This window comes from Anser brachyrhynchus, assembly GCF_964034855.1.
Source record: "Anser brachyrhynchus genome assembly, chromosome: 1".
In the NCBI taxonomy this organism is placed as follows: domain Eukaryota; kingdom Metazoa; phylum Chordata; class Aves; order Anseriformes; family Anatidae; genus Anser; species Anser brachyrhynchus.
Genome location: NC_137694.1, coordinates 118,187,050 through 118,327,370, shown reverse-complemented (window position 1 = coordinate 118,327,370; position 140,321 = coordinate 118,187,050). Strand labels below are relative to the sequence as shown.

The 140,321-nt window shown below is 42.5% G+C and overlaps 4 protein-coding genes and 1 long non-coding RNA gene across 19 annotated transcripts; 2 read left to right on the top strand and 3 right to left on the bottom strand.

Annotated features, from left to right (window-relative positions):
- Positions 1-12,343: 12,343 nt before the first annotated feature.
- Positions 12,344-49,923, bottom strand: SLC37A1 (solute carrier family 37 member 1). 12 transcript variants are annotated; one of them, XM_080577782.1, is made up of 23 exons: positions 49,769-49,923; positions 49,165-49,230; positions 48,732-48,906; positions 45,810-46,069; positions 44,088-44,169; positions 43,071-43,197; positions 41,036-41,114; positions 40,053-40,188; positions 38,451-38,527; positions 36,456-36,622; positions 35,658-35,695; positions 32,172-32,210; positions 30,042-30,125; positions 26,793-26,924; positions 25,205-25,295; positions 23,147-23,209; positions 21,382-21,467; positions 20,663-20,711; positions 19,725-19,798; positions 18,688-18,766; positions 17,987-18,084; positions 15,645-15,697; positions 12,344-15,053 (listed from the first exon to the last, which is right to left on the bottom strand). In XM_080577782.1, the coding sequence occupies exons 4-23, from the start codon at positions 45,863-45,865 to the stop codon at positions 15,038-15,040; spliced, it is 1,626 nt and encodes a 541-aa protein (XP_080433908.1). In that variant the 5' UTR covers positions 45,866-46,069; positions 48,732-48,906; positions 49,165-49,230; positions 49,769-49,923; the 3' UTR covers positions 12,344-15,037. The 12 variants fall into 12 exon arrangements, with proteins under 12 accessions (XP_080433908.1, XP_080433910.1, XP_080433903.1 ...); XM_080577784.1 differs by having other exon boundaries at positions 49,165-49,227; positions 49,769-49,907; XM_080577777.1 differs by lacking the exon at positions 48,732-48,906.
- Positions 49,924-58,851: 8,928 nt separating this feature from the next.
- RSPH1 (radial spoke head component 1) lies at positions 58,852-67,078 on the top strand. The gene is made up of 9 exons (XM_080577798.1): positions 58,852-59,009; positions 59,166-59,279; positions 59,398-59,503; positions 60,779-60,869; positions 61,072-61,207; positions 61,972-62,043; positions 64,338-64,563; positions 64,970-65,116; positions 66,890-67,078. The coding sequence occupies exons 1-9, from the start codon at positions 58,902-58,904 to the stop codon at positions 66,937-66,939; spliced, it is 1,050 nt and encodes a 349-aa protein (XP_080433924.1). The 5' UTR covers positions 58,852-58,901; the 3' UTR covers positions 66,940-67,078.
- A 6,541-nt stretch (positions 67,079-73,619) lies between these two features.
- Positions 73,620-98,233, bottom strand: UBASH3A (ubiquitin associated and SH3 domain containing A). 2 transcript variants are annotated; one of them, XM_080577762.1, is made up of 14 exons: positions 97,807-98,233; positions 94,882-94,935; positions 93,040-93,226; positions 90,610-90,808; positions 89,085-89,254; positions 88,015-88,223; positions 87,001-87,130; positions 84,980-85,088; positions 83,544-83,666; positions 82,746-82,838; positions 81,391-81,535; positions 79,130-79,236; positions 78,529-78,635; positions 73,620-77,623 (listed from the first exon to the last, which is right to left on the bottom strand). In XM_080577762.1, the coding sequence occupies exons 1-14, from the start codon at positions 97,917-97,919 to the stop codon at positions 77,486-77,488; spliced, it is 1,884 nt and encodes a 627-aa protein (XP_080433888.1). In that variant the 5' UTR covers positions 97,920-98,233; the 3' UTR covers positions 73,620-77,485. The 2 variants fall into 2 exon arrangements, with proteins under 2 accessions (XP_080433888.1, XP_080433889.1); XM_080577763.1 differs by having other exon boundaries at positions 87,004-87,130; positions 97,807-98,208.
- Positions 98,234-99,487: 1,254 nt separating this feature from the next.
- On the top strand, positions 99,488-116,952 carry TMPRSS3 (transmembrane serine protease 3). Of its 3 annotated transcripts, XM_080594135.1 has the most exons (14): positions 99,488-99,525; positions 99,607-99,810; positions 100,886-101,027; positions 102,858-102,968; positions 103,790-103,906; positions 104,964-105,087; positions 106,211-106,336; positions 107,330-107,373; positions 108,091-108,256; positions 109,792-109,961; positions 111,418-111,513; positions 112,669-112,811; positions 114,000-114,152; positions 116,881-116,952. In XM_080594135.1, the coding sequence occupies exons 2-14, from the start codon at positions 99,793-99,795 to the stop codon at positions 116,899-116,901; spliced, it is 1,431 nt and encodes a 476-aa protein (XP_080450261.1). In that variant the 5' UTR covers positions 99,488-99,525; positions 99,607-99,792; the 3' UTR covers positions 116,902-116,952. The 3 variants fall into 3 exon arrangements, with proteins under 3 accessions (XP_080450261.1, XP_080450260.1, XP_080450262.1); XM_080594134.1 differs by lacking the exon at positions 116,881-116,952 and having other exon boundaries at positions 114,000-114,569; XM_080594136.1 differs by lacking the exons at positions 99,488-99,525; positions 99,607-99,810; positions 116,881-116,952 and adding an exon at positions 102,250-102,730 and having other exon boundaries at positions 100,896-101,027; positions 114,000-114,573.
- A 3,305-nt stretch (positions 116,953-120,257) lies between these two features.
- On the bottom strand, positions 120,258-130,936 carry LOC308195926. The gene is made up of 3 exons (XR_013951942.1): positions 130,470-130,936; positions 120,963-121,065; positions 120,258-120,390 (listed from the first exon to the last, which is right to left on the bottom strand). It is a non-coding gene; the product is annotated as an uncharacterized lncRNA (long non-coding RNA).
- Between the last annotated feature and the right edge of the window lie 9,385 nt (positions 130,937-140,321).

Here is a 140,321-nt window from a genome sequence, read left to right as displayed (position 1 = left end):
GACAGGTTCCAAAATCAAACTGATGATCCCATTCCTGCCGCTCCATTTTTCTCATACCTACTGTTCACAGGCATTCATATTCTGTGTATTTAAGTCCCTGCACATGCACATCCCCTTTAATTACTTTAATAGTCATTGGAAAAAAAATATGTTCTGCACTACGATTGCTAACCACTGCACTTTTCAAGAACATTTCATGTCGAAGTGAATCCAGAGAAGGTGAGCTCTCAGAAATTGTGGTAAGAGCCTGCGGAAATCTAAGGCCCAGCCTGAAAGGTGACAAAAGATGACGTTTGTCAAAGTGGACGTGCAGCTCTAGGAGATCACTGCCTGCCTTTAACAAGTCCAACCCCCTCAGAGCCCCCTATTTTATTACACTCTGCCACGTGGGTGAAAATACCTTAGAAGAACTATCCTACCATATCAAACTCTACAACAGCTCACCAGCTGGGCCAGATCCTGCCCGGCAGGAAAAGTGCCTTTGGGCAAGGACAAGGAGGAAAAACCTCAGGTTTCATGCAAAGCGCAGGAGGTACCTCGGTGCCCTTGGAGGGGCGTGATGGGGGTGTAAGGTTGTGTTCGGAGTTGCTTCCTGGACCACTGGGACTGGGAACGTGTGGCCTGGCCTCACGGTGGTGATGGGTGGCTGGAGCATGACTCAACTGTTTTAAGGAAGGTCATGTAGTTTGAATTAAGAAAAAGAAGCAGAGAATGAAAAAAATAACCTTTTTCCTTTACCTACTCAGTACCTAAGCCTCTCAGCTGCCTCCTTGGCTCACTAACCTTTTCTTGCTGGTCCTGTCCTCCACCTGCAGGGTCTCTTGCACATGTCTGCCTTGCTCAACACTCCCGTGGAGCCTTGTCTTACTGCTTGGTCTCTCTACCTCACTCCCCTCAAACCTACTGAAACGCCTGGTTGCCCATGGAGTGGTGATGGTTTTCCCTTTGCCCCCTCAGCTCCTCTTTTCTCCCTATTTCACCCCATCTTCTCTCTCCTTTCCTCAGGGGTTTTGCCACTTCTGAGGGACTTTTCTCCACCATGAACTTGAGTCAGGGTCAAGTCAATATAGGAATTAGTTTTTCATGGCAGTAAGGCTGCTAATGGCTAAACTGATGGTTATACCAGCATAAGCTCCACCATCACGTCCATGGCAGAACACGTTTAACTTTTGCACTCCAGCTTTAACTCCCTTTCATACGCCTATGGAAAGCGTAGGACTTTCTGTATACAGAAATTTTAGCTTGCTTCTTTGCACATTTTTTTTTATACACTGCCAGGTTTCCACAGAACCTGGCCTGGAAATGATCATATTTAATGCTAATCACAGAAGGAGTGATTGCTAATACTAGGACCTTTCTGTGATCTGTCTATCTGGGCCCCCAAAACCTGCATTCAGGCTTTCACCATGCAGCAGCTCAGCTCCCTACCTCGCTCTTGGCTCCAGCCCCATTTCTCGGTCACCTCAGCCCAGCCCCAAACCGCGTTGTGCAGCCATAACCACACGGGTGTCCCAGTTCCCATGGCAAGCCCTCCTGAATGTGGGCTGAAAGGGATCTGCAGCACCCCCTGGCATGGCTGGTCCAGGGGGACTGTGTGTGAGACACACAGCCCTGTGGGCTGGAGAGGTGGCATTATTCACTCTGGGTGCAGTCTTGCTCCTTAATACAGCAGTGCTGGCCACTGCCGTAACAATAAGGCCTATATTATGGTAACAATTACTGTTAAAATTCTGGTAGCAGTGGTTCTTGCTTCCGTCTCAAAACTCGCCAGCACAAAGCATGGGAAAGACAAATAGGAAGCACTGTTAAGTCACAAACTCTTACATCGGGTCCTTTTTCGCAGGCCCTACAACAGTGGCACGGTTGACCCCAGGTCCTGACTTTGCTCAGGGCACTTTGCATCACCTCTCCTGGCTCCCTCTGCCTGCCAGGGCGAGCAGGACCTCGGGCACTGCAGGCACAGAGAGCTGCGGCTGCCTGCAGGCAGATTTGACTCCTCTTCGATTGCTGCAACCCGGCAGGCTCTCTGGTGGTTTTTCAGGCTCCCATCCCTCTCTACCTTCCCTTTTTCCACATCTTCCCTTAATTTCTCAGTCCCCTCCCATCTCTGTAACCCTGCTCGCTGTTCCTAGCCCTTCATCTAAAGTATTTTCATGGATTCAAGAGTACCCAAGCGCCTTGCAATCTTGCTGTCAGCACCGCTGTATGCCGTATGAAGCATGCAGTCCATGCGCACATACACAGACCCTAGCTGACCACTAATGGTGGATGTAGCCAGCGTGTTGGAGCCTTGGTGCAGAGCTTCTGGGAAAGCCCAGCTATAAAAGCTGTTTTCATAAGGTTGTGGAAGAAATTAGCAGACCCAACTGGAACCTTCAATAGCTGATGGGGAAAAAATAAATGAAATTAACTGTGTCTGGAGTCACTTGCTAGATCATTCAGAGGGCTGGGAGCCAAGGAGTGGAAAAGTAAATTCCCTCTACTGGACAAGATTGGCTCACGCTCTTGGCAAGAAAGCCTGAGTGGCGGACCGGAGTCCGTGCTCCCAAACAGGAGGTAAGCAACACACGGCTCTATTTAAAGAAAACTGCCTGGCATTTTACACATCGCATGAAAGCAAAGTTACCTCAGATGCACATTCTGGGAGGCAGCCATCTGAACAGCTCGGTGCTGCTCTGCGGCTCAGTGCAAATCGTCTCTTTCCATCTTTCTGACAGGCAGACCTCAGACATCCTGAAGTTTGGAGACAACTCGAGGACTAATGAAGGGTTGCTAATGCTGGTGCCAACCTGGCACAGCATGCCTAACATACGCATGGGATGAAGGTCTGGGGGAAGGAAGTCTGTGGGCCTTTGTGTCTCGGTGAAAGGGATGGCATGGGCAGAGAGCTTGGCATCACCTGCGGCAGTCAGAGAAGGACGAGCATCCGCTGCTACTGGCAGAGGTCCGAGTGGCCATGTGAACATCTGGTGGGTCAGCATAAAGGGACTTTTAACAACCCTTTGCAGTATATAAGAAATGAAATACTATTTTAGTGTGATTTTTAAAATATGTCTTCATAGACATCGTAATACCTCACACATATGTAACATTTTTTCCACAATGTACATATTTTCTGATATATTTCCTGTTTGCATAGAGCATTCAATGTCGTTGCCATTAATGGCCAGAAGCCCATTGTATTTTCTTTATACAGTGGATTAAAGGGGCTCATCTTTTAGCGTGGGAGGCCGGAAGAGAGCCGAGAATACCGTGTGAAAAGGATGACAAAAGATCATGGGCCCAGGTAGTACAGAAGTGTCTGACCTGCTTCACCAGAGAGCTGAAAGCTGTATGAAATACGGAAACTTCTAACACTCCTGCAGTTTCTGAAACCATGTTGAGTTCAGTGATGCTGCTCCCTGGGAGCGTTACCCAGACAATCACCCATTATGCGTCTCTCCATTAGCATTGCCACCATTTCTGACAGTCATAGGTCACGGCCACAGCAAGTCAGAAGACTGGATGAGAGATCATTAGCGTCTGCTCTCAAATAACACATTTCTGATTTTTCTTTTTACTTGTCTCCTGATTTCTGAACCTGGCTGTTCATCCAGGTCATGTACGTGAGCTTTCGTCTACAACTCTGAGAGCCACAGATGTTAGCCAAGGAACAAAATTGAACCGGGATTTTCATGCCATAATAAGGCTCCAGTTCCTGAGGAAAACAGTAAATGTCATGCAATTAATGGTATGGTCAGGAGAAAGGGCAGCACTGAAGTATTACAGAAAATGAAACGGAAGTAGCTTATGGTGAGGGTGGGTCTCTCATGAAAACTGAGGTGGTTTTTTTTTTGGACACTACCTTCCAAGTCCTCCTCACATCTCCTGGGTTATTCCTGGGTTGGTGGCCATGTGCGGGGTTTGGGTGTGTCTTCTGCACCCTTCTGGGACTGGCAGTGATCAGCCTCTCCACCCCTTGTCCCACCTGTGGGAATCATCAGGACTCACCACTGCTCTTCACCTCCAGGCCCAGGTCTCAGCCCATAGCCTTGTGTAACAACAGGTAGATGTCCTGGTGTCCCGATGACCTGCTAACTTATATGCCACGAATCACAAGCCATTTGGAGAGCCCCTTCTGTTTCCTGGCTCCCTTGGGGCTGTCCCACAGCCTCTCCTGTCTTCTCACAACTGCATGGGTAGCATGGCCCAAGGGCCCTGACCGCACGGCAGTGTCCCTGCAAGCCACGGGCACAGCAAACTGCACAACCCTGGACTGACCGGCAGCCATGTGAGGAAAATCAGGGTTTGCCAAGGGCCATCATGGGAAGCCTTGAGCAACGAGAGCAACCTTCCCCTTCAGGGGCACTGCTGTGGTGGTTTTTGGGTACACTGCCAGGAGAGCAGCTCAGGGACCATCACCAGGGACAAGCCATGATGCCCTGACGGTCCACAGCTGCTGGCTTTTAGCAGGAAACTTCTCCCAGAGGGTTTCAGTAGCGGCTGGATCCTATCCTGTCACTGTCGAGCACAGCCAAAGCCATGTCTCTGTCGTAGTTTTTGATCCTCTCCCCTTTCCCTCCTTTCTTTCCTCTTTTTCCTTCTCCTTTGAGTGGATTTCACTGAATTCACCTTGGACTTTTTTTTCTTTCTTTCTTTTTAAAAAATCCTTATCCTTTCATTGTCAGTTGCTTCTCCACAGTCTGGACACTGGGCGGGGAGGTTTCCCCCTCCCTGAGTCTCTCCCTCTGCCCAAGCGTTTGATGGAAATGCACTGTTGGCTCTCGGCCGCTGTCTCATAAGAGAGGAATTAACTTTTCACAGACAGCAAACAAGTTTTCTGGTGAGAAGCTGAGAAGATCAAGAAACTTTCTGAACACATAGAAACAAAGCAAAACCCCAACAGCTCTCTGTTAAAAAGGGGACAAATCTGTGGCCAGCTCTGCTCTCCAACCCCACTCCTCTTCCCTGCACTTTTACTCTGTTTTTGTTTCTCTTGCTCATTCTCTCATCATGTCCTCTGACCAGGGCTGTGCTCCTCACTACCTGCCCTGGTATCTTCATCCACCATGGCTGGGGGGTGCTTCACACTCATCCCCCGTACCATTTCATCCAAGGGGTGCAGTTTCCCCACCATTTGCCATCAGCCCCTCCTGCCAGCAGTGCAGCCCCACTCTCTTTTGTCCCTCTGCCCACGGAACAGTGCTAGCGAGCAGAGGAAAAGCTGCAGAGCCAGAATTACTTATCAGTAAAATAGGATTCCTACAGAGAAGCCAAGTCCTGCTTGCTTTGGAGCCTATGAGAGTTTGACCCTTGCATTTGCTAGGGAGAAAGCCAAAGGCAATACATCACTTTGTTTTTCTTAATAAAATGGTGCACTTGGTCTGTTCTATTTGTCTTCTACACGTCCCCTCCCCTCCTCCAAGCCACCACCACCATGCTCATGGAGTGAGCAACCAAGACTGGAGCTGTATTTAAAGAAGTATGCCTGCTGCTGAAGAGCTGCTGCTCAGAAGCATGCCTGGTTTGAGTGTACATCTCTGTGTGAGGTGTGACTGGGTGAGTCTCTGCAAGTCTTTTAGGTATGCCATGGGTCATGAACACCCCACCACTGCACACACTACTGAGATGTCTGCTGGCTACCATAAATTAAGTATTGCTATAGGCAACTGGAAGCTGGCAAACGTTGTCCCACTTGGCATGCTAAGTTTGCAGATGAAACTAAATTTGGAGGAGTTGTTGACTCCCTTGAGGGCAGAGAGGCCGTGCCAAGAGATGGAGGGGATTGTGCTGCTCTGCACTGGTGTGGCCTCACCTCGAGTACTGTGTGCAGTTTTGGGCACCACAGTATGAGAAGGACATAAAACTATTAGACTATTAAAGAGTGTCCAAAGGAGGGCTAAAAAGATGGTGAAGGGTCTAGAGGGCAAGATGCATGAGGAGCAGCTGAGGTCCTTTGGTTTGTCCATCCCAGAGCAGAGCAGGCTGAGGGGAGGCCTCATGGTGGCCTACAGCTTTGTGTTGGCCAGCTTCAACAACTGGCCTCACTGCATAAGGTAAAGGTTGATGAATGTAAGCTCAGCCAAGTCCTCCAGAGACCCAAAATCCATCACCATGTATCACTGTAGGAAAACTTTCTGCTTTGGCATCCATGCCTGGCCACCACATCCCCCATGGAGGGCATCAGCTGCTGCAGAAAGCTGTGGTACCTGTATGGGCAGAGGCCAGCAAAGGCTGTACACCATGGAACAGATCCAGAATTTGATTCTGGGGGAACCAAACTAGCATTCATGAAGGAATTGCTTGGGCAAACTTGCTTTGTTTACAATCACATGTCACAGAATAAGAAAATTGCTAGAAAGGCATGCAGCAATGGAGCATTTACTAGATCCATTTTTTGGCATAAAAAATAAGATATAGTTGATCACAGGGTTGTTTGTTGTTGTTGTTCTCAGCAAAACACATTTACATGGGCAATTTCAACTGTGCCTGGAAAACACAGACAGCAAAAGCAACACAGAAGGGATGCGTAGGTGAGCATACTGGATGCTAGTGATTAATTTTGTCTGCTGTTATGGGCCTGGGAAAACTGAAAAAACTGTGTATAGGAACCAGTCTGTGCTGAGGAATACCATTTCCTTTCTGGTGACACACTCTGGAATGAGATTTAGATATTGCTTCGACAGATGCATTACATTATTATAGGATTTCAAGCAGGCAAATAAATGTAGGAGCTTTGTTTTCCCTGCTACTGAATGGCTTACATCATCTGTAACTTTCCTACCACGAGGTCTTATTTCAAACAACAGTGATGGGGAAATTATCCTGAGAATCAGACGTGTTAGCTTTACTCTGACTGATCAGGGAATTTAATCAATTTGTCATTGTTAGGTGTTTTGCTGAAGAGGGATTTCATCCCCCTCAAGTAATTATTTACTGAAATCTGACGTCTGTAAGGTCAGAGTCTCGTGATTTACCTGACAGTGAAACATGTGAGAAGTTAGCCTGTCAAATATAGCTCCAGTACAGGTATCAGTCCTAGAGCACCCATTCTCAGGTTTCCTCATCCAGATTTGTCAGTCAGCCCAGTTCTGCATTTCTGGGCTGGTGACCCCAGTTTTGAGACCTGTCAATGTGAAAATCAGAGCAAGGAAAACTGGTTTACTGATATTTCTCTCTGTTTTAAGCAGCCACTCCATTTTGCAAGCAGATGTGCTGACCAGCTGTGCTAACATGTTCTCCTCTTCAAAGCAAGCGAGCAAACTTTCTTACTCTCAGCCCTGTAAGAGAGCCAAGAGGGAAGCACAGAGCTGAATGCGCCCACACTTCGATGGGGTGACAGTCACTCCAGCACACAGGACCATGCATATCACTTCAGAACAGAGAGTATGTGATCGATACATTTTTTTGAGCTCTTCTATTATTTGCTAGAATGCTTTTTTGCTTTCATATAACTGGAAAGCTGCAGCTAGAGGAGGAAGGGGGAGGAAGTGTTACAAGGATTCCCAACAGCAATAGCTAAGTCAAACCCCTCAGTTACATGGTTATTAGCCCCAAGTATCAGTGGAAAACCAAACATGCAGATTCTGTCATGGAACAACACAACATTCAGATGTTTCCTACCAGATGATAGGAATGATTTAATAATAGCTTCAGAACCTGCTGTACTTATTAAGCTAAAGTCTCACGTGGCCTGCAGCAAAATTGGATGACTCAGACTCAAACATAATACTCTGTCCTCTGCAGCAGAAATAAGAGCATTGTGTTTGGCAGAAGAATCAGAAGAAACCCACTCCTTACTAAACCTAAACTTTACCCTGGATGTTATTTGGCTGCTCCATACACTCTATGCCAACTACCCTTTGTATCACAGAAATGAAAAGGTGAGAATTCAGAAGTTGCAGTGAAGTCCATCTCTCTTTCAGCTTGATCCTGATTCACGCTGTAACTCATGTGTGTATATATATATATATATATACACACACACACACAAATGCATCTTCATCCCTCTTGATTTAGCATATGAACTCAGGCTGCTGCTTTGAGTTCTGACCTCAATGCAAGCTGCTGCTGGTTTCTGAATAACCTGAGAAATTCAGGCCACCTGTTAAGGATTTGGGTACCAGATAAACTTAAAAACTGCAGCGCCCAAGATGGCAAGGACATATAACATTTTTGAATTCTCCAAATGCTTGCTCCTGAGCTACACAAGTGAAAGGAGAATGACATCCTAGAAATAACATCCCTAGGTATTAGATCTTCGCTGTAGCTTGTCAGTACAATCACTAAAGTACTAACAGAAAAGGCTAAGCATCTCACCGTAACTCCACTCTGCCACAGCTCATCTGTCTAATACAATCTCTCCAAGGTTTTACCTGCTGTGAATCTTTATGTGAAACAAACAACAGAAATTACCTTGGTCAGAGATCACAGGCCACAAATAAAAATAAAAAAAATCTAGCAAACATGAAACCTGTGTCCTGCAATCTTGGGAGGAAACACTACAACGTCAGAGCTAGGCTTATACAAGAAAGTGATTTGTAGGGATGAGGAAAAATGAGATGTTTTAGTTCATTTTTTTTTCTGTTGCATTTTTGAAGACACACTATGAACATGATTAGAGGAGGAGAATCAGCTAGTGTGATGGTAAATAAATACAAATATCAGAATAATGCAGATACTATGATGCTTAGTTTTGAAGCATGAACTCTACCCCCAACCCAAGACTCAAATAACTGTGGTAACCTAAATATCATGGGAGGGACTCAGACCCACACAGGACAGGCCTTCACCTTACCTGAAAAGTACTTGCAAAGTGTCAGCCTCACTCAGGTTCTCTACTAGTTGCTCATCCGACCCGGTTTCCACCCTGCTATCCCATGAGCAAAGGACAACACTGATGCCTGAAAGTGCAAAATCAAGTAAGTGTGACTGGATGCAAGTCTCTTGATGGCTTCAGAGACCTGCAGAGCCCCTCCGTCACTGCAGCCATCAGATGGGGAATTACCCAAACCCTCACAGGCATTTCTTATAAGCACAGGAACCAACTGGTCTGTGAAAGGAGAAACTACAGATGTGAGCACAAAAGTGCCAAGCTTCAAATAAGCCCTCTGGCAATTGAAAAATCAGAAGATGGTTCAGGGAGAGCAGTCCCCTCGCCCCAGCCTGGAAGTGCTGCTCAGCACTAAGGGGCACCAGTAAGGACCTTTGGGGTGAAATGGCTCTTCCCCTCCCTCTTTTTATCCCAACACCAGATTTTCACTTTTCTTTGTAGTTTCTCAGTCAACTCAGTCTTCTGCACTTTGCAGTCTTTGCATTTTTACTAGTACCAATCCCACGTTCACATTTCTATAGCTCCCCAACTGTGCCCTGCATTCAATTACATCATCACTCGATGTCCTTCTTGATCTTTCATTTACAATATTGAACCACCTTTCAGTCTCTGCATTGCCTTTTCTCAGTCTGTAGCTAACATTTCATAGGCAAAGGACTTGCTCTCTTTCAGATGAAACCTGCTCAAGCTCTTGACTGCAGCCTTCTGCGGAGTCACTGGAATGTGCCTAATCCCAGAGCCTTTCGCTTGCTCTCTTCTCTCCTTGTCCTCTTCCTAAGCCTGCATATGCAGTTTGTAAAGGCAGGAGGGACTCGGTGATTCCTGGAGATGCAGAATGACCAGCCGCTACGCGATTCTCTCTGTTCTCACCATGACATTTCACCCACAAAACAACACACTTTATTTGTGTAGTTTTGCTTTTTCCTAGTATTTACAGAAGTACAGGAAAGAGCTATTTTTAGGCAAGAGATATTCAGCATCTGATGCCAACCTTTCGCTTACCTCTCTGGTTTCCAGCAACTGCCCTTTTTCCTCATCCATTGTCTCTACTTATGCTAACACATATTTCACTACCTTTGCCTTTTTTTTTTTTTTTTTTTAAAACTGTGACATGCAGATACACCTTTCCAGGAGAAAAAAAAAAGACTCATTTGTATTTATTTTTATCTGGACAGTTATTTAACAGCCACAACAAAGGATATTCTATGGATGTGTGCGCATGCACCCTTATTATATGGCATAGAATACATACATCTACTTACAACCGGACAGACGGTCCCTTACAATGTGAAGTTGTGGTGTAAACCATTTGTGGACAGAGATCTTAAACATCTTCCATTTCTCAATGGTTTGAAAAACTTGCCGTGAATATTGCAGTCAGCCACCAGGAAGGAAACGTTTTTGGAACCCCATCCGAGTGAAACACATTACTCGGAGCATCAGCCTTTTAACAGCATTCCTGTGTTTACACTTACACGGCAGTACATGCACAGCTTAGTGTCATCCGCTGCCTGAAATGTCTGGACCACAGATAGTATTACTGAAATGTGGCTAAATATTTGTAACCTGCCTCTGTAGAAGAATAAGGGAGAGAAACACCAGCCCCAATATCATCAGGAGGTGAAGAAAACATCCTTTTAATTCTCTATTTCAGTACAGTGTCAAAGAAGACTTTCAACATGTATTTGACAGCTAATATCCTGGTGCAGGAGATGAGCAGAGTCCCTGAAATAGGCCTAAAAAAAGTTTGGCTCTTGTATCCATAGACTACAGAGCCATGAAAGTTTCACTGCAGCAGAAGGATAATTATGCTACATGTATACATCAACAGAGAAATACAGATGAAGAAAATAAATAAAAAAACAAGCATCAGCTAGTGATGTTAATTCTCTCCTTATTCTCAACTCCTAATCAAAAGAGGGGAAACAAAGAGGGGATAAGGACATTTTATAGCAATGAAGTTTATTAAGCTCTGAAGCAGTGAGACACATAACGTGCTGTAAAAGTCACTGGACACAAGGCTGAAGTAGAGCAGCAGTTAAAGCAGCTCCTTCTCCCTTCCCAGCTGTAAGGAGGACAGTCAGATTTCTAACTCAGCATGGCAGAAAACGTAGCTCAAGGTTACTGATGCCCCAGAGCACTGAGATGCAGAGCTCCTGGTGAAAGTAATGGAGCCCTGCGCCTGCGGTCACTTTGCAGGCACAGCAGTCTGGGAGCAGAGAGGAGAAAGAGTCCATGCTATCGCACTGATAATTTAGCAAAGAGCAAAACAAAATCAAAATAGATTTGCTGTGAGGTGAAAGTGACATAGTTCAGCAATAAGAACAACCTATCAGATAAACTTCAAGGTTGGGGAAAATCACTACATAATCTAATCTATCCTCCTATATAATATGCAGGCCATAAAATTTCATTCAGACCAGAGAATACCACCATCACCAATTCCAGGCCTAATAATTTGATCAGATTGTAAACAATCTTTCTCAACTGAACTCCGTATGAAGAACAGCCAGGCTCCAACAGCTCTAAATAACCTCTGACTTCTTTTATACCATATTACGCCTACGTAACTTTGAGCAGCACTTCTCATACAAACAACTCCAGGCATCAATCACTGGAGAAAACTACCAGCACCAGCTGAATGGATTCTCAAGTGTGAGTGCTGCTGCAGAAGGCTGAGGTAGCGTGACATTGGCATAAACACAAATGGAGGATTCCCATTATTATTCCAAGGATATTATGCAAGAAATACACACAGGAACCTTCAGAAGAGGCTGGCAGAATCCCTTCTGGAGTTTCCTAGCTGGCAGAATACACAGGAATAGGCATGTTTCGGTCCATGGAGTAGGTCAGCAGCTTAATTTAGAGGCAAAAGAAATCAAAGTGATCTGTGAATACATCACTACCTTCCTCGCTACCTGTTTATCTCTTCCCTACCCTATAAACCCTTCCGATGCACAATGGAGGCAAACCTTCACTGCAGCATCTCCAGCGACAGCCAAGGCACTGCTGAGGGTGCAGGTACTCTGGTGGAGGCTCCTGCTCCAGATCAGGCAGGACAGAAGCTTGTACCCGAGTCTCCTTTCTTACACATGAAGGCCCAAGCTATTACTTGCCTGTCTCTGGGAGGCACTTTGGGCACTTTCTGATCAGAAATTCTGTCCAAGACCCTCAGACACATTTCTAACCATAATTGTTTTCCTTTCCAAGCAGTTTTTCCCCTGACTCAGGTAACTGTACTCCTTCCCTCCTAGATGGAAATAAGGAGGCAGAATATACCCATCTGATGCAGCTGATTGGAAATAATGATGTTGCACAACCCACAATCCCATTAAATGAAAAAAGAAAAATACCTGTTCAAGTTGAGAAGGGTATTGTTTTCAAAACAAAAGGTTCTAATTTGTTCTCCTAATGAACTATTTTCATTACCCTCACAGGAGACAGGAGCGCTGTCTCAGCAGGGATGTCTACCCTCCAAAACAATAAATGGAGCATTTCTTCATGGAGATGTAAAAGATGAAGTAATCAGCATTTCTCATTTTAAAGCAGAACCCATTTTTATTCTACACAGAAGATAAATAGATAAAAATTCACAATAACCAGCATTAAAAACAAAAAACAAACCCTGCAGTCTTATTTCAATTCGGCTCTACCTACTGGTCATTCATATTTCCATATACAAAATTTTGTCAGTCTTGCTCATTTCTGGATGAACGAATATTGACACCCAGTAATAACAAAGCAGTTTGTTCACAACCTGGGTGACCCTTAGGGTTGTTACAAAAGAGCAGCAATCTTCATCTTTTTGTCGAACACATTCGTTGCTGGGAGGAACTGAAATGTGGCACATTAGCAAGGAAAGAGACGTCGGTGCAGCGGGAGTCCCAATTCCCTCCTGTGATCAGTGGAAGGAAGGACTCAGCCCAGCACCTCAAGTGTTTTCACAATCCCATATCTAAGTCACTTCAGCACAATAGCTATTCAAATAAATAAATAAATAACAGCAGCAGCCCCAACAAGTAAAACATGTAAAATCCAAAACACAGTTAAACATCTTTACAATGTGTAGCTGTTAAATATAACTGAAAGCATCTCAACCAAAGACTTCAGCCCATAGGGAACAGCCTCTCAAAATCTGAGTGCGGCAGAGTATAAGAGCATAAATCACGTTGATAAACTAGTGATATAGCTCTACATAGCTTTTTGGGGGGAACAGATTGGCATCTTCAGCTAAAGTTCTCCATCCCTCCTTTCTCACACAGTTCTTAAAGTCACGCCAGCACAGCTCTTTTGGGGATGCAGCGTTATTTTTCCCTGCAGGCTAGATGAGTCCCCTGATCTACTGCAGAATTCTGTGGCATTTAAATACATCCTAAAGCCTAAATGCAGCATGGATTTACCAGTACAGGCTAAGTGTCCCCCCCCAGTCTCAACAGGTTTACTCAAAAGGTGTACAGTTAACCACTGATCTAGGTAACTGCAGCTTCAGAGCCTACATAGAGCATTCACTTGCAAAAAGACTTTGGTACCTGCCATAAATCTTTGTGGGACTGAGGTCTTCCCTGTGTCTCTGTTCAGCAAAACAGATAAAAAATGAACACATTCTTATGCTGGATCAAGCATAAAGCACATGCTGAATCAAAACAGTGAAATAACTGATCAGAGACCGAACCATTACAAAACAGTCCTGGAAATTAAGTATTGTGCCAACACATGGAACATAATACCAGCAGCTGATGAGACATTTCTCCATGTTTTCCCAGGCTATTTTAGAGTGCTGTTTTGTTAATCAAGTACAAACACTACTGCATTGTTTCACAAAACTTACAGCATAGTTCAGAACAAGACATGTGCCTAGAACTTTAATAAATACAGTTAAGAACAATACACAGTTTAAGTTATCTAACCTTCACAATCTAAGTATAAACACCTCGTACAAAAAAAATCCTTTTTACTTTGTACACGTTTAAAAAAAGATCACAGAAACATCTGTTTTGCAAAGGAGATACCTGTATGAAGAGATGATATGTTCTGAAGACATTAAATTGTCTATTTGCTGGGTAACACTAGTTACTGAAATGTTCTCTTACAATCTACCACCTAGGTAATTTTTCTTCTCTTATATATACATACATATTTTGACTCTGAATCTGAAACTCAAAGCCACTTGAAATTAGCCACTTGAAAGAGATTTCTGGTTATTAAGGCCCTGATCTGACAATGACTTCCAAGTGCACACAACACCACCGGAGTACCCAACAAAGATCATTGTGGCACTGGGCACTAAAGCAGCTACTCTCTTCAATCCTGTAATGCTAAAGTGTGGCAGCATACAGTTCTTTGCCACCCCAAAGGAACCACCCGTCATTTCAACCCAGCCTAGAGGAGCAGCACAACAATTATGTGACGTTTGCACTACCAGTTTATAATGCCCTGAAAATCGTTAGAGCCCCCCACTGGAAATTCTGACTCATAACCCACTTTTTCTTGTTGCCTGGGACTCCGTTTTGCACAATCCTAACTGAGGACTAACATCTACCCGGAGAGCCTGTGAAAACTGCTAACTGTGGTACACCGCAACTGTAAATTCCATTTCATTACCTACCGAAAGGTTGGATGTTGTCCTTGGGATTAGAATTTGTGCTATAGTTAAAAACTAATAATATGGTGAGGTTATTATTGTCTGAGCAGCTTTGAAATCCTAACAGCAGTGTACATTAATAACCAGCTGGTCTTGCCCTCTATAATGTGATGCCCTCGATCACGGTGATGCACACGATAACATGAGGGATACTTTGCTCACTGACACAGGGACATTTCACTGCTAGACTGTCTGTTATGATTTCAACATCCTTCTGCTCTACTTCTAACTTGTTTTTGGAAAACACACAGTACAGCACTTTAATTAAAAACATCCTATCAAAAGAAATAAAAAGGCACTTGGTATTTCTCTTTGGCTCAGTTGAGGCGCTCTGCTAAAAGCTTCCCAAAGTTCCCGTCCCTCCATCTGATGAATAGTTGCCATCCTGAGGTACTTATTCATGTGCAAAAATAAGAGCTTCAGGGATTTACCAGTTGCGTTTCTCAAATTGCTTCCAGTAAACGTGCAAAAATTCTTCACCAAATAGAATCTCTTAAGTATAGAATAACACATTCCACAAAGTTTTTTTCAGGGGAGCGCTCTGGTCACTTACGCAGTCATTCTTCCAAATCTGGTCTCTCAGCTCAGTGTTCTTTAAACCTGGGAAAGGACAGCAATCAGGCAGGAAAGCCCTAGGTGTGAGGTGTAACAGCCACTAACTCAAAATGCAAGATCTGTTCCTTGCTATGTGTTTTTCTATTCTATTTCACTGCTCCAAAACAGCCAAGGGGCCCAATTTAGATTTTGCTTAGGTAAGTGTAACCCCTGTGATTCACTGGATTTTTTTTCCTCGAAACCTTGTAATTTCAGTCACCTTTCCTTTATGGAGACCTTTTAGCAAAAGCTACATTTGAAACTACCAAACAATACACAGAAAGCAAGCAAACAAGTAGCTTCTTCCTCACCTGCACACTCCGTGATGAAAATCAGAAATATTACATATTCAGGAAAAAACAAACCCTAACTAAGACTGTGACAAGTCTGTTTTCAGGTGCTTTTTAAAATACAAGGCTCTAAAGAAAAATAATAATGATTTAAGAACATTAAAAAAGATTACTTTTTTAAAAGAAAAATTGAAAAAGACAAATGGACATCTAAAAACCTTAGTACGTTCTGTCTACATGTGGGTATTAGCTTAGTAACATGTTCTTAAACTGTTATTAAAGACCAATAGCTGTATATAACACTTACAGGGTATGATCTGCATTACACCAAAGTTCCTTCTGAATAAGACGGAGTAAGAACTGTAAAGAGAGTCACAGTATCTGTGTTACTATCTGTACAGATATGCCAACAAGCTAAGTTTCTGGATAAGATGCACACTTTTATTCAAAGAGTTCCTCATTTGAAACACTACCTCGTAATACTGAAATCATTAAAACAAATATATAAATAAAAAAGAAAAAATATAGATGCTTAATCAATGTTTGGAACAGTTTTCACAATGAATTCGCAACAAAAAAATAATTTCCTTTTTGCAACTGAGAGACCAATTCCTGTGTAAGAAAACAACAATGGTTTTCCAAAGTTACTTTACCAGCAGATGTGTAAAGAAACCAGCAGAGGGAACCCAAGGCTTCAAGAAAACATGGCAGATGGAAATTTTGGATCTTAAAATTATTTCAGCTGCTATTCTGAAGAACAGTTGTGCGTGTGAAAAGGTTTAATCACACAATTAGTCAAGATGAGTGATTTTAGTCATGTTTACTTGCATGTGCAGGAACAGGACTTTTAAGTGCATTTTAAAAGTTGTGCTTATGGAGACAGTCGCCAGGAAAGTGATTTTACAAAAAAAAATTAAGGACTCCCACATACATTAAAGACAGAATTAGAACTATTCCAGGGTTCATCACTGTTAAAGGTTTCCTTACCTTAAGAGTCTCACTGTTACAAATGGAATTTTCTTCAATATTATTAATTATCTGAATATTAAGTATTGCTATTTTAAGGTATTAGACCTAACATTTCAGAGATATGTGAGTGGCCAAGCATGACCGATCTGAACACCACGTGTAAGGCTAACCCCCCTCCAGTTATCTTTGAATAAACAGAAATTGAATATGGGCACTTGTACTCTGCACTGCAAATAACAGTAAAAGGAGTTACAAAAAAAAGTTTTACAAGAGCAGAGTCAATCCTGTCAATAACAGTATTTTCAAAATGCATTTTAACTGATGCTGCAAAGAAATGTTTTTTTTTTCCATTTGTTTTTAACAAATAACTATAAAAAAGCAGAGTTTTAAGTCTACTTAGGAAAACTACAATTTCCCAAACCCCACCGCAGCACAGAATGGCTAATACTGAACAAACAAACTAGTTCAAACCAGGCTTTATAGAACTGCTGACTATTAGAGGGAACATACTTTGAATATTCAACTTATTAACATGCGGAAAAATTTAGTTGAAAAATTTGGGTTTGAGTTTAGAAAGAAAGCCTCAATCCCAACGCAAAACAAAAATTTCTGCTTGTCTCGGAGAGTGGTCTGACACTCTCAGCATCAGCTCCTCTGCTGAAGTACAGGGCTCAGGGGAATACCCTGCAGGCACAGGGTTTTGTCTGGGCACAGCCAGTAGAGAGGAAGGCGTATTTCTCAAGTGTTTCACAGTCACCCCATTCTTTCATGAGCACTTCCATCCAGGACTTCAAAAGGAGAGGATAAGCAAGTGACACTTCAGGACACCTCTGAGGTACAGTCACAGTAGCACTGTGTTCTGCTGGAGCAGAGCAGACAAAGCTGGTACAGATGCCTGCTAGGGAAATCCATGGCAAACACAAAAACATAACCTACAGGTTAACCTGCAGGTGGCTGCAGCAAGACTAGCTTAAAAGGTACAACAAGACACTCCATGCCTCATCTTGTGTCTTCTCTGGTCTTTAAAGCAAAGCAGGGCATGTAAGGAGTAAAAAACCTTTTCAGATCTTCCCATCCAGCATACAGGAGCGGGAGGGAGGAAAGTGGATATGCTCTGTACCGTGTCACAATGTGTGTCACGCTCCTTTTCCCTAAGCATCTGTGCCTGGTTACTGTCGAAAGTGAGGAAGCCAATTTTTGTTTAACCTAGTACAGCAGTTTCAGGGCTCATCTGGAGAATGTGATGTATTAACTTTCAGCAGTTTCATTATCATAGTGATTTTGGTGGTACAGCAACATAACAAAACAGTTGTTACTACTTCAGTAAACCAGCTTTAAAGAAAACAGAAGTAATTCTTCCATGAGTGGAATCTGAGGCATCTTCCAGCTCTCTATATAAAGGTTTGCTTACAATTAGGCCTGCTGTAATCTGCTCAGCCAGCCATTAACAGATGTGTATTTTTTCAGAAATTGAAGTGCATCTGAACTAATCTGCACTTCTGATTAAAATTAAATGAGAATTTCAAAATGAGCTACTTCGCACTTTTATTGAAAATTTCCTATGCAATTGGATGTTGGTTATGACGGACTATCGAATTTGCAAAAGGAAAATGTGCATTTTAACATATATAGTTCAGCATAAAGTAATACACAGCAACCAAGAAGTACTTTTAGACTTACTAGCAAGGCACACGCATCTGCCACCATGAGCATGTAAAACACGTTGTTCCAACCAGATGGGGAAATGAGACCAGCTAAGAGAGGCCCCAAAGCCGCACCTAAAATTTAATATTGATACTGTCAGAATGACGCAATGTAAGACTTACTACGCTGAAAGACAGCTATTCTGAGTTAGAACATCCATTTATCCACCTAGTTAACTCAATATTACCTTATGGATTGAAATGTCCCAGAAAGTGCAAAACATAACTGGTACAGCTGGGAACTTAACACATGGGAAGCTGGAAGGCTGGAAGTTTGAGAAATGCCATTCGTTGGCTCAAAAAAAAAGGTAACGTCCATCCCACCTCAAGAAGAATCCTACTCAGTTTTCCCTTCTACATGCCAGTGCGGAGGTAGTGACTAGAATATCACCAATCTCACAAACAGCCCCATGGCATCTACTTTTTGGATCTACGCTCAGTATCAGTCTATCACCCTCTTCCTTCCTCCTTCTCTCCCTCCTTTGTTCCCTCTCCCCCTCCCTCCCTCCGATATGGGAACATTAGGGAGGCTTAAGGCTAAGTTTGCTGTACTCCCCATTTCCAAAACTGTACTGAGCCTTGGCAAAACATGAATCACAGAGAGCCTAATTTCACAAAGATCTTTTGTTTTAACAACCTACCACAGCAAAAGCAGGTTACCTTCCAGCTCTGGCTTACCTACAGATCCTGTTCCATCGATGATTGCTGTCACTGTGGACAAGGCTCTTGCATTCCCTTTCAGACTTTTATGGGTACCCTAAAGTGACAAAGACTGCTCAGAACCATCCTGAGCTGAACTCAGAAAAAGTCTCTACAATGTCCACACCTCTTTGTGTGAGATGTACATTGTGAAGTTGCCGAAAATATCCTAGCTCAGATCCTTTTATCACTACCCAAAGAAACCCTCCACCCAATCAAATGGTTGCCTACAGTGTTCTCCTTTATTCAATCAGTTTGTTTAAACAATAGCTGTGAAGCTTTCTCTTCTGCACATTGTGGATTCAAGCAACAAGGACAACACTATCGCTTTGCATTATGCTGCAAGACTGTTTCCATGGCCATCTTTTCTTCTACTAATAAAGCAACGCTCTGCAGAACAAAAAAAGTTCTGCTGTGACAAGAATACTAGAGTACCAGAACTATAAATATGAACTGAAAAGCTAATTCAAAGAATTTGTGAGTCAAAAGAAGCCCTTCAGTCCCAATTTTAAAAGGCAGGTCTTCAGAACTACAAAAACAACAACAAACGACTGATGAAGTGAATGACTTTGCAACAAGATAGATAAACTAAACATTTCACAGAACTGCTAATCAGACAGACTTATCTTCGTACACTGAGGAGAATACACTCAGGAAACCAGTGATTACATAAACTGAGACCTTGCTCAGGTCAGATGTTTGATTGCTGATACCTGAGGAATCAGTTAGCCCCTTCAATCTTCTTCCCAACCGACAGGTAGACATCTTGTAATGTCAGGCCCCACTCTCTAGCTAGCAGTCCCTTCAACAATGTTAAGGATAAAACAGGCAGGATACTAACCAGTTTTAATACAGGAACTCTAAAACAATCTCAGTGACTGAGTTCAACACAGCTTATCCATCTCACTTTGCTTTAGGACAGTGCAGCTCCTTCACTGACAATCCTGCAGAAGTCAAATGGCTCTCTCTGGAGGCCAAAGCTGCTATGCTGGAAGCAGAGGAGAAGCCAAACTCACCAAGTCAGCAGAGACAGCAGTGGTGATCAGTGCATAAGGTCCGTTCACCAGGGCACCACTGATAAGCAGCATCACTGTTGCAAGTTGGACAAAACCAGAAAACGTGAGTTGCCTGAAAGACTTAACTGTAACAACAGGAAATGTCATAGCCTGTGGTTTTCAAACAGTTTATTCCTTCCTTGGCTCCCCGACCTCATTACAGGGGACAGGAGGAAAAGCAACATACATTTGTATCTCAGTGCAAAGCTCCACAGTATAAATTCCCAAAAATAACAGGAGACAGGACAGAGTCAAAGGTACTTCCCAGGGCCCTTATTGATCCTGGTAGTTCAGAGAAGGAAGAAAGTCTAACCAAACTGATTCTAAGAGCAGAGGATGCTCACAGCAAGTCAACCATAAGCACACTCCTTGTAGAGCACCAAGCACCAGACAGCCCTAAAACTTATCGAGGTCTTTATGTAGGTGAGACATTATTGTCAGCTCTTGTGTTTCAACTTCTGTTTTGATGTAATAGATATAGATGCAAAGGGATTCAGCCGACATATGTAAAGTTAAAGTCATTTTCAAAAGTACTATAAGTAGTCTTTAAACTACTATAAGTAGTCTTTTAAGGTGTCTGATATTTGGAAAATGGGATAGAATAAAGCCTATGCTGATACAAACAAACTCCGTAAAGAAGACTAATGATATTACCTAAATCTCTGTTATCTCAATGATTAGTTGACACGAACTAACATTATTTGTTAACTAAATCACCATTAACTAAATCATGTCACCACTTTCCTATCTCCTTTCCTTATCCCACAAAAAACCTGCAGGAGAGAGTGTTCATTCCACACTTCCTCCTCTCAGGGGAAAAAAAAAAAAAGCAAAGGGCAATGGATCATAAATGAAAAGTTCACATAAAGCGAGGCAGAAAATAATTTAAAAATACTCACCTACAGTAGCCTCAAGGCCCATTTTACTGACTGCAGAGAACATGTACAACTGCAAAAATGAAAACACAAATGTGTTATAATACCAACACCCTCATTAATGGTAAAATCCCTATTTTTTTTTTTTTTTTTAACTAAAATGGGGAAAATATCTTTGTTGGTATCATGTGAAAAGTAGTTCTCACATCCTAGGTTTTACAAAATCCTTTCAGAGCACAGCAGCATGGTTGTTTGATTTGGACAGATCAGGGAGATAAGGAGCATGCTGCTCTTCCCCACGTGTCCTTTCAGAAGAAAGGGCTATATTATGAGAACACTCAATTTTAAACTCTCAAATTGCCAGCTCTGACACAGCACAGAATACAGCTCACAAAAGAATCAAAGCTCAAAGAAAAATGCACCTCATATGTCCAACTGCCAGTTTTCCAACAGAGCACAGCAGTTTTAGCCTTTGAGCAACTAAAATTCTGGCTAAAAACTGGACATCGTATTTTACAAAAGAGCGATAAACTTCTCATATAATCCTGTAACAAGCAATGCATTAGACTCGTTTCATTGCTTAGTTGAGGCAGCCCAAATGTCTATACTTGCTCACAGGCTCAACTTCTTATGCTTTTAACCCGGCCTGAACTATATGTTCAGCTTAGAAGATGCTGCTTGCAGAACTTCCTGAATGCTGTCAAAGTCCCAACCACAGCTGTCAGAGAGAGGCAAACTCTTACTGTGGGTGCCGCCAGCAATAGCATCATTCCGCAGGTGGATGCCCTCTTCTCTAGCCTGTCTGAAATCAGGCCTGCCAAAATTCCACCTGAAAGAAGAGACAGGTACGTGAGGAGAATATTCTGTGCATGTTTCACACAAAAGATATCAGCTATACTTAACGAAATCCAACCCAGATTAAAACAAAGTAATACGACTTTCAATGTATAGTTACACGCAGCAACACAGATCACAGGCCTGATGACATAATTTGCACTTAGCAACAACCTCATTAACCCAATCAGTTTTGACTTGGAAGGTCAGGCAGGAACAGGCAGTTGTTCTGCCTCATTGGTTATTCCAACTAGATTTCCAAGATGGTAGGGATGGGGGTGAAACAGAGGTGGAAGTATTTAGAAGTCATTGCTCTGCTGCTTTTGAATGCAAAATGCCTTTGCACCAGGTGGTCCCATTCTGCCTGGAATTCCGCGCTCCATCTGTGCCCAGCTGGTCACTGGTCCCTTAACTCCTCATGTGCAACAGTAAACTTAGCTGTAGTGTGCTCTGTCCATTTCCCAACAAGGGAAAATGAGCTATTTTAGATCACAGGGCAAATGAAATACTTGTTTCTCTCTCCAGGCAGCCACTCTAGGCTCTTCAGTTTTCCCTTCTGGTGTTTGCAACGGCTGTACACAGAAGCACTAACTGGAGTGTGCAGCAGGAGCAGGCTGGAAGGACAGAGGGAAAGGAGCTGCCAAAACGATATAAAGGCAACTTGGTACAGGGAGAAGGAAAGGAAGTTCTCTGGATTCTCCAGATTCCTCAACATTGCTGGGCCTGCCTCTCCCTCTCCAGCTGCCCATCTCCGAAGTGCCTACATCCCACTCAGACTTAAATATAAATGCCAAGGGTCCAAGCAGCACACAGCACAAGCACAAGCTTGTATTCACAGTGGAACGAAACACTGCTGAAAGAGGTCATTCACATCCCTAAGGTGATGCCTAACTCTGGCTCCAGCTGTCTGGGATGAAATAAGCAGTGAAAAATGGCAGAAGCGACATCCAGAACAAGCCTGGAACAGTAAATGCAACATACCTCGACACTTGTATCTTGAACTAGCAGGGTCTACATAGTTCTTGATCCAGTGAAACTTCCCCACCATGAGCACCATTTTCCAATAGACTGATAAAGGGCTTATTTCCAAAAGGCACTCAGGGAGGGGAAGAGAGGATAGCGCTCACACAAATCAGCTGGGTATTGAGATGATTATGCTTATTTTATTGTGAGCTATTCTGTCTGACTGGCATTCAGTGGTCACCTCACAAATTACAAAGGAATAATCTCATCCTTATCACTGTAATAATCTCCCAGCTTCATCACATACAGTTTCATGAGATATTAAGAAAAAAACATGTGGCCATTCACCTTTGGGCCCCACAAAAAATGCACAACTGTACAGCTGGGATAGTTCTGTTATGTTAGAGAAAATAAAAATACATTTTGACACATGAAGTGACAGAGCCCCATGGGCCAGAGCTGATGGAGATAAAAGACGCCATAACATTTGGCTCAGTCTATGCTGGCCAACATCATTGGCTCTGTGATTTGCTCAATTGAAAGATTTTTTTTTTTAAACTAGATTTTCAATGTCCAACCCAGCTCTCTACTTAGTACCTTTACTGCTGCTCTTCTTCAGTGTATATAAGGTACAAGACTAATATATTCAAGTTGTGTGTACCACTTTTTTTTGCTAAACTGGTCTGATTAAGGATTGATATTCAAACTTACCAAAGATTCCACCCACATCAAACAATGTAGAAAGATCCCCAGCTCTTTTGGCATCAAGATGTTCTAGCGACAGGAAAAAAAAAAATCCATCATTTCTAAACCACAAAAAGCAGACATCTCAAGTCTTGTCATGCTAGGGTAAATACATCTAACATCAGTCTTGTTTGTTCACAGGAATAAGCTAACAGAAGGTGTTGTAAGGTATCATTTCATAGGGCAAACAACAACGCATCATAACTGGTTATTCAGTGACACAGACTTTTGAATACAATTACATCCATGGCATGACACTTTTAACACTTCAGCTATAGATAAAGTCCAAGCAATGGAGCTGTTGATTGTTAAAGTTTGGCTTAACAATATTCCCATTTGTGAATAGCCACAGAGTCATGAACAGTTAACATATGCTCCTAAGTGAGGCTCTTGGCTCTAAAATCACAGTTAGTATACATTTGGATTGCCTGCAGAGCTTCTTGTCCTGAGAAGGGCAACGAAGCTGGTGAGGGGTCTGGAGAACAAGTCTTACGAGGAGCGGCTGAGGGAGCTGGGATTGTTCAGCCTGGAGAAGAGAAGGCTCAGGGGCGACCTTATCGCTCTCTATAGGTACCTTAAAGGAGGCTGTAGCGAGGTGGGGGTTGGTCTATTCTCCCACGTGCCTGGTGACAGGACGAGGGGGAATGGGCTAAAGTTGCGCCAGGGGAGGTTTAGGTTGGATGTTAGGAAGAACTTTACTGAAAGGGTTGTTAGGCATTGGAATGGGCTGCCCAGGGAAGTGGTTGAGTCACCATCCCTGGAGATCTTTAAAAGATGTTTAGATGTTGAGCTTAGTGATATGGTTTGGTGGAGGACTTGTTAGTGTTAGGTCAGAGGTTGGACTCGGTGATCTTGGAGGTCTCTTCCAACCTAGATGATTCTGTGATCACAGAATTTGGAGTCAGCCAGGCATCCCCCAGCAAAGGTTCTGTGATTCATCCTGGAGGCCTCCATCACAAGACAGCTGATGGTGATGTTAGTCATTAGATTACTGGCCACGTGCTTGGTGTAACATGCACTGTGCAGTTTACATAGAATATGAAGAAACAATGATTTCATCAAGTTCACTGTTTGCCATGGGCAGCAAGGACCACTGTTTGCATATACTTATATTTAGTCTAACTCATGCACTATGGGGTCAGAGTTCCAAGAGCGTTATCAGGAAGTTTGGCAACCAAGTTTCATTGTGTTAAGTATCACATTTCAAAAGCAGCTAAATTTCTAAACACCGTTGGTAGTTTTTAAAAGCTTCTGAAATACATTTGATAGAACAGTATCTGCTAAAACAGTGGTGTCAGTGGCACTACCATAACCTCAACAACAACGAATCTGCTACAGCACAGACTGGAGAACTGTGATAAATTTCATTAATCCTTCTGTTACCAGCCAGCTGCTTTCAAGGTATCCTGTCCTGCAGGAGGTTATTGTTTATTTGGAGTCCACACAACAGCCTTTAGCTGTAGTATTTTCAGCTGTGTGCATTTCAGTAGATTGTTTAACCTGTCTCTCTCCACTGGCTGCTATTGCAACACTTGTCCAGCACAGCATTTTAGTTAGCTGGGGGCTTAAAGGTCACATCATGACTCACAAGAACAGTAATTTCTCTGGCTAGGGAGAACTCCTTTCTCTGCACTCCGCAGCACAAACAAAAATGCTGCACTACTGAACACATAAGAAAGCTCATTTAGATTTTTCGTATATGTTTTAATTAGGCACTTTGATCATTTAAAAACATTAAAAAAAAGTATACTTTTCCGATTTGTTTGTAAGGGCCAAAGTCACAGCATTGCAACTTGGAATTTTTGAAGATAAACCGCTTTTTTTTTTCCTTTTGAAAATACTTTCTAATAAAATTGAATTCATAAAACTGAGAAATACGTTTGTTGGTGACTTAAAACTCTCCTGCTACTCTTGCAAAGATAGCCCATTTCAGAAGCAGTAATGTTTATTTTCTTATTTATTTCAAGCTCATATCTCTACACAGTTTGTAGTCATAATTCTGTTTCTCCTTACTGTGATACTTACCCACATTTGTGATATAGAGGGGAAGCCAGAAGAGGAAAGTATAGCTCACCAGTTTTGCAAACAGAAGACAAAGGGAGAACTCTATGACTCCCTAAGACAACGAAGGAAACAGGAAGTTAGTATCTTAATAGAGGCTGTTATCTACTTTCAAAGATCACTATGAAATCATTTCTAAGAAGCATTTTACCCTTTCTTTTTCTCTCAAAAATTCCCTGAAGGCTTTCTTCCCCCGAGAGCATAAAGATTACAATCAGAGCTGACTGTGATATTCTACTTATATACATTCTCTTAATTATACTGAATTGAACAGAGAGAACACCAAAACGAACAGGAAGGATTTGATTCTGTCTGGAACACCTGTATCACTTGTTTTCCTCATTTAGAGACTTTTTATGCAGCATTGTGTGGGAGCATTCCAGAGGAATGGACGTATTTTTATGTTCTTTAGATCTGCCCTTCAGATGGGGTCATCAAAGATCTCTCCCTTATTAACTCTATACAAACAGCCAGTTCACTGGCATGACACAGTTCAGGTTAGTATGTGACAAGAGCACACTGCAGATAGGGCAGATGCCTATTTCAAACACTAATTTGTTCCATCCTCTTTTGTGCTGGGTATATGAAAGGTCTACTTATTGCACAGAGCTGCAACTAAACTGCCAAATTAACCTATCTTCATTCCCCTTACCATCTGATTTTTTTGTTGTTTTTGGAGAACGGTGTTTTTAAATCCCTCATATGGTGTACTGCAGTTATCTGCAGGGACAACACACATACGCAGCCGGCTCTGCTTCACATACAGCCAAGACCCTTCCCAAAAGCTGGCAGGAAAAATACTGTGGAGTTACAGAGATTCAAAGAGGCAGCAGTAGCAATTTTTCTACCTATTTTTTCCACTTTGCCACAGGAAGAACAGTTGAGACAGGGCATCAGACTGGTAGAATGAAAGAATGCAGGAATACAGTGGATTTCTTCCGCTACCTTTACACTTGGTTCAAATCAAGTTGGGTATAATTTTTTCCTATTTGTGCATTGTATTGAAGCTGATAGACTTCAAGCTGATAGGACAATCAAGGCTGATTTCCCTGAACTACAGGAAACTTATTTCCTTTTCTTTTAGAAGCAACCTAAATGTTTGGTCTGTCTCATACTTCTCCATATAAACAGTACAAGAGATTAAAAAAAAAATTAAAAACAATGTTGAGGAGTGTAAAAGAGAAGCCATGGAACGAAGTTCTGACACAGAAAAGTACTTACAGGTTCAGCCTACTCTTCCATTCTCAATACTCACATCATTAACTAAGACCAGTGAACTTTTACGTTACAGGCTGCTACAGTATTAATTATAATGAGGTTAAAAACAAAAACAAACAAACAAAAAACAACAAAAAAAACAATTTATACAGTCAGTGGAGCCTAGATGTTTGTCTTGTGTATCAAAATCTGCTTTAGCCTACATAGAGCAGAGTTGCCAATCAAAGCTTGTGATGCAAAGTTAATGTCACCTATCACTCCATCTAGAACTTCAGGGAAACCAGAAGGTAAAACCTGACTCTTAGAGGAACAAGCAAGAATAGCACATACTCACAGGTATTCGCAAGGCCCCAAGGAAGCTGATAGCTGATGTCCCATGTCTGCCTTCTCCAGTGACTGCACTGCTCGAGTTCAGTGATGCCGTGCAGTTTTCAGTGTCAATAAGCAAATGCTGCATCTCTGGGTCCTGCAATTTCCCCCAGCAACACCATACACAAAAGAAGAGAACAATGTATTAAAACACTTATCAAAGTATCAAATCATTCTAAAATAATTTATTTTAAAAAAAGTATTTATTTTGTTACAGAAAGTTACAGCTTTTAAAATCTCTTGATTTGGATGAATGGAGTGTAGAGAAAGACTAGGTATTATATGCAGAAAAAGGGGTGAAATAAGCCTGGTCATTTAGGCTTGCGTGTTAAGCATTATGGAATCAAGTTTCCATTCTATAGTGACTTTTTTTCAAGTTGCAAAAATCCTACATACAGAGTACAGTCTAAAGGAACAAAATTTCCAGTCTTCCCTTGCCCCACTACCTATACGTGGTCTAATTAAAACTGAAAACCTCCCGAGCACTACAACACATTTCTGTATAAAGCCATGTGTTATCTTCCTTCTGTACTAACATCAAGGTCATTTTTCAGACTCTGTAACATCTTAATCAATAATTTAAATACAGGCAAAGGCCATACTTTCAACTGAGTTATGGATACTGAATGCTTTTTGTTAAGCGATAATGAATTTTTCACCTGTCTCATTTGAGCATTGCAATCCACGAATTCAAAAAAGTCTGAGGTTTACCAATACTGCCTAAGAACTCAATTCCAAGGTCTTTTCTAAACTAGGAATGATTTCACTCTAATAACAACTCCATTGGCTGCTAAGAATAGTTGCGGAGCAAGTTATCACTCAACAAGAATAAGCCATCCCAGTCTAGCCACAGACAGATCTCGTTATTTTTATCCATTTTGATATTACCCAAAATGTTTGTACAAAGTTCATAGACAGGGTGCAGGATTTATGGGAGACCCTACACTCTGACGAAGCAGGAACCAGAAGACAGGAAAAAAATATAAACAGAAATCCAGCTCAGCACTGTAAATCTATGTTACAGTACATGAGTCACTCCAGCAGGAGCAGCATTCATCTTCTGAATTAGTGGAGCAACTTCAAAATTTGAACTATTTTAACAGTAGCAAAGCAAAATACCAGCTACTAACATTAAAAAAGTCAACGGAAGGTAAGTCTAGATAATGCCTCAGGGCATGTCTCTTGCAGAATTTACTCAGCAAACCTAATCAGGATTGTTTGAGGTAATGCTGCTCATTTCCCAGACAGGCAGCTCTGAACTTATTTAAGTATAGAGGGTTAAATATGACAGTGAAAGTGACCAAAGTCCAAATAACTTGTTTAGCATCTCACACTGAAAACCTTCACCAACAGTATGGAATTTTTGCACTGCATGTAGCTAAACGATAAATAAAAACATCAGCTTGTACTTCGCAGGGATAACATTGTTCAGCCTTGACAGTTTGTCATGGACTGTGATTAGGCATATGGCACGCTACTGATCTCTGGGGAAGGATTCATTATCCCTCAATTTTGTACAATTTTCAAGAGGCCAACCTGACATAAGCAGTAACAAACACATGGAGGTATTCAGGTTGCTTAGCCAAAAACAGTTGTGGTTTTTTTTTTTTTTTCCAGTCACTGCATATCCTGAATATTTATTTTTACAGTAATTGCAGAGGTCAGGAAAACAAACAAAACAGTAAAAGCTGCCACTCCAGTGTCCTTGTAGTAGACCAGCTCATAAATGCAGAACATCTGTTGCTTGTGCAAACACAAAATCTGACAGTGATCACCAGCTCAGCATAACCGTAACATGACCACTGCAAAAAGGAGAGGTGTTCAACTCCATTTTGACAGGAGCAAGATCATCTCTTGTCACTGGCAAAAAATCTGGGGGTCCTAGGCAGTGACAAAAAAGGGATTTTTTTTGTTTGTTTGTTTTAAAAACTTGTTAGCTCCATAATACGAGCATATAACTTAGCTGGCTACGGCTGATTATGGCTTTGTTGTCAGCGTTATCTCCCTGTTGTGCCCACAAGGGAACACCAGTCAGTGTGGGAAGGGGCACATCTTCCTTGCCCCCTTGCTCTGCAGGCTCTTTGCACAGGCTGACAGGGAGGGGGCCCATCAGAGGTACCAGCAGAGTTAAGAGAGGAATCTTTGTCAACTGATTTGCTGACTATATTTTAGCTCTGTCTTCATGACTTGTCTACAGACACCTACTTATGTTCTTACATCTTCTCCCCTTATCTTCCAGCTAGTTGTCAAATAATACTGCCAAATGATTTCTGGGCTGGAGACTGCTCTTGGGCAGCTCAAAACGAAGAGGAGTGTACTCATTATGCTCAGTAAACTCCAGGTACCATCTGTGTTGAGTTTCATTCTGAGTCACTGAAGGAAGGGTCAGTCAGACTGGTCACAGGGGTTACAGAGAGAGCCAACCAAAATTACTAGCAGAGCCTTTCCTTAAAAAGTTCAAAACCTTTCCATCCCTGCTGATTATAATTCTGGGAAACAATCTATGGGCAAAGAACGAAAAGAACAGGAAGCTTCTGTTTTCCTGTAACAGTCTCAAAGAAGCAGAAGTGTTAAAAAAAAAAAAAAGGCTCTCTTCTATCCTATCCTCTCAGGATATAATGTGTCAAATGCACTGAATATTTCAAATGTGTACAATTTTTCAAGTGGAAATTTTCAGTTAGTTTTCATCACAAGAAAAAAATCATTTTGCCCACTGAAGGGCAAATCCAGAAGTCAGTTTCCAGTGAGAATCACAAACACTGATGGTTACAAGCTTTAAGCATGATTCCTGTGAATAATTGCTCTTATTTACAATTCTCTGCCTCCATGCATACTAAGTGCATACATTTAATACATCAAAAAAAGAAGACAAGTGATACTGTAAGGAGTGGACAGACACCATAGAAGTAAAGAATTTCAAATGTGTTGTCTTGAAAATATCTGGCAGCATTTACTTTTGCTGGAACTGTATGAAGATCACAAAGTAAAGACCAAAAAAGTAAGCATGCTATCTTACTCGATTAGGCTTGCAATATTTATGTTAGATAATGCTTTGTTCTCTTGTCTGACAGTACATTAGTATATGAAAAGGGAAGCAGATTTCAGAATTATAAAAGGAAGATCTACCTTTACCAACAATAAATCTAACGTAAACTTTCCATGTGAACTTTAGGAAGTCTACTATACTATTTTACAACAACACATCGCATTTTACCTGAGGCTTGCTGGCTTCCTTAGCATTTAAGGTTGGCATGTGGACTCTGAATCGAGATGCACCATTCAGGAAGGCTTTAGAACTCTGAAAGAAACAAACAACACCTCCCCATACTTTCGTTGCTTGTTTTTTTTTTTAAAGGATTACACACTGTTAATCATTTCCTTACAACTAAAGTCTTTGTGCATCATAACATAAATGGATGCATCTCTAATTAAATGACTGTGTATTTTGTTTTGCTTTTTTAAGCTTTTATGCAGACCTATGGCAACGTACAGAAAATGCAATTACAGCTGTATTTGAAGGCTCACTTTATACTGCTGTTATACAGCAGCAGCATACTGAACTCAGAGCACAGTCGTGCCATTCTTAACATCTTTAGCAGCTCTTTCCTCTACTGAACTTTCCTTGGCATTGCTAACAATTTTTCTCATAAGCAGATAATCCTAGTAGCAACTACAGATTTATTTATTTTTTTCCCCCCAGAAAAACCTTGTTTCTTCATTTCTCTTCATTTAAGATAAGATTATCCCATTAGCTTAGTCTCACACCATTCTAACCCAGAAATGGGTAAGAGACCATGCTCCTATGGGCTACAGGGTTAGCAAAGTCAGAGTGCTTCTGGGGTGCTCAGAACAGAAATCAAGGCAACAAGCTGTATTTTAGGCCCCGGATGGACCTCAACTAACCCACTGGTTTTTACACATATTTATTACCACGTGCATTAGCGTATCATTTCACACCAAAATTACATCCCTTGGAAAACACTATCCTGAAATCCTTGGCTTAAAAGGACTCGCCAGGGAGATTACAGTTTGTCCACTGAAATAAATATACAGCTTCAAAGTAGGCTTGGAGTCAGGCAGAAACAACCTATTGCTAAGACCACAAGAAGCACTGTGCATTCCTCAGGGATGAGGTATTTGCTTCTAATGTGTCAAATCACATTCTGAATGCCACATTAAAAACAAACAAACAAACAAACAAAACCCACAAATAGATAAAAAGAAACCACCACAAATCAGAAAAGAACGCCCATTCTCACTGAGCATTTTAATTTGAAATGAATCACAAAGTAATTCGTGCCCAACACAAATACAAGGATATATATTGTGGTTTCCTTTACACAAACTGCCATTCATCACCCAAATCTTTCTAAGAATGCAAGAAGCTTTTGAGAGGTGGGAATAAATTTTAAAATTTGTGCTGTTCAATGCAGAGCTGAGGCACAAGCAATCCTGGGCATAAAAATCTTGTTTCTCCAAAACAAACAAACAACACTGAAGGGCACAGGGTCTGAATGTCAGATTTTAAAATTTTATCTTATAGAAAATTAAGCTCTTATCAGAAAGTGATTTACAACAAACTGTAGTGAAGAAAATCAATTACCTAGAGAAAAGTTACCTACACCTTTATTTAGCAGCTGAGCAGAGGAAAAAAAAAAAAAAGAGAAAGACGACTTCATCTGACTGTCAAAAGTAAGATTTACTGTGGTAAGGAGGAAATGTCTGGGGATAAGGACTAGACTCAGAGGCTGCACATTTAATACTTAAGACCTCTTTCTTCTTTTCAGAAAGATAAAAACTGCAGTCTGGTTTCTTCTAAATACACAAGCACTTTGCCACTGCAGTTTAAGAGATGTAGGTTTCCTGGAAATTCAAAGTCAGGTTAAAGAAAGTTCCTAGAACATAAAGACAGGTCTGTATGAGCATGCTGCAATGAACACATGTACTTATGAAAAAGAAGCACAAGGAGAAAAGACTAGAAGCAATAAAAAAGTTCTAAATAATCATGTTTTACAAATGCTATTAAACCTTCTCTTCAACTTTGATGATAAAAGTGCACCAATGCATAATAAGGCACACTGACTCCTTGCTTGCATTTGTCATGGGCATATCCTTCTGGAACACTGTAAATTAAGCTTCCAATTCTAGTAATTAAAATCATTTTATCATAACTAAATGTTTTGAAACAAGTTTCAAATTCATAAATTAGAGCCAACGTGAATACTAGCAAAGAAAGCACAGCTGAAGGAATCACTGAATAAAGAATGAGAACCGCACATCCAAGGCTCTCTGCTTGTCTCTCCATCTGTTCTTCTGGGCAACTCAGTAAAATCAGATTACTCACCACTACAAACTCTGTAGAAATACTGGGCTCATGACCATGCTGCAAACAAACAGTAGACCAATTTCATCCAAGATAGTGATATCACAGAGCGATGAATCTAATCTTTAAATCTTAATATGAATCTACCTTAAATTATTCCCTTACACTGAGTATTTATTTCAGTTGTTTTTAAACAAAACCAGCCTCACTCTTCCACTGTGAGGTTCAGCTTTTGGCACCCGCTGGCATGGCTGCCTGAACATAACCAAAACATTTGTCTGAAGTGACCTGCTACAGTCTTATGAGCAAAGCAAATAGGTATGTTTCTTTAATTTCTTAGAAACAAAACACATTTCTAACTATTTACAAAAGCATACAGAATATTATTACCTGATATGACTGAGCACACATGGGCAGTTACCATTTTATGCCTGCCAACAAATTTTACTCTTGTTCAGCAAGGCTGGAATTTTGTTGCCAGTGATAAGAGATTACAGAGTCTGTTTTATTACATGAACCTTCCTTCAACTAGCAATTTTTATTTATTTTTAATTTAGTAATCAGACATGGTCACTACCACATCTGCATTTCCAGATCTTCTTGAACTTCTTTTCTAGCCTTTTTCACTTCCTCAACTTCTACAATCACCCTCCCCACAGCGAACAGAAACCGTGAGCCATATTTATTACAGGATTTATACATTTTATATTTTATCTATTGTACTTTGCAGACCACACAGGTCTGAAGTGAGATCCTTAAGCAATTCAAATAGAGTACAGCTTCCCAAGACAATGACAAGTCTGAATCTGAAAAAAGACTGAGGCAGGCAGAGAATTACTTTTTAAAGCCCCCTTTTTAAAGATTCACAGTTATGAATATATGGAACAGGGAAGGAAGAAGTAATGCCTCTTGCTCTGGAGAGCGAGGTTTCCAGGGAAACAGTACGTCAAATGCATTGCTACACAATGAGACTGCACATGGTGCAGTGATCTTGCTGATGTCCTAGAGAAGATTAGGTCAAATGACAGTCTCTTCCCGGGAATTGGGGAAAGCGTAATAAAAAACTTCCTAAAATACTAGATTTTTAAAAACCATCATGATGAGTAGATACTGAATGTCAAAGTTTTCCATACCAGCTCCTTAAGATATATGAGCAATCCACTGTGCACAACTCTTTAGTTGTGCTTTCCGATAAAGTTATATTTGAAACAAAAACTAAACATTTACTTCTATAAATCTCTGGAGTGAATTCTGTCAACATTATGCTCTAGTTATTATAAAAAGCAGCTGACACGTTCATGGGAGCACTTACAAAATACAGAAAAGCTGAGAAAAAAAATGCCTCCGGTTAGGAGTCTCTAAGAGTCACATAAAAAATTCTCATACTTAACAGAATTTACCTTTAAGAAGTGAAAGAGAATTAAATGAAAAATACAGAGCTCATTGTGAGTGCAGCTTATCTCACAGTAAGAAACTAAGAATAGGACTTCCACAGACCATTACAGGTAATCAGAAGCTTTATCAGAAGCCTTCCATATGAGGAAAAAGTCCATTAACTGGTAAAGAAGAAGAAATAACAGAGCAGAAAAGTCATCTTCAGTTACTATTCAAGAAAAAGAGAGCTTTTAAAATGTAAAAAGCCATCTGTCTAGAACTACTGGTGGGGGAGGGAAGAAATAGAAATCATCCCTGAACAATCTACCTGTGATACTTGCAACTAGAAGGCATAGTTCACGTTTACATACACATGCAGACAACCTTCATATATAATCCTCTAGTACTGGAAAACACACATGGGATTCCCATAGGACCTTTGCTCCAACGCTTCCCTCAACAGCCCTGATTTGCCCTCACACATGGGAAACCCCAAGACCTCCCCCAAGACCTTCTTTTGCTCTACTGTTCTTCCAAATAACTGGTTGTTACGCAGCTAGTCTTCCTAATTCGCTCCTTTTTGTTCTCTTTTCTTGTCTAATATTTTTCTCTTCTTCTGCTTGAATGGCCTCCCTCCTCTTGGGTTACAGCTGCACAAGGCAAGAAAAGAATCATCTTCTCATGTAGTAAAGTTTTCTAAGGCACATCTCTTTGTCATTGACATAGCTCCCTACGTTACTTAATTTTGAGCACATAAAAAGTCGTGTGATCTGTGTAAAACGCATTGGGCAAACATCTTGGTACCAGACTGTAACCACTTCCCAACCTACATTTAAATAGTGTTTGAACAACCTTGTACTAATATTTAAAGCAGAAGGATTTCCTTTTAAAAACAAATAAAAGTTAGAACTTTGCTGCCACAACGTCACGAGAAAGTATACATGCAATGTTTAGCAACACAAAGAAAGCTCAGAAAGCTTCAGGCACGTACTTTAAGCCTGTTTCACCACTGCCTTGAGTGGTCAATCTCTGATACCGGGTTTTCAAACTCCTGCATGGTATTTGCCCTTGTGATCCAGGCAGCATGTGTCCCACAGAAGAAGACAGTTTGTGTGTATGATAATATATTTATAGCCTAGTGAGGTTTGCTACCTTGCAAAATAGTTCACTATCTTGTCAAAATTTAAGCCCTTGAAGTATAAGCTCTTCTAAACCAGCAAGATCCATTGTCTTGATACCAGTAACCTGTGTAATCAATACATGCTAAAACCTCACATGATGTTTAAAAAAGAAATCATCTATATATAAATAGCATCTCCATCCTTGAAGATTTCAAAATTTGACTAGACAAGTCCTCAGCGATCTGATCCAATGTCAAAGTTAGACGTACTATGAGCAGAAAGTAGGATCAGATGATTTCCAGAGGTCCCTTCCAACCTGAATTATTCCTGATTCCACAGAACATACAATAGTGTGTTGTCATGTGACCCATACCACTAAGTACAAATTATTTCTCTCTCCATTTCACAGTTCTTCATTGATGTCAGTATCATCTGCAATAATTCCAGTTAGTTTTGGTTAAATAAAGGCTGCGTTATACTGCAATGAAACTCACCACAACAGACTGACCTGCTTTAGTCTCTTTACCTCAGCTTCACATTCATCCCTTGCCTCCCCTTTTCCCCAGCCATGCATTTGCTTTCTCCAACACCCAATACAGGTTTCTCAGCCAGTGAGAACCATCATAGGGTATGGTTGGCAGCTATCTCATGATGCCATAACCAAGCAAGGAGGGCAAGTGGAGGATATAGGTCAAAATGCTCTGAATGTGCTCAGGAAGAATGGAAGAAAATAAGATAAAGAAAGATGAACAGTTTTTACTTGGTTTGCTGTAGTAAGTTCATCCATTACAAAACCTGAGCTAAAACAAATTCATTCACCTTCTTGATTCATATTGCTTTGATAGAAAGTAAGCTCCTGGTTTACTACTGAAGCACAGAGGAAAAATCATTCCCTCAATTGTCAGTTATAACAACCTGGCACATAAGAGCCACGCAGATATCTGATTACCAGAACTACCATAAACCTGTATATTAGAAGACAGAAATCACAGTAGAAAAAGCATTCACTTACACTGGATGGCGTGGAGGAGCAACTTATATCTTTAGGATCTGAAACACAGTAACACGCACAGTTAAACTAAATGCAAGCACAAAGAACCAGTCTTAAAACACCTATCAGTAGCGTCATTTACCACTAATATGCCACCAGTAAGATAACACAAAAGTAGTCCTGATATAAGTGTTTAATTGTATGTTTAGGAGAAAAGAAAAGGGTGCTTCATGGTACCATTCCCATCCTAAGACCACAGTAAGTGCTCTTCTGGCAGTCCATCTCATTACAGCATTCTAGTTGTGTCTACAGAGCTTTTTACTTCCTCATATAGGACAGTTACAGCAAAATAAGCATTCATAGTATCTCTGAGTTCACACAGGAAAAAGAGAAGGCATTCCTTTTTAATTTCTTATTTAAGATGACAGAAGATGCTCTATTGGCTGATTCCTGTATTTTGTAGTACGGAATACAGATGCCATGGGTTGAATGGTAGCACTGAACATACATTACAGCTAGGTGGGGTATTCTACTATTCAAATGTATCTCACTTAAAGAATTGAAAGACAGGGAAGTAAAGACAGGGCAGCGGACTGAATTCTGAAGGGTTACTCTCTTTCTTAGGTATGCCAGAGCCTGAGTGTATGAACTCTTTAGACATACAAAGGTTTTTGTCCATCTAGTTCTAAGAAGTTGTTTCAGTATCGGTGTACCTCGAGGAATATTCCTTAACTATGCCCTGGGACATCTTGCTTAAACTGCTGGTGTTCCTTCACCATAATGAGCCCCTCCACGATTCTATTACACTAAAGTACTTACGTTCAATAAGAAAGAGGAAACAAAATATTCCCATCACTGCAATGATAACACCAGGCATCACAAAGGAGAGACCCCAGCACGTAGACACCCAATAAGCAGCAATTAAGGATCCCAAGATATTTCCCACTGAAGTGTGCGAATTCCAGATTCCCATGATCAATCCTCTCCTGCACAGGAAAAAAAAACAAAAACAAAAAAACACACAAAAATAACCCACAAACATTTCTTATTATTCCAACAATAAGCATTATCATCTTAAGAAAAGTTTATCAAAAAGACTGCTCATCTGTGATGTCTGTGGAATATTTGAAATCTTACTGTTCTGTAACTAAGCACTTCTTTATGCTAGTCTTTCATCTGGCAATTTCAAAGCACCTAAATATTAATAGAAGTGTTCTAAGTACTTCTCTGTACATGACAGAGCTTATCCTGCATTTAATGGCATTTAAAGGCACCATTAGGGCTTCCATATTTCTGGACAGTTTGTTTGATAAAAACATGTATGCAAACACTGCGTAGCATGTGCATGCTAAGTCTGATGCTTCTGTGAATGGAAGTCCCGTAGACATATTGCACAAGTAAGCTGATGCTTTGGGGATTTATTAGACCAAAGAAAACTATCTGTATAGGACAGGTAAAGCAAATTCAGTGATTTCTGATCGCATCCTGGGCTTGCTAGGCACTAGTTGAAGGTAACACCTGCACAAGATTGGCTCAAAGATACCAAACTGTTGTCAGCCTGGAAATCCCAGATTAGAGCTGCTGTAGAATAGCTGCAGCAGGACTAACGTAAACCACAAAAATCCTACTGAAGTCACAGCGGTTAGCAGTTTTTATCCTTCTAAGTCCTACTGAAGGCAAGGCCATTTTCCCAAGAGTTTACCTGGAACAACCTAGTTTTAACTAAAACAAATCTTTTTCTTTGGCTGAAGACAAGATCCAAGAGGTCTGCTCATGCTTCAAGGAATCTATAGCAAAATGAAAACAAGAACCAGCTCACTGACTTTCAGAACAGAGCCCTATCCACCAATCCATTATCCAGACTCCTAAAATCCATTATGCAGACTTTTGCTTTTGCACAAAACAATCTGAATGTGTCTATTTTGCACAGACTTGATAATTTTGTTCAGTATTTTATGATGGTTATCATTCTATTTTGTAACCAAAACAGCTGCAGGGACTACGGAAATCTAGTTTGAGACTATATTTTCTTAATTGTCCCATGACTTTATATAGAAAGCTTACACTGAATTTTCACGTCTTCCTCTTGAAGTGATTGACAATAAGCTCATTTGGTGATACCTACAATGGACACTACTACAGCAGCATTATTATATGCTACAGGCATCAACCATTATCAGAGACAATGAATTCAGCATGCAGCTCTCACAAAATTTATGGAAAGTTTCTGTGTGGTATGACAAAACAAGCATTATGAGTGACCTCCAGTTAGGATTTTAAAAAAAAAAAAGATGGATTTAAAGAAAGTGACAAAAAGAAAGGTTAAGTCAGCTGCCACATCTATTTTCCTTTTTAAATGAAATTTCAAGTTTTTGTAAGTGTGTTAGGAAAAAGATATTAGACAAAAAGATATTTTTAGAGCTATAGCCTAACAACTGCTTTGAAATACAAATGAGAACACAGGAAATTCCATAATAAAAAGGCACAATAACAGCCTTTAATAGAAGTGGTTTTAGATTGATGATATTTGCAAGAATTCTTCTCAATCCAATTCCAAAATACTTCCTCTGAAAAATTAAACATCAGACTAAGGAGCCACCAGAGAACACTCATTTGACATGACAGAGAATATTTCAAACTGCTATGTAAGCTAACCAGCGTAACAAAGATAACTCCTCTCAAGGACCCACCTAACTGCTTGTTTTATCCCCCAAATCACTGAAGCAATAGATAGATACTTAAACTGACTATAATATTACAGCCCACGAATGCGTTGATTTGTACTTCCGAAACTCTGGATTACAGATGATTTACCTTCCTTTTCCAAACCAGTTGCCAATACATGTAACGACACTTGGCCAGCCAGTAGTTTGCACCAACCCATTAGCTATCTGAAAGTATACAGAAATAATAATAAACAAACATACCCTGTAATACGTCAGGTTCCTACATAACTCCTGCTGAGTGCTGTGCTGGGAAAAGGAAGCCTATGCAACTGCTTTGAGTTTAGAAATTTAGTATGAGAGTTTCAAAAGCATTCTTTTCCAAGAAACAAACACGTTACAGCATTTCACAGATATTCTTCCCTCTACCTAAATATTTACAATTATTTTATGATGTAAAACACACAAAAAAAAAATTAAAACACATGCTTATCCAAAACCACATTTCACAGAACTGAACAGACAAGCCAATTCCCTTCATAATAAGAGCTATATCATACTCTGCTCGGTTCGAACATATGGCAAAGCACGTTTGCAATCAAAGTGAAAAAAAAAGCTTTAGGGAAGACTGGACAATTTTGAACATTAGTTTTAAAACGATTAAAAGACATATGCAAATAAACTGAGAGGAGAAACTTAACGTACTGTATTCAGGCTGAAGCGAGAACTATTTCAGCCTGCATGTTGCAAAGTTCGTAAGGAAATCCTAACTCATCGCAACTCCTACAAAGCTCCCTACCTAGAATTACACATTAACACAAAGATGACAGCATAATAATTCACATGTACAATGAGCATTTACCAGTTAGGCTGGTGATGTGAGGCTGTCCTTTGCATTACAGGATTCACTGTCCACATCACGTGGTGGTGCAGCATTGTTAGGCACACTTAGACAAACCTTAAGGGTGCTAGCTCTGGTCTTGGAAACCACATAAGCCAAGAGCCTTGGGGGGCAGTGACATGGTTAAACAGGAGACTTAGTGAAATGGTTATTAAAGCTTTCAGGACCCAAGTTAGTATCGCTGCATGTCATGTCGCACAATGCCATGCAAACATGCCAGCTGTGAAAGTGCTACTGAGATAACGCAAAGAAAGCAACTGTGCAAGGTGCAGACCTGTTCAAAATGACTCAGAAACGCTAGTCATGTCCTGGTCACGACCTAAATTCCATTTTAGATCAATGGTAAATATTTGTGTGATGCCTGATTAGATCTACAAGTGCTCTGAAAAATCCCACGCAATGAACTTTCATTACAGTAGCTGCCTGTTCTCAGCCACGCGAAGGTGGGAGACTTCATCATTAGCAGCATAAATGTAATTTTCCTGCATAGAAAGCCAGGATGCGTCAGTCAGGTCTTGGCAGACTGACAGAAGTAAATACATTTGTTTTAAAACTCGCCCACATTTAAGCTTGCAAAGATTTGATCAATGATTTGACACAGACTGAAACACTAATTTGTTTTCAAAGATTTCTTCCATTAAAAAAAAAAAGAACATTTTTTTGAAATAAAACCTGGGGCGATCCACTCAATCATTTCTGACTGTCATCAACGACAACGTATGCCAGCCTTTAGATCTTCCCATCTAACCACTAATCACAATTTGCAACTCAAAAGGAAAAAAAGAAAAAAAAACAATACAACACTAAAAAACACCATGGAAACTTGGAGTATCTAGGTAACGTTGTGCCTACCTGGGCCATTATGTAAAACCACAGGTTATGTATATTATAGAAATAACCCAATCCAAACATTGCAGTGAAGAGTCCGCTAGCAAGCATTCCAACTGTCAGATAGTACCGGATAGGTAGCCGTTCTCCTATTATCCCACTTGAAATGTGGAAGGGAAGAAAAAGAAAAGCTATAATTAAAAATGAGATCACACCTCAAGCTTTCAGGAAGAAAGAATATTTTGCGCTGTTTAATTCAGGTTGAGGAAAAACTTTACTGGTAGTTTCTTTTTTTCTTTGCAGAAGCAAATAAACATTTTTTAGCACTTGTCAGAATAAAACAGCAAACATTTCATGTTCATTAACTGCCAAGTGCTGACATCTGCACAACCATCTTTCAGGGAGATACTCACCTGCAGCACATTGGAAGTGACTACTTAGAGAATTATTTTCCAAATGATCCATAACATAGTACATCTGAACCCATTTAAAGTGAGACTTAGCTCCCTTACTAATGACTTTGGTTATGAAGGTCCCACTTCTAGTAAATAAAAAAGATTTGGCATCTCTAAATGGGAATTAATATTGTAAACTTTTTGATGGTTTTCATGTATTTTTATGAGGTGTCTGCTACTGTCCTTCAACTGCAAAGAAAGCCAGGACAATCACTTTTGTCTACACATGCATGTTGGACACATGAAGTTTGGGGACGTATCCCAGCTGCAGTGGAACATGAAGGAAGACAGGCTAGACTGCAAGCTGGAAAGCATTTCTGCATAAGGCAGTCAGATGGGGGTAAAAATCTTTCTACATACCAACAGGTATGCAGGTATCACTGGGAACTCAGGATTTTGCATTTTTTCCCCAGCAGCTAGCACAGAGATGGAAGAATGACATCCAAGTTCTCATTCTCTTCTTCAGAAACTTTACAATTGGAAAGGACAACATCTCAGAAGCAGTACAGCCTCCTATGTGAGTGATAAAGAAGCTTTCCAAGAGAGATTTACCTTAAGTACATTCCGATTGCATATGCACACAGGAATGAGTAATCCAGTGCTCCCAGTAACTGCTTGTAGTTATTCTTATCTAAGAAGATATTTTCAAAACAAATCATCAGTCTAAACATACCAGTAACTTGCCAACCATTTTTACATAATATAAGAAAAAAAGTTAGTGAACATGCATTGACATTTAATTTTAAATGGATACTTTTAAAGGAGACTTAAATGTGCATTATTCAAAACACACATAAGAACAGAAAACCAACTCTGCAATTTACCCTTTTATCTGTAATGTATTAGGAAAACATTGCTAGGCCCACTCTTAATTCATTACAGCATTCCACACCTTATTCATTACAGCAGTTAGAAGAAACGTCAGTTATTAACAAGGTGCCCTCTTCTTACAGCTCCTTAGATGAAACAAACAAAAAAAAAAAAACAACACAAAACAAAGCACTAAACTTTAAAGGGCATTCTTAAAAACACAGCGGAAATATATGTTTCATATGTGTTGTCCTAAAAGCCAAAACAGCTTAAAAAAATCCATCATCATACAGGCTTTTTGAGGAGTTATCTTAATACAGTTTATAGAATGGTTAGTCTTTCGCATTTCATTCTCCAAATTCTCACAAAGCACAGTGATAGAAGTTATTGTTTAAAAAAAAAAAAAAAAAAAAGGTCCAGCTCTGTACAAGAAATGACCATAATCACAGCAAATGGCACTTGGGAGAGGCAGGGATGCAGCAGACGGGACTCCACCCAATTAGAAACACCAAGTCTAGTCTCAAGTGACCTGAGCTCATACCAAGACAGACAATTTGTGTATTTGCAAGGAGCCACAATTTCCACTGACTTTGAGAATAAAGACAAAGTTATTAAAACATTCCTCTTCCAGTGGTGCTACCAGCTAGCCAGCTATGCTGCCTCAAAAACAGAGCTGAAGGAACAAGTCCAGGGCACACCCCAAGGGGCAGCTTTGCAATAACACATGTGTTCATGGAAAAAAGAAGGACATGAGCTCAGAACTTTTCGAAATTAAGAAAGCTAACTAGTGGTTTAGACAAGCAAACTCAGTATCCCCTTGGTCAAGAGGCAAGAAACAGCAATCAAGTTTTACTGCAACCCAGAGCATTTGGAAACGTGTGGAACTACATCGTTTCAATATACTGACTACCTTGCAGACGGCAGTAAGTACATAGAACGCTGTCCACAGAAAACCAACAGCTCAGATTTCTGATTACCTTGGAAAAGAGGGGGATTTTTTTTTAATTTTATAATTAAAGAATAATTAGAATGGATTATTGATTGCCAGATAGACTGGAGTGGACTAGCACACTGAAAGAATGGACTATTCCACTCCACTGATGTTGTTCTTGGCAGAGATGAAAGTGTCAAGGAATGATTCAAAATCTCTGTTAAATTCAAATATAATGAAATTTGAAATTACTTTGTAAGTAGTTATGTGTATGTACATATATATATACACACATACATATATATATTTTTAAGTAAAAGGCCAGGTTTATAAGCTGTTCAGGAAGTTAGCAACTCTATTCTGCAATAGAGTCCCACATTTTTCTTCATTAAAATTGCAACAAAAAATTCTCTCTGGCTGAGATAGACTCTGAGAAGTTCCAGTTTAGATAAACACTAAGTAATTTCATTTAAATGACTGCTGGACCTTGAACTAAAGCAGAAGAAAATCAGAATGATTTATTTTATTCTGTCCCCTTTTCTTCCTTAATAGACATTCTAAAGCCATACCTAAACCTCTACACAGTCCCATTTCCTGACTGAAAAGTGTTCTACCAAAACCTTCTCAAAGCTCTAACAGGTACAATAATGTCAGTTGTTTAAGCAGGCAAGACATTAAGTCTTGACTTAACTTGCTTTGGAAAAATTAATGAGAGCATTGGAAAAAACGCCCCTCCAATACACATCTCCTGAATCCCTCCACATAAGAAGAATAGCAAGAGACAGATAATCTGATTACTAATATCAGCACGTTGTTATGGAACAGAAAAGAAAAAAAACGCCTTACCAAATGGTTCCCAGCCGCACTGAGATGCATTAGATGGCTTTTTGACAGGCTGAATCTGGGCAGCATATTCTCTGTAGGAGCTGAGTTCAACTTCATGCGAAGCAGCACAATGCTTATGCAGCTCTCCCTGATACAGAAAGGAAATTTGAGATGGAAAATTCACTTGTGACAGAACCCTGTTAAAATCCATTGAGCAATAAATTTAATAATTCTGGGTTTGACTCAGGTTCACGTAGACCTACTGAAACCAGTAAAATTGTAAGTCATTAATTGCTTGGTATTTTGCTGAGTGAAGCCACCATTACATCTAAGAGTGATCACCTGGCTAGTAATATGCTACACTGAATTGGTGTTTCTGACACTGCAGGATTTCAAAATTAGTCACTAACATCAAGCTATTTTGCCCATTTTTACTCATCAATTATATATAACAATCCTGGGGGATTTGATTTGTGTTTGGCAAGTTACAGATGCATGAGATTAGAATAAAAAAAAATAGGTATAGATAATATTTTGTCACCAGCTTCACTGGGAACAGAAGTGAAAAAAAGAAATCCCATGGAGTGCGCAGCAAGGTACAAAAAATCCCAAGTGTACATACAACTACGAATACGATGCTCAACAGCACTTGGAACAGTCTTGTATATGTCAGTAGAATTTTATCACATTTAACTCATCAGTTACAAGAGCCTTTCTCAAACATAAGAATGTCAACCTGTAAATTCTTACATACCTACAGTTTAGATTAATTCACATGAATAGTCTCAAGTGTAGGCATAGCTGTTCCAAGTCTTAAGCCCAAAGAACAGAAGTACAAACAGTATGTTAGGAGTGGTGTCACTGACGTTTATTACATAAATGTCACTGTGTGCCAACTTTATCAGGTTTTCATCTTTAAAACCATTCCAAGTTAAAGGTTAACATTGTCTTTCACAAAAGAACGCACTGAAAAAGAAGACTACTTCCTCTTCTGATAACAGCAGAAGGATGTTTAAACAACGACACAACCTTGCTTACCTTAACTATACTGATAGGTTTCCTTGATAAATGGAAGCTGGCATACAAGAAGAAGGTGAGAGTGAAAATGAAGGCTCTATACCTATAATATAAAAATGGATACATATTTGAAAATGATTTTATTCGTATTTTAGTGCTGTTACATACAAAGGTTACACAAGTCATTTGTAACCTTGGAACAGTTTAAGACAACTTTTTTCATGTTCTCTAACAGCCAGAACCACCCTAGCAGTAGTACGGCTTTAAAACATCTGCTCTTGCTTTGGAAGGGAGTTTTGCGATATACAGATATGGACAGGAGTTTTGTGATATACTACAGAGCTAATCTACTTTGGTTACTACCTTTCTTTGGGGGCTATTAAAAGGCAGTTCAACGTTAAACACACAGTCAGATCTCACTTTTCACAGTCTCACCCAGGTTTCTGCTACAATTAAGACATAAATGATGGCTGAGTTGTCAATTTAGCTCCTGTGGATTATTATTTATTTCTTTCCTTACTGCTTTGTGGATTTTTGCTTTATTTTTGCCTTCCTCTGTATCAACAGAAATCAGCCACTTCTAGAGACTGAGGTACAGACAGACACTGACAGTGTGTACTGGAGCACATGAACATAATTATCCAGCTTTGGGATTGGAAGGACTTTTTCCCTCACACCTTGCTGCCATCCTTGTTTTTTTCCTGCAGTTCATCTGAACTATAAGGGTATTTCAAACTCCCTGCCACTGCAAGTGTTAGGCAAAGACAGCAAACTGATCTGTTCTATTCCCTACCTGCAGCACTTATTTTTCAGTTGTTTAAGGAGAGTGTTTTGTTGATTTCTACTTTTAACAATACAATGGGATCAGAGCAAATCTACTGGCTCCTTCTAGCCTTGATCTTAATGTAAAAATCTGCAAATAAAACCGCATATATACATACACAGATCTGATAACTTAGTATGGCCCCGAATTATTAATTAATCTTCAATCATTTTCTGCCTAATAAATTTCTACGTAACAAGTGTTTTGTCTTATAGTTCAGGCATACTCACAAAGACGCTAAAAAAAAAAAAGATGGGTTAAGTGAGTTATCCTGTGAGCTGGGTTACTCACTCCCATTACTGCAGGCATCTTCATGAGTGATAAAAATACAATGACTCTGTCCTTCTGCTCTACTAAATAAAGTACGTGATAAATTGTTCCAATAGGGATTGCTTGGTCCTTCATTTGATTTTTTTGGTGTTGTTTTTATTTTTTTGGTACTCACACACAACTGACTCAGTATTCTCTCTCCAAAAGAAGAAGAACCAGCGCCATCCACCTTCGAGAATTGACTTTCAAAAGCATTTTTTAAAAAAATATTACAGTACCAAGAACTAAGATCATAATTCTAAAGGTCTGTATCACACATCAATTTATGGGGAAGACTATGTACTTCTTATTAATACAAGAAGGCTAATCTTGAGCACACCCCTCAACTATGAGTTTGAAAGCGGAATGATGAAATTTATCCCCGCAAATACACAACTTGAAAAGGAAAGCATAAAAGGATTTACTGTCTAGCATACTTGACAAATACTTGTAAAACGTGAGCAATATTTGTTATACAACTGACTACATTTTTTTGCTGTATATACCCAGTGATGAAAAGGCAAAAACAGAGCAAGGCAACAGAATCATCTACCCCAGACACAAACCCGTATCGTCTAAAATAAAGAGCAGCACCATACTTCAAGACCTACCACTGATCTCGTGAAAATGAAGTAATGAAGCGAATCCCAGGAGGAAGCTGAGCCATCTACAGCTGGTATCAAATCTTAGGCGACACGATTACACTCTTGTGAAAACGTTAGCTGCTGTTCAGAATGTGTAACAAAGATCCTCCCCGAGCTGTGCAATTGTAGGCTGTTAGCAAACTCGGAAGATCTCCCTTTAGATTCTTTTCTTACACGTTCAGTCACCACGTGGCCAATTCTTCACCCGGTTTCTGTTAATTGCTGATCTGTAAATAAGAAAAGCGGGTAAGTAAATGTTCTCATCAAGGTATTATAAAATTTTCTAATCACAATATTTCAACTGCAATGACCTATTCCATATAGAAGCCATTACCATAACTAACCTTCTAGATACTAAAAGTGTAATGGAGAACTCTAAGCCAGTATAAATTGCAGCCTTTTCTGAATTTTATGATGTATAATCTATTTTGAGAAGTAAGCATAGGATAAAGAAGCAGGGGCAGAAGGAAAAGATGCACTTACAAGGAACACGATTCCAAAGCCTGCTGACATCGAAACACTCCGCTCTTGTCCCAGAGAAGAGTACAAATAGGCAATTATCCACCTCAGAAAGGTCTATTTTAACACATCGGAAACATTCATGAGGCTGAAATTTGCTACAAAGGTGACTGTAGAGTTTTCAGCCCAGAACAGAGAACCCTCCAGCCCGAGATCCGGTGCAGCTGAACAATGCTGCCAGCAAGACTTGACCGGCACTCCCTCTTGCAGCCTGGTTCCCCTGTCCCAGTACCAGTGCTGCACAAAGCACCAAATCGTCAGCAAACTTGGAAAAACAAACAAAAAGTTTCCCCGCTTGAGCTTCTCTACACCAGCTCACCCAGGGGTCAGGCAGCACAAAGGAGAAGGCAGGCTCACGTACAAATGTGACATGCAGGGAAACAGTGAGACCAGGCAGCATTGATTCAGTTTGGTTTAAAACGTGGTAAGGTTCCTCCTGTTTCTTCAGACTCCGGCCAAAGCCCCTCAACAGAAACAAAAACGCACTGTACCCTTTATTGCAGGTACTACAACAGGAACTAGCTGCACTGTTATTTCGCAGCAAGTTTTGAGTCAGCTGTCGAGTAGGACGACAAAAGGTGCTGTGGGCAAAGGGTGTGCCTGCAACCCATGCCAGCACACCGAGCCTCCCTGTGTGCTAACAGCAGAGCCCTCCCAGCAGGATGGCGAATGAGTGACGTACTAGGTAGGACTAGGACCATCAGCAGCAGTCTCCCTGACCAGGACCAGCACTATAACCCCTACCCTGCTGGCAGCATAGCTAGTGGGCTTCAAGCCAGCACCAGCCACTGCCACACTCCTGAGCCTGAAGCTGGAACAGCTCCCCTGGCAAACAAGGGGAAGCAAGCTAAAGGGAAACCAACCTCCTCTGAAGTCAACACACTGGCCGAAACTAAGGGTCTGTCCTAACCTGGGAATTTTAGAGGCTGTTACATGACAGGCAGACGAATGAGCCTCTCTCCTCTCCTCTATTACAGAAAGCAAAGCTGACTTTCTGTCCTCAGCCAGCTGAGTGACAACACCAAACACGATTCCGTTGTGTCAAAGCTGGCAACTTGGAAACTTCACTATCCACACACGCTTCTCCCTTGGGAGAGGGAGAAAACTACCACCTCTTCACATAACAGACCACGTTACCAAAAGCCCGAGGGGCTGGTCCCTTATGCAGACATATTTTTGTCATACCTTTAATTTTTCATAGTGTCCTTGACATCTCCCTTCTCTGGAAGTGAATAGACTTGCTAATCTTGTTTGGCATGTTCCACCTCCTCCCCCTGCCCTGAATCAGACTGCGCAATTAATCAGCAAACCCCATAATCATTCCCACCTCTCCTGCCACGAGCTTCCTACCACTTCTCTGAGGCTGCTGGGGCCAGGGAGAGTGCAACCCTACCTTTCTCTCCTCGCCCAAGTCCAGCCATAGCTTCCCACCTCCCTACGTGCCAGGCCTTGTAGACATGCAGCGCTGGTCCTAATGGTTGATCTATCACAAACCTGCCCTGAGAAACAGCTGATCCAATAGAAGATGCGAACTCACTCTGCAGCCACAGAACTGCTATTTGAAGCAGCGGGAGCATGAAGACAGGGACCATAGATGGCACCGCAGCAATGGCTAGCTGTTACATCAGCTGAATTTCAAACTAACAAATGCCTATCAGTAATTTCATGTTTGGTTGAAGTAAGCTCTGGATAGCGCCAGTGGGAGAAGAAAGGCAAGAGGAAAAAGAGGTGGGCACTACCTGCCACCACAGAGCAGCTTCTTCCACCCATAGCACACCTGTTTCAGGATCCCAACCCCACCTCCCCTCTCTCTCAGTTAACTCAAATACCAAAGCTGTTCCTTAAGTGACCTTACTCTAAGTGAGGGGGCAGAAATATTTACTGGGGAAAAAGAAAAAGTGAGAAGCTAGCAAAGAAAAAAAAAATCTGATGTCCTAAGTCTCTTCAAATGGTTCCCTCTAAATATAATGGGATAAGGCAATCGCCATCACAGAAAAGGAATTATTTAACAGGTTACTATTTAACAGCTTTAGTGCAAACAGTCACAAAAAGACTTCACCCATCTTACAAAAGGTTTCATTGCTAAGTGTTCGCAGAAGGCAGCACAGCTGTGCACCTGCTGCACAGAACATATTCACACCCCCTCCTGCTTTTTCTAAAAACAAACAACCCCCCCAAACAAACAAAGAAACAAAAAAACCCACACCACCACCAACCACCTCCTAACTCCTTACTGTAAATCCAGTCATGAGGCCCCAGCAAAGAAGGCTGGACTATCAGCAGCCTTTCGAGAGCTACACCCTAACTCTATTTGGCAGGGGTTGATTTCATCTTATCTTCGGCAGGCGGGGACCCAGATGCTGGCCTTACAATGTCTCGAGAGCAGTTCTCATTTGATTGTCAACTCCGTATCTCTGTCCCTGTAACTCCACAAGTTCCTCTGACGTGCAGGTTGTGCATTTATTGACAAATTACGCTTCCCACGACGAAGCAAAGAAACTCGTGGCAATAAAACTTGTGAAGGGGTTATTAGGAACACATCCTGCTGTGGATGGAATCAGATTTTAAAAAAAGCTATTATTCAGAAATGTCATTAATACACCACAACAAATAACTGGCCGTTTACCAATGCGTCCTTTATATTTCCGTTTTACGAACGAAGCCTGGGGACAAAATTCAGTCGCTTGAACTGGCCTTTCATTTTCGGTAACCATTTTACCTGATGGAAAGCAAGTACTTTCGCTTCCTCCTGCCGCACTGCCACGTGTGAAGCGACACTGCCATACTTTGAGCGTGTATTTACCTTCCAAACTTCACGCTGTTCCTTCAGGCGTCCCCCTGCACCACGCGAAGCGCAGCTCCCTCCCTGCTGCAGGAAAATAGGGTCATTCGGGACTGGCTTTTCCCACTGGAAACGCCGCAAAAGCCTTGGCTCGGGTGCTGGAGGAACCACACGAAGCTCCCAGGCCAGGAGCGCGTTGCTCGTTCAGGTCCTCGTCAGGACACGGGCTCCAGAGGCCGCGGGGCACACAGACCCAAGGCACGCTGGACCTCACACCCCACACCTCAGCCAGCACCGCCCCGACCCGCTGCGCTTGGCGGCTTGCAGCCAGCCCCTCCCGGCCGCCCGCCTTCGGTGTAACCCCGGCGGGGAAGGCGGCGAAGCCCGATGTCGCCCCGCAGCGCCCGGCCCCGCAGCTGGGGCCGCCCCGGAGCGGCGGGGAGCCCGGCCTGCCTCATGCCGGCCGCAGGCCGAGGCGGCGGGGCCGGGACGAGCACAAAGGCACGGCGGGGGAACGGGTTGCGCCCGGGCGCCGCCTCCCGATCGGCCCCCGGGGGGCGCGGCAGGTGCACGGCACCCCCCCCCCCCGGCCCCCCCCGGTCCCTCCCGGTCCCTCCGCGCCTACCCTCCGCCGCCCTGCCGGTGCCTTCCTGCTCCGTGCCCGAGCCCAGGCCGGCCGGGCGAGGCTGCCGAGCGCCGCCCGGCCGCGGGTGCTGCGCGGCGGGACCGGTCCGCCCGGGCCCCTCCCCGCCGCTCCGGGCCGAGCCGAGCCGAGCCGGGGGGAGCAGAGCGCCCCGCGGCGGCAGGGCGGGCACGGCCCGGCCCGGCTCGGCTCCGGGCAGCGCCATGGCGTCGGCGGACCGCGGAGCCCTGAGGGGGAAAGGAGCCCCCCGGGGGGCAGGCCGAGACGGCCGGGCGAGGAGGGCTTCTGGAGACTGACGGGGAAACTGCCGCTTTATTTAATTGTTTGGTCTGAGGAGGGGGGAGAGAAAGTACGGAGGAACATCCATTTTATGTGGCTTCTCCAGCTGCAGGTGTGTTTCTTCGTCGTGACAACCACCTCACCCCTGCTCTGGTAGTTTCATCCAGAAGTTAGTCGTGGTTGCTTTGTATAGGTCTTAATTCATCTCTAAGGGACAGTTTGTCCCTTAAAGTGTGTCACCTGCCTGGCACAAGCAACCTGCTCCTGGCACTCATTATTTATGATTTATTTCCCTCCTTCCCTCTCCTCTTGCACTGCCTGTGCCAGTAATGCCAGTAAACCAAAGTGGTTCCCACCACCTAGGCCCCCCATTTCAAACACTTCCTGCCACGCAACCACAGTGGTCTCTTCCCTGCAATTTCTCCTTTTGAACAAACAAACCTTTCTCCCTTAAAATAGTGAGTGCAGGGTCTCAGGGTTACACCGGAGCATCACAAATGCCAAAGGGTGTTGCACAGCCTGCTGCTTTCTAGCTTGTCACTAGCAGATGTTGGATCCTGCTCAGGGTCGCAGCTATCTAGCTGTGATCTGTAAATACTGAATTTGAGGTTAAAAAAACCAACACACACATACAAAAAAAAAAAAAAAAAAAAAAAAAAAAACCTTCCCTTCTTCTCCCCCAAATGCTACAAAGTTCCTACTTTAAAAGCTAATATTCTTGATTACGATCATTCTTCTAATTAGCTGATCTTGACTCAGAGATAAAAGCAAAAGCTTGCTACTCAGCATCAAAAAGACTTGCATTAGCACAGCGTGTACCATCGTGCACAATAATGCAAACCGTGATTTCATCCAATGTTTTGGTATCGGTGCCTATAGTTGCCCTCCACATTTACCATCCCGCTATGATGGTGCATGAACCAGAGGAGGAAGTACTTCAGGCCTCCTAATTCTGTGGAGGTGTGTCATGGAAATGCCATTGTCTTACTAAGCGGGCATTCGTTCCCTGAGGTGGAACGGCACACGCTAGCATCAGGTGTAGATGGGATAATTACAGCCAGAGCAGAACATCTGAGTATGCTGATGCTTGTCATTTCTGCTGTAACAGCTCTTCAGCAGAGAAAAAAAATAGAAAGTGAATGCTCCCTAGGAAGCGACGTGCATGAATCATGTCGCTGCACCTTTGCACCAGACAGGAAGGCATCCAGGCAACAGTTATTCCAATCAGCACACACACAAAATGAAGATTTACCTCTTTACAGCGGAGAAGGTCAGACCCATCATGGTGCATTTGTTTGTATACATGGCTAGTCACCTCAAATTATCACGGCAACTATCATCATCACGCAAGATCCTCATATTTTTAAAATTTATTTTGGCTTGACTCTTTTTAGTTCCTTAAAGAATTTAGCTTTGCTTAAGTATCTTTCTGTCTTCCATTACAAGCAACTTGCAAAAAGCACAAGCCAAACAACACAAAAAAACTTATATTTTTCCTACTTAAAGTAGAAACTGCATTTCCCATTAAAATACAGGTATTCTCCCAGTCCTGCTGGCTGCTACACTTGGCACAGGTGCTTTCTGCTGCGCCAGCACTGGTCACCAGCAGCTAAAGCTGACAGAAGCCAGCAAAAAAGGGTAAGAACATGCATATAAGGAATGACAGGAGGCTTGTGCTGCTGCTTGTGCACCACAGTGCTGGTGGGCAGCAGCAAAGCAGGGCCAGACATCAGCTGGAGATAGACAGAAACAGAGGGAGTGGTTAAAAAGCAATGCACAAAAAACATTATTTAAAATAGCATATATGATCTAGAGCCTTGCAGAAAAGAACAGAAAGGGAATTTTGCCAGTTCCTTGCTAGAAGAAAACACAAATGAAGGATATGGTCCAGTAAATAGTTGTATTGGTAGCAATTGTGGCAGCAGCTTGGCTTTCTAAGCCTCTGGCAACATTCGTAGCAGAAGAAATAGGAAAGGGTGCGCTTTTTTCTGCCAAACCAAACAAAAGTAAAGGTATATGCACCGACAGATGCTTACTTACACCTCTGCTGGCACTTCTTTCTGAAAATATAACCTAATTTCATGGTGGACAGCTAGACCGTATTTCTGTTGAACAAGAGTGGTGCTTTTAACATCTCCAGTCCTGACTTTGCAAAACACTTTGAAGTCAATGGATGTCAGCAGTCTTTTGTTTGCTGCACAGGTGATTCTGGCTGAACTGAGGTCTGAATACAAATTATTGCATCCTTTAGCTGGTTAATGTATTTATTTGCTTTCCAGCAAATTGCATGAGCATACTTTATGATTCCTGGTTGCACAGATGGGAAAGGCTAATCTGTATAGCCACAGAGAGATCTCTTTGTCTTAGGGGATCCAAAAAGTTCATAACTTCTTTACATAATAATGGGTTTTAGATAGCATTTTACTATATAGAAAGTAATATTTACTTAGACTTTATTCCACACAAGTAGCAGAATTCCCTGGACTGGTATAATCATGGCTTTTAGTTGCCTTTATTAGTTTTGCATGCTTTGTTTTCCCAACAGAGCAGCTGGGTTATTGTATAAGCAATTCACATCAACGCTGGGTGCAATCCAAATATAGCCTGCCATCAGGCTTTGGCAAACAAATATATATACATATATATATATCCAAAACAGACAAAAAAAGAAAGAGGCTGTGAAGGATGTGTCTGCATGGACGGGAGCAGACAGGTAGAGCCCCGTTGCAGCCATCCTCAGAAAGGACTGGAGGTGGCCAGCTTCGGGCTGGGAGCTGTACAGCTGAGTTGGCACGGCGTGTCCTGCCTGCTGATGGGAATTTTTAGCTCTGGCACAGTGCCACGGTAGTATGACTACTCGGTTTCCAGACCGGTACTTATCGCCACATCTAGCTTGCAACGAAGCTAGTGAGAAACACCAGGAGTTGTCTTCGGGAAAAGAGATGGGCAGACAGGACCACGGTGCCAGCAAAGCCTTTTCCCCGACCAGATCAGGTCAGTACCTGGGTACTAAAGGCTGCTTACAAAGAAAATCTGTAGCCAGTAGAACATGGAGGGGGCAGTAAAACTGTCACCAGGACTCCTAGATAAAGACAGATATTGCTGCGATCGCAGGAGACATTTAGAAATATGCCATTTATTTGAAACCCAAGAGTTGCCTATCAGTTCAGAACCAGAAAAATTAGGTCAGTCTTGCTGGTAGGACGCTACTTTGACACTTGTGAGGGCTTTCCAGAGGGGTGGAGGGTGGAACTGTGAAATCACCTCATATTTTCTAAAGAAGGACCTGCAAAAAAAAGCAGTTATAGCAACAGGGGTGTCTACTAGGGTAGGACCTACTGGATAAAGTCCCAGGCAAATCTACTGCATATGTCCTGTTGTTATGGGGATCTGTGGCCCTGTAGTTCGGATGGAAGATTGCTGGTTAGAGACCAGACAGCTCTATTGTACCTTCAGCCACCTGCTCACAGAAAATAAATGGTCAAGAATGTACTGACAATGCAGAACTAATACATATAATCAAGCAGTTTTATTATAAATGGAATATGCAAACCAAGATACAGATCATCTAAGATTACAAAAGAAAAACATTTATTCGAGGATTTTATCTTGAAGAATTTATTTTGCTTCCACCAGGAAACAGGAGAGTTTCTTTTGTTACTTTATGCTTATTTCTACCCTTCCTAAATTGGCCAAAGGGCTGAGCGGAAGTGCAAGAAGTAGCTACAGAAACAATTACTGAGGAGTAAGCAGATTAAACCAGGCAGGTAGGCTACTGATAGATTTCATTTCTCTTTGCTTGTGGATCACTGCAGAGCAGTCATATGAGAAGGGAGGATGGTGGCATTTTGAAATAGAAATCAAATACCAGAACAGTTACAAATACCACGGTATAATAGAAAGCAGACTAGAGTAGAGCCTACACTAAATGAATTGTCTTGCAAGTCATGAATAAGAAGATAAAATACAAAGGTATCTGAGCTGACAGGAATGAGCAGGCAGCAAAGTAGTCCCATCTACCTCAATCATTTCATTCTTCTCTTTTGAATTCATTCTGAGTTACCAGACTGGAACTTCAGATGTTTTGGAAAAAAAGGATTGGGCTGCTTTATGTCATTATAAACTGCATAAATAAGAAGCTTAGGTTTGCGGTTACATTTTTGTTTGTTTGGTTGGTTGGTTTTTGTTTGTTTCCTTAAATAAATAAATTCATTTGCAGTGAAAAACTTAATATTAACACTGCTTTATTCTTGTACTTGACCAAAAGTTATTTTTTATCTCATAAATGCCAACTGCTTTCTTGGTAGAAGTAGTAGTGCTGACTGTCTTAAAAGGCTTGGGAAAAGATATTAGCAATAATTTCCTAAATGGAATAGCAGAGGTATGTATGCATCCCAATTCCACTTCAGTGGAAAGGAAAACCTGAAAGAAAAAAAAAAACTTGAAAATTTTCCCATATGTCTGAAGAACAGATTGTACTCTATACTTCAAAATTAGCAGTAAGGTCAGAGAAATGGGAGGCAGTATAAATATGGGTATAAATACAACAGCGCGCTCTTCCTTGGCCATTTTACAGGAGGGAGCTGAAGGGTTAACTTTAGCCAGGACACAAAGAAGTACTGCCAGTATTTCAACAATAGCTTTCATACAACCTTTTCTTTCCTTATCATCTGGCTTTCAGGATATCCCAATGTTACTTGTACTGGGTGGGAGGAGGCAATTGTGAACTGAGTGGCTAGAAAGGTCATTTACTTGTTTTTCTGGCTTGCTTACGAGCACAAAAAGAGGCTATCTTTGCTTGGCATGCAAACAAACTAAGCAGCAGCTTTCATTTTGCCTGTAAAGGGCTTAAAACAGAGCTGTATGGAGAGAAGTTCCCATTTTGCAAAGGATTTTGACAGCTCAGAATCTGGATTCATTCTGATTTGGAGGTGAAAAAAACCCACACAAATATATGGAAGTTTATGACAGTAAATTCTACTTTGTCCACTCTTTGCTGCCATAACCTAAGAAAATACTCTGTTCAGAATATTTTGAATTTTTTAATTGCATCTTATAGTACATATGGCAGAATAATAAAAAGACCTGAAATGTATATTCTGAAACAAGAACTCCCCTTAAGATATTATTTTAATTCCCTAATCCCACAATTTTCCTCTGAAAGGCTGATAAAGTCAACCTGCTTTATATTGCAGTTTCAGGAGGAAGAAAGCTGATTTCATTAAGTTTTTCGGACAACTCCAGGTTACACTCTGCAAGTAGATGATACTGACCATGCCGTATACCAAACTGTGGTTTTGGCTTTTCAAAGGAGAAGGATGTAAATGAACATATTTTATGGAATAACAAAATATTTCCCTGCAGATTTCTGTTCTTTAAATAACTGGCAAAAGCCATAATCTTGCCTGGGCCTCCCCTCCCCTACCAAGAGAAATAAATTGTCACGTGCAGCTGTAATTTAGCCCAGAGCACAACTCCAAGTGACTTAGTGCCCAAGGCATGGGCCTCAGAATCTCAATTTGCCAGTACGGAAAGTGAGGACAGGAACCCTTGAATCAGGGAAACCACCTCAACTCTCCCTGTTCTGGTGGCAGGATTTGAAATGAAGAGCCCCTGGAGCCATGTCCCTGGATGGGTGGAGAAAAGCCGACAGACGGCACATTTCTTGCCTCTGGGGAAAGGATGCCTGGCGGGACAGGGGGTGGGAGAGGCAGCTCCCAGCGGGCAGAAAAAACGAAGCACGCCCAGCATGAATCCACGAGCATGCCGCCTTTACCACATCAGAAGTAACACATACCGTCATTTCTGACGCTCATTGTGGTTTCATTGCTCAGCCCATGTTGAAATTGAGCCCTTGAGGCCAGGCCTGGCACAACAGCATTTTCCTCCCCAAGTCCCTGCACCACCCAAAGTCTCCCCTCTCCTAACAGAGAATAAAGTCCAAAGACAGGCAGGAGCAGAGCAAGGCCTTAAGCATGCATTTTGGCCATTCCTCCCCACTGGGGCTGACTGGCTAAATTTAAAGGGAGGACTGCAAAGCAGGTTAAAGGGAAAGCCAAGGCTGTCCTCTCCTGCCATAGGCAGGAGTCCTGTGTCTCAGCCTCTTGCTTTGCTCTGTCACTGCCTCTCCCTGTTTGCAAACATCTCTGGCAGCAGCAGCCTTGGGGTTTTCTTCCCAGGGGCTCCCTCTCCAGTGGTCCAAGATCAGCAGGACCTTAAGAGCATTTACAGTATTATGTCAGTCTTTTGACAGAAAAGGAAAAAGAACAAGAAAAAAAGGATGGAAGTAGCCCTTCTTTCAAGAGTTTCATACTTAGAGCTTAACTCTCATCTGACATTGAAATACACCAAAATGCAGCTGGAAGAACAGAAGCTACAAAATATACCCTCCTTGTCATTATGTGCATCTGTGCAAGCTGTAGTTGTCCTCACAGAACAGCTAGCTGTAGAAAACTTCAAATGGTGCTTGAGGTCAGCTGCGTGATCCTGAAATACAGATGCTTGTGCTATCTGCCATTTCTAGAGAAATTATAAAGAAAGAGCTCCCGTCTGGTTCCCAAGCCAAGTGAACTGTTTTTTTCCTCAGATCCTTTCCTCCTTCATGACTCTGAAACCATGCATCCAGCAAGAACATTTAGTGACAGTGAAGGGGAGTTTGACATTTTATTTTTTATTTTATTTGACATTATTTGACAGCTTGTCCCTGCTTCCTGTGTGTGTTACAGCTGTCCCCTGGGCTACGTGAACTTTGAAGCTACAACACACATCCGGTTATTTCTGTCATTGGGTTGAACAGGGCACGCCTCTATATGCATCCCAAACATATTTTCCCTTATAACTCTGAGTCATAGTGTCTGCTTACAACTAATGTGCCATTCACAGACTAAGTAAGTGCTTTTGTAGTTAAAGACATTACCTGATTGTAGATAAAGGCATTTAGCCTTCCTTAGGTTAAAGAAGAAACTTAGGTATCAAGAGTGATAAAGGAGAAAATGCCAGTGCTTCGGGAAAGTGTACTCATATCCAATTGTGCAGGAGGTAAGCAATTAGAGTAGTAATTTACATACTCTGCAGTTACTCATTAACACTGCAGCCATTATGCAAATCAGACTTCCCCCGTCAGATGCTGGGGAAGTGGAAGAAAGAGAAACAAACACAATATTTTGAGTTAATAAATGTATAGCTGTGTAATGCTCTGCCAGTTAACAAAATTTAATTTCAGTGCTCTTAAATATTTCAGACAGAAAGCACTCTCAAATTAATGACAGAGTGCTAACTCGGGAGCCCACTGGATTCCTACTAGCTAAGAACAGGATGCTTTTTTCGTCTTTGCTCAGCTGAAAACAAGATGTACATGCTACAAAAGTGACACACCTTGATATTGGCTCTTTAGATTCTTACCTGTAAAACCAACAAAATGACCTGGATATACAGCATATCTTTGAATAGAGATCCTGTTTTTCTTCTGTTTTGGGTGGTAAATCTTTGACCTACATTATAAAGTGACCTCCAACACATTTGCCAACCACCTGCCACTCCTTTTGCTGCCTACCTCAGACACCTCTCCACCTCTGCACAGTGCTTGGCTAGCTAGCTGCTTTTCACCATGCACACCCTTGCGTGGCTCCTGTTGTGAAACCTTAGCCATTAAATTGCCTCGCAAAATGACGGTGAGATGGTTTGCCTGTGCCACAGAATCCCGGGATGGCTGAGGTTGGGAGGGACCTCAGGAGGTCACCCGGTGAAGGGGCCCCTCTATCACTGGCAGGCCCCCAGTCCCACCAGGCTCCTGCAAGCACTGTGGAGCAGGCAGAAAGCACTGTCACTTGGCAGAGAAGTGAAGTACCCCTTGTATTTAGCAAAGCAACCTGTCCTTGGCAGCTGCAGGAAGTGGGCACTAGCCATGATGGAGTGACAAGAACCTCCCTTTAGCCAAGGAACTTCAGTGGCCATGGTGTACCAACCCCCTCCTCTTCCTTGCAAGCCACTCCCTGCTACTCCTTGGCCTTTTGAGAAAGGAGAGCCCTCTTCTTGCCTCCCTACGTTCATTTAGCTGTAATTATATTGGTATGGGAAGCCATCCAGTCGGTTCTGCTGTGCTTTGGGTAGAAGAGAAGAGGGAGTTTGTCCCGAGTGCCCTGAAATGCAGAGCCTGACCATCACCAGCAGCGCCATAGGCAGCCCACAAATGACCCAGCACACCGAGGTCCTTTGTCTCACTGTGCCGGCCAAAGCGTCCTGCCAAGCTGGCTGCTGAGATCCTGAGGGATTTCGGATCCTGGGGCTGAAGGCTTTGGGCTTCACCCAAAGAAGTGTGTTGACAGTGGGATTCACCACCCTGCATGGGTAAAGTCTGCTTTTAAAGGGTGAAAACTGTAAGACAATAATGAAAAGATAAGATCCATGGACTTGGGGTTTCTGAACGACATTAAACCTTACAGGAAAAAAAAAAAAAAGAGGTGTAGGTGAAGGAATGACTTTAAAATCTAAATGTTTACAGGCTAAACCTGCTCAACTACTGGGAACCCTCCGAATACTCGGAGGTCTCAGCTCACCAGCCGCTTTCACAACCCTTAGGTAAACGGAAGAATCACAAAAACAGGGAAACCCAGCCCACCCAGGTAAACGAAAGAAGCACAAAACAGAGAATCGCACACTAATCGTTTATTAACGCAGCAATCCCCGGCCCCACGGGCCCTGCCCCGCCGCCCCTCAGCACCCGGGACAGCAGCGCGCGCCCCCGCCCGTTGCCACGGCAGCAATATGGCGGCGGAGCGCTTCCCCCCCCCGCACCGCCCCGACGTTGCCAGGGTGACGGCGGCGCCGCGGCCGCAAGATGTCGGACCTGAGCTCTGAGGAGGAGACTGAGGATACCGAGTCCGAGGAGACCGAGACCGAGGACACCGAGGACACCGAGGCCGAGGAGACCGAGGCCGATTTGGGGGTCCGGCGGGGCGCCGTGGCGGGGAGCGGTGCCTCGGGACGGGGCGGGAGGGCCAGCAGGGAAAGAAAAGGGCGAAGGGCGCCGGTCACGGGGTGTTGAACGGTGTGTGGTGGCAGGTCTGTCCCTCTCAAACCGTTTTTCATCGCATTTCATTAGGAGTATGATGGTGAGCGCAATTCAGCAGGTGAACGACATGGACGCGGGAAAGCACAGCTACCCAATGGTGATACGTACGATGGTGAATATGAACACAGTTTGAGAAATGGACAGGTAGGACAGAGGCAGAAGGCAGTGTTTGCCTCACGTTTCCACAGTACTGTTAGTCTGGTCACTATTGAAACAAAAGTGAGAACTGACAAGTATTTTATCTATACCATATATGTTTCAGGGGACCTACAGATTTAAAAATGGTGCTTACTACATTGGACAGTATCTTCAAAACAAAAAGCATGGCCATGGTGTTTTCTTTTATCCAGATGGATCAAAATATGAAGGTAAAACACAGAATGCAGTTTAAGGATTTCCATAACTGAAAGACACATTTCTGCAGCCCCCATAATACTAGGAGATGGTGAAGAGTGTATTATTTTAAGAAGATAAATTTGCTATGCAACATTTGCCTTTTATCCCTTTTTCACAAGCTCTGAGAACAGTGGTTTTTTTATTTATGGGGATTTATGTGGATTATTGTGAGAAGCATGGTATTTAGTAGCAGTTTGTTCTTGTCACTCATCGAGTCCAGTTCCTGGGTCTGCACGAGAAAGATTATAACTGCTTATTTCTGTATGATGATTAGAACTAGAGTGTGTTCACTGCAGACTTTATTAGGTCCACCCTTAAAAAACAATCAACTGATCAGAGCACTTACCATAGGATTGGGATGCCACTGAAGTTTGAAGAAGTTGAAATTTACACAGTTTCTCTTCTTCCAGCGGAACACCTGAAGCCTGAAACAGTATACAGCGGAGTAGATCTTAAGCCAAGACAGGTCTAGCTGACATGACAAAGCCCACATGCCTGTGTTTTCAAATCACCCTCCTTGTATTGATTTTATTATTGTTCCTTAAGAAACAACAACTGGGGCAACAAAATGAAGGCAGTGGAGGTAAATGAGCAGGGAACCTCAAGGCAGAACTTCCAAGACAGATAACAGAACCTGGAAAATCTCTATGTGGGGAAGTCTTTCCTTGGCAGCAAAGAGCAAAGAAGACAGTATCTGAATAGAGGAACAAAACCATCTCAAGTGAGAACATTAGAACTTTTTTTGTCCCTAAATGAGAATTGTTCTTACACACATACCCAGATCAGAAGGTGGAAAGTTATTGGATAATCTTGCATGTGGAGCTGTTGTCTACTCTGTTACATCTACTGATGGCTCTTCTCATTGTCTGTCGGGGTTCTCACCCATTTGTCAGATACATGATAAATTAAACTTTTCTCTGCCAGAGAGTACCAGTACTTCTTTGATTTAATCTATTTTGGTTGATAGACAAATTAGATATGCCTAGAGTTTAATAGACATATGTTTCCCTTTCATTTGAGATTTTTTATGTTTAGTGGGAGGAAGTAGTCTTTGTTTTTTTGTTGTTTTTGTTTTTTAGTAGCCAATCAGTATGCTGGCATAGTTTTCTTTTCCTTCGTTAATAAGGTGCAGTCTCCACTCACTTAGAAATTAGCTAAACTCATGTATGATAACTTTATAAACTGGCCACTATAACACAATGAAATATACCACATCTCACTCTAGTTTTGATGTGTTCTCATTAAAGGAAGCTGGGTGAATGACCAGAGACATGGCTATGGAGAATATACCTATGCAAATGGAGACACCTACGCTGGAGAATGGTTTAACCACAATAGGTTTGTTTCATTCTTACAGTGATGTTTCAAGTCACCCAGTAGCATTACAATATGATGGTTATTTTCAAAGTGTAGATGACTGCAGCAAATCAAGTGTTACTGGATGATGTTGGTATTAAGCCTTAATACCTTACATATAACAACATCCTACATTCTTTTTATTCGGTAATATAAAGCAAGATTATTTTTTTTTTCTCCTTAGGCATGGACAAGGTACATATGTGTATAAAGACACTGGATCTAAGTATGTTGGTGGTTGGGTAAATGGAATCCAGGAAGGAGAAGCTGAACTTATTCACCTAAACCACAGATTTAGGGGCAAGTTTTTGAATGGAAATGTAAGTGTGCTGGAAAATTCATTTGAACAGTTAGCGTAGAATTGTCTTAATATCATCTGTTTGCATTTAAAATGACAAGATAGGCTCCTGTTCATGTGTAGTATTTCTTGTACCATACATGTAGCAGATGAAACAGAATTGATCTGCAGATCAGGAAGCCAAGTTTCTGCAACTTTGCTTTTAAACAGTATCACAGAATCAGAGAATGGCTAAGGTGGGAAGGGAGGTCATCTGGTCCATCTCCCTGCCCAAGCAGGGCCACCCAGAGCAGGCTGCCCAGGGCCATGCCCAGGCGGCTTTTGAAGATCTCCAGGGAGGAGACCCCACAGCTCTCTGGGCAGCCTGTGCCAATGCTTGGCACACTCACAGTGAAGAAGTTTTTCCTGATATTTAGACAGAGCCTTCTGTGCTCTGGTTTGTGTCCGTTGCCTCTTGTCCTGGCACTGTGCACTACTGAAAAGAGCCTTTGCACCCTCTCTTCAGGTATTTATAGATATTGAAGAAATCCCCTTGAGCCGCCTCTTTTCCAGCCTGTACAGTCCCAGCTCTCTCAGCCTTTTCTCACAGGAGAGGCGCTCCAGTCCCTTGTTCATCTTGGTGGCCTTGTGTTGGACTTTTTCTAGTATGTCCATGTCTCTCTTGTACTTGTACAATATTGTTATTGACTATTATGTGAATTTTGTAGTAAAGCATATTTTACATTTATATGCTTAGAATTTACAGACTTTATAGTTCTGTGGACCTTTTTGTATCTCTCTGTGCAGCCTGTAGGTCGTGGAAAATATGTCTTTGATATTGGATGTGAACAGCATGGTGAATACATTCAGTCAGCAGAGGTAAATGAAATAATGAAAGTTACACTGAATATCAGAGAACTCAGTAAATTGAATATACTGCTGAGTAATCAATAAAATGCCTTATAGATACTGATGTTAAAGTATCTTAGATCTAACCAGTCAAAAAAGGTGGAAATTTATGCTTTCTTTAGTACTAAATAAGGTTTCATTTTACATTTTTCTTTAGCTTCTCTACTGTACAAACTTTGACAACTAAAAGGTGTGATTTTTGCCTTGCTTGCAGACAGAAATGCTTTTTGCTTAAACCTTGGAAGAGTCAGGACCTACCCCAAAATTTTTAGGTTTCTGTGGTTTCAGACCACAAAAGAACCGAAATATCTGTCTGTACATTTAACCTGTATTCCACTTTGTTCTGCACACCAGAAAACAATGGAAATTATTTCTTGTTATATTTCTGAATTGCTTGATGCTATGTCTGCAAAAGGTAATTTCCAGAAGATTCTTGTTTTGGAAACATCTCCCATCATTGTCCAGGTCCTGTTGGAAACTTAGTATTCACAGCTACTAATCATAGGGAGCAACTGGTATCAGGGCCTCCTTATCCTTCTCCTTCAAGCGTGAACCTTCTTAAGTCTTTCTGACTAAAATGATGCTAAATAGCTACAGAAGTAAGAAATATATATTACCGTTTTGATTTCAAGAAAATATGCCACATTTTACCTCAGAGTTTTCTACCTCTGTTGTCTGACACATTAGTTCCCATTACATACTTAAAAAAATTCTCTAATGCAACAATTGTTTTATAACATAATCAATCTCACTATATTTCAGGTTTCTTCTGTTGTGTATATTTTACCTTTTCCAAGTGAGATTTACTTTTTATTTTTCTGTCTCTCCACATTGGACCTCTAATTTTATATCAGTAGTGCTTGGCTATTAGCTTTAAGAACCAGAATGATATTCCTGTGGTAGAAATGATGCTTTTTGGGAAGTACTGCTGGATACACTATGCCTCTGGAGGAGACATAATCCTTCTTTTCTGGTGGGTGGAAGAGCAGTGAGTGATTAGCAGAAATACATATTCTGCAGTATATGCAGCCCTGATTCTGTTCCAGGTGCTTTCTTTGGCCAACTTGTTCTGACAGCTGTAATGACACCTGTTCCTCTATTTCCACCACTAAATGTAGCTGTACATAAATACCATTCTCTAAGTCCTAGTTAAATATTTTCAAAATCGTTATTTTTTTAAATACTAGGTAAAACAATGTAAAAATATTCCTAAGACAGGACAAAATAATAAAAAAGATCTTATCATTAGTGATAGAGATTTGCAAAACACAGAGACTGCTTTGCTTTTTTGGCTAAAAGCAACAGAGCCTCTAATCAAGCATCAGATTTGTATTTAGGTGCCTGGCAACAGCTGGCATGAGTATCTAAAGTGATGTGTATATAAAATTCCCAGATGATAGGGAATTGTTGGATGTCCTGATTTTGGAATACTAGGCCGTTAGTGTGGGAGTTTAAATATGAATTTAAGAACCTAAGGTTAAGCATCCAACTTCTGAAAATCATTACTCCCAGGAAAAGTCATCTCTTCTCATATGAATACTGTAGTGACTATGTAGAGCAAGGAACAGTGCTGTCACTGAAGTAAGATTAAATTTTGCCTTTTGCTTTCATTGAAGTAATTACAAATCAAGGCCCATTTAAAATAAAGAACATTTTAAGGGAAGTTAGCTTGCAATGCAGGTAATGATTTTATTACTAATGCTCCTTCAGATTTTGATAAAATAAAGCTTTTTTTTTTTAACTGAAAAATTTTATCTTCAAAGTTCAAAACCATAAGCTTTGTGCAGTAACTTACTGCTTCCCAAATCCATTCCAAGGTCTTCCATAATCAAAGACAAAGTCAGAAAGAGCTGTTTTACCACTCTGTTCCTGTATGAGATCGACAGTGGAGCATTTACCAGGCAGAGCATCATGTCTTAATTTGCCACTGCTATGCTATAGACAGGCATAGAAGGGGAGACATAGTTAATATACCCCTCATGGCCACTTATTTTGAGGAAGAGAGAAAATTTTACATTTAAGAAAGAAAGCTGGAAAGCACAGATCATTAGTATTGGTCAACTGACTTCATCAATGTTCAAAGTGTTGTTCTCTTCCAAGATGTGCAACTGCTGAAGTTCCTCCACCTGTCAGTGCTTTAAAAGTCTGTCTTATTGCCATTTTGAGCCCAGGTAAAGAAATCTTAATACATAAGCACATATCATCTTAGCTACTGCCTTAATACCCGTAAGATGAGATCCTGTATTTTAAGAGTTGTCTTTTAGGATAAAGAGGAGGAAGAAGAAGAGGAGCCCTCATTACTTGCTGCACCAAAATGGAAAGCAACGGAAATTACTAAATTAACACTCTGGACACCCACTGTGAAAAAAGCACCTTCTCCCAGTGAAGCCTCCCCAGCAGCAGCAGAGGCAGCAGCAGCAGCAGCAGGTGAAGCAGTGGAAGAAACAGGAGGAGCAGTAGATGGAGAGGAGACAATGCCAACAAATGCAGGTTTGTTCTGATGGACAGCTGGAAACTCTGTGCTTTGACTATCCCCCGAAACCGTTTTTTTCAGGTTTAATTTCAAGTAGTGTGAGATGTTTTTTTCCCTATTATTTACCATATATTCAGTATTGGAAACTACCAAGTCTGTTCATAAATGGCACAATATATATGTCAGTTTTATCTCACGTAGCATAATAAGAAACAACTGTCTTGGGAAGCCTGTGAATCATTTTAGTCTATATCATGGCCTGTTATACAAACTTCATTATAAACAGTTGCAGAAAATGTTGTGGGTTTTCTCATGTGAGTGAAGACTGCAGACTTCAGTCAGTTATTAGTTGCTGAATGAAAACAAGGAGTGCAAATTTGTAAAAAATAGTTTTCTTCAGTATTTTTAATTTTCATATTTCAGTCACTGATGAGACCGCTGACGGTAGGGATGATGAGCCTTCTCCTCATGAAGTATCCAGTGAAGTTTTCAGCCCTGAAAAGCATGCAGAGGAGGAAGATGAGGGAAGCAGAGGGGAAGAAGAAAACATACACACTCTGGAGGACCAAGGTAAGAATGGGGCGTGCATGCTCATTCTTCAGTAAGCAATCAGGTTTGGAAATGGTGCATGTCAGTCAGCTGAGGACATGCTGCTCTTGCTGGAAGGCCCATTTTAAGGCTGAAGAGAATGTGGGAAGCTCTACCTTTTGTAAGGAGACCAGTCCTCTAAAGATATAAACCGTTTTTGAGTAATCAAATTCAATTTGTACCTTAACAGTGCAAATTTGTGATATTGCAGTGTGGCATTATCTGCACATGTAGAGTTGACGGCACTTGCAGAGCTGAGTTTAGAGGTGACCGCACTTGCGAGCTTCTTTTTGTACAAAACTGAGAGAGCAGATGTTCGACCCTGGGGAATTCAGGGATTTGAGCACAGCACTTTTCTGTCGTGACTGGAACTGTGTGTTCCTGTTCTCAGGAAACAGACAAAAAATTCTGAAGAAACAAGTCTTAGGTATTGTTCTGCATTATGATTCGGATAGCCAAAAGTTAGTGTCTGGTTGATTGTTCCTATTACAAAGCAAATTGGTTTGGCATTTGGAATCTAAGGTTTTCTACCGGGCTTTTTAGAAGCCTATTTTTATAGAAAATTACTAAAAAGCAACATAAAAGGAAGCATCTATGCTTACCCATATTTAGTTGATAAGCTTCCACCTAATAGTGCTTTTTGCATTTGTTAAATGTTACCATTTACAAACTTCTGATGCAGGAAAACATCAGATAAATTTCTCCATTTGTTATCCATCCATTTTACAATAAATCAAAGCAAAGCACTACCCATAGAGATCTGAAAGACTATTCACTTGAAAATTGCATAAGAGTTCTTGTAACTTATTTGCTCTCATTTTTCACTCATCACCTCTGAAGGTGACCTCCTGCTTCAGGGCAGAGTAGCCAACTAGCTGATCCGGTATGTAGGACTGATATCTTACAGGATCCCCGGGTTTGGATCAAATCCAGCAGAAATCTAAGTAGGTTTCCTGAATAGCTCTGCTTTGGATTTGGCAAAAGTTCGTTGAGCCTGGTTTGTCTCAAAGTCTTTTGGACTCAAGTAAGTCATTTTTGACTGAACTTGATTCTAACAAATTTTCTGGCCTACTACAATAAAGCAGTTCTGGTATCCCCCCCCCCCTTTTTTTTTTTTTTTTGGTATATTTTAAGGACAAATGTCTCTCTCTCAGAGACAGTACAGATGCATATTCTAATGCATGAAAACACAGGAACGTGATAGGTGTTTTTGAAGGTCTTTCCAGCTCTATTTCTAGAGTTAGAGTTGGATTTTACATATTTTTCAGCATAAGTCTACAGCCATAATTATTTAGGCTATACATTGTTCCCCTGTCTTTATATTTAGCAAGATTAAGTTATAGTAAAAGAAAATGATTTGAAGAAAATACGCAAACTGTAAGGAGCAGATGTAACAAAATCTGTTTTCTAGCAGGTTTGCCTTCTCTGTCCCGTTACCGTCATTTTTTCCAGACAGCAGTTCCATCCTTACTCCATGTTTCTGTGCTGCTTCTCTACATAGGAGACATTCTTTGGCTATTCCAGAGTTACATATGGACTGGCTGGCAGTCAGTCTGTGTGTACTGAGTCTGTCTGGCAGCTGACAAACAATGTACAACAGTTAAGTTCAAGTATTGGCAGTGAAAGGCAGTGGGAAGGAGGACTGTGGTAGACAGCATGATCCTAGAGTTATGTTTTAGGTTATTAGGATTATTTTCCAGTATTTTATACTATTAATTTCAGTTTCCTGTTTTTTTTTCTCCTTTGCTTCCACAGGAACTGCTAGTTTAGAGGATAAGGAGGATGAATCAAAGGAAGCAGAGTAACTGGATACAATCAACAACAAAGACAGGCAAAAAAAATCAGAGTAAATCATTTGTTATGGTAAATCTGAAATATTTTTATTCATAAAAACCTTAGTTAAGATATTTTGAATAAACATTTCTGTCACTGTTCTGTCTGGAATATATCTCTCTGAAACTTTTATGATCTCAGACTGTGCAGTCTCAGGACCAATTTATTCCACACAGCAGGCAGTCAGTTGTTGAATTCAGTATGGGATTACTCTGGGTCCATAAAGTTGTGTTCTTACACATTTGCAGAATCAAAGCTTTGAAATACTAGGCATGATAGTTTTAAAATGGAACATTTGTATGCCTTCAGGAACAGAGCGGACCCCTTAATGCTTGTGGTAAGTACATTGCTTTTGAAGATCTATGTTCATTTCTTCACAGGAAGATGTCTTTCAAACCTGATGAATACCTCAATGTTGCCCCAAAGTTCAGAAGATGGTATCCATCTTGGGAATTAGTTAACATGCTCAAAGGCAATCGTAGAATCTTTTAGTTTGGAAGTAAACTCAAGAGTTCTTTAATTCAAAATTCTGCTCAAAGCAGGGTCAACTTTAAATTGAGATCAAGTATCTTTTTTCTTTTTTTTAGTGAAGTCCAGAATACTTCTAAGGGTCAAAGGTGCACAACCTCTTAGCAATGTATTTGAAAGCTTAGGTATCCTCAAAACGAATACTTTTTTCTACTTATATCCAGTTATAACCTCCCATTTTCCAGTTTATGACCACCATCTCTTAATTCTCTTACTCTGTACCTCAATTAAAAAAGAAGACAACCCTTGACTTTATATTACCTTATACATATATACATATTATTACCTTATACATATATATATATTTATATATATATATAAATAGGAAGGCTGCTGGTATGTCCCCCTAAAGCATCCTCTTCTGGCTAAACAAGCTCAGTTCCCTCAGCCTCTCCTTGCAGGTCATATTGACTGTTCCAGCCCCTGATCATCTCAGTGACCTGCAGCTGGACTTGCTCAAGTCTTCTGGTACTGACAGGACCTAAAACTGGATGCAGTATTCCAGACAGAGTCTAATGAGTGCCAAACAGTCCCTTCCTTTATTCTGCTGACTGTAGTGCTTTTAGTACAACCCGGTGTGTTGCTGTCATTGATTGCTGCCAGAACACAAGGCTGACTCTTGCTTCGCCTATCGTCTGCAAGGTCCCCAAGTCCACTGCAGCAGAGGTGCTGTCCAGCCATCAGTCCCCAGTCCATGGCAATACAGGGCTCCCTCCCAGGTGCAGAACAGGATCGGGACTTGTTGATTTCTTCAGTATTCCTCTTGGCCCATCCTGCTAACATGTCTAGGTCCGTCTGAAATGCAGCCTTGCTCTCAGAGATACCAGCTGCACCCCCTGGTTTAGTTCTGTCTGCAAACCTGATGAGAATCTACTCTGTCCCCTCTAGGTTATTGATTGCTTCATCCAGTGCAGCCCCTAACCATGCCCCCACCTCACAGCTTATGCTCATGCCTCTTCAGGGACCCTGCTGATGTCCCATTTTCCCATCCCCAGTGATTCACGGTCTGCACACCTCCTCCCTCAGGTAATTCAGCTGGACCAGGACACACCTCCCACAGGGGAGTAATTCATTACCTACAGCCCCATCAAGAGACATCAACTCAAGACCTGGACACAACATCCCGCTGCCAAAGCCAGGTCTAGACTGACACCACGGATGTGCCAACGGTACTTTCCCCACTGGTGCTGGAGATCAGGCCCAGAAGCTCATCAACACTGATGTTGCACAGCCCCACACTGTTTGCAGGAAAGTGTCTGCCTTCCCCCAGCACCCACACAAGTTCTGTTTGCTGCATTCCCATCTCCCAGCTGAATAAGCATCCCCGCGCAGCAAGAAAAAGACAAACACCCAGCAATCCCTTATGGGCAGGCAGCTAGCTATGAACATGCGGCTCCTTTTAAATCAAGAACCTGTCAATCAGGAGGCAGCTAGCAGGAGGTATCAGCTGAAGAAGCCTTCTGGAAGCTGCCAGAATCAAATGTCATTATATATATAGTAAGTCAAAAGGCCAGAGCAAGGCGGAGCTGCACAAAATATTGTACAAGCACTATATGCAGTAGATGTATTTTTCCTGTTCTGCAGATGAAAGAAGCTGCTCTGAAACATTGTTTTCCTGATAATGTGCAAACAATACCTTAATTGTTACCAGATGCATCTTTGTGACTTTAATTTTCTTCCTCATACTTGTGAGAATATTGGTATGACTGCTGATGGGTCTGGAGCCTGAGGTAGAGAGCTGCCAGCCTGCAGCAGTTTGCTTTTGAAGTGAAATAACTGGCTTTGGCCTGATTGCAGAAAGAGATGTCGAACCAATATTACTGAAACAGGGCTTACTTTTTTTTTTGTTTAATTATTATTTTTATTTTTATTCAGGAAATAAAATCTATTCTAAAAGTTTAGTTTAGGGGAAAAAAGGAAAACATTTTCTCTACAACTCACTTCAGCAAAGATATACCCAGAAGTTTAAGTTAGTGATAAAAATGGATTAACAGATAGTGGAGATAAGAAGAATTATATGAAAAAAATAGTTTTTTACTTCTTCCCACATTTTTTCTCCTATCAGACATGTCATAGTGAGAAATTTTCCAGGCAATCTTTTCCTTTGTATCTTACATGCCTTTTTTTATTTTTATTTTTCCTAGTCACACCAGTGTGACTTCAGTGAGCAAAGAGATGTGCTTTGGCAAAAAGAAATGATGCATTTCCATTATTCCAGTAGCAGAATCAAAGCAAACTTGGCTTGGTAATGTTGTTGGTCTTTTTATAAGAAAACTACAAATCATTAGTTTACTAGCTGTTTACTCACCATATTCTACTGTAAATTTGGGAAATACCCTCACAACATATTATTCCGTTGTCCTAATAGACAATGTCTATTCCTTTAATTTCTTCTGATTTACTTTCATTTTAAGGTAATCTTCAAGATGAGTTGATTCTTGTTTGATGTATGAAATTACCTTTTTCTCTACAGCATCCAGTACTGTACTGTTTGTTAGTACACGAGTGACCTCCAGTGGCATAGCAGCAAAAAGTACACCCTTTCTGGAATACAATCGAGGACAGCTAAGAACATTTGGAAGCCTCTATGTGTTAGGAAGTGCTCCAGAGAAGATGGTTTACTCCTTTTGGAAACCACTGGTACTTTTGTAGGAGGAGACAATTCATTTCACTGTAACTTACAGAGATACCCTAAGGATAATTTGTAAATTAGTGAATAGCAGTTCCTTCATCATTATCTTGGAAAGAGAGGAACCCCCACCAAAAGCTGTTGCACTGAGGTATGCAAGCCCCTCTCATCCATCTGTCTCTTCACTTTTCAGTAATGAAGACTTTTAAATAGCATCAGAATAGTCATATTTGAAACCTCTTCCTGAATTAAAAAAAAAAAAAAAAAGGCTGAATGCAGGGATATGACATTGAACTTAAGGTTTTGAAGTTTTCCCTTCAGCTTTTTGTCCCTAGATTACCATTCTAGTGTCTGAACAATTTTCTCCAAAGGTACCACAAGGGTTCTTTAAAAATATTACGCCATTTTAACCTACGCATCTAATGTTGGTTTAGATGTTCAAATTTTGCCTTTAAATCAATGGCATGTAAGCCAATGTGAGTTTTAGGTTAAAAGTGCTCTCCCAGATCCAAAGCTGTTTATGAAAAGGTGGTGCTTAGAATATCTGTGCTCCACATATCTTAGAAAAACCATCAGAAAACCCTGTCATAGTTGTCTTGCAGAGCTACATCTTCCCCAGAGATGGGACTCTTACCACAGTGAGCAAGGAAGCTGGTCAAGATAGTTCATTGCAGCTAAAGAAAGCACCTGGGGTTCTCAAGTTCTTGATAAATCCATGCATATCTACTTCCACCTGAAAGTGCAAATGTTTTAAAAACCCTCAGAGAGATGTCTATTTTACATTTACAGATGATAAGGGAAAAAAGACTTGTTTGAGCTGTTGCATTTTTCCTCTTTCATCCACATCATCCTAAGGTAATTTAAGCCATTTTCTAGAGCGCTATGATCTATGCATGCAAGTTGTAGGAAACATCCCTTTTGCCTAATTTTATGAATCCTTGCTTTCTTTATGTTTGTGAGGCTGCAGGAGGAAAACCTTGCAATATATAGGTCTTTTCTCTCTTAAAAAGCCTTCACATGCAGTGGAACACAAGTGCACATCTTTCCTCTTTTCTAGGAAGTCTTTTTTTTCCCCTTCCATTCTGAAAGCAAATATTTTTATTCATTTATTTATTTATTAACTGGCTGTGTACTTTTCAAACATGTTCAGCCTGGAGACTTTTACCAAATGAGAAATAATGTCAGAAATCACATGTTAGGGATCTTTCTTATAAGCCCCCTTTTAAATATTGAAAGGCTGCAACAGCTTGCATACATACACATCCCAAAAGGCCATGTACTCTTCAAAGAGTCTTTGAAAACTTGCCTTGTTCAGACAGTAGGCTCAGCAAAAAGTTTATCTGTAACATATTTCCCTAAGAGATGGAGCAGTACATGGCTAGTCTTTGTAAAGGAATGCATCGCACATGTTGCCGTGCTCTTATATTCACCAAGCACAGCCCAGTGCTTTGCAGGTAATAGCTAAGGGTCACAAAGTTGTAGCCACATTAGCACACTGCTGTGCCTGAGATAATTAATACCATTATTAACTAAGGTCAAAAATATCAGTGTTATTCTAAGTTGAGAATGCCTCACCATGTGTGGCATGGATATGAAGATCTCCGCACGAATCACTGCTGAGCCATGTGGGCAAGTGAAGAGTGAAACTACAGCAAGGAAGGAGGTGTTTTGCATTTCAGCACAGATGACTGCAGAGTCTAAAATTTTATTGTGTATATAAAATGGGAAGCAAAGCTGTAAAAGAGATTTGCAGGCTCATTCCTTATTCTTCCATCCGGCATACACAGTGTGGCTCCATTCATGAAGGAGAGCAATTGCTTGTGATTCATTTGCCAACCCACACAATCACAGAGATTTTCACTGGCAGAGGTGTTTCCACAAATGACTCTTTAGAGTTTTCTAAAATAACAGCTACTCTCATACGCTAAACAGTTTCTGCACCATCCTCAAGTACGGTGGCGTACCGGATGATGTTCAGCTGAACACCACAGCGCAGAGTAAATTACCTTCTGACACAAGTTCTGTGGGACCCCATTTCTTAAGTACATCCAGCTTGCTATTTTTTTTTTTTTTGTAAAGACTGATGCTTGGGCAAGCTTATTATGAACAAGCTGGTGCTTGATAATAGTTTATATTGCATGTAGTTTCCATTCTGCATATTTATTCAGCTTTCAAGCCTACCGGTGGCAAGAGAAACCTGACAAAATGGCTGGGAAATGATGTCTTAGCATCAAACAAATTTAGTTTCAAATGAGCTTTAAAAGACAGAAATAAGGTCCTTGTATTTTAAATGTGTTCTGTCAAAACTGAATTAGTGAATTTGCATAAACAGATTTGCAGCAGAAATCACTGCTGTGAATTAGAAAACATACGTATGTTGGTAGCATCTCTATTTACTTTTCCCCTCCAGTGGTATCCGAACACCAGAGTGCTACAGATTTAAGCCTCTGTTTTCCAAACACTTAATTACACAAGTAGTTCCATTAAGGAGGCATCTTCAGGTGGATCAGGTTGAACGTTTTTAGCATCGTGGTCTTGTTTTTATTCTCTGTGTCCATAGAGGTAGGAGATGCTGTGTCCCAAGTTTCCCCACCAAAAGGAAAGAAAAGGAAGCTCAGGAAGATGCCATCTGGAGGTTTTGCACAGTTTTTCTCTGAAGGAGTAGGCAGAGGCCATGTCTGCACAGGTACACAGCACTACTGACTTCACGTTACAAGAGATTCCTAAGAACCAGGGTGTTATCTATTCATAGCTTTTAAGTGTCTTTTCAATTTGTCATCTGCACTGTTCTGCTCCTGCTTAGCTGGGGACACAGATTTGAGAGTTAATGTTAACAAGCAGACCAGCCAGCCTCCGCTGAATGCAGACAATGATATTGACGGTTGATCCCCCTTTGGTCAATACAGACGATTAAGTAAAAAGAGTCAGAATATTGAAAACAGATTGGCAGGATCACAAAAAGGTGTGAGAACATCTGTTTCAGCAGACGTGGCCTTGCAGATGGGTTACTAGTCTGTAGTGTCCCAATTGCAGAAATGGAAGAGAAGAGGGAAATAGAAAATTGCTGCTGCCACAAGAAGCTGAAGCCACTTTTGAACATAGCAGGCTGCTGGGAATTTGCTTTCCAAATAGACTCCATGGGAACCTGGGCTTAGGCAGAGGAGGAGGCTGCAAGACCCACTGGGAGGGTAAGGTGCAAGAAGGGGGGGAAACAGCAAAAGCTGTGAATCCAAGACTAATCACAAAGTTTGTCAATCTTCATAGAGAAATTGTTTTGGCATTGTGATTATAGACAAGGAAATTGCTGAATGGTCCTAAACATGGTGTTAAAATCAAAAGGCCCAAAGTGCTCTCTGAATCCTTCATGAGAAGTATCAGATCTCCCCAAAAAGCTGGACTGTAAAATGCAATGATTCACTAACTCCTTCCAATGCACCACAGTACAATCTTCTGCTTGTTCAAATATTTCATGCTGTTCTCATATTCCAAGAGGCGTGAACATTTTAATTTTTAATCATCCATTAAAGAAAGTGCTATAGATCAAGACCCCATCAAGCAATAACTACTGTTCTGAGCCAGCAGATTTGCACATTTGCCTTGTACTATTATCAATGCTGGCACAAGGCTTTGGAAAAATCAGGAGCAAAACAGTCGCAGATTTGTTTTCTCTCTTGCTTTCCAGAAGAACTGGACTCAAGTGTCTCTTCATGTTGTTCTGCTTAAAAGTAGGCACAAACTTACTAAATGAAAAATTTCTGTGTTATTGTCCTATCAGGGAGTATGGGAGGAGTGTTAAACTGAGCGTTAAAAATCAGAAAATGTGTCCCCCACATCCTTCAAACACACCTGAAGATCCTATTAGGCAAGTAAGTTTGAGGTTTTGTTTTCCCACAAGGTGTCACCATAGATTAACTTCACTATAGGTCTTTATCAAAAGAATTTACATTTTCAGTTTTTAAGACATAAGTGAAACGTTCGAATTCTCTAGGTAGTACTAGAAGTATCTATTAAAGTACATAACTTTGTAATGAAATAGCACCAACTAAAGAAAATTACACTGGAGTAAAATAATATCTAATTTCGAAGCTGCATACATGTCAAAAAAAAATGAAAAGGAATTTCCCATTTCTTTTGCTTACTTCAAAAATAACTTCAAAGCTTCCAAGGACATTTTCTTCATTTTACCCGTGTTCAGCAATTTAATTCATATTATGTACACATCCCATCAGGAATTCTCTCTCCCTGCTAAATTTTTGCAACTAAGAATCCTCATATGTTGAAGATATAATTTCAGCTCTGATCCTACTGAGATACAGTTTTAATTGCTTGCTATTTCTGTTCAGTTAATTTGGATGGTAGAAATTGAGAAGTTTTGACAAGTTAAAGAGTATTTTGTAACAAAGTATTTCTCCTCACCTGCTCAGCATTGCAGTGTGTGCATTAGAAACTACCACACGAGAAATATTTAAGTACCCAAACCCTCTTTCCCATATACGCTGAGGTTTAATTCACTGCATTCACTGGAGTTAAATTCATTGGAGTGCATGTCTAGTGGGAAAAAAATAACAAAAACATTGTGGGATTTTGGTTCAAATGTCTTAGCAATCTTCCTAGCAAGCGTGTTTAGTTTGCAAGGGTAGCGGTGGTGCTCTGGGAGCCCTTTGATTGCATGCCAGGATTGGGTAAGGTGGTTGAATCCTTCCTCCTCATCCTCACCTGTAAGAAGGGTCCTGTCAAGCAGCCTGCACACACTTATTTTGGATAGGAGCTTAACATCAAGAGGACTAAGGTGCGATAAACTAGCTTTTAGGAACGATATTTCTGCAGGTGGATAGGAGTAAAAACGCAAAGTGATGTGTTTCCTTGTTATGCTGTACACAGTGGCAGCAGAGTAGGAGAGCTGTTCAAAGCAACAAGACGACATTGGTTTTGCAGGTCACTGAGCACAATGGAACCACACTGGAAATGCTTCTGATGCTCTTGGATGAAGGGAGAGGTGTTTTGTGTTTTATTTTATCGTTTTAAAGGAAGACAGATTCTTAACCAGAACGGTATCTGCAGCTCAGTTGAGGATTAATGTCTGAGGTATTATGAAAAGGAAAAAAAAAAAAAAAGCTTATTTCTAAGAAGAAAGGGAATGTTTTTCATGCCACTTTGTACCCAGCAGGCAGGCACATCATGCCCAAGCAGGTTGCAGCCCTCACTCACCTCTCCGATCTGCTGCTCCTGGCTCTGTCCCTGGGTGGGCAGTGTGCCATCACGCCCCGCTCTCACCAGGTGTCATTTCAGCAGCAAGGCTTCTCCCTTGCCATGTGAACTGAGAGCTCCGCTGTCACTCCTGCCTGTCCCTATCCTCACCCAGGCTCTTATTTGGCTCTGACCAGCAATGGTGGCCAGGCCACCAAGTGCAAGGCCTCTCCCCTTACACAATGCACAGGCACGTGTCCCACAGGAGAAGAAAGACACTGCCTGTGATCTGCTTGCATTTCTTCTTACACAGGGAGGAGGGATTGTCCCAAGGTTAGAGCAGCTGGAAAGGCCAAAAGCAAACAGGTGTAAGCCTGGGATACAGGATGCAGAGTCCTTCAGTTATCTCTCTGGGGACAAAAGGGAATTTGTCAGAGGTGAGGGATGACAGTAGCATCAACTATAAAATATGCAGCCGCTCCCATCTGTTCAAACAGAGCCAGGTCCCCATCCAGAGGCTGTATTTGGAGCAAAAGCTCAACCCAGAAACCCACACCAATGCCTCCACACACCTGGTGCCACGTGTGCCCCAGTCGGAGCCCCAGGGACCATCCCTCACGTTGGGGCTTCAGTCTGTGGCGGTAGCTCTGGCCTTGCACCTCGTCCAATGACATTTGTCCTATGGCTTGCAATCACTTGGTGAAATCAGAGCAAATCACACCAAAAGCAACATTATTTACAGAGAAGAAGACCCCACGGGAGTACTGCAAGATGGGAGCTGACACCTCAGTTGAAATGGAGCTGGAAGCTCCAGGGAGCGACATGCCCAGGGCCAGGTCCTTGCCCCATGCCACCCCCACTCCCCTGTCATACCCTTAGCAGTCAGAAAAGCAGGAGTCCAAGCATCCTTGCCAGATCTCGGAAGTCAAAACAGAACATTTCAGGTGCAGGACTGGGACAGATCTCCATGCCCACCAGTAAAGGTGCTTGTTGGATGCCCTGCTGTCTGCATGCTGGGTGGGCTTTGCTGCATGCCCTTAGGCTAAAGGCACACAGGCAAAGAAGTGTCAAGAAGGTGCAGGGAGAAAAAGAATGATAATGAGATTTTTTTTTTTTAGTCATGCTAAGAAAGAAAGTTAAACTTCCATTTTTCTCTTCTCTTTGAAAGAAACATTTGTACTTTCCCAGAGGTAGTTATCCAAAATGATCATTTAGAAAGGAAACCTGACTCTGTGGCAAGACGTGTTCCTGTTTGTGCATAAAATTTTGGGGCTACACTTCCTTAAGCAAACCAACAACCAAGAGAAGAGCTACAGAGACCTGTCAGATGACCGGTTTGGCAGCTGTGTCACCATTTATATAATTTGGCACGGAACAGCACAAAGCAAAGCTCTTGTCCTGCAAGTGCCATCTCAGGAAGCATTCAGCAGTTAGAGTTGCTCACGTCAAGGTTTTGTCACCAGTACGGTAATGCAGGGCATCTTTCTTTGCCCCAGCAACAGTAAAGCAATCAGTTCAGTTTTCTCTGAAGCAAATTGTTTAGTCCCTTTTGCAATATGGATCACTGTGGAATCACTGAGCAGGGGAGCTGTTGTGGTAGAAAATGAACCTCCTTTGTAGAAGAGGTAAATAAAGTGTCACTATAGTATGTCCCCTCCTCCTGTGCTCTTGCAGAACTGGAGGAGTCAACAGGAAACCAAGTGGCTTTAGGTAGAGATGATCTCCTCTTTGGGTAGGAGATGGCTTTTTTCAGTCCCAATTTCTCTGCTCATCTGAAAATATCCAAATAACAAAGGCAATTCTTACCAGCTGTATTTTGATCTTGGAAAATGCAACAATGTCAAATTTAGTGCCTTTAGCAGTAGATTTTATAATCAGGTAGTTCTGTATGTATTAAATGTTGCACGTGGTACCTTCAGAAAAGGTTTAACAGTACTTTCTTCACCAGCAGAAGAGTCATCGCTCTCTTGTATGCCAGTTCCATGATTCCTTTTCTCAGTCACTGAAGCAAAAGCAAAATTTAGGCACCAAACTCAGAAGTGTTTTCTGTGCTTTGACTACTTAGAGAGGGCAATTTCCATCCACTGTAACTTTTCTGGATGAATTACTGGACTGTGCTGAACCAGAAGCTGTCTTCACCTCATTTTTAATGGCTGCAAGGACAGAGCCGGTTTCTAATCTTCCACGATACCATTTCTCCAGTTGAATGCTGCATTTGCTCCATGAGTTAATGTCTTCACTGGGGGATTAACCATTTGCCATTTGTTCCCCTCTTTGAGCTCTTCACAGAAACACATGCCTAGCGAAGGGATCTAGGGAAGAAGGACACAAGCAGGAGTTACCAGCATGGCCATTGCTTTGACACGAAGGAGGCATTGTAGCAGAACAGAAGAGCAGATCCTGAGACCATTCTGGGAACAGATATTGGGACATTTTGCTGCTTCTGAAACAAACTGAAAACAGACTGGAGGCCTGTGGTGCAATAGCTGAGCCTGTGTCATCACCCTGCACTCATGCTTGGATTTGAAGATCAAGATGTGTTCACTCCTTATGCTTTGACAGCGGGTGGTAAAAATATATCTAACAACTGAAATCTCCTGTCAGTAATACCAAGGCAGATGGTAAAGAAAACGGGGTGAAAAAATCTGCCACTGGTGCTAATGCACAAATAAAACAAACAAAAAACCTCTGCGACAAAGTCTCAAGTGCAGGCCTCACTTGTGAAGCTGGCAGAAAACCCTCCTCCACTTCATTTTGTAGCTGAGCACTTAAGCTGTGAACTTGAAGTGACCCAAAAAACATACAACTTTGAGTGAGTCACTGAATATAGCTGCAGTTCACACTCACAACACCACAGGGAGGAGAAGAAAGGCTCTTAGCCCTGCTTCTATATCAAGGAGGCTTGTGCCAGAGGGAGAAGTTTCCACATGTGCCTCTCACGTGGAGGTGTTACCTGGCACTGACTTCCCATGGGAGTTGGATGAAAATCTCCTCTGAAGAGTTAGCCACTAGGCACATGCTGTTCAACAGGACAAAGTGTTTCTCTTGACCATCAGAGCTGTGCTAAAACTACATGAGATTCCCTTTGTACGGAGAAAGCTAGTGTTATTGGTATTGGCATGCAGTTATACACATGCCTCGCTGCATAAGAAAGCTCCATATTAAAGGTACAGCAACACAAAGAGAAAGCTTCAAGCTGAATGAAAAGGCTTCTCACCTTTCGGACCACCTGGGCAAAGTCGCTGCTGTCTTTGGCAGGGAGCCCTATCAGAGGTCGGGTGAAAGATGCCAAGGAGGAGCCATGGCCCACGATGAGGATGACACCTGGTATACCACAGTAAGCAAAGAAAAGTAGTAAGGGGGTTGCAGCACTGTCAGGTTGCCATGCTGATGGCGTAAGGTTGTTTTGGGGCTGTTTGACTTTGCAGACATCTTTGGCAATGTGGCAAGGTGTACTGTGCTGGTCAGAAAAAGTCTAGCGTGTTGTAGACATGCCAGCTAGTGAGAAAACGCATTTCCTAACAGCTCTCCAGAAAAAATAGATTATCTTATGCTGAGCTGCATCCTGATGTAGAATGACCATGCAAAGTATATACTCTTGCAATTTAGCAGTCTTCTGTTTAATTTTCCTTTTTTTTCCCTATCCCATAAACTGAATCTATTTTGATTTAGTATAGATGAGGCCAAGAACTACAAGTCTACCTTGAACTTTGTGCAATACAAACTACCCATGATAAATGTGTTTCTGTTGGCAAATCTCTGCCTGTTCCTGGTATTGAAAGTGTCCAATGGAATATACAAAGATCTGAAACCTTTACCTTTGTTGGGGCAAGCAGTGATGATCTGTTTTATAGCTGCAGAGCTTCTGCTTACGTAGTCTTCATAACTTTCTGATGGTACCAGAGAAGAGAGTGGTATGTTGCTTCTGACAATAAAATCACAATCGTATGTTAATCTAGATGAATACTTGGGCACTGTTAGCACTATTGAATGAGAACACCAAAGAAGAAGCACTTCGTTAAAAGAATCTGGGTTTATCCACTGACTTGGCTGGAGTGCTGATACCTCAGCTTGCATTAGCTTCCCCCACAATAATTTACATTAAATCTCATGACTATACCTTGTAGTGCATAAAGCACCAGATGCAGGGAAAACTGTGCTTTAATTAAACCTGTAGTTTACAGTGGATGCTGTTAAAAATTTCATGCCTAAGAAAAGCTTGTGCTTTGAGCAGTTCTGTTGGTAAGGACCACTGTCCTTGTGTGGGTGCAGGCACACAGAGTGGTCCAGCTCCAGACATCCTGACTGGGTTCAAACCAAGATGCTGATGACATGAAGGCTGCCAAGAGCTGGTCCCTCAGTGTTAGCCTCCTTAGTAAGCAAATCAAATCAAAATCAACCATGGACAAGGCATATCAATATCAGCTGGACAAATGCATAGTAAAGTCTGTCACTGCTAAAATTAAAAAATAGTATGTTTCCAAGGATGTAAACCACAATGAACCATGCCTAAGTATAACACCATGTTAGAAACATGATAAACACCATGTATCCTGCCCAGACACATCCCAAGGTCCCTCAGCAGCCTCCATGACCCCAGCTGTGTCCATCCTTGGGAAGAGGGGGAAGAGCCTTCGGTGTCCTGATGCGTGGTGGCCAGTGGTGCCGAGGGTAGGCAGCTGGGAAGGCCAAATTCCTGGTGGTGAGAGGCCCTGCTGGCCTCCCAGGGTGTTCATTTCTTTCTACAAACAACTGCCCCACCGATTTGATAGTCTCCTTATTCAGTGAATAGGCAGGAGTGAGATTAGATTAATATATTGTCGTAGGGCTTGGTATCGTAGTGTACTTTTACAGGTGAGACCTCAGTACATTCCGTCAGCACAAACTGCAGAACTAGAAAATAAGTGGTAAAACCAGGTGGCAGGCTCCTACTATATTGTTAATCATAACTAATATTAATTCTGGCCAGGTTAAGTCCACTGACAGGGAACAGCCCAGGACTTGACCCAACTGATTGCTGTCCCTTGCAGTGGGTGAGTATGGTAAAGCCACCCCCTGAAACCCAAGGATTTTGAACCCTGCATGTGACAGGAAAAAAGCAGCATAATATGTGCAATTTTACAGCTCATCTGCTCTGTTTTTGCCTGGACCCGAGTGAGCAGCAAGGGGCCTGAAGGCTGCAGTTAGCACTGCTTCAGAGCTTTCCTCTGCAATTTCTACTGCTCTACAGTTGCACCCTTTGCTCTGTGGAAGTTTGAGGCAAGTGATTATGTATTGAAAAAAATAGGGAAAATGGTCTGTTGGTGGTAAAATACACCAGAATGTACATTGACCAAAGAAAATTAAGAATTTTATTCCATTATGCAATTTCAAATGAAGATGCTCACTTAATTGCAAGATACACATTAAGAGCTGAGAAGTTTCCTTTCTTATACTTGTGAGAAAACTCAGACACAAACTTTTATTAGCTGAGCAATTTCCTGGAGCGGGCTGTGCACTGCACGTACGGAGCAGCCCGAGCGAGAGCAGGGCGCGGAGCTGGGCTGAACTGGAGGCTGATCATTTCCTGCTCCACTGTGGTTTGTGAGTGCTCAGCGGTGGCATCACCCCCCTCCCCGAGCTGTGGGGGCCCCAAAAAATCCTTTCTGAGCACAGTGTTTCTCTTTGAGCAAGTCAAAACATAACACCCCCATCCCCAACAGAATGTGGCATGAACACTCATTGTAGTGAGCTGGCTTGTGTTGCAGTCACCTCTCTCAACCCAGTGGTAGAATTGAAGGCGACATCAGAGCAGGGCTTATCCCATACACAAACATCAGATGTGTGCCTGTGAGCCTGCTCGTTATATGTGTGCACATGCTACATGCCTGTGTGACTCCATGTTAGAGCAGCAAAGTGGATTCTTGCCATAAGACCTCAAACAGCATATCTTACTATGAGAACAGATCATGCAGGCTTGAAATTGATTAGCGTGACCCATTTTTGGCAATGTCCATAATGGTTTATGGCATATGAAGCCATGAGGAGGTACCTCAGGAGAAAAAGAGCCAGCTCTACCAGCTAGGCAAGGAGCAATTACCTGTAACTTGTATCTATTTTGTAGGAGGCCTCTGTCAGCTCTGTTAGAGTCATGAAGTTGGGAATTACTTTGCTTGCTTCCCACTTAGTCCATTCAAATAGTCCTGGTTCCACCCTGATTTTGACTTTTTGGTCTAATTTAAGCCCTGAAAGAAAAAAAAAAAAAAAAAAAAAGTGTTCCTTAAAAAGAGAAAGGTACACTCAAAGTGTTACATTTGGGCAGCACATTCTGCCTTGTTTGCTGTAATATTTTCGTTACTAAAATGAATTACTTATTGTTGAACAAAAGAGGATCGTGTTGTTCAAGTGAAATCAACATATTCTTGTCTGACAGATGCTAAGGCACCAAAATTTCTTACATTATTGTTATTCCTGGAGCTCTATTGTAAGGATCTCCAAGTTACAGAAGAGAACAGAAAAAAAAATCTCAACAATGCTGCAATCAATTTTTTTAAAAAATCCTTTTTTATATAACATTTTGCTTAGTGACCCTCTTTGGGGCAATAATTCATCCTACAGTGTCAGAAATTGAATTCTCATGTAAAAAGATGCATTCTTTTGTTCATTATTCTCAAGAGAGGTTACTGAGTGGCGTGAGTTCCCAGAAGAAATGCACACTTACTAATATTGATGTATAGATGATGACCTGTGAACCTTTAACAGACCTATTGAAGGGGAGAGGTGAGGAAAAGGGAAGAAGAAGAGAAGCAGAGGGAATGGGAGAGGAGGAAGGACAGAGGTTCTAAAATATGAAGGAAGTATCATAGAATCATAAAATCATTTGGGTTGGAAAAGACCTCTAAGATTATCAAGTGCAACCATTAACCTAGAACTGCCAAGTCTACACTAAACCATGTCCCTAAACAAGTAAAATCGTTTGGCTTGCAAAGGCAAACTTTTTGAGGAGAATGCCGTGTTCCCTGATTCAAATAGGTGTACTTCAGAGCACTGGGAACATTTGCTTTTTGGCTCAGAAAGTTTCCTGAAAGAGCTGCCAGTGGTAATTTGATTTGTGGCTCCTAGTGCTGACTTCAACCTGTTGTGAAATGCATCCATTTCTCATAACATCAGAGTCCATTTATGTGAAATGCCTCCATTTCATATAACATCAGTTTAAAGAGAGAGGGTTAGAGTTAATAGGATAGAACTCTTCAGATCATACACCTGGCAGCAGGTTTATCGCTGCCTATATTACCAGCCAGACAAAAAAGCCTTGTCTTCCCTGATTAAATACGACATGAAATAAACACAGAGCTGTACATCTTCTCAATTGCTCATCCTAGAGACTTCTTCAAAAAAGTTTGACAAAGACATTCTCACAGTGGCGAAAGCATGCGATCAGATTTTCTGCCTTACCCTGAAGCACAAGATGGGCTGTCTGTACGCAGCGGAGGGCAGGTGACGAGTAGATGTAGCTGACTGCCACCTCCTGGTCCAGCAGAGCTTCCCCTGGTGGGAACAGCAATGTGAGGTGGTCTTTTACAAATCGTCATAGATGAGAAACTGCTGCAAAATATTTTCTGCAAAAAACAGCTGGGACCAAGCGTAGGAAGGGTAATTACAGCAGATGCACTCCAAACATGCAAATAGCAAGGTATTTGGCGGTCTCTTTGTATCTGAACCATCAGAGATAAGCACTTGCACCAGATTTCTTTGTCAAAGTCAGGCATGCAAGCTCAGGGAGCAGAAACAACTTTGTCTGGTGAGTAAATTGAGTCAGACTAACCCATATCAGCCACCTGGCAGTTATCTGTGATGAGATGACCACAATCTGCTGACCATGAAGCTGTGTCCTCCAGCCAGCCCCTTCACTCAGTGACCACTGAGTAAGACGTTAGTCCCTTGCAGACTTGAAGCAGGACACAGCTAGTGCTGCAGTTTCTTTCTTTTAAATTTCTTTGCCAGGAACTAGCAGTCTGAATCTCCAAGATGAGCAACCAGCCTTGTTATTTTATTATTCTACTAGCCTCATTTTTCTATTCAACAAGATCTTGCAGCGGTTGCCCATCAAGAAGATGGCAAAAAAGAAGATGTTACCAAAAGGAGTGCTGCTAGGAAGTATTTCTGCTACAAAGCCAATATGAGCTTTGGCAGATGATAAAAAAGCCTGCTTCCCAAAACCTTACATTTGCTTTAAGATATTATCCACCTTACCTATAAGTCTTGACTGGAAAATACCACAGCAAGATAAAGGAGGATCTTGCTCAAAATGCTTCATGCTGTCTTTCCGTTTTGGTAAGGTGGGAGGAAAGTTGAGGTCTGCTCTGTAGTATTTTCCTGAAACGAGGTGGAACATTTTACTGTGGTAAGAGGGAGGCAGCAGGTGTACATACAGTCTGCATTTTGTTGTAATGGTTCTATTTCTTTTGAATTCTCAGCCCAGAGTTACACCTCTGCTGGCAAATAGAACAGGCCGGGGCCCCTTCTCTGGCCATGAGGGCAAATGATGCAGCAGGGCACCTGCCTGAAGAGCTAATCTCCCTTCCCTCTACCTCCAACACCCACACTGAACACTGACAATGGGTGCTGGTCTGTGCTCTCTCCAAAACTTGCCGAGAATCTGGGGGTGAGGGGAAGCTGCCATCAACCAAGACCATGCCGAGGAGAGAGCTAATAGCCAAGTGATGTGGGGGATCATGGGTCAGGGCCTGAACTTTAATGCGTACAGGATCAGTTCAGCAGTACAGACATAGCGTCTCACTGATGAAAACCCCCAGTGACTACTATTACCTTAAAGAGAACATGTTTTAAGGTCACAACACTGACTTGGGAAACCACCTGTCCTAACAAAAGAGCACCTCTTATGCAAGCTCTGAAGGAGATAAAGAAGGGAGTGGAGAAGAAAGAGGACAAGAAGTCATGAGAGTCATGAGAAATTGGCTTTGTGGGACCCAAATGAAAAAAAAATCCACTATCAATATTCTTTTGCCATTGCCAAAAACTTTTCCATTGAAGAAAAATGAAACCAATTAATTGATTTTGAAGCTGGAAGGTACCGGCCTTATTATCTAGTATGAGTTTCACACATATAATATAGACGATCTCCAGCATAATGAAAGAGGCTGTCGACATAAAGCTTCCTTCTGAACACCCCCTCCTTCTTGTTCCCCTTCTTCCTCCCAATACATACTTCCCTGCTCTAGGTTGGTTTTCTCCACCACTAATATTTTTTTGACAGCGACAGAGAGAGTGCCAGGAAATTCAACTTTTATTTAGTTCTGTGTTGATGTGTCATTTCCACCATGGTTTGCTCTTGCTCTTCCTCTGCAAGTTTGGCTAGGGATGCACACTGTCAACAGATCATTGACACTGCGTCGAGCACAGAAATGTGAAGGGATCTGATAAACACTACCTGGTTCAATTGAGTGACTAGTGGTAGAGATTTCATGCTCTGTGCATCCCCCAGTGAGACATATGAATCAGTAGGACATTATGAAATACAGGTCAAAACCATGTTGTGCCTGGCTGTGCAAAGTTAGTCACTCTTTTGTGTCAGCATTTACATCTACACCTAGGAGACTGAAATTTTGTACCCATTACTCAGTAAATTTAGTTCAGATTTGCTAAGATCCTCCCATTATCTTACTCACCATCTGCAGTTAAGCACTGTTGAAGCCAAGACTTCCCGAAGACCTGATCAACTCTTTCCCCATGGCGCATCACCAGCACACCTCTTCGCAGAGTGGCATTCTGAGAAAGCTGTATAAAAATTCCTTTCTGTTACATTATATATAGCCTGCATGAAAAGTCTGGATTCCTGGATGCTGCCCAACAGATCAAGGAACAGCAGTGCTGTCCTAAGAGGTTTATAACAAGCACAGAAAGGGGAGAGAAAGGAATTGTTAAAACATATTTTTTTATGAAAATAGTAACCCTGACTGGCTCTCTGTTGAAGGCAAATGAAGAATATCCCTGATCTTCATGTTAGGTTTTAACTCTCTGTTTAGACTAGTGAAAGGTAGTGCTGCTAAATCTTTTAATTCCAGTGTGGGAAGGGATTATAATTCTAGTTTTTATTGTGTAGTTGGTATAAACAAAAGAGGGAAATTAGCTATGTGGTTTAAGTGTTTCTTTTCCTACTGAAAATACCAGTTTCACACTTTTCTGACAGTGCATGGTCAAGTTAACAGTGAACCCAGATCTCCTGTAAGGCCACATTTTTCCTCAGTGTGCATGGAACTACAATTACATTCTAATTGTTTTGGGGTTAGTTTACAATGAACATAGACAGAGATGAAAAGATAAAGAGGAACAGCTCAAAGGCTTTAAATCTTTTTCAACAGCAACCCCTCGCAGCATTACTGCTGCAACACAGAGTTTAGTGATGTGTATCTTCATTAGCAGAGAAGGGAATTCTTAAGAAGTGGTATGAGATATATGTATTTTGCTAAACACTACTGCATTTCTGCCATAAGGCACTAATCAACCGCCATGAGGTCAGAGTTTAAAACTAAGGTTTTGTGGTCTTGCTTTTTCTGTTTGGGGGGAGCTCAGAGGCTGGGGAAGCTCCTAGACTGAAGACGTGCACATCTGCAAAAAGCGTTCCTCAGGCCAAGCAGTGCCTCTGCCACAGATCTGAGATAGATAAGGGGGCCAAGAGCACTCAAGAGCTGGTGGGAAGACGTGGCTCTTGCAGAAGTGTCTGTCTAACAGCCGTATGCACAGTTGTCCTGGGGGCCCCCGGGATGGAAGTTCCCTCAGGGCGCTCTCAAGTTTCTCTGACATTAACACAAAGGAACCTGGGCTTATCCCCCAGCATGGGGAGAACACTCCCAGCAGGACCAGCAAGACCAAAGGGGTCTCTGCAGCATGTCAGGAAAGGCCTGTGATGGAAAGGACTGTCTTGGCCACCCTGAAAGTCAGAGCTAATAAGGCAGCGTAGCAGCAAACATGCTGTAGGGAAAAGCCAGAGTTCCTCTCGATTTTGCTCTTCCTACCAGGAACTGTTTGGGAAACCTGGGAAAAGTTGATACATCAGCTTTGAAATGGGACAAAAACATAATCCCAGTGCTCCTAACTTGTTCAGATAGCTGTTCTTTCTGCAGGTCTGTGCAGTTATTTGCATTAGCTATGTACCTAAAACATTAAAGAAGATGAAACATTTACATGTGATAAGTGTATCCATGAGTACATAAACCACCAGCGTGCCATCCGTAGAATCTGGGCATAAAAGTAACAATGAACAACGAGCCTGATACTGCTCTAGTTACTCTGCAATGAAACCATTTGAAAGACAGGGGAAGATGTGTCTGCACCTTACTTGTCAGTCTTGTCACTGTACCTTTGCACAGCCTGTGTTGTGCATCTGTGCACAGAAAATTCGTGTGCTGGGCTACTATGGCAGCAACAGAGTTTTATGAAAGAAGGCAAGGGTAATACCACATTGTATATACTACAAAATGTATATGAGATATTATAATGTGCAGTGTGAGTGTATGCATATTTAATTTAATTTTTAATTTTAAATTTGCAATATTATATATATTTATTATAACATGATATGAAAATATTAAGGAGAACCAGGAAGATACTATTAAATTTTATAAATGGCTTTACTTAATAGCATATCTGCACAACTACATGGCAAAGATAACAAATAAAAAAACACAACTACCTGAAGTGAAAGAATATTGGTTACACTCCTTGATGTAACAGGATTATGGACTTCTCCGTTCGGCTTTACATTAGGTTCATTTGCAGACTGGGTGACAAATTTTGAACCTGGTACAAAAGCATATTCCCTGTAGAAAAGGCAGAAGCAACACACACAAATACACACACAAACAAACATATGGGCACACACAAAAAAAAAGAAGGGATTTTTAAGTCACAGTTTTGTCCACAGGCGTGACAGCCACAATGCATATTCCACTCAATATTTTTCACAGACGTGCATTCTAGTTTACCACTTTGCTCTTGAGTTATAGTCTGTCTGGTAAAAATGCGGCTAAAATAATACAAACTGATGGCATGTATTGGGTGTAACCCTTCTGAAGTGTGAGCTTCAAGCAGGAAACACTACCTGTTCGCCTCCTCTCTGCCTCTGAGAGCTCAGCAAGGACCGCACCTACACCTCCTGCTCCGAAAAACCAGCTCTAATCTACAAGTAGCATCAGCCACGCTGTCAGCTGCAGAGCAAAGCGCAGGAAGCCAGGCAGATGCCTGCTGATACAGGTTGAATTGACAAGGCAAGGGTGGGCGCATGGTGGTAGAGTAACATTCGCGTGGTTTCATTTCAAGTTTGCTTTGCAACCTCTTGAAAAGATGTGAAAGAAGAAAGAAAAAAAAAAAAAAAGAAAGCTGGAAGCCATGCTGAAGGCCCAGTCTACTCTAAAGAATGTGGACTTTTAAAATTCATTAGGATGTTCAGGTTAGTTGAGAGCAGAGAGAGGCCATCCTTTGAGCAGCTGGACTCCGGGTTTCCATAGGTGCATGTCCTATCCCTTTCCATTCAGAAATCTCATCTTCCCAACCAGACCCTGAGGACCCCCTCTGCTATCCCCATTCCACCCCACCTCCAGCTCTCTCCTGGCAGCCCACAGCTGGCAGTGAGGAGGAGAACCAGCTACACAAAGCAAGCAGCACCCACGAAGCCCCAGCACCTGTGGCGAGGATCGCAACCAACCTGTGCTTAACCCATGTGTCTGACTCATTGGCTCTCTCTGTGTAGTTTTCAGGAAGAAAACCCCTGCAGCCGGTACGGTGCGAGGTCCCGATGACCCAGCCTTCGCTGACATCGGACTGCTGCGTTGGGTCGACGTAGATGAAGTCCCCGGCGTTCATCATGAGCTCGTCGATGTTCTGGGGCTTGTACTGGAAGAGGGCCCTCAGCGTCTGGGGAAGGACAGAGCTGGGTCAGGGTGGAGCTCGCTGTTGCAGGGGTGGCAGCAAATGGGGGACATGTGCTCAACCCTTCACTGGACACAGCCACCAGCACCATTTCCTGCACTGCAGCTTGCTCTTTCAGCAGATACATAAAAATGGGTATGGAGTGCGTGTAAAAATAGGCACTTGGTATTCATAAAATTGCTTTTTTCCTGTAACTAGTATAGGCTTATTTGAAAGCAGGCATAGCAAAATCTTTATCAGCTATTTTGGGGATTATTTGCAGCTCTCCTGAGTATGACCAAAACCCAATATGAGACTTGAAATAAAACGAAACACTGATCTGATTGAAAAATACCAACGGTTTATCCTTCCGTAGTTTAAATTTGGAAATGAAAACCAGAAAAATATTGACTATTTTTAACTGGGAGTCTGTTAAGCCGAAGATCATCAGGGACAACTGTGCCCTGCTCACTGGCGCATCATGGTTCAACAATCAAGAAAACTAATTCTGCTGAATAACATTTTACTGCAGAGCTGTAATCTGACAGATCCTAGCAACTGTTCAAAAGTCATCACTTCCAGTCTCTTTTATTTTCTCATAGCTAATTGTAAGATGAGTTCTTCTGCTGGAGTTTGGAATCAGATCTTGCTGACACGCAGGTCAAGCAGGTAACCATAAACATATCTCCTACAGACTCAAGAGTACAGCTTTTCAGCCCAAAGAAGTACTTGGAACAACCATGCATTTTGAAGGACTGTACTGTGCATGTACTGACTTCTTTATGGAAAAAGAAAAAAAAAGCAAAATAAGTGTAGGAAATATTCTAACCACAGACTCGGAAAATTAAATAAATCTGATGACAGTACCTGGTAATGCACAAAACGCATGTCTCTTGAGTAGAGAGCTGCTACCCACTGGCAGGTCTCCCCGGGGTTAATGCATTTGGCTAGTTGCTCCAAAGTCTTCTGGTGGTGAGGACAGAACTTGTGAGCCAAGGTAAGGTGGAGCTGCTTTAGGCAGGGCTTCACATGGCAATCTAGGAATAAAGCAATCAGCTTCACATCACAACACAGAAGTGAAGGAAAGCTCCTCTTCTTGTTTCATCCTACATGCTTTGTATTATACAGGAAATATCTTAGTAATTAGTAGTAGAGTAGATCGTAATTTTACTGAATCATTGTTTTGTCGGATGTCATGGCTTTAATAATGCCAAAATAAATCAGAAATCTGGACTGGATTTGCCCCTTAGCTTCAGGTGTGAGAAAAAAGAAAAACAAAACAAAACAAAATGTTTGATTTCCTTTCCCAGTCTAAGAAGTATCAAATTCTCTTCTCCCAGACCAAGCTATTCTGGGGCATCATCCCTTCAGTCTCCGCTGAAGATGCAGTTTCTCAGTGTTGTTTGGAAAATTTCTATAGTGCTCATTGCACCAGTGTCTGGAAGTACGTGCCTGCTCCTAGGGCTTTACTTCTTTTCTTTAGGTCTTCCTTCTTTAGTGTTGCAGGCCTGATTTTAAATATATTTTTCTATTTCCTTATTTAATTTGTTACCTTGACAACTGCTAACGTACAAGGCACTTCACCCGCTGGTGATATGAGTGTAAAATATTTGTTTGCCCTTGCTATGCTTCGATTGAAAAAATCTGGGGGTGCGGGAGATCCCCAGCTGGCACATAACCACTGAAAGGAGATGGGTGACTCAGTTTCAGGAGGAGAAGGACTTATGTGAGCACTAGGGAAAACCCAGGCCTGCCAGGCTGCATTTCTTTGCATTTTCATTTCTGCCTTCCTCCTCAGCCTGGCCACAGAGGGTAGAGCATCCCCAAGACAGAAAGGTCTGCTGTCTTCCCAAAGCTGCATGTGAGATGGAGAACTAAGCATAATTAGGATGTGGTTTATTTCCTCCAGACACATTTTTTCTCTTTTTCTTCTGTCCCCTCGCAATCATGACACTGGTCTGTGGTGAAGAAAAGATGGGTATGTAGGTCTTGAGATAGGGAGGATTAAATCCCTGCTTGTCTTGGACATCCCGATCAATGGCCTCTCTAGTTACACAGCCAAACACTTCAGTGTGTGGATCATGAAAAGAAAGCCAAACCAAGTAAAACCTTTGACTAGATTTCTTAAAGAAGAAGAAATTTATAAAAGCTTTTCGCGTTTTTCTTTTTTCTTGCCCATTGAGTTCAGCTAAAACGAAACCTTCTAGCGAAAAGCATTCTATCTTCAGAGTCTACAACAATCTCCCCATGCCAAGTTATTTTTGAATCTGTAGGAGGAAAGTTGCAGTAAAACATCTGCTAGGCTGCTGCGGAAACACAGGAGTTGGTTTCAGTGTCATGTCTAAGCATTTGTGTGACAAGCCACCCATTTTCCCTCCGATGTTGATCCTACCTGCCAGGGCTGAAGCCTCTGAAGAGAAGGCCACAGCAATCTCTTTGAGGATATTTGCGTGGCTGTCGCTGATAAAGAAACCAAGGTAGCTGGTGGATGAATGTAGTGATAGGGAAATAGTTTGCGGAAATTTTTGTGAAAAGTTGTTGACGATTTGCTTTAAGGTGTCGTACAGTAACTCCACTTTCTGGTCTTCACACTGAAAGAAAACAGAGGAGGAGCATCTTTCACCCACCAGACCAACAGCCACTCCGGTAGCCTGTCTCGTACAGTAACACCAGAAAACAGGATAGGCATTATTTCCCGAGAAAGACAACACACTTACAAACTTGCCTGAAATTCCTGGTATTAAAATCTTTCATATCAGTCAGCTTGGGCAACACAGTAACCTGGTGCTATAATAGGAGATGGGATCTTTTACCTTTATTTGTATCTAGCCAGGGTAGAAAAGAACCAAAAGATCTGACAGGTGCGCACCAGCCAATCTGAAATGAGGCAGGGATCATGATGTCTCTTTTCAATTCTAAGTAAGAATTTGTATTATTGTTATCCTACAGTCCTTAGCTGGAATCACTCTGGTTAAAACTTTAACATCTCAGATGCTGAGCAACATACACAGGAAAGTTAATTAGGAATCTTTGTAATTATGATCTTTAATGCTCTAATCACAGCAAATTAAAGGATTGTACAAAGCCATGCTTCGACAAAAAGTGGCAATTAAGCAATTTAAGAAGTGGATAGATAAAAATGGAATTTTGCCATCCAGCCAAAAGCACAGACATTAATGATGCTTCCTTTCCACACTGTTTTACTCTCCATGGCAGTGCTATTTGCCCCATTTGGCTTTTGCACTGGGTCAAGCTGCAGAGGAGAAGAAAGGAGCTACAAAACACCACCTCCTCCTGCTTAGACAGTCTTTCTCTCTCAAGTATTTCTCAGGCCATAAACCCAGTGCTTGGTGAGGCTCAGGCGAGGTGAGGAGGGATGCACTGAGAGGGCACCAGCAGGCTGGGCTGGGCAGGACAGGGGCGGGTGGGAGCCTGCACCCAGGGTAAGTGCTGTGCTCCTCCGAGGCTGACAAGTCCATGCGATGCAAGAGACGTGGGGCATCAGGAAACAGGAGAGGCTGGGCTGGGAGGAGGAGGTGGGTGCCAGGTCAGTGGGTCTCGCTTTCTACGTGTGAAGCACCCAGGTCAGCTCTTGCTGACAGCTGAGGAACAGAGAATAGCACTGGAGAGTGCATTTATCCCTAGAAATATGCTACCCGAAACAGGGCTGAGGTGCACGAGGTGGGGGATACAATTCAGTCATCTCTTCCAGGGTCAGGCCTTTTAACTTGCCACTTTTCAAGAGCATGGCATTCATTGTTAATTAATGGATTTTACTCTTCGTAATTGTGGTTAATGGCCGCCGGATACTGTGCTATTCAGTATTTTGCAGCAAAATACTTGTATTTTCACTGTCTATGCTTAGCAGCATGGTTTAGCATGAAAAATAATTAACATAATAATTTTGTGCAGCTGCTCTATCTCATCTCTTTCTCAGTGCATCTCAGATGAAGCTGATGTTCATGGTCAGCATCAACAACATGCAAAAACTGGATTCCAGGTAGCTCCAGAGTTTGTCTAGACCAGTGACTCTTTGCTGGTCATTGCTGATACTGGCACATTCACTCCCACAGGGGAAGCAGCCTTACTGAGATGTTTGCTGAAGGGTTACTCAGCATTCAGAAGACCACCTAGGAGGACAGGAGCATCCAGAAGCAGAAAATAACTAACCAGGAGTCCAGGTCAGGAGCCTAATTTCCATGTAAAATTATTGAGGAAATGACTCAATTGCACTGCCAGATTATACTCCATGTCTGCAGCCTATGCTCCTTCTATCCCTGTGCATTCTGCTTCTCTCTTTTTCACAATGGCCAAGCTTCCACAGAAAGTATAAAAGCTGGCTCACCCCACCATAGCTACGGCCTACTGGCTGGGGCTCACTGGGGAGGCAGGAGTTTCCATGAGATTGCCATAGGCCTAATATTAAAGCTGTCTACATCCAGTGCTAACTCTGTCCCTGCTGCACAGTTGTCTGAACACAGCCACTGTCACCCGAGGCAGGAAGGTTTAACATCACAGACCATGGGATCACAGGATCACAGGGTGGGTGAGGTGGGAAGGAACCCCTGGAGGCCACCTGCTCCAAGCCCTGCCCAAGCAGGGCCACCCAGCGCAGGCTGCCCAGAGCCGTCCCCAGGCGGCTTTTGGAGATCCCCAAGGAGGAGACCCCACAGCTCTCTGGGCAGCCTGTGCCAGGGCTCCTCACCCTGGATGTGGGTCACGTCAGCTTGACTACCATGGGGTTGTTCTAGTGTAAAAGAATGCCAGGTGGTCCAGTTTCACCAGTGGTCAGTTTGACCCTTGCACATTTTTTGTGCCTTACCGTGAAGAAGTCACAGAGAGTGACGTGAGGGAAAATCTCATGGGCTCTGTTTTTCCCACACTGTCGCTTGCTCTCTTTCCAAAACTCCTGCAGGCGGTTATAGAAGCAGCCGGTGGGACACAAGTAAAGAGCATACTCCTGAGGGATTGGGTCATCCAAAGAGGGATCGTTGCAGTGAGAGTGCAACCTGAAATCAAAAGCACGTCACACAGTGTAAGCATATGCACCGCTTATTTTTCTTTCCTTGGCTGAAGACATCCATAGTAGAAACTAGAAAAAGGAAACACAAAGTTGGTACTTTCTTACAAATGAAAAGCTAAAATGAAATCTGCTTATAACATTTCTCTCATATACTAACCAATGGAGCTGTAAAGGCCTTTACTGTTTTGTTTTTCTTCAGCCTTTTGTGTGTGTGTGTGTACTCTGCATTTTATTAAGTACCTTCAATTCTTTCAATGTCTGAAAGCAAAAGAAAGAAAAAAAAAAGATTTTTAGGTTTTTAGGATTATTTCTCCCCCTTTTTCATGACTGCAAACAGAGGACAGGAGGAGGAAAAAAAGGTGGTGGGTAGAAAGATGACAAAATGAAAAATAATCAAAGATTAAAAGAATACTCAAGAAGACCTGGCATATTGGTTCAGACCTAACAACAGTGAACAAGACAAATCAGAAATGCACAGGCAAAGATCAGAAGCTTGTATCCCAGGTGATGATATACTCCACCTTGTTCTGCACATGCTCTGTGTTTGGCTTCACAGCTTTGGGACTGGGGTGAATTTCAGAAAGCCTAGTGGCATCCTTGACAAAGCTTTGGGAAAAACATATTACTCTGAAATGTTCTGTCTAGCTTTCAAGAACAAAGCAATCAAACCAACCAAACAACCTAAAAAAAAAAAAAACAAAACCAAAAAAAAAACCTCCTCCCAAAAAGGAAGACAAAACCCAAGAAAGATTAGCTTGTATTTGAGAATGGATTAAAACAAAAAAGTGAATTATCAACATTCTGATAACAGAGTGACCACTCCATGGGAGTCTTGGTACAGACAAATAAAAAAACTTGAAGGGGGGTTGTCAAGGCTAACAAGTGATTATGGCTCTAATGATACCTCCCTCTGACCATCAGCCTTTCAGCTTATTTTGTAATGACTTTCTCAAGGGAAGAATATGGTCTGTTTGCCTTCAGTCATTGCCATTTAACCCCACGTTGGTACTACATGGCTCTGTAACTGCAGCCACTCTTTTACAGATATTTTTCCTTGTTTCCTTCCTCCTTTCCTTAGGGATGGAGAGGACAGATATTACCGTGTGACCCCGTACCTGTTGCCCAAGGGTGCACACCAGGAGGTCCCACAAGCTGTGAGTGCTGTGCCAAGACAGACATTTACCCTGGTGCATCTCTGAGTGCCTTCCTGGACATGCCCCAATGCATTCCCCCAGTCAAGGAGCCTGTGGTGCCTTTGCAATGAGCAGAACTTGGCAGCCAAGTTGAAAATTAAGCAGGAGGTTAAACTGAGGACAAGTGTCTGTCCAGAGCAACAGGTCCCATGAAACGTCACTGTGGGAAAAATAGCTGCTTGTGCCCAAGACTGCCCTTTGCTACCCAGCTCTTGATTTACCTTAGGCTTTCTGCAAATAACCTTGCTACTCAGAATACGCACAAATAAAATTATTTCTTTCTTTGCATGAATTAAAATGAAAAAACAAACAAACAAAAAACGCCCACCTCATATGCAGGGTTTTTAACAGCAGCTAACTTTAAATTGAGTGGCAGAATCAGCATGTGAACAAGTGTTTTTAGTCAGTTTTAATGTGAAAGCACACTGTAGAAATCACTGGTGCTTACCATTTTGCAGCTTCTTCTATTGTCTTTTGACCAGTAGCAGCCAAGGCTTTTTGCCTAGAAGAAAACAAAATAGATTCATCAGAATAACAGAATACATTAAACTTTGTTTCCTGTGACTTCTAGAAAATAAAGAAGAATGGACATGCTGTGGTCACTGAGTCTCTTTTCCAGCACAGACAGGACCTGTAATGACTAGGTTATTCCTGGCAAATGTTAATGTTCTTGAAGCCCTCCAGACAAATTGTTCCACTGCAAGTCTTTAATGCCTTGAAGAATGGTAAACTGTCCACACAATGTCCACAGGATATATTCTGGAGATGTTTCCTCAGTAGTCCTACTCATTACATGGATTTCCTTAGCTTTGGGTAAGCCATCCCTCCACATACTGTAAGACCAGTGTTTGCTCTGCTCATGGGATAAGGTTTTTGTTAATGATAAGCCCAGATTCAAATGCCAGGCTCAAGTCCACACATGCAACCAAAGCAAAACATACTTACACTGGGGTTTGAAAATCTAGACTGAGGATTTCTGTAGCCCAGAAGAGAGTGAGATCTAAGCCAACAGTTCAGTCTAAGATAAGGGACAATGTCTCAGTTTTCTCTCACTTACGCAACTGTCATTCTCTGGGATCAAATTTGATTTACATTTCCTTTTCTCCTTAGATCTTTCAAAATGACAACTATGTTCTTCATATGAACAAGTTTTTTGTGCCTAATGGTAAGTTTTTGGAAGCTGAAGGATCCCCAGTGTTTAAGTAGCACCTGCACTTCTGCTACTCTACTGACTCCCCTTTCTCCATCACATCAAATACAAATGTTTGGTGTTTTTGTTGTGCTCCCCACACAGCCTTTCCTGCTCTGCTGGTGATGCCAGCCTTTGTCACCCACTTGCTACACCTCAGTGCAAGTGTTTTATCACTTCATGCCGTGCTGCTCCTCCCATTCAGAAACGAGCACTTTTGAAAGAGCTTGACTTTGCAAACAGAGCTTGACTTCAGCTTTTCTTTATCATAGGGCCTGCACAATCATAAAAGTAATAAGACAAATGGTGACCTGAGACCACAGCCTGTCATGATGCTCAGCAACATCTTGCTCCCTCGTACTCCCCTCTGTGCCTATTCCTGCCTTGCATCCCATCATATGAGTTGGTTGTAGGTACTTTGCAACAGGGTTTATTCAGCCCTCACTTTAAGCAGAACATTAGGTTTTAACTAAACATCCCCGTGCTTCCAAGACGAACATTTGAAAGATAATGCTTAAGATAAATTCTGTATATTCCAAAGTCTTTCAGATAAACAGTAGGAATAAATCCTTGAAAATCTGTATTAAAAATGGTATCTTTACAGGGAGAATAAGCTGGCTCTTCCTTAAAGCAGAAAACTGCTGGCATGGTTCAGTTCTGTCTAAGCATGAGAGGTCCATTTTTCTGATCTGATGCTAGGCTTGACCCTCAAGTATGTATTTTTTGTTCTTTCTGAAAATGTTTCTTTTGCATGCTGCTACATTATGAAAGGTTTCATAATATTTCCAACAAGCCCTATTTTTATCGGGCCAGGACATCACAAAAGAACAATTTTTCAGTACTTTCATTTGCGGTTGAATCTAGGAACTAAAGAGACAGCTAAAAGCTTTTATAAAATGTCATCCAAATTTTGAATGTCTTAAAGTCGATAAAGACAAATAAAAAAAGAAACAAAGTGCTTTTGAACATTTTGTCAATTTATGTTGACTTGCATTGCACTTTGTCCACAGTTTCTTGATTTTGACCTGGAAAGCACAAAACCATGTCAATAATAGCAGAAAGTCTTTTGAAGAGGATTTAAAGAACACCACATACAGGGGGAAAAAAAAAAGGAAAAAAAAGTGAAACTAGCCATTACTTTGGGGTGACCAAACTTACTGTATCTACTAAAGAAATGATGAGCCAGATTTTCAGCTCCCCAGCTAAAATTCCACTGGGTATAACCAGAAAGAAAGAACCCACAGCTTCCCTGTAAGCTGTGCCATCATGTCTAAAGACAATATGCTAGAAAATCAACACAGCACTTACATATAGAGCCAGTTCCACTTCTTTAATTTTCAATTAGTCAAAATGGAGGCTACATAGATATTGGTCTCCTTTTTCAAATGCTTGTATGAGGGTTCCTTTAACATTTAAATAAATTGATTCATTTTCTGAACAGCTAGTGTTGATAAGTCTGTGGCACAACTGGCTGCAACCATAGTGTCCAGACTTGCCCTTCAAAAGTTTGCAAATCCCCCGCAAAACATCCCTGTCTGACTAGTGCCATACCTGGAGGAGGACTGACCAACATCTTTCTTTTTAATTAACCTGATTGTAAGTGCTGCCACCAGCTTATCTCCCCTCTAAGGGAGTTGCCAAGGATAATGCCTGACATTTTCCAGGTAGGACATACTTTTGGAACAAGATCCTGATTGAGGACAGAAAGAAAAAGTGACGGACTTATGTGGCATCTTGCCACATAAGCTTACTCTTTTAAAACAATCTCCAGTGACACAACCCAGCAAGAGATTTTTGCCAGGCCTGAACTAAACTTTGGATAGAAGTTACATTCACATGTAGCTCCCTTGTAATAACAACAGTAAGTGGAAAAAATGAAAGGATATATCCCAGGAACGAACTACGGATATTGACTTCTTAATTCACTGAGAAGCCTCTCAACCTCAAGATGCAGAAGGGTGTGTGTCTTCTGCTATGCGCAGTATTTTTAGAAATGGATCCAGAGCAGGCTGTTTTAGCAATAGGAACAATACATGCTGCTCTACAAGGCCTTCAAAGCAAGATAAGCCTGATCCCCATGTGGAGACATCACTCCTGAGAGGTGACAGGCTCTCTGCTGTCTGCTTTCAGGTAGTTAAGATAAACACCTTGTACTGTACAAAGGTAGCCGAATGCAATACTCACGCGATGTGAGCTGGGAATCCTTTGGCCAGGAGAGACTCGAGGAGTACAGAGGGGCTTTTGCTCCTGTGCTTGTTGGCCACCTTTGCATACAGCTGCGTCTCGGCCACCGCCATCTCCGCTCTCCCTCTGACTGTGCTCAGTGCTGACAGAAATTGGGAGGGGGGAGGAGGGAGCAAGAGAAGGAAGGAGCAAGAAAATGAGAGAGAGAGAGAGAGAAAGAGAAAGAGGCAGCTAAAAAAAAATTAAAAACCTCAAACCTCTTGTGATCTTTTCTGACAAAAGCTGACATCCTGTTTTCGTAGCATGTGCACCTATGAGTTTTTGTTTTAGGGTAGCTAAAAGAGCAGAAAGTATCTGCAGGCTGTTCCCGTCTGCCCTAGCATAACAAGACTAGTAGTCCAGGGGTAAACACCACAGACAGGGTGGACTTGCTGAAGGTTTTGACACAGGATCTCTCAGCCCTTCATTTTAAATTATCTTCCTGAGGCCAAGAAACCCACCTGAGCTTCTACCGCAGAGGGAGGGAGGTGAGAGGGGATGTGCTGTGGCATGTAAGAAGTTAGTTTGTAGACTGAACTCATTCCTCTTGGGCTCAACATTCATGTTCTCCAGCCTCTCCTGTACGTGGATCCCCTCATGTTCTCAGCCAAAGGCCACAAGCTGGCCAACTGTGCAAGGCCAAACCCAATGTCCCACCTAGATGCAGGGTCTGGTCCTGAGATGCAGCAGGGGGAAGCCTGTCCTTCCTGGTGGTGCCGATACCACCACAGGAGCCCTCACGGAGTGGTGCTGGCCGATCCCTGGGGCTCACAGTGTGGTCAGAGCAGGTGAAATGGCCAGAGGCAGATTTCCCTGGCTTAGGCTGTCCCTGCTGAGGGTACTGCCTCTCCCCGGGGAGGATGGGAATGAAAGGGTCGCCAGAGCTTCTGGGCTCACAGAACAAGGCCTCACACAGCCTTCTCTATACATCCTAATTTACTTTCTTAAAAGGCTACAGGGAAACTGGCTTAAGAGATGAAGAGAAGCTTTTAATGCCATGGCCTGGATGCGAACGGTTAACAGGAAGGTGATGCAGTGCCCTGTCCTTTGGAAGTGCCAGCTTCCATCATGTACAGCAAAAGGACTGACTGGCTTCCCTCACTACAGATAAGTCCCAGGAGGTGGGTGTTTTCATGGAAAACATTCATTTCTTCCCTGGCCTCTCAGGAGTCCTGTTTCACTTACACTACCATGGCCTTTTGCTTCGTGTCTCCTCCCCCATCTTCCCTCCACCCCCCCTTAGTCACCTCTCTTTACTTAGTAAAATACCCCAAGCCAAATTTGGACTACTCTTGGGTATTTTGTGAATCTGAACATACGTTTTCATTTTCTTAATCCTGGACTACAAGTTGATACAACACTATCAGTACAGGCACACCATTTTTAGGAATGAGTTACTGCTAGCAAAGTACTTCCAATATATTGTACAATATTTAATTAACCCCTCTTAAAATGTGCTCATTGCCGTGAGTGTACAAAAAAAGGGTAAAATAAGTCCCTTTTGCATCTGCCCAAGGACCTTGTTTGTGGATGAAAAGAAGCACCTGGTGCTTCTGCCTCCTGCCACTCAGGGCTGCGGGCAGACTCCTCAGCTGCACAATTTCTGATAAAAGATGAGCAAGCCCAAGCCGGTGTGGTTTAACTTCTGTGGTGTTTCTTTGCTTGGGAGGTTACAGAAAGGTTTGCAAATACTGCAATATTACCTTACGCTCTTTCGCTGATTAAAATGCATGCTGAATTTTTATCACCCCCTTTCCATAGCTGTGCCATCCAGGGCTACCCGATAGCCGTCCCGGGTTGGGTTTCACAGGCTGCCTCCACAATGCTGCATGTGACTGAACGGGCAGCCTGGGGGAAACCTTTCCAGAGGAGACTGGCATAGCAAGTGTGGGACTTCCTTTTGGCTTCTTTTGATAATGAAGAGAGAAAACAGTTTTGCTTTTAACCATGGCTTCTCAGGAAGAGGTAAGTGAAGCTTTGGGAGGGTGTGATGTCCTCTAAATAAGTGACGCATCTGTGTTTTGCTCTCATGTAGTGTACTTCTCAATGTTGTTCTACTTCCAGATGAACAACTTATGCAGCAATTACAAGGTTTTTAAATATTTAAAAATCATGCACAGCAAGCTGTCCTTTTCTCTGCCTTAAAGCTAATGGTTTACATGTAAAACTTAATTTATGTCCATTGAAATGTACATTGAAGTTTATCAAATGAAAGAGTAGAAACCTTATTGCAGCTGTTTGCCGAAAGGTGAAAAGACATTCCAGGTGATTAAAGATTTGTGTCACCAACAAAACGCATATACTTTGCCTAAAATGTGTCACTGTAAACATTTTCTGGGATTGACTTTGCAAGCACTTATAGTGCTTTTACAGCTTACCAACTCCGCTGTCTTTAGCAAGCCTGGACCTATTTCACACCACTGTGAGTTCAGAAACATTTTGTCACTGATAGTGTTCAGAATTGGAGGCAGAAATTAGAATTTCAAAGCTATTTACCCTAAGTTCTCATATAGCCCATTTTAATCATTTTCCAGTGTGTAGAAGGTGATCAAAGGTTTTCTCAGGTAAAATTCAGTGGCCCCATGCATGAGGTTGCTGCCAGGTGCTGTACAGGTGTCATGTGCTTTTCTATCTTTCTCTTGTTTCTGATTGCAATTAAGGAGCACCTCACAGGGAATAGATAGAAATTTAAGGGAAAACACCTCCAGTGTAAGTTATTTAAACTAGCTACAGTGCTTAGATGAACCTGAAAATAATTTAACTTCAGTGGTTTGCTGGTTAAGTAATTATAAGAGCTTCTCTCATGAAGTAAATAGATTTTACGAAGTGATTTATTTTGAGCAAAAACAGCGTTCTTGAAAGCGTCTCTCTGGATTCACTTTGTATTTGCATTACATTCAAAAAAAATTAACAAAGAAAGCATGAAAAAAACTAAACGTCCCTTCTTATAATGAGAAAGTCGTCAAATTTTTTAGAGGTGATTGATAGAAAAAAATTGCTTAAAAATTGTCTTTTTTTCTTTTTTCTCCTGTTGATCCAGGCACAAGAGACAAATCCCACTACTGGAAGTCTTGAAATCATCTCTGTTACAGAAGATGAACCTCCAGTTCCAGAAATTCACTTTTCCTTCAAAAGATTTTTCAGCATACAAGTGAGAGTTGACCCCAGTGCAGATGGATCTGGTAGGGACACTGCATAGCTTTTGACCTTTGTAATCTGAACAGCTAATGTAGCCTTGCAAAACTACGCTTGCACACTCATTCAGAGAAACCAATTACTTAGCGGAAGAAACACAACCTCACTCCCCCAGCTGTGAGGTTTGCCACCATATTAGCAGGTGATGACATCTTGCGTCTCTTGTGTCTGCTTGTATGCACAAGCATTTTTCGTAGCCAGATTATTCAAACACTTCAGCCACATAGCAAATATTTGCCCACACTTTTCTGACATGATTTTCAGTGGATTATTTGAAATTTTCTCAACTTGGAAATTGAGGCCATTACAAAACCCAAATATACAATATATCGGCCTTGGAGGAATAACACGTTTGCTACTTCCCATAGGTTTCACATCAAAAATACCCAGTAACTTCAACAGAGACGGGATGAGCATCAAGGGTGAAGATGAAGCAATTTAGTTTTACAGTCCATTAGCTACTACAGCTGTCTAAAATTTTTTGCATACTAGACACCAACTCCATTGCCAAAAGCAGCTATTCAGCTGCTCCTAGGGAGGGGCTGGGCAGGCTAGGATTTACTTGTGATTCTATAAGCACTGGGAGACACTCTTCATCCTTGACTGATTTTAACTTTCTGCTCATCTCAGACTCAAAGCTTGAAGAATGAGTGGGTGAAGAGCTGGATGAATTAAAATTGAAGACAAGGTTCTGCCAGCTCTTTTGTGTACGCGTGTGTACAGATGAGAGAGCTGTGTGTGCTATTTTCCCATAGTTTGCACTTTGAATATCAGAATACGTTACACACAAGTGAACCTTTCATTATTTTCATTGGAATCTGTTCTCTTCCTGATCCACAATGCTACTAAGTTGAGGTCAATTGTGGAGGTGAACAGTGAGCAGGACCTGCTCATGAGACGTATTTGGCAATTACTACTAGTGTCTATTTTAACTTTAGCTGCATATTTTTTCCTGAAAACTCAATCTCAGCCTTGAGCCATTGATTAGTTCTCTACTTTTCTTCATAGAAAAACCTTGGCCAGATCACCTTTTCCCACGTTTTTCAAGCTATCTTATAATTTGGAGTTCCTCTTTTTGCAAATTGCTATCATTTTCAATTAACCTTGCTTCAAAGTCCAAAAGCAACTTTCTTTCTTCCTGTCTCGAATACTATTTATTAGCTAGTCCTGTCTTCTTTCCAGTATGCCTGCTTATGTTTGAATTTTTAGGCACCTTTTACTCCATTCCATGGGTGTTCTTCCAACTCTGGAGGAATGAAGCTGTGAGGTAGTACGGAGCTGTGAAGCGTGAGGTAGTACGGAGTGCTCAGAGCAGCATCTGAAAGGGGCTGTGGCTGGAGGGAGCACCAGGACCACAACTTGGTACAGGCAAGAGTCAGAAGATGTCACAGACAGGAACCATCATAACAAGGAGATTCAAACCAGTTCATCCATTGCTATTTCTGCTTAAAGACTTTATTAGTCCATTTGAGCATTCTGAGTTCTTCAGAAAGTATATCAGTACCCTGCATACAGGTTTGATTACACAAACAAAGCAGGTCAGAATTTCATTTTTCTTCAGGGTTTCATGTTTTCAAGAGAGGTGTTTGCATACTTTTAAAGCTCTCAGTGTGATGTAGCCCAAGATAACCAAAACTTAGAGCTCACGCTCTTGGTGGCATTGAGGACAGGCCAATCGTGCGCTGTACAGGTATGATTCAAATTCCAAAGGCAATGGGGCAGTTACTGTTCCACCTAGTTGAATGTTAGATGAATCTTCACTGCAAACTCAAGCTGTTTTAACTTCACAGAATCTGTTGTCTCTGTTTGGTTTCTAGGAGATATCGAACCACCTTCGATGTGCCATGTTTTAATCTCCCCAAAATACCTTCCATATGTCTGTGTTATATTCTTTGTAGTAATCCTAGCAGTTGCCATTGGCCTGGGTGGTGAGTACAATTAGTTATTCATTAAGTTCTCGATTAACCATTCAAATTCTTAATTTTTCATGAGCCTTCTGCTTAGAATGGAATTAAACTGCTACTGTGGCTTGCTTACTGAAGTAAAAAATCTTGTTGATGCGATGGCTTTAAATTTTATTTACGTGTATGAGTAAAATAGATCTACCACTCATGAGAGGGTTGGTGTAATATTTAGGAAATAAGGGAACCTGCAGCCGTAAGAAATCCTTCTTCAGTCAAATTTCACTGATTCATCTTGGGTGGTGACCTAAGAACTGAGAAACCAATTTAATGTAATGTGCATAGTTTTGTCCTGTAAATGACTTCTTTAAGTTGGGTTTCAAAGAACTACTGAACTTTCCCCTACAACAAACAACCTCAATGAAGGAAAGAGAACAGGATGAGCTCAGCTGTGGCTGGAAAGTGTGACCTGCCAGGGGCTGGTGCCAAATATGTAGGGGGTAGAGCGGTGCCTCCATGTCTGCAGCTGGGATGAGCGAGGGTCTTCTTGCTTTGCTGGTGAGGAGCCAAGGCACACAGAAACTTACCCTGGAGTGGAATGTATACTGGGTTAAGGGAGTTGTGAAGAAGCCAGCATAGACAGCAAGGCCGATTCATCCAGCATTTCATCACTAATGGATGAGTTTAGCAGCACCGTCAATGTCCAGGTTGTATTTCAGAAGTTCCTAAAGTACAGGAGCTGTCTTTTCCTCATCAAGACAGAAATATGGACAGATAATGAAAACCAGAAGTGCTGAATTAATATCCAAGTGTGTTTTCATCACCTTGTTTTCTTTCATTCTTGCTAGTCCAATACAACTGCATTGGGAAGTTTCGCTGCCGGTCATCCTTTAAGTGTATCCAGAAGTCAGCCAGGTGCAATGGTGTCTTCAACTGTAAAGAAGGAGAGGATGAGTATGGATGTGGTAATTCAGATTTGGTTATAAATCCCTCCTACCTCCTCCTGTAGCATTTAGCATATTATTAAGAGATATGTGTTGTAAAGAATTTCAGTGAGACAGAGGAAGATAGGGAGTGATGGATTATCTAGATCAGGACTTAAGAGGAATGATCTCTCTGGGGTATTGATTTACAGCTTATGAGAAATCAGACTGCTCTTAGGATAAATGTGATGATTACTGAACACTGCTACTGCCATATTGAGCATGCTTCTCAGTTAAAAGTCTAGATGTTTTTTGACTTCCAGCACTTCCTGTTTGCAAGGCACACCATCACTGCATTACAGTGTGTATATATACAGCACTCTGCATTCGCTGTTACACAATTGTGCTGTGCCAGTTCTGAAGGCTGCAAAAGCATGTTGTTATCCTATGGGATGTGGGAACTGTTTTTTTTTTCAGTGCTGAGTACTGTGCAATTTGCTGTTGCATGGGTGAATGTATTCTCCCACACCTGAGTTTTTCTTTGTAATGGTTTATGGCATCGCAGGGCATTTAAAATGGTCCCTCCTTGTCCTGCACTGCAGAAGGTGACTGTGATGTTTTCAACAGCTGGAGGGAAAGGATCCCAATGTTTGGGAGTAGCAGAACTGACTTTTAGATCAATGTATTTGTAACTGTGAGTCCCGCACCTGTTGCTGAGGAGGCAGAATGGCTTGCAGTGGTGTTATCTCCCCATGATGGCTCAGTTCCTGCCACTGGGCTGGCACAAAGAGCCACCTGAAGGATCCGTGCTGGCACTGGAGTACAGGCATTCCCTGTGAGCTGAGCTCCCAGCCCGTGCACCTCTGCTCTCCCCAGCCGCTACCTGCCCATCAGCCCAGATGTGCCAGCCCCGTTGCATTAGTGGGAAGGGCGCAGAAACCTCCGTGGGAGCCTAGGGGCTGTTGTTGTTGTTTTTTTAAAAAAAAGCATAGAAAAATTCCATCAAAGGATCCAAGTGATGAAAAAGACAAGTAGTAAAAACTGCATGAACCAAGAAATGTGGATGCCACATAGGGTTTTCTTCCTCTGAATCTCAAAGTCAGGCTGAGTGGCAAGAGAGCAGTGCTACAGGTGTTCACCTCTGGATCCTGGCGAACAGTCTGCTCAGATGACTGGAAAGCAGAGTATGGAAATACTACCTGCAAACACCTGGGTTTCTCAAGGTATGAATGTAAAACAGAAGAAACTTTACCTGGCATTCTGAACAAACTCTGAGGTTCGCAATCTTTCTAATGAAACCTTGTGTTGGCATGGGCTTTAAAAGAAAAAAAAAATGACTTAACAATCCACTCTTGTGAATAGTTGAGTATTCAACAACGTCGTTGAGGAGGCTGGGTTAGTTGGTTATAGTTGAGGAAGTCTGGGTTGATGTGGAAATAGTCCTGAATATTTGTGCACCAAAAATGACATTTACTCCTCATTTACTCCCATAAATCCTGGATGATGGCTACCTGCAATGCTTTGGTTAAATCTTCCCTGTGGGTTGCAGGTACCTGAATCCTACCTGTCTCTCAAGTAACTACAACCTGTTGGTAAAGCACTAAACAATGTATGAGCATTTTCCATTTCTTTCATTTTCTCGGCAGGAAAATTGCATTTACAATTGGTGTCATTAAATCTGCTAGGAAATGCTTTGTACTTCCCTTAGTGAGGCCCAAGCTAGGTCCACCTCGCACTAGGGAAGAACCTGATGAGGCAGTTATCACAGGATCACTGAATAGTTTTTAATGGACTGACCTGATTCCTGGAAAAAAGCACCATTTCTTTCAAAAAATTTCACACAACTGAGAAAGAGTTTGGAGCTGCGAGTTGCATTATGGTAGCATCACTTTGATTTCTGCATATTAGATTTGCAATATAAAGCTTCTTTGAGTAAGTTCTTGTTGCCTTTCTGATAAGGTACATCTCAATTGCTCAGTGCAACAGACAAGGAAAAGCATCCTTCCTCCTGCAAAATATAACTCTAGGAAAAGGAGACAATATACAGTGTTTCAGGAAATGTGCCAACCAGTTACAACAAGAATTCTATCACAATATTAGTATTAAAATTTACCCTCTCTACCAGTTAAATGCTTCTCAGTATGTGTGACTTCCGCACCTGATTACGTCAATAGTACACACACATTACAAAAAGAGCTTCTTGGAGAGGGTAGGATTGCTTTACCAAGTGTCAGAATCCGGTCACTGTGGTTGCTGAGCTGGATTTTCACTAGAAGAAGTGTTGAATTATTCAGATGGATTACTGAAAGTCTGTCTGACGAAGCTGTGTTTATGGTTTATTTGCAGTTATGTGAGTTCAGGTTACCTGCCGGTGGCTGCAGTTGAAAAACAGTTTCAAAGACATTTTGTGTCCCTCAACCACTGGTTATCAGCTGATCAAGTGACATCTCTGCACAACGCAACAAACCTGAGGTATGCTTCAGCTTCTTGGTTGAATGGCAGAAAACCAGGTTGTTCCTGTAGTGACAGGAAGAGAGTAATTAATAGAAGGAGAACTCTTAATTGTTTGAGATTGCTGCCTGTTTTTTCAGGCATGTAGTACTTCATGAATTAAACTTCAACAGGGGAGGGTCAGGCTGGGGGTTAGGGAAAGGTTCTGCACTCAGAGGGTGGTCGGGCACTGGGACAGGCTCCCCAGGGCAGTGGTCATGGCATTGAGCCTGATGGAGTTCAAGAAATGTTTGGACAAGGCTCTCAGACATAGGATCTGATTTTTGGGTGGTCCTGTGTGGAGCCAGGAGTTGGACTTGACGATCCTTGTGGGTCCCTTCCAACTTGGGATATTCTGTGATGCTGTGATTCTGTGATTTGTGATGTCAGGCATCATAGACCACGGTTCAGTAGCAGTTTAGTTGAAATACTAATTAAAAACCTGATCCAAGGCCCATTACAATCAAACAAAGGCTTTATAATGAGCAATTTGAAAAGTCTATTTGTCCCATGATTCCTTTACAACAAATGGATAGACACCAGGCACTTATCTTTCTCTACTGTAGAGCAGTTTCTTTCAGTTTACAGATCCCTAGATACTTCTCAGTGGGCATATGAACCCTTTATGGTGCATTTCTTTATCTTGACAGCTGCTTGCTTTTCTTAGTTACTTTTCTCTGAGAAGCAAGCTATGGATCCACGGAGACTACAGATCACATTCTGAAAATTGCTGATGAGCCTCCCCTCACAGAAGGGTGAACCACTCTTCAGCAGGATGAAGTATGGTCTGCAGACTCACAGTGGTGTCTAAGCTCCTACCTTACTCCAGCTAAATGTCTTAAGTAGATTGGATGAGTATATGACTTTGTGTCTCTCTTAAGATATGGGTTATATATATTTAAGTGCACATAACTGTATAGGGAAAAAATGGTAATCTTAAATTGGAACTAATACTGTACTGTCTCTTCATCTTAGAGAGGAATGCACTTCTGGCAATGTAATCATCTTAAAATGTTTGGGTAAGCATCAGCAAAAGTGAAAATAAGAAAAAAATCTGTCCATCTGTTGCAGGGCAAGAATTGGGAAGAATTGTATACTCAGGGGCATACCATCAGTTTTTCACACACAAGAAAAATTGCGTTTCTTATATAATGTTTCAAAGAATTTCAGGAAGCCGGAATAAGCTGGGAGGGCAGATTTGGCGTATTGGGCAGCAGGAGCATTTTGGTGAGAATCAGAATAGGAGGCAGACATTTAAGGATTGTGAGTTCGGTAAGTGGGCTGATACCACAATTCCAACTCTTTTTCAACCCCCCCTGCCCCAGATTGTGATATGAAAAGTCAAAAAACAGCAGCAAAAAACTCACCAAGGGAGAGGAGAGGCTTCAGCCTGCTTATGTGGGCTCCTGGGCACCTATACATTTTGTGGGCAGAGCAGTGGGCTTCACAGCTCAGCAGAGCACTATGTCTGCAGGGGAGAAGATGTGAACTCCACAGTCCCATATCAGCTGCCAGGCACAATGCTGCAGGAACAGGAGGGTGGAGATGAGATCTCTGGGGCAGCCCCAGACCAAGACGTGGGCCACAGGGTAGGGGATGGGGATGGAGATGGGCCTGAGGATGGTCCTGCTGCAGAGACAACCTGGTCTTGGTAAAGCTGGGAGCAGAAGGACTCAAGGTGACAAAAAAAACCGTGTCTGTTTCCCCCATGGACCATAACCTTTGCTTTCTGGCAGCATGCGGGACGCGGGCCAGCTACGGGCCGCGGATCGTGGGGGGAAATGTGTCCTCCCCCCGCCAGTGGCCCTGGCAGGTCAGCCTGCAGTTTCACGGGCACCACCTCTGCGGAGGGTCCGTCATCACCCCACGCTGGATCATCACGGCTGCCCACTGCGTCTACGAGTAAGTCCCTGAATCGTGGTGTCCCACTGATCAACCCTGCTTGCAGTACATCACTGGGGACACTACAGAAAAGGGATCAAGCACTGTGCTTTATCTTCATAAAAAACCTGCAGGAGAGATTGGGTTATCCTTATTTCACAGGCTTGCTCCAGAGGATTTAAATCATCTCTCCTTCTTCTTGCACCAATGCAAATCCTTATGAAAAAGAGTTGTGCCAAAAAGTGATCCGAATGAAAGGGCCCAGTTTTCAAACATCCTGGGCACTCCCAGCTGCCTGAGAAATCAACTTTAAAAAAAAAAAAGCATATAAAAGTCAGATTTTATGAATCTAGATCAGCAACTCTTCTATATTGCATATGAATTAATAGCTCAGGAGAAATTTGTACTTGCCTGCTCTGGTACTCAGAAGATCCAAAATAAATCACAAGACTCTTTTCAATTTGACAGGATCAATCAGCTGTAGTTAAGAGTTACAGTGTGCTTAGTGCCCTTTACCACGTATTCTTTGAAAGACTACTTTGAAGGAGTCTTTGAGGTGTAAATAGATGCTAAACAATTGTTTAGACCATTTTTTGTGTAGTAATACACATGGTCTTCTCTTATTTATATAATGAGGGCTATTGTCTGGTTTTGCAGTCTTGTTTGCTGCCTGTGATGCAGGTGAGCTCTTCTTGCTCCGACAAGCCCCAGAGCACTGTCACCAAAGTCATTTAGGCAACTAAAATGGGATTCATCTTACCAGTTCTAGGTGCCCTCAACATGGATGCTTGCTTCTAAGCAAGACCTCTGGGATTCTTTTATATCCAATAGAGAGTGGATACAGGACAGACAGATCCCACTCCTAGATTCTATTTAGAGCCCTGTGCTGCCATAAAAATAATTACTTAGGTGTTAAGCATTTTAGGACTTTTGTCCCTTAGCTTTATCCCCCACAACCCAGTTGGCTGTGATGTGTTCAAAGGCTGATGGAGATGGGAGCTGGCAACACAGCCCATGTTCCTGGGCCCTTTTCCTGGCACCACCGCTCACCTGTGGCTAGCCTGGTGGGATGAAGCCAAGAGGAGAGGAGCTACTCACGTGCTGGCAGATGAACGACGCGGCTGCTCGTGGGCTGGGGACAGAGGCACCTTCCAGAAGGAAAGGCTCTGCCTTGAAAACACCTTGCCATGAGTGCCAACTCAGTTCGCCTAATGTCTGAGCACAGGCATGCCAGGCAGTACCATCAGCAGCTGTGGGGTCACAAAGAAAGACAGACAGTTTCTTCAAGGTATACCAACGCAAAGCTCTCATGTATTTGTAAGAAGTTGCATAGACAACATGTCAGTAAGCCAGTGTGTTGCTAATATTAGTCACCTTTTCTGTGCTTTTGAAATTAGATGTAAAACGTAGCCAATATTAGTAGATCAGTAAGCCAGTGCAGCAGGCTGTAGTTATTTGCCTGCAGAGATTGATGTGGTTTGTAAGCTCAGGAGACACGCAGAAAAAATGAGAGTTTTCTTGAAGGTTTCTCACCCTCTCTTACCTCTTTGTTTCAGCCTGTACTTGCCGAGCTCATGGAGCGTGCAAGTTGGTTTTGTGACTCAGCAAGACACCCAGGTTCACCCATATTCAGTGGAAAAAATTATCTACCATCGAAATTATAAACCCAAGACAATGGGAAATGATATAGCACTGATGAAACTGGCAGCTCCGCTTGCTCTCAACGGTAACTCTTTCTGCGAGCTTCCACTTGGCTTTCTCACCTCTCTAGCTAGGATTGGGCAGGGTCTTTCCTAGCAGAGAAAAAGAAGTTCCTTAGGTCTGACCTAGGCCAGTCGGGTGCATCCTCTAAAAGCAATGAGAGAAGAGCAGCACAGATGCACTGAGACTGCTGCTGTGATGGCAAGGCAGGGATCCCTGTTGAAACAACACGGCATGTCCCCAGTGCTCCCATGTCCCCAGCCATGGGGCAAGTCTCATCTGCCCCAGCACATGCTGCACATGGCAGCAAAAAGCCCTCTCCGACCCCAGCATCAGGAACTCCTCTGTACTCCATATCCAGGCACACAGAAGGAGAATATGATCTCAAGTGCTGCAAAACATTTCCAATCCATTCTGGTATTGGCTTGCTGAAGGCATTTAATAAAAGGCAAACATTAACTTTAGTCTTTCTAAATTATTTTGCCTATCTAAAATAAATGCCCCACCTCATTTTTCTTGGACGTCACAGAGATTTTTATGTCTTTGCTGTCCCTATTTCTGTGAGCACAGGAAGGTCCAGCAGTATCCAGAGCTGAAAATCAAACTTAAATTTCAAAGAGAATCCAAGACAATTGATATATAATGATGTATTTAAATTAAAACCACGCAGCAGAATGCCACCTACAGCTGACACAGCTAGTGAATGGAAATAATAAATAACAATATTGTATGAATGTAAATGATCACCTACCAAGACCTCCTAATCACCGTGAGCTCTCTCTGCAAAGGGGAGGCTGGCTCTCTCTGACACATCTAGATTGTCCATTCCTTAATCAATACTCCTGAAATCTTTCTAACACCCAGTTTAAATGAAAATTCAGCTTGGATTTGTTCTGTTTCAAATCTCAGCTACTGCTGTTTAATTTTGCTCAGGGTCAAGTTTGAGAGGCTGCCAAGAACAGAAAAGGCTCTGCACCTGAGCTGGGGGCCAGGGGCAGCCAGGGGAGACTTGGAGGCTCCACCCTGGGGGCTTGGTGCTTGCAGCTGGGACCATTGCATGCTGTAGAACTGAACTGCTAGGAATTACCCACTATAATGTCATATCTTCCTGCCCTTTGGTGCCATACCACCACACCGGGACCTTTCACTGCCATAGCAGCATGCCATGGGGGCTCCGTTGTGCCTGTCAACTGAGTACAAGGTGTATTTCTTGTTTGCTCATTCATCATTTTACTGACATCCAAACACCTTCTTCATTACTTCCTACTTGAAACAAATTAGGCCTGGTGTAGGTATTGTTTCAAACCTTGGCTGCAAGGCAAAAGACTTACAGGACTGCCAAGCTATTTTATGTGGAGACTGGATGGTTTTCATAGCAAGTTCATGGCAAGACAAACCCTGGAAGTTTTACTCAGTCATATAACTTTTACTAAATTTTAAAAGCTGTTCTCTCTTCTCTCTCTCTCTCTCTCTTTAAATAGGTCACATAGAGCCAATTTGTCTGCCTAATTTTGGTGAACAGTTCCCAGAAGGGAAAATGTGTTGGGTATCAGGATGGGGAGCAACTGTTGAAGGAGGTATTTTAAATGTCTGCTGTTAATTTCAGTACATTAAAACATCTCACATAAAGTAAATACAGGATTTGATCGGAGCCTTGTTCAACATTCAATTTTGTGGAATATCAGGGGGGGAAAAGATGACATTCCTAAATTTTATGGTCACCCTAGAATGGGAATTCTTTCTTTTGCATGGGGGCAGATGAGGTAAAAGTGCTGTACAAACCCTTATTGCAAGGAATGGATTGGCACACTCTATGAAAAGGATGAAAACCACAAATAGACAGCAGCACCATCCAGAGTGTTGTACTGAGACCTCAATCAAACCAGCTGTGTTGTTTATAACTTCAAGCATTGAAAGCAGAGCATGAATGCAAGAATCAAACATTCATTTTTTTCCAGTAAAAGTATGTATGTATTTTCTGGCAGGTTGGATGATAAAGAAATTGGATTTGTGAATAATGTTAAAACAAAAAGGGATTTTTTTATTTTTAGCATGACTCACGGGTCATGTTAGTCAATAATAAATATTGAATCACTTTCAGTTGAAAGTGCTTGAATGCTCAGGTCATTATTTTCTATTAATTCTTCATTTGTCTCATTTAAAATGTTCCCGTTGTTCAGAGAACAAGAACAATATTACCTGACCTACAGATAATAGCAAAAGGTGAGAGAAAACAGAAAGCAAGGTTTACAACGTTAAAAAAAAGTTCTAAATTGGAAGAAGAGAGCGTGCAAGTACTCCGATTTGTGGGAATGATTCATTCAGACTCTCGTGAATACTTATAAAATAAATCAGATGTTTGCAGATGTTTTGTTGACACATGGGTTCTAAATTCAAAACAAATTTATGCACTAGTATTAGAAGAGAGTGCCCAACTAGCTTTTAAGATCACTATTGCCATTGCTTATCTAGTTTGAAGTAGAAACGTGGCTTGCAGCTTTTTATTACATACTGTGATAATTCCCAGCTCTATGCAGTCATTAGTTACTGGAATTTGTAAGTGATGAAACATCTGGTTGCCTTACTTGTATGTTGCAATTTTAACTATATTTCTTTCATCCTTGATTGCCAGCTCTTCATATACTAAAACATCCTCTGTGTATAATTAGAGATTACTTTCAAAGATAGAGTTTTCGTTTGTTTGTTTTTGGTTTTGTTCTGTTTTTGAACAGGTGATACATCCGACACAATGAATTATGCAGGTGTTCCCTTGATTTCTAACGCAATTTGCAATCACAGGGATGTCTACGGTGGGATCATAACTCCTTCAATGCTTTGTGCCGGTTTCCTAAAGGGAGGGGTAGATACCTGCCAGGTATGAAATTTTCCAAACTGCAAGTGTGCTCATTAACAGCGGCGATGGAAAACATGGGTGATAAGCTATCAGAAGGCACTCCCAGGCTTTTCTTGGGCAAACATTTGTTCTTGTGCCATTTACTCCATTCACCATGAATATATAGCACTGACTGTGCACACATTCATATGCTACAATTCCCTTCTTATATTTCTTCTGTGGACCATATCGGCTACTTCTGAAGCCAAATTTACTTAAGATATTTTTTAATTTCTCATATGTGCTACAGTGTGGTACCATCCTTTCTTTGCCCTGGCTATGGCCTCTGCACTGCACTGAATTGCACTGTGAACATCTCTGGAGGCCTGCAAGGTGCAGAAACCCTGTGGTGAAAAGCAGCCAAAACATTTATCAGAAGAGAAGCAAAGCATGCAACTTTAGAAAAAGTAGAGACAGGAAAAAGAAGAAAGGGTTTGAGTAACTCAGAGTCTTGTCAATAACTCATCCCTACACACAGTAATGCAGGCTCACCAAGCAAATTGTGGATGAAGGGCAAGGTCTGTGGGGCACTTCATGATTCCAGCGTTACCTAGTCGCAATTACATGAGGAACGAGATGAAACCAAGGCATGAGGTGCACTGATTGTCATCAAAATGCCTGTTTGCACAACTTCCCCAGCAAGGTACCCAACACCAGAACATTGTAGCGGCCAGCAGAGCTGCCCAAAGACAACATGCTCAGTGTATGGTCCTACTCTTTGGCTCTTTCTGAATTCCCTGTTTAATTTCTGTTGTTGTGGTGGCTCTGATGGTCGTAGGGCCTGAACAAAATAAATTGAGAGTTTTCTGTAGTTACTTCGATGGTTTTTGAGAGCAGCAGCTGTGACACCATGGCATGGAGACTGCAGATTAGCAATGCCCTGCCTGCAGGACAGACACATCCCCCAGCACCTCGATGTTGTTTAACAGCAGGCTTGGATGTTGTTTCTGTTGTACTGTATCCTAGCTGGGCAAAGAAAAATAGGATCTAACAGGCATCTCTAAGAGGTCGCCAATTTTTGCTGTAACATATGCTTATCCCAGGACCCAGAGCAGAATGGAAATAAGAAACTTTGAGTTACTGGACTATGCCTCTCCCCTCACCCTGCCAAACAGATATTCCCATCATTTTCTGGGGCACTGACACTTGTTTTAATTCTTTGTCCTCCAGGGAGATAGTGGGGGCCCTTTAGCGTGCGAAGATATGAGCATCTGGAAGTTGGTGGGGACCACCAGCTTTGGAGTGGGCTGTGCAGAAGAGAACAAGCCAGGCGTCTACAGCCGAACCACCTCCTTCCTGGACTGGATACACGAGCAGATGGAGGTGTGGTTTTGCCCTGTCTCCATCTCTAGCTGTAGCTTTGCTCCACGTGTGCCATGCAGGATTCAGCTCCTATTTGTCACAGCTGACTGGTGCTGTAGGGCCATGTGTGATCTGAGAGCACGTTTGTCCTGTGGAAGCTGAGTGGGGAGAAATAAATGGGGAAGTGGGGAAGGTGTTGGCTGAAAGGAGAGAAGAGCAGAGGCAAGGAAGTAGGGGGACAGTACAACCACCTTCACCTGCCCCAGGTGATTTGTACCTTACAGGTATGCACCTATGCACAGGCTCTTAAATTTCATTCTTCTACCATCAAGACGAAACCACCCTAAGCACAAATCAAAGTGTACGTCCCATCCTGCTCCACCCTGGTCCTTACAGACAGAGGATCCAACACTCCTATTCCAGCACCCAATTTGCTGGAATGAATGAATGAATGAATGAATGAATGAATGCATGCATGCATGCATGAATGAATGAATGAATGAATGAATGAACAGCAGTGGGGCTATGCCAGCAGCAGCAGCACAGCCCCCAGCCCCAGCTGTGCTGCCATGCTGCCACATGCTGGAATCACTCCTGCCCTCATATCACGTGTGAAATAGGTTAGATTTCCTCCTCAAACTGAGGTGCCAATGTCAAGCACTCACAGACAAGGAAATTCCCACCGTGAGATTACATGCGCAGCTTTAGCTCAGTCCTCTGTCTGTATACTGTATGACACACACCATTTTCACAGCCTATGTTACATACAAAGGTTTATGCTATCCCATGCCCATCTGCCACACAACAAAGCTAGAGAAGACAGGATAACATGCCCAAAGCTTTAAGAGCTCTGGTATTCTTTCTTTATTTCTTTTTCATTTCTCATGTCTGTCCTGTCCCCTGACCCATGTTCCCCCACATATCTTTGGCATTGTGTTCCCCTACATCCAAACATAGTTTCTAGAAATGGCTGATATTTTGCACATGCAAGAGAAATGCAAACATTTCATATGAAGATGTCACATCTAATGAAATAATCAAGGGGAAAAAATATTTAGCTAATTTTTTTTAGCTAGAAATTCACATTATAATTTTTCACAGGGACATCCTTCAGATTAAACATTTATTTATCCCCCTAAAAAGGACTTTCAGTTGCACCACAGAAGCACAGACACTTACTAATACAATGAAAAAAAAACACGCAAAAGAATGTAAAGGTAATATACCTTTGAAAACAGGACCAAGTGAATGGCAGTCCTGATCTGCTCTTAACTGCTATTGCTCACTGTGGATTGGGATTCATTTGATCTCTTCAGAAGTTCCTCTCCTTTCTTCACTCTAAATTAGCTCTTGTAGTTAAGACTGAGCAAAGAGGTTAGGAAAGTGATCCATTCTGATCTAAGAGATGCAAAACTGCAAGACAAGGAATTTGGCCATCAGCTTGCCCTTAAATGGTTTCTTTCTGGAAATTGGCTTTATAACTTCTCATCTTTCAAAGCCAGTCATCTAATGCAGAGCTTGATCAAAGTTGAGCTATTTGTGTTTTCTGATCTTCTGTTCCCTGGTTTAAAACCTGAATAAAGCATTTCTGTCTCAGAAATTTTCAGGAGCATGCAAATATTTTGCTAATGGCTCTCCCCCGTAAGTGCAAAGGGAAGTTCTTTACTGCTTTCCTCTAGGTGGTGAAAATTACTTGGTGTCATTTAACAAGATGTTTCTCCAATATTATGAGCAGAATTTCTCGTCTCCATTCTGAGAATATCAATCACTAGGGAAGGAAGCAAAAAGTTTATAGTGCTAATTGGAGTACCAGTGACCTACATACATGACTGTCTGAGATATACTGAGAAAGGTTCCCACCTCAGATGAAAAACAGAAAAAAGAGAGAGAAAGATAGAAAGAAAGGAAGAAAGAGAGAAAGAAAGAGAGAAAGAGAGAAAGAGAGAAAAGAAAGAAAGAAAGACAGAAAGAAAGAAAGAAAGAAAGAAAGTAAAAAGAAAGAAAGAAAGAAAGAAAGAAAGAAAGAAAGAAAGAAAGAAAGAAAGAAAGAAAGAAAGAAAGAAAGAAAGAAAGAAAGAAAGAAAGAAAGAAAGAAAGAAAGAAAGAAAGAAAGAAAGAAAGAAAGAAAGAAAGAAAGAAAGAAAGAAAGAAAGAAAGAAAGAAAGAAAGAAAGAAAGAAAAGAAAGAAGAAGGAAGGAAGGAAGGAAGGAAGGAAGGAAGGAAGGAAGGAAGGAAGGAAGGAAGGAAGGAAGGAAGGAAGGAAGGAAGGAAGGAAGGAAGGAAGGAAGGAAGGAAGGAAGGAAGGAAGAGTAATGGAACAACTAAGAGGAAACAAAATAAACCCCTTCAAAGCTTTCTTAGCTCCCTGTATGCACTTGTCCCACATGCAGTGTCTGGCACTGTTACTAATATATTCCTCCTTCCCCCATAACCATATCTCTTCACAAATCTTCTGTTCCTGTCTCAGCCCACGTGATGCTGACAATGAGTGAACCCAAGTGGTGACAGAAGCTGATGGCATTCGCTCAGGTTCACAATGCATGTGATGGGAATTAGACCATGTCTATTCTGAGGAGCTGGTGTATTTTTGTGAGGAACAAGCATTGCCATTCCTATGGCAGAACTGGCTCCAGTAGCCCCCTGGTGCCTTTGGTGACTGTAGTACAGTAAAAAATGTCATTTCCTTCCAGGGTTCAACAGGTAGCAACATGAACGTTTGAATAGATGCATAATTGGTTTTGTTTTCTAGAGAGAAGAGCTGCAGACCTGAAGGGAGCGGCGACTTGCTGGGCTTCTGAACACCCACGTCAAGATGCAGCCCCACAGAAGGACCTACTGCACTCTTCTGGATGTCTGTTCTGAGCTTTCTACCTTCATGGACTACTTTTTACCATTTCTTTTTGGTACTGGTAACTGTACTTAATGAAAACTGTTGCACATTCGTCTTCTTTTGGATGGAAGAGGCAGTTTCATTCTGCATGATGGACACAAGCATTTACTGTCATCTACTAATTTCACACAGAAGTGCTAAGACTGATAACCCAGAATGCTGCAATAAAGTTTTGCAAGCACCATGGGCAAAAGACTACAGGAACTTCAGATCAGGTTCTTGTTACTATTTTGGTACTTCCCTTCCAAGAACCAGACTACAAAAAGATTTTTTTTTTCCTGAGAGTATTCATGTATAAGGCCCATGCTGTGTTGCACAGGTACCAGCAGTTATTTTTTATAGACATAAAGCACACAGGAAGTAAGCAGTTGGCAATTTTGGCACACATTGGGCAAGTACACTCAACTTTTGTTAGGAAAAAAAAGAATTCACTGGATTCTAGTCTTTTATCATGTGAGCAAAATCCCTAAAAATTGAATTCTTGGATGTTTTGTTGCTGTAAATGGCTCTGAAATGAGCAACATACAGATGATAACTTTACTGAAAAATTCTGAGATTACTGAATAGTCTTAAAGAGAAGAGGGACTTCTTTACTGCTTTTTGACAGGCTATAATGCCAAAGTCATTGCTCTACGTATGGTGTACCACACAGTACAATATCCATTGAATGCTCCCAAGCTCACGTCATGGAGTACGGCTCACTAAGGCACTCATACTCAGCTGCCTTCCCTGTTTTCTCTCCCTTTTTCTGCAGACATAGATACATAGATCCCACACCCTTTGTACCCACTAGTGACATCAGTGGTGCCGGTGAACTGGTGGCAGCAATGCAAGCATTTAATCTGGGGACAAAATATCTGAAGTGCTGCTGTGGTTTCCTGCTTTACAAGCCATTTTAATGCAACAGCGTCTTGTTGTTAGTTTGAAAAAATGCCCGATCGTTTTGCACTTGCTCTCTTTAAAAAACCTGGGATGCAAGTTATCAACGTAGAATTGAGTGCGAGGGGCTAGGTAGGCTTAATAACAGACAATGTTGTCAGAGCTTTTCAATACCAGCCAAAACTGATCTTATCATCTGATCAAATGCTTATGATATGCTTGAAATGTGGTTTTGGAGGCAGTTCTGTTTGCCTTTAACTCCGTATCTGTATCACAAATGTCATCCATCACCGCTGCAAGAAAGCACTGGTGAAATCAGAACTGCATTCTGACTGCAGAGTGGGGTGAAAATTGAGAGAGAACAACAAACCATCATGAATGGGCAACCTCTCTGTTGTTCTGTGGATGCTCACTTCAGTCTCACAGGTCACTGCACTGACATCTTTCACCGTCACAAAAGGAACTCCAGTGCAATGTGAATACCACTTCCAGAAACAGCATATTGGAAAGAAGAGGGAAGCATCACTGTAAATCTGACACAAAAGTTGGAAAAAAATGGAAAATTTCAACTTGACAGAACTGTGACAGCATTAAAACGAAGTATGTTGAACCTTTGTGTCGCTAACAGCTTTTTTTTTTTTTTTGAAGTGTTTTAATGTTCCCTGTTTGTAGGATAACACTTTCACAGCCCCAGTATGGCTCATGTTTTGGTATTATCAGCAGTCGGAGATGAGGTCATGAGATGATGGCAAGTCGCCACTCCCTTCAGGTCTGCAGCTCTCAGATCACAGAGTAGTTATGTCATATTTCTGAAAATGTCCCTGAAAATTCCTTTTGAATTCCTACTTCCATAAAAAGACTGCACAGTAAGTATACATTGTGAGCCACCTTTATATTAAAGAGAAGCCCAATGTAAAACACAGAAAGCTAGAGTCTCCTAGACAAGAAGCCACATTATTCCCTAAGTCAATAACCATTATTGATGGGTAGACCTAGCCCGGGCTCTCAGAGCTGCAAATCTCTCTTCGGATTTGTTATGCCCCTTGCTGTGGCATCTTAGGTAGAGGCAGAACCTTTGTCTCACTCTATAAAGCTGGATTTTCCTCCCCCTGCTTATGCTTTTAACAAGCATGCCAGAGGTTTAAAAATGAATTTAACTACAATACAAGCATTTTCTTTGCACTAACCCAGGTGAAGATATGTGGGGTCTTAGGACATTTACTCTGGGAAGGGTTTTGTGCAGAGATGGCCATTGCCATCTCTCTTTGATTCAGAGAGGTAGGATCAATGAGGGAGTCTCTACAGGTAGTCAGTGTTACAGCTGGAATGAACTGGTAGACAGAAAAGGAATTTCAAAGAGGTGAGACGAGGGCAGGTGACCATGCCTGTCCTTTTCCTTGGATTTTCTTCTTCCTCTTCAATGAAAATAATTAGCTACACTGCATGTGTATGCGCAGAGGCCTGCCAAACTAGATAGGGGTGAAGGCAGCTCTCATTTAACTCATTCTGATTAGGAATTTCATGGTGAACACCTTGGAAATATTTAAGATCTTTCTACTAGAGGACTGTATATCTGCTACATTATTAAAGAGGATGATGAAACAGCTTCTAGCTTGTGAACTCACATCACTGGCTAAAATAGATGCACTGGGAAAGGATTACATTACAGTCATAGTATCCCTTAGAAATACAACCTGTTTGTTGCATCACCTGTGGAGCAAACTTGCATCAGCAACAAGCATTAGACTCTCAGAAAATTCATCCGGTGTATAACTTTCAAGAAATGTCCAGCACATGAAAAATATTCTTTTTCCATCCATCACCTGCTCTTGTCATCATGAGAATTGTCTGGAAGTTGAGATAAAGCTGATAAGATTGGATGAATTTTTATTCAATACACACTTTTTCCCCAGATGCTCTGATAACATACAAATAAAATCTCTTTTGTCCAGTTTGGAATTCTTTTTTTTTTTATTATTATGATTTTTTATTTTTTTATTTTTCACTTGAGATGCCTAAATAAAAAGGCAATTTTGGTAACTGTACAGAGATTAATTAGGAACCAATGTATGAAAATCTTGGGGTTTGAGAAAACAAAAGTGTATTCTGAGACTTTACATGCTTTCACATGCTAGCACATCCTCCACCAGGAAGCAAGCACTGCACGGAGAAGGGTGTGTGAAGCAGGGCTGGGTTTGTGGGGGCTTTCTCATTGTGGAGATTCATGTAAAGTTGTAAATGCAAATACACGATCTGCACATTAAACTTACAAAAAGAACAGATCTGGATCATCCAATTGTTGGTGGTCTTCAACATCCACCATCTAGGTGCTGCACTGTAAAACCTGCTGTTGTGGTGACAGACTTAGGTTTATCACTGAAAGGTGAAAGATACGTTCTCCAGTATCTCTGTGAGCATAGTGCGTTTCAAGATACACAGCTGGAATTTCTTTTCTTCAACAAAACAGCCCTGTGAGAACCGGTATCACACCTGTGGGGTGCAGAAACCTGCGATTACATAGAGCACAGTAAGAAACAAGCTTACTTCAGCTGTTTAACTTTAGGGAAGGTAGAAGGAAGTGTTTCTTATCTCAACTGAAAGAGCACACTTGATCATTGCCTTTAATCTCTGTTTTTACGTATTTTACAGGAGCGGAGGCATCTGAGCTTGTTTTCTTGCTTTTGCCACTTGCTTTCTTACTGGTACAGCTCCTGCCCCAGTACAAGACAGCAAGGTTGTGTTCCCAGCATTGATGCTGGTTAGCCAGGCAGGATTTTGAATGCTTTGCTTCAAAATTTGGCACGGGAGAAGTAAAAACATAGCTCTGAGGATTGCAAAAAACAGTCAGACCAATTTTTGCTGGTTAAAAGAAAATTGACTCTGTACCTCGTTCATTTTTCTAAAGAGCACTTTGGCAGCTGCCAGTCTGAGCAATATGAACATATAAAGCACAATGGACATGTGGAAAACAATTAATGACAAAACCTGCTTTAATTCCTTAGCAGAGGCCTAAATAAATGGAAATTAGCTACAGCAAGTGGGATCCTACCCTGCACACCTACCTTTTGAGGACTGTCCCCTGCTGCAGCTGGTGCAGGACAGGCTGGTGGGACCCTGAGGCAGGCTGTGGCTCTCCTGAGAAAGGATGTGCTTGAGTGGGTCCTGCTGGATGAAATTAACGTGGCTGCTGAGGGCAATAGTGGTGATGAGGCTTTCTTTTCTGAGGTGTAAATTTTAAAATAGATATGGTCCCACAATAAAATATGGTCTATTTTAAAATAGATATGGTTATTCTGCAAATAACCAGTTTCCACCCATCTTTGCAGACCACCCCTCACTGCCCCTTTACCTCAGGTACCCCCCCCAAAATGAGCTGTCCTCCTAGGGCACCAGAGCAGTAAGGGCCGTGGTAAGGAGCTGCGTCACTTGAAGCCATGAGGTGGCTTCAGCCATGAGATGAAGCCATGAGACGGCTCCAGCGCCCTGAGGCTTGGCCTTGGTCCCGCGTGCCTGGTGGGAGCTGGGTGCTACAGCTTGCCCCGCTGTCGGCTGCTTTGGCCACCAACACCACTGGGATGGTTTTGCAGCACTGGCAGTTTGGCCACCCAGCCTTGGCAGTGCACCATCCAACAGCATCTCTGGCGATATAGAGGTCACAGACAGATCACGGCAGCTCTACCACTGCTGTGTGGTGGTATTGTCGTTCGTACGGCTTTGCAAGCTTTGTAAGCTGAGTACGCTGTGATCAGCCCTCTACCCTGAAAGCACGCGTTTTGCATAGAGGATCGAGTGGATGGTGGCTTTAGCTCCTTTTTACATAATTATGTCACACCGTGTCATGCTGTCACTTCTTTGAGCACCCGCATCCTCAGCAGCATCGCCTCCATCACCAACTGATGCGATATGCTCAGGATGATTTTAAGCCCACAGCAGATGGCAGCATATATCAAAATTTTGCCTACAACCTCCATTTAGAAAATAATAATAATAAATAATAAAAAAAAAAACACAAATAAATGCTAAACTGGCTGGCATCTGGACTACCAGAAGTGGTTAATGAGAAGATGTCGATGGTCCCCACCAGGGAGGGGTGATGGGGGAGATGCCACTGGGCCCCCGATGCTGCTGCTCAGGTCTCCTCTGGTTATCCCAAGGTTTGTGGCCGTGCTGGGATGACCAGGAGTCCCAGGCTTTCTCTTGCTTTGGTGTACAGGATATATTTTAAATATTGAAGGACTACAGTGAAATAGCTGTAAGATGTCACTGCGGAGCTGCTGTTAATCCAGAGAGATCTGCAGAGCAGCTTATTATCCACATCTAAAACTACCTGGCTAGACTATTCCCAGCTGAGTCTGAGGCTGTAATTGAACAATAACAACAAAAATGTCCCCTTTCCCTACAAAATGTTTTGTGTCACTCGCCAACGGCAGAAAGAAAAAGGTTTATTTAAAATTTTAGCAACCTTCCCTTTTATTAGCATCAGGCTGGGACAGTATCACAGCTTACAGGCCTCAGGCCAAAACACAACTGCCACGAAATGTATTTCAGTACAGGCACCCAGTGCTAGGCACTTACAGCCATGTGCTGTGAGATAGCTTGATTTCAAGAAACCCTTGAAGCTGGTGGAAAAATGGAAGCTAAACTTCTCCAGAAACATCTTACTACATCTCACTGTGGACATTTTCTTCACCCTCACAGGCTGAATATTTTGGCACAATTACTTAATTCTGCCTGTGGAAACTGTAGAAACCTAAATATGACCTTATAATAGTAATAAACCATCAAAAGCAAATTTACGCGTACCTTTTCTGCTTACCACCTCAGCTCACCCACAACAGAAGGCCAATGCACTCCAGCCATAGTGCCCATGTCATACAATACACTGCAGTGTAAGGTAGCTCCTCCTCAAGGGTCCAGTTATGAACCCAAACCCTGCCTAATTACCTTTACCATTTAATATGTACAACTTGCATCCCTTTTGAAGCTTCCCACTTGTCAAGCCTCAGTTGCAAACTGCTGGGCTGTGCTATACTGAAAGACCTTTATTGTCAGCAATACTTTCCATACCTTGCTTTCCTGTTGAAAAACTAAAAGCAATTAAGTTTGTTAATTTTTTCCACATAGGCTGCATGGAGGGAAAGCAGGTGGCCTATTTATAATCTGTTTTCTTCACTTCATCCTCCTGCTTCTCCTGCACTGCGAGGCTGGAGCCAGGATTTCCATCCCTGCTCCTCCGTGGTGCTGAGTCCCCACATCCACCCACACCACTGTAATCCCTGCTTTTTATAGCACCTCCACCTCAATGCCCCTAGATCCTCTCTACCTCTCAGGACCTCCCTCTCACCTCATAAGCCTTTTGCCTTCTCCATCCCCCCGCAGATCCCAGTCCCCTGCTATAGGGAGCGGGGCCATGTGCGGCCCCAGAGCTGGCCGTGACACCAAGCTGGGGCCACCACAGCCCCTCTGGCCAACCTCGTCCTTCAGCCTCAGGGAGCCGAGCTGTCAGGTGTTTTTCTTCTTGGATGAAGAGAATAAAGCCTCAAAAAGGCAGGTGGGCTTAAAAATAATCATGGGTCAGCAAACCAACACACCAAAAAAAAAAAAAAAAAAAGACTTGGACCAACAGCTTAAAGAGCGTTATGGGTGTTTTCATTTCCAGCATCCCTCCAGGGTATGCAGCAGGTAGCAAGAAAATGCTGACCACAGACTCCTGTGGGACTTGAAGCTGCTCATCCCTGCCTGAGACATGGGTGAGCTGGAGGGGGAGCAGCAATGGCTGCTCACAGCAGCCCTCTGAGCTCCCGCAGCATCGCTTCATGGGACACAGGGACACCGCTGTAAGACTTGTCCTTACAGAGACCTGCGTGTCACTGGGGATTTGCCACTCACCAGAATGACATAAATCCCACAAACACGCTTGGAAGCGTGAAGAAGACTGCAATGCAGAAACAGAGCCGGGGCCTTCCCAGGAGAAGGTCAGAGCCTACAAGGCGACAGAGCAGAGCCCCAAGCCCACGCCACCGGCTTCAGCATGCCCAGCCCCTGACTCCTCTCTCCTTGCTCTCCTTCATGCTTCAGGACTGCAGAGACGATGTCTGAGCAGTGTGAAGGAGAGACGTGCAGCCCCACTTGTGCCTTAGCCACAGCTTTCCCCAGTCCTACAGAGAGCCCATGTGTGTTATCAGCAGGGCAGTGAGAAGTGGGGTGGGGAGTCCCCAGGGAGCAGGGAGGCTGCACAAATGCTCCCCTACCATTTACCTGGGAGCATTTACCTACTCCACACTGTTAAAAGAAAGGGGGGAATAACACACCCCTGTGTACATCCATTTGCAATTGGCTTTGTGCATGTGTCCCTCGCTAAATAAGAAACCCCAGTTCTTCCCCCCCACACCCCAAAATTGCAGCACCACAGCATTTTGTTTCTGGATTGAGCATTATCTGAAGGCTCCCCATTACCTGCATAATTTAAGAAGTCAATAAAAACTATTGCTGTACACACACACAAATGCACTGATTTGGTGATTCACCAGATTGGAAACAGCTTATTTAGCGACGGGCAGGACACACCCCGAGATAAAGGAGAGCCAGGCAAATGCCGGGGTGAAAGCCTGACAGTCAAATGCAGACCCCCCCCACACTATTTTGGGGTATCTTTGCCAGCCTTTACCTGCCTGTTCACGGGACACCAGGTGTGCCAAAAACATGTTAATCGAGGGTGATTAAAGAAATAAAACAGCCAAAAAGCTCCTCCTTAGGTAAACGTAAATCAGGGTATTTGGACGAACACAACTATTAGAAAATAAAATCCTGAGTGCGCTTTTGCCTGCAGGCACACGCTCTGCCTGAAGGTTAAATACAGAGAAGAGCAATGCAAGTGGACTCATCCCAGGTCTGGGTGGTCTTTTGGGACACAGTCTGGATGACAAGGGGATGTGACGCCGTCTGTGAGGCCAGCGTGCCCCAGCACACACAGAGCGACTGCTTACGTAGCAGGGAACGGCAGTGAAGAGGCGTTTTTTGGTAAAGTCAACTTTCGTGTTCCCCACTGGGTGAGCTGGTTTTAGGAATGAATAGCTCAAAACACGCATTTCTTTGAACCTGATCAGAAATGACCACAGTTTTTTCTTTCTTGGGTTGGCAGAAAGCAGAGTTAATTTAACTAGCCGGCAGCTCAAAGGAAGCCTCACCATTCTGCAGGCACAAAGTGGGGTGTGTGGGGGGGTGAAGCTATTTGCTGCTTTCAGTCGTGCATGGGTGCCTCTCCGCTATGTATGTGACACCAGGAGAAATGAAGTGGCAATAGGAACATCCCTAGAGGACTGCATTACAAAAGAGCTAGCCAGTTCTCATTCTCCAAGTCAAATGAACTCCAAAAGTAAGCCAATATTCAGAAATAAAGGAGATTTTTGAGGTGTTTAGTTAATCTAGTGCTAATAATATAAGAAAGATTTATTTAAATAAGTTTCTACGGCATCATCCTGTATAATCCCTGTTGTGCATAGCTCAGAAACGTTCTTTGTGCAGGTGTCTGCAGCTCACCTGGCAGAGGAGCGGGGTCACTCTGAGAGTCTCTCAGGTACCGCAGTACAGTGTGCACAGAGAGCACGATGCAAAACAAGAAATAAAGGATTCCTGATGGGTGTTCGGCACCCAGGCAAGGCACGACAAGCTGTCTGGATTTGGTGCTTTAAGGCAGAGTCCTGCTTTTGCCTGGGGGGGCTGAAGGAAGGTTCCCCACCCTGCAAGCCCATCTTCACTGGCACACTGGAGCTGAGGCTTTTTGCATGAGCTTCCCCTTGCCTTTCACACAGACCTTCCCCGTCACATGGCCCCCAGTTTCAGTGACACCACTGTTTAAAGCTATTTAAACTGTGAAGATTAGTGTATTGCACTTCTGAAGGCAGGCCAAGACCACAGCCTTCATCACTAAGCAGCCCTTTGCTTAAAGGATTAAATAGACCCGTGCTGGGCCTATTTATAGTGGAAGGCAACATAACCCTGAGTTCACAGGTACATCTGGTATGAGACTGGCAGGTTTGTGACCCTGGAGTGGCTGTACCAGGTAGACAGGAAAAAACATGAATTTATGGCTATGTTTTTATATCTATATTTTACAACATATATTTGTATGTGTATACATATGCTTGTGACGTGTATATACATATATATATTGTTTAGCTTATCCTTTGCTTTAGATAGACTTTAACTAATGTGATGTGCCCAAGAGCAAGGGAAAACCATGGATTTCAAGGCATCACAGAGGCATCACACAGCTTTTGTGTATATACATTTTTGTGTACGTGCATTGCTTTGCATACATGCAGCATCCAGGATCTGCCAAGCAGACATCTGGGGACATGGTGCCACCCCAGCACCTCATCTCCCTGGGCTGCAGCATGGAAGGAGCCACATGGGAACACCTGGACTGTAAATACTTCCCTGTCTTCCTTTATTTTATCCCCCACCATGCAAAATCACCTTTTCTGCATCTTTTCGTGTGAGCATGTTCAGCGCTCATGTCAGTGGTTTCTTTACATGAGCAACAGCAGAGGGAAAATGAACAGAATGGTCAAGAGCTCAAAGAGCTGCATTAATCAGGACAGCAGAATGTTGCAGCAGAGGATGAGCTCTCTGCAATCTTGCTTTTCACCTTTTCTTTTTTTTTTTCTTGTGATTCCATCCAAAGCATTGTCTTTAAAATTGATTTCCTGCAGAAGCTTGTCTCTACTTAGACACCCTGACTAATAGCAGTGACACGAAGCCTGGCTAGCTTCACTCCACCATCCCCTTCTCCTACTGTCATGGTTGGTGCAGCAACTTTCAACAAAGCAGTTTTCCCTCCATGCTGCTACCAGTCTGTTGGGCTTGGCTGAGCTGCTGCATCTCCTATCCCCAGCTGGGTGGGTGTGCAAACCACTCTGGATTGGCGCTGTGTAGGCAAAGAAGCATCCCCCAAGCAAGTTATTTAGTCAACTTGAACAAGAAAATATAAAATAAAATAAAATAAAATAAAATAAAATAAAATAAAATAAAATAAATAAAATAAAATAAAATAAAATGTTGGGTGTTTAAGGGGTTACACCTACTCCTTTTAATGACTGAAACAACTAGAAATGATCAGCAAGCCTCTTGAATTCCCAGAGACTAAATCATCATCAGAGCAAATAAAGCAATATGGAGATGAGGTGCAAGAGGAAAGGCTCTGTTACAAGTTTGGATTCAACCAGCACCGATTTTTAGCTTTGAGCAAAATAAATTATTTTCTAAAATGATCCCTGAAAGACTTTTTTATATTTCTAAATGTCAAGCTTCTATTTCGTATACATATCTTTTAGTTCAAGAACTACTTTTGCATGTTTCAGTTACTCTAAGACCTGAAGGACTTGCAGGGAACTTGTGTTCTTGAGCAGTGGCTGAAAGTCCCCTGAAGCATGCCAAAATGGCAACAGAGAGGTATGCGCAGGCAACTGCATCATGTCTTAGAGCTCTCTGGACATAATAAACATTTGGACCGCTAGCACCTGTGGACAACTGTAAGTAGGGACCTAAACACCTGTGAGTTATCTCTGGATATCTTATAGCTACCTAACGTAAATAGTTGCACTATGCACCTATGTGTGAAAGTGCCAGTACCATTGGTTTCGGCTAAATATCAAACTGTGAGGTGTTCCACACCACCCAAGAGCAGTATCCAGAACTTCCCATCCAGCAGGGCAGAAGAGTCCCACTGAGTCCTGGCAGCTCAGTGCAGGTATCTGGGATGTCCCAGGTGAGTGTGTGTGGCACCAGCGTGACTCAGCAAGCAGACAAATCCATCCCCGTGTGCCAGTGCTGGAGAACTCCGAGCTCGCACAAGATGGCTGAGGAGCAGGAAGAAGTGCTAGGAGGAACTCAGGTGTATCTGTGGATTGCACTGAGCCAAAGGCTCATTTGTATCTTGAATCCATTAAGTACACAAACAAACTAAAAACCTTAAAACCACAAAATCATAGAAAAAATTGTTTTCTTTCTCTTGTCATCCACTGGAAGGCTGCAGCATTGCTATGGTGTGCCCAAACCCACAAGCCAGCACTGTCAGGGTCATTTCCCCAGTGCAGCCTACAGTGCGGGGTTTCTGATTGAAGGAGACTCTCCCATCCAGGTCTGCACCTCCTGAGGTCCAAACAGGAGGATCCTGGCAAAGAATGGTCAAGGGATTTCTCTTCCTTAAAGGAGCCAGATCCCCTCTGGGTGGGTGAGGATGGTTGGGGAGAGGTAGGCTGGTGGCAGTGCGGCCGAGAGCAGCTGAGGGCAAGCAGGGCCCCAGGTGCTAGCACCTGTGAGGACAACCACCACCACCAGCGTCCCTCCTCCTCCTCCCTCCGCAGCACCCAGTCCACATGCCAGAAGAGGGAGCGCAAGGCTCACTCACAAAGCGGGGTGCAGAGCTTTGGAAGATCTCAGCACTCCCGAGGTTCACATGCAGTCAATTTACAGAGAAAAAAAAATGAAGACGTTTACCTCCAGTAATTATTCCCTTCATAGTTCCTGTCCCCTATTGCTGAAGAACAAAAAGCAGGAAGCAAGCACCGGTTTTGCATGCACCAGAAAGCTGGCAGGGCAGGGGTGGCTCTGGCGTAGCAGCAGCTCTCCGGGTCTGGGGCCGCACAACACCACAGACCCCTCTGTCCCCATCTCTTACATTTCAGGGGGGCTTGCTCCTACGCTGCCACTCTGGATGATTAATCCTACCCTAGAGCTTGTGGAAGAGGATTTCAAAAGCAGTTTCACTAACTTTGTTGCAGCGGGCGCTTGATGTGTGTGCCCTCTGAGCAACCTGGGCTGGGCGGCTGGGCATGGCCTCAGGGGAAGGCTGCCACCAGAAGCCCAGGCCACATGGCCGACCCTGCTCATGTGGCCTTGCCTCTTCAGAGTGAGCACCAGCCCACCACGGGCTGGGGGGTCCAGGACTCCCTGGCCCCTCTACTGCCCTGCGTGCAGAGAGGACTGCAGGGATCAGGGCACAAAAAGGGCACATACAAACTTTTGGTGGGACTGCCAGGGTCATGCCTGACTCTGCCTGGACAGTCATGCAGGGTGCATCGGATTAAAAGTCACCAGCCCGTGAAGGAGCAAGCCAACAATGTCAGCATAAGCCTTCTGCTGCGCTGTTCTTCCCTGGTGGCAAGGTGTGGTCACAACAGGCCCTCTGAAGCCCTGTGAAGCCGTCTCTGTCCCACACTAAGCTCGGATCAGAAGGTAGTTTGTAGTGCAACTGGGAACTCAAAACCATGAAGCAAGTACTCCCTATGGCTTGCAGACTTTATATTTTTAATTGTCTGAAGTGGCAAATGGATACTAAGAGAAAATTATTTCAAAAAACTTTCTCCTCCTTCCAGTCACTAGCTGTGTCAAGGGAGAGTGATGAGTTCAAGACAGGAACAGCCTCACTGTTTATGTAGCAAAGCAGAGGATCTAAAACTCTTCTGCTTCATGGAGGTCTATATGTCCAGAGACACTTTGATTTAACCAACTAAGAAGAGAAAGAAAGAACAAAGGAAAGAAAGAGAGAAATGACAATATTTAAGGGTTTATTTTCTCCCCCCATCAGGTCTACAGATAAATGACTCACATTTCCATACCACAATATATATATATGGAGCGTATAAATTCATTTGTCCTCATACAGTCATTTTGCTATGACCACAGCATAGGAACTGGTTTCTTCAAGAAAATGTGTAAACCTTTTTTTTTTTTTTTTTTTTTTTTTCTTCTTTTATTAAAGGTGAAGTGATTGAGATCAAGCCAATAGCAGAAAGTCTGAAAGTCCTGTTGGGACTAGGGTACCCACCTAACACAGATGGCAACCTAATGTTTGTACAGAGCTGAAGCCCTGGCCACTGGGGCACTGTGGCGCTTGCTGTCAAAAAAGGATTAGCAGAAAAACAGCAGAGCATATGGGACATGGGTGTCTTGTGACTCTGTGAACCATATATCTATCTAGGCAGTGGAGCTACAATGTCCTTGGAAGAAAATATTTCATTCTTCTAGCTGACAAAGGCAAAAAAATTCACTTAAACTGGTTAAAACATCTTTCTAAGGAAGAACTATCAAATATTTTTCAATCTGTTCATTTTACTATTTCCGTCTCTGGCCTCAAGTTTCCAGCCACCATTTCAACTGATGACAAAATTTTTCTGCATTTTTTTTTCCCAATGACATTCTTCATGAAGAAAACAAAGCAATCATTTTGTTATACCTAATAGCCTGTTCACATGCTAACAAATAAAAGTAAGAGGTACTAAAAAGGTCAACTGAAATGCTTGATATTGTTAAGCAATTTGATAGAGATGGCTCATCACCACACAAGACAGCATGGGATGTTTTCAGAAAGGCACATAAGCACCCATCGGTACAGGGGAAAATTACAGGTGACTTATGTCTGTGTAATCCAGTAGAATATGTGCAAAAGAAAGTTAAGCAGATAAAGGGAAACTCATAAAATGCAGTCAAAAAGTGTAAGATGTCAGCAGCACTGTTGTGCGGCCAACTAACTTGGTTAGCCAGCATTTTTCAGGCAACTGCCTTGCCTGCTTTTATCAAAGGAGGAAAGCACCAGGGCAGTCCCAGGTGTTGAGGACAAAAACATCCATAGCTCCTGCATTCCCTTTTGGTGATGCTGGGACACCGCCTCTTGCAGCACCTGTGCTGGGACCTGCTGAAGGTGAAGTTTCAGAAGCGTGCCACAGCGCTCATTTAAAGCTGGTGAGGCTCACCTTCCCCGCTCCTGCTGTGTCTCTTTCGGAAGAGAGGTCAGGAAGGGAGCAAGCCTCATTTCCAAGGCTGACCTCTGAAACACCCCTCAGCTCTCCTGGTGGCATCTCCCATGTGAAGTCTCTTTGGAAGTTATTTTTCAGGAGCACTTTTGCTGAGGGTCTCACCAGGGTCTCTGCTTCACACCATTGCCAGGTCTGGTTTTCCCAAGGGCCAACAGTAGAAAATCTCTCAGACTAATGTAATACCTAAGAATTTACCAAATTTGTCCTGAAAGTAGCAATCAGTTTGTTACTTTATACGGTTACAATGGCCAAGTTTAGTTACAGCATGGGAAAAAGAAAAAAAAACACTTCTGAAAATTTCTGACCAGCATGTTGGCACCCATAACTGGGCAGGGAATTATCTAATCTAAGTTTGTATAAAGCTACACTTAGGAATGGCAAACATAGCATTTACTAAATTATAGTTATTCTGAATAGATCCCAATGCAATCATCAAGGGTTATACAGGTGGCAAGAAGTAATTCGAGTTAAACTATTGGCAGAACTTTTTCTCACTACTAATGTAATTTCACTAAAGAAAAGTGATACAGCAGGGAAAAGGGACTAAGCCAGGAATTAACCTCCAGTCGAGGCTGGACTCTGCAGAGGCTGAGGGGAAAAACCCCAACCCAGAAACCTTCAGGTTAGGGCACCTGGCTGGGGCTTCCAGTTTCTGAGGCCTCTCTCTGACTCATGTAGCTCCCCCTCTGTTTCTCCTCTTGCAGGTGGCCTCATTAACGCAAGCAGTTAAATCTGCATTACGTGAATGTGGCTGATTCTGTTGCCTAATGAGAAGGACATTTGGCAGGAATGTAAGGGCAGCTGACTTGTTGCTCAGAAATCAGGCCCTTTCGTACAGGGGCCTCATGTTTCCCACATTTCTAAAGTTCTCTTTTGTTTTCGAGGAGATGACTAAAGAGGTTACAAACCTCTCCAAACAGAATCCAGCCAGCTCGAGACTATAATGTAGAAACAGCATTTGTAGAATGCACAAGGCAGCAGTGGGTTCCAGCAACCCTAAACTCGTCATTCAGTTTATATGTAATTAAATCTTAGCGACCTTCCCGTCAGCAATGCAATTGCATTTTTGCCATTGCAACACCCTTGGCTGCAAAGTGCTGGGGCTGTGGGTCTGGGAGCACAGCCAGCTCAGGGTGCAACTCAGCAGGGCTCTAGGGACACGCAAGGGGGGCGTTTGCCACCAAGGAGGTGAAATGAGAAGTGCCATGGGCTGAACCTTAAGTGTGTTGGCTTTGCAGACCATTAAACCTCACAAGCACTTCTTTAGCATGGATGTGGTTAATGTGCCATCACCTGTGAGCAAGGTGCCATGTTCTCCATGCACCTGAGAGCTGTCATGCAGACACCACAGGTCCTGGGGACTGGCAGGAGAAAGAGTCGGGGACATCTGGGTCTGCATGCACAGCTGGTCCCAGCAGCATTGTCCACACCTGCGTCCTACAACTGTGCCCTCCTGCAGCCTGGGTTGCAGGTCACCCCCAGCATCTATATCACACGGTGTAGCCGCAGGAAAGCAACAGCCCCTGAACAGCCCCAAAGCCTCCCATGGTGCTAGAGCAGAGCTGTCCTGCTGTGTGTGCTGTAACAACAGGGCTACCTGTTGGGTGGCTGACTGTCACCAGAGGTAGCAGGGTCCAGGATGGTCTGGTGCCATTTCCCTTCACCCTTCAGGAGGGATCTGTGGTGTTACTGGGCAGTGATGCCCAGTGGGATGGTTTGCTGCCCTTTTGGGTGCTGGAGGTTTGCAGAATGGGCAGACAGCCCCCCTCTCACACTGTTTGTTGGGGCAGGTTGAAAGTACCAATGTGCACATGCACACAACACTTCTCTCCCCGGGTGACTGATTTCTACACACTGGCTGATGATCCCAGAGCACACATACTGGTGGCTATTTTGGTCTGTTTTGCAGCCAGTATCCACGTAAGACCACATTCTATGGTTCTATGATTCTGTGTAAAAGCCGAGGCCATTTCACAACCACAGATGCATCCCCTTCCTTGAGAAGGGGTAAAAGCCCACGGGACATCTCTGATTCTTCCGTTGAAAGCTCTCCCAGAGCAGCATTCATTTGTGCTGACACCAGCACACCCCCAGCCCTCTCCCTTCCTTGCCCTTCCCTCACACCAGCGTCCAGCTGTCTAAAAATGAGCCCAGTGTACTGTGTATTTCCCTTTTTTCTCTCTATTCTTATTTGTAGTCCCTTCATCATTACTTCCCACAGGACTATCAATAGCATATTTGTCTGACACAGACAGCTTCACTGCTATAAATTCTTCACAGCCCATTGAATAGAGACTTTTTAATTAGGTTTTAGAAAATTTCCATTAGCAGAGAGACATTGAGAATTCAGGTCACGCTTCTGAAAAGCAAAGTATGATAGAGATGGAAGCTGCTTTATTTACTGAAATATCAATATTTTCATCCCTGTATTTATGGGCATGAATCAAATGCTGTTTTGTTGCTGTGGCCAGAAGTGTGTTTGACAATTTGCTTGATTGTGCTACACATGAGAGATTTAAACCAGTGATCCAGCATGAGAGTCCTCCTGGGCTACAGTATTGTCTGCATGACATATACAGAAAATGCGAACAATACCTTTTATCATCCAGATTTGATTGCTTTAATATTTGCAAGAAAAGGGGCTATGTTCTCACCATTGAAGTTGTGTTTTCTTTATTTCATTTTTTCCCATCTTTAGCTCTCATTTTGCCCTGCCAGAACTGAGATAGGGTCTTATATGAAAGGGGAAAAAGATTGAGCTGAAGCCACCTCTGCAAGAAGAGTGAAGGTGCATTGCCTTCACTGAGGCTGATCACCGCAGCTTCTGCACCTGAGGACAACTCAGAGATTGTCTGTACCTCCATGTGTTGACTCCCACGGCCCCCTTTTTCTCTCCCACAGTAAAACTGGCAGCACCAGGCCTGGATTAAAAGTCATCATGTGCGTTCCTTGATATACACCACTCAGATTTTGAGGAAAATACAAACACCACACAGCTTGGCCTGACCGCATTTCCGCAAACTCTTTCTGTAGACCATATGTGGGAAGCAAGTCTTCTGGAGCTCAGCAGGGGACACATCAGTTAGAGCTCTGACTTGCCCTTTGAGGGACCCTTCTTCCCCTTCTGCAACAGGATGACTCTGATTCTGGTCACCTCACTTGGGCAGCTGAGGCCTGTGCTGAAGCAAGTGCCCCTTCCTGTATTTCTACAGTTTCAATTTTCAAATGTGTTCCTAATGGTTCCCCAGTCCAGCTATGGAGGGTTATAGTCAACATACTTGCAAAATACTACACTGACTACAGTGATAGTAGCTACAATTTCTTTTAGTTAGGACATGACTGGAGGATGGAGGAAACTCTAGGAGGATTTCAACCAATAACGAATGTACAGGTGTAGAGAAAAATGAGACGGCTCTGATCATAAAGAAACAACTTTGTAGGCAGCTGGATATGGTATCTCACTCAAATAAAAAACAATCTTTCCAGCTTCATAATGCGTAGTCCAACTCTAAACAGATTTATTCCATGATCTGACTTGGTGCTCATTTTCAAAAGACTTTGGGAGCTGCACTCCTGAGCACAGAAATCAACACAGGCCTAAACATTGAATCCACCAGCAGAAGGACCAAACTAACATCACACATTTTGAAATTAATTATAAAGTATACTCTCTCTCAGGAGTTCACTGCCTTCTCATAGGATGTTGAAGCCCAACACTAGTGGAGATACCAGTAACCAAAGATCCAAAGACCCTTCTTCTCCATCACTGTTTGTCATCTTCAGTCTTACACACACAGAATGAGAACTGTTTGCATCATGAGGGCTCATGTCAGAGCCTTGTTTGGACTCATGTCCTAGGACAGTGGTGTCCAGCAGACCTGACCTATCATCCATCTTCCCAAGCCAAGGGGCTACACAACACAGACCTCATGCTGCTGAGAGCTGGAGCCTGCACCATGTGTAGAAGGAAATGGCTCACAATGGGGCCCTAGACACCAACCTCCACGGTCACAAGAGAGTAAGCATTTACGTCCAGTATATTCCCGGCCACTGGGTATGTGGGACTCTGGGAATTCATTCATGTGTCTCTTCATCTGCTGTGGTGTTCTTCATCACTGCTGGAGCCCACCAAGACGCTCATCTAGACCTGAGATGAAGACCTTCATGGCTTCTGTAATGAGAGAGCAGATGGGAACCTGCAGTAACATATTGTAAAAATACAGTAAAGAAAAACATTTTATTATTTTTTTTGTTTGTTTTTTAGCTTTGAGGGGAGGAAAACTTTTTTTTCTCTTTCTGACTCTTTCCAAATCTTTACAGTTTACTTCATATGCACACTCTCTTTGAAAGACTTAGAAGGAAAGTTTAAAAGGAATTTTATAGCTAGCCTTCTTCTTTCATTTGAATTTAAAAAAAACCACAACTACTTATTTCCTTCATTATTTTGTTAACACTTTTGAATGATTTTACTATATATATAGAGAGTTTTCCCCTGAAGTAGTTCTCCCATCTATCCTCATATTCTCTTGCTGGCACTAGAGTTTAATATTTCTGCCTCTATTTTTAACTACATTTAAGTGGTACAGAAGAAATGCTTTGCCCATTCACTGTTATCAATTAAAACAGCAATAACTGAAAATTGCTAAAAGCAACAGCTACCCTGTCTGCCACCACAGTGGGGTCCTGTCGCTGTCCCCAGAGAGCAGAACTCAGCGCCTGCCCCTCCGCTCCCCTCGTGAGGGAGCTGCAGGCCGCCATGAGGCCTCCCCTCGGCCTGCTCTGCTCTGGGCTGAGCAAACCAAGGGGCCTCAGCCGCTCCTCATGCGTCTTGCCCTCCAGACCCTTCACCATCTTTATAGATGATATATTTATGTTACCACCTGCCATGATATTGATGCATGAATTATGCTAAAATTGTGCAATTTAGCCCATATTTATCAGCTGCCCCATGCAATTGCCCTCAGCACATTGGAGTTCAGAGCCACCAACCAGCCTTGGTGCCTCCCTGTTCCCCGTGAGAGGTGCTGGCCGGCTCATACCCATCGCTGGCTGCGATGTATTTCTCTGCACCTGCCAGCATCCTTCCCTCCCTCCCTCCCACCAGTAACTGTGGGAGGAAACCAAGCCAGAAAAACCACCACCACCCCCTTCATGAGTGGTGCTAGTTTTGGGTCTTTCTTCCAGTAATCACAACCGATATGCGGGGGTGGGTTTGCTTTGGGTTTGGGTGAGTTTCAGAAGTGTCTGTGAAACTCCACCCATCACAGCATTTTCCGTTCTCCAAACTGGGACTTTTTTAACAGATTCAGAATTAAAACCAAACTAGATTCTCTTAATTTTGAACTCTAAACTTTCACCAGATGATTAAACTCATCAATCCAGGAAAGTTCAAAAAGATGCTCCGAAAAATAGCAAAAATCAGAAGAAGTGATAAAATCATGTGATTGGCCAGACTAAGCCAGGCTAAATCCTTCTCTAGCCTGGATCCTGTGTTAGGCATGGCCAGTCACAGGTGCTTACAGAAAATCTTGAAGAAGAAGTATGGAGCAATCCTTCTCCTGGTAGGTCCTCCCAGACCAATAGCCAGAGATTTAGGGTCTTCTGAAAGAGAGTTTATACCTTGACCACCATAAACAGCAACTGCCAATGGCCCTCTCCCCTGGGTAGTCTTCTAGCCCTTCCATACCTCTAGCCTTCTGCTTTTGGAGCAATGAATTCCAGTGTAGTCATACACTGTGTTCTCCTCATGTACAACTGCTGCCTCATCATTTCATTGACTGCCTTTCTGGTTTCAGTATTCTGAGAAGTGATGAGTGACATTAGCTGAAGTCCAGCCAGCCAGCTTCCTGTCCTCAAAAGCAGCCAGAGTAGATGCCATGGTAAGAGTTAAAGAGCAAGTCAAACGGGCAGTGACACTTTCCCAGATTACTCTTCCAACCTCCAGTGATTTGCAGCTTAGTCATTGAGACAGACCTGTTGCTCCAAACCAGTTTTCTTCTATGAGTTCATCCAATTGCTTTCCAGACCCACGTGAAGTTTTAGTATCCACAACATCACGCAGGAGGGAGCTCCACAGCTGAACTACATCATTCCCACATGCTCAGTGAAACACCATACTTTTTCACTTGCTTTGAATGTGTCACTCAGGTGATCAAATTTTTACATTAGGTGAGACAATGAGCTAATGGTATATTCTTCTTCTTCTTGTGACTTTTATACATTTTGTAGCCTGGAGATACCCAGTGTACATGGTCATCCCTGGTGCAAATGCCATCCCACAATGCCGGCTTTCCCTTCATCCCCATCACAGGACCTTTTACAGGCAGGAGATGGAAAATAGGGCAAGGAGAAAGCAGATGTAGTGTGGGTTTATAAGATGGCTTAGCAGTGTTCTCCGTGCTCTGTGCTATCCCTTCACTAATAACTGTTCACCTGTCATTTGATTTTCTCATGGTTGCTAAGCAGTAAGCTGGTGTTTTCATAAAATTGTCTCGTACTCCACATGCTAATATCATACACTGCACTCACTCATACCCAGGTGATAATAACCAGCTGAGGGCTCATCATTTTGTTTGAAAAGGTAGGGTCGCTCCTTTCCCTGGCATGCATTGGAAATGTTCACCTGCCATCTTATTCTGCAGTCATTCAGTTCTGCAAAATCCATCTGCACAACTTGGTCATATCTTTACCACCATGGAAGCATTGTGTTGTCAACAAATTTTACCCTCTCGCCTCCTTTTCCAGATGGTTTAAAAGTTTGTTACTCTGCAAAGGTCTCAGCATAGCTCTGCAGGAGACTCCTCCTGACCTTTCCCTGCAGTGAAAACCATCCACTGACTCCTTGCTTGTTACCTCCTTCTTTAGCCATGAGAAAACTTCTCCTTCTGGCCTGTGACGGCATAGTTTCTAAGATCCTTACGTTCTTCAAAACTTGTTTTCATAGCTCATTGCTCCCATGAGCCAGGGGGCTTTTCTCAGCATCTCTTCTAATTACACTTTCTCCTTTTTAACTTGGGGGCAACCAGTACTTCACAAGAGGATGCAGGTGTGGGCACAGCGGGGATGGCAGTGGTGTCAAAACTCTTTGTACTCAATCCCTTTCCTAACAACAACTAAAACTTAATTTGCCTGCTTGACACTTTGAATATTCAATTGGTGTATCCAAAGTGATGCAAAGATCTCTTTCTGAGTGACAAGAGCTAATTTACAGCCCATCTTTGTGTTTACGTATAATTAGGTTATTTTTCCTCCATGCACTTTACTTTACACTTACCCACTCTGCCTTTCATTTGACATTTATCACTCAGTCACTCAGTCTTGTAAGAAATTTCTGCAACTCTTCAGTTACCTGCACTTTTGAAAAAATATGAAAAATAATTCTGAATCATCTGCATATTCATCACCTCATTATTCACCAACATTTCCACATCATTTCTGAGTGCGTTGAACAACAAAAAGCCTCTTCTCCCCCTTGTGATAACTGACCTTTGTCTCCTATCTTAGAAGAAGTTATTTGTTTACCTCTTTCTGATTTTACTTCCTTGTAGTCAGTCTTTTCTTCTGTTTTCTTTATTTGGCTTTGAGACAAACAGCCTTTTTTCTTCCAGTAGCACCCTTTGCTCTATCGTTTAACTATTCTGGGCCTACATGCGTGCATGAGGATATCCTTTTCACATATATATATTTTGGGGGTAAGTATTTACTCCTGAGGGTCTCATATTGCGCCTCTAAACAGCACCACCCTGCTGTTTGCAAGCTTTTCACCCATTTTACTCATCCTTTAAGTTCCTTTTAATGTTTCCCTGGCTTATGTATTTCCGTAATAGATCAAGATTTGGGCTTTTTTACTGCTTGGGGCATGTTAAAATGCAATACATCATGATCATTACCATAAAGACTCCTTTCAACAGCTACCTCTTGAACCACATTTCTCAGGCCCATTTCAGAAGTTTCTTCCCCTCTCTGGGTCACTGCAGTGATGGGCTCTAGAAAAGAAATGAAGGAATGTGTCTTTCCCTGTTGCTGGTCGCAGCCACTGTGTCCTTTTCTCCACAGGCTGGTCCCCACCTCACCTCAGGAGCCGTAAGCGTTTTCTGATGTTTTGGTGCTCCCTCCAAAAAGTGAATGCAAGCAATGTGTGAAAATCCAGAGCATTAGGAAAAATAATATGCTCAAATCTAGATTTCTAAATTGGCACTGAGCTTTGCAGTTGCAAAAAATCTTTTTGCAATGTATTGGATGTTGAAATTCAGACTTTTAGATCTGACTAAACTCTTGAGTTACATATTTGATTAACTTCACATAATTATTTTTTTGTTTGTTTACCTTGTGTATAGATGCTGACCACAAAAATGTGACAAAAGTCCTTCTCCAGCACTGCCTCTGGTTTGTAGAAAGGATGTATTCTTTTTTAAAAGTCCCCTGAAAAGGTTTGTACATACCAAGTTAAAGTTGGTTTGGACACCTACGTTAATATATCTCGTGGAGGTGTATTTATCTAAGCGATATGACTGAATGGCTCTCAATGCTTACTTTGAACCATTCGTTCCCAGGGTTAAGATGTAAGGTTTTCTCTGTTTATTTTCTGAACCCGCAGTGTTATTTGGTAGATAGGCAAATAACAACCTGAACTGAGAGCTTTTGTGTGCTCATTCATCTTGTTAAAATATGTGGGAGGCTGACGGCCCTCTCCCTCGTTTGCTCCAGAAATGCCAGGGTTTTCTCACTGCTCCCAGCGTATGCATCAAGACAGCACAGAGGCCTGTCAGAGACCCTGTTGTATCCCTTATCCTTACTGCTCCCTTTTTTTGAAATTTATTTTTCTTTTTTCTTTTCCTCTCCCCTTTACAGCTCAAGGCTTCTTCCTCCTTCTGTAGTTCTTTCTCCAGACCCATGCAGTTCAGGCTTTGGTCCCACCGAGGGTGAGCTTAGCAGACACAAAGCACGGTGCAGTCGTGTTCTCCTCCTGCAGGAATGTTCACCCAAATTCAGGTGTATGTGAGGGTCACGCAGCTCCTCTCTGTTTCTGTTTGCTCCTGACTTGGTAAATATGTGTTTAATTTTTTCCAAAGTCTCACCTGTCCCTTATCACAGCCTGTGCTTATTGGCATGTGCAGCTTCAAGCTTTATGGTCTCGTACTCCACAGTTAGGTTTGGTTGCTTTTTTCCAGCAGTGGCTTTTCTCAGCTCCCCTGCGAAGCCTGGCTTGGCTGACTGCTTCCGAAACAGGGCCCTCCCTGAAAGAGAAAGGGAAAACCCAGCCCCAGCCTGTGCCCAACAAAGGCGAGCAGCACCCACGCTCTGCCCACCTCCAAGCTGCAGCACAAGGTCTGCACAACATCCTCCTGCTTGCTTTGTGGGAAACAAAATTCTCGGGCATGTTTTACAGCAGACCGACATCTACACAAAGCCTTGTTAGATCCCTCCCACGCCCACTCAAAGCATTGACCTTTTAGCTTCAAAAACACAGGGATTTCCTACTCAGGCTAGAGAAGAAGCTCTGTGAGGGAAGCCAAGGGCACCAGCGGCTGTCGAGAAGCAAGGCAAACAGCAAGCCTCACGATAAGGGAGGAGAATATTGCTCATTCCTACGGTTTCCATAAA

Bases quoted from the DNA above. Each gene is read 5' to 3' on its own strand.
- RSPH1 (XM_080577798.1), top strand. From the start codon at position 58,902: ATGTCGGACCTGAGCTCTGAGGAGGAGACTGAGGATACCGAGTCCGAG. The intron at 59,010-59,165 runs GTCCGGCGGGGC...GCATTTCATTAG, and splicing joins AGACCGAGGCCGATTTGGGG to GAGTATGATGGTGAGCGCAA. The intron at 59,280-59,397 runs GTAGGACAGAGG...TATATGTTTCAG, and splicing joins ACAGTTTGAGAAATGGACAG to GGGACCTACAGATTTAAAAA.
- SLC37A1 (XM_080577782.1), bottom strand. From the start codon at position 45,865: ATGGCTCAGCTTCCTCCTGGGATTCGCTTCATTACTTCATTTTCACGA. The intron at 40,189-41,035 runs GTAAATCTCTCT...CCACATTTCAAG, and splicing joins GCAATCGGAATGTACTTAAG to TGGGATAATAGGAGAACGGC. The intron at 30,126-32,171 runs GTGAGTAATCTG...TGTTTCTTTCAG, and splicing joins TTTCTACAGAGTTTGTAGTG to AGTTCTAAAGCCTTCCTGAA.
- TMPRSS3 (XM_080594134.1), top strand. The intron at 107,374-108,090 runs GTAAGCATCAGC...GCTTTCTGGCAG, and splicing joins AATCATCTTAAAATGTTTGG to CATGCGGGACGCGGGCCAGC. The intron at 112,812-113,999 runs GTATGAAATTTT...TTTGTCCTCCAG, and splicing joins GAGGGGTAGATACCTGCCAG to GGAGATAGTGGGGGCCCTTT.
- UBASH3A (XM_080577762.1), bottom strand. From the start codon at position 97,919: ATGGCGGTGGCCGAGACGCAGCTGTATGCAAAGGTGGCCAACAAGCAC. The intron at 94,936-97,806 runs GTGAGTATTGCA...GTTTTCTTCTAG, and splicing joins GGATTCCCAGCTCACATCGC to GCAAAAAGCCTTGGCTGCTA. The intron at 89,255-90,609 runs GTAGGATCAACA...CTTTATTCCTAG, and splicing joins AGAGGCTTCAGCCCTGGCAG to ATTGCCATGTGAAGCCCTGC.